This window comes from Antechinus flavipes, chromosome 1, assembly GCF_016432865.1.
Source record: "Antechinus flavipes isolate AdamAnt ecotype Samford, QLD, Australia chromosome 1, AdamAnt_v2, whole genome shotgun sequence".
NCBI lineage: Eukaryota > Metazoa > Chordata > Mammalia > Dasyuromorphia > Dasyuridae > Antechinus > Antechinus flavipes.
This window is the reverse complement of record NC_067398.1, coordinates 497,720,491-497,864,669: the sequence shown is the minus strand read 5'-3', so window position 1 is coordinate 497,864,669 and position 144,179 is coordinate 497,720,491. Positions and strand designations below refer to the sequence as shown.

At 33.9% G+C, this 144,179-nt stretch overlaps 2 protein-coding genes across 5 annotated transcripts; one reads left to right on the top strand and one right to left on the bottom strand.

The window, feature by feature from the left end:
• Positions 1 to 49,709: 49,709 nt before the first annotated feature.
• THOC1 (THO complex subunit 1) lies at positions 49,710 to 106,967 on the top strand. 2 transcript variants are annotated; one of them, XM_051970364.1, is made up of 21 exons: positions 49,710 to 49,817; positions 63,653 to 63,726; positions 63,818 to 63,878; positions 67,537 to 67,603; positions 74,374 to 74,492; positions 74,961 to 75,009; positions 75,844 to 75,939; positions 81,157 to 81,239; positions 82,532 to 82,605; positions 86,570 to 86,678; positions 87,985 to 88,116; positions 89,517 to 89,617; positions 91,947 to 92,013; positions 92,232 to 92,282; positions 92,378 to 92,448; positions 97,428 to 97,523; positions 98,094 to 98,159; positions 99,312 to 99,395; positions 104,942 to 105,089; positions 105,962 to 106,040; positions 106,561 to 106,967. In XM_051970364.1, exons 1-21 carry the CDS (start codon positions 49,764 to 49,766, stop codon positions 106,854 to 106,856), a joined length of 1,977 nt encoding a protein of 658 aa, XP_051826324.1. In that variant the 5' UTR covers positions 49,710 to 49,763; the 3' UTR covers positions 106,857 to 106,967. The 2 variants fall into 2 exon arrangements, with proteins under 2 accessions (XP_051826324.1, XP_051826323.1); XM_051970363.1 differs by having other exon boundaries at positions 97,407 to 97,523.
• A 1,700-nt stretch (positions 106,968 to 108,667) lies between these two features.
• USP14 (ubiquitin specific peptidase 14) lies at positions 108,668 to 143,905 on the bottom strand. Of its 3 annotated transcripts, XM_051970365.1 has the most exons (16): positions 142,654 to 143,903; positions 138,920 to 139,065; positions 136,057 to 136,089; positions 124,312 to 124,416; positions 122,573 to 122,676; positions 120,268 to 120,326; positions 118,947 to 119,077; positions 118,581 to 118,661; positions 117,632 to 117,720; positions 116,405 to 116,519; positions 114,146 to 114,211; positions 113,881 to 113,973; positions 112,935 to 113,063; positions 111,487 to 111,547; positions 110,046 to 110,153; positions 108,668 to 109,906 (listed from the first exon to the last, which is right to left on the bottom strand). In XM_051970365.1, exons 1-16 carry the CDS (start codon positions 142,667 to 142,669, stop codon positions 109,755 to 109,757), a joined length of 1,488 nt encoding a protein of 495 aa, XP_051826325.1. In that variant the 5' UTR covers positions 142,670 to 143,903; the 3' UTR covers positions 108,668 to 109,754. The 3 variants fall into 3 exon arrangements, with proteins under 3 accessions (XP_051826325.1, XP_051826326.1, XP_051826327.1); XM_051970366.1 differs by lacking the exons at positions 136,057 to 136,089; positions 138,920 to 139,065; positions 142,654 to 143,903 and adding an exon at positions 125,911 to 125,970; XM_051970367.1 differs by lacking the exons at positions 108,668 to 109,906; positions 110,046 to 110,153; positions 111,487 to 111,547 and adding an exon at positions 112,507 to 112,619 and having other exon boundaries at positions 142,654 to 143,905.
• Positions 143,906 to 144,179: the final 274 nt, after the last annotated feature.

Below are 144,179 nucleotides of genomic sequence, written 5' to 3'. Positions count from 1 at the left end.
TCTGCATGAATTCAATCATTGATATATTGATAAAGAAATGTTGAACAAATGACCGAGTCATGAAATGCTGTTTATAGAAAGCAAAAGGATGTATCACAGCAATATAGAACTTGGTCTCTACAACCTGAAATTACAGCAAGGTAATACATAAGGAATTTGAACATAGTGATCAATGTATATTATGCAAGAAAATGATAGAAAATTAAACAACATATCACTTCAAGATGCAAAAATTTAGCCTCTAAGTAATGCCTTAAAAGACATGATCAGGAGACCAGAATCATAGAAAGTCTCTGTGCTTTATAAATTAATACAGGATAAAGGAAGGAAGGAAGAAAGGAAGGAAGGAAGGAAGGGGAGAAGGAGGGAAGGAGATGGAGAAGGGAGGAAGGAAGGAAAGAAGGAATGAGAGAAGAAAGGAAGGAGGGAAGGAAGACGGCAAAATAATGTGAAAAAAGTTTGTTTAATCTGCACTCAGAACTCGTCAATTCTTTCTCTAGAGATAGCATTTTTCATCATGGATCCTTTGGAATCTTTTACAATTGATCATTGTTACAATATTATTGTTGTTGAAAACAACATTCTTTTGATTCTTGTCATTTAACTTTGCTTCAGTTCATATAAGACTTTCCAGGTTTTTCCAGAACCAATGTACTCTAAATTTCTTATAGCACAATATCACTACCTTATACCCATATATCACAGCTTGTTCAATCATGCCCCAAATAATGAAATCCCCTCAACTTCCAATTCTTTGCCAGTACAGAAAGAGCTACTGCAAATATTTTTTGTTCATATAGACTCTTTATCATTTTCTTTTATCTCCTTGGAAAACATAAGTAGTAGTGGTATTATTGGATTAAAATGTATGCAAAGGTTTATAGCTCTTTGGGCATAGTTCTAAATTGTCCTCTCCAAAGGCTAGAACAATTCACAACTTCACCAATGTACATTAGTGGGTTTTCCCCCACGTTCCTTAAATATATGTCATTTTTGTCATTTTCCTTTGTCATATTAACTTATCTAATAGGTATGAGGTAATAATATTTTAGAGTTGTTTTAAATTGCATTTCTCTGATTAATAGTGATTTAGAGCATTTTTATATGACTATCAATAGCTTTTATTTCTCATTCATATCCTTTGCCCATTTGTCAATCAGAGAATGGCTTATATTTTTATAAATTTGGCTTAGATCCTGTTTATTTGGAAAATAACCCTTTATTAGAGAAACTTGCAATAAATATTTCCCCAATTTCCTGCTTTTTTTTATAATTAAGGACCATAGAACTGACAGTTAAATATACCCATGCTTCCCTAATTTACTTATGATATCATCCTTTATGTCTAAATCATTTATCCATTTTTACTTTGTTGCCTAGTTTCTGTCAAAAAGCTTTCTAGTTTTCCTAGCAATTGCTACCAAATAGTGAGTTCTTAACCCAAAAATCTTTGGGTTTCTCAAATATTAGATTACTATTGTCATTTACTACTATGTATTATATATATACCTAATCAAATAGGCGTAATCTTTTGGGGCATTCTGTGAGATCCCTTGCCCAGACATCATTAAAGTTTGTTCTCTCAACTAGAGAGATATTTACTAGATGCTATATTGGCCAGCAATTAGAAGCAGAAAGCAACTGATAAATGAAGAGACAATGACAAATGACAATGGAGTTACCACAAAATAAGTGAAACTACAAAGTGGAAAAGTGGAAACACCACATCCAATAGGAAGGATTTGATATCTCGCAGAAACCAATCCCCCACAGTGGCAATACACTTTCAAAAGGAGAGACACAATACCCAATAGAAGATAGCATCAATCAATATTTAGTAAACATTCACTTAATTTTTCCTTTAATAATTTAGATATTATGCTATCTGGTGCACATGTTTAGTATTAATTCATCATTTATGATACCTTTTAACAAAATGTAGTTTTCCTAATTATTTCTTCTAGTTAGATCTATTGTTGGTGTTGTTTTGTCTGAGATTAAGATGACCACTTTTTTACTTCAGCTGAAGCATAGTAGAATCTACTATGATTCCTTGCTTTAACTTTATATGCATCTTAAGAGAGTTTGAAGGTTTCTTATAGAAGATGGGATTTTAGCTGGGACCTAAAAGAATTCAGGGAGGTCAGTAATTGGAATGGAAGAGGGAGAACATTTTAGGCATGAGGAACAGCCAGAGGGAATGCCCAGAACCAAAAGATGAAGTGCCTTGTTCCCGGAGCAGCCAACATATTTTCATTGTAACATTATAAATACATCATAACCAAGATCCAGTGTAGAATTGCAAAACTCCACAATTATGTTGCCAGGACAATGTCATGTATAACACTGCTTTTATAAAACTTAATGGTTTTTATGATAACAATTCATTACATTAGGTAATGTATATTATATGCATATATATAATTTCTATTATGTAGAACCATATAAACTAGATAGAATAATGAGATTTTAATCTCCTCATTCAAAAGTTATTTCTCTAAAGAATTAAAATAAACAGTGAAACAATTAGTCTGTAGTGGAAGCCTACCCCACACATTTCCCTCAGACATCACATGACATTGTGAGAAGAGCTGCTGGTTGAAATCTTTTGTGAAATAATTGCCATTTGTGGAACAGATCCCCAGGCTAGGAGGTCCCAAACACATGTTTTTCATGTGAAAGACAGTAGTCACTCCTTTTCCCTGACCAACTGCTACATGCTGGTCCCTCTTCCCCTCTCTGATCCAAATATGGGTCATTACATGATATGAATATATAAAGCTAATTGAAATAAAGATTCTTTTGCAACAAGAATGACTAGCCAACAACAAGATCCTTTTGAATGACCATCTCTGTGTGTTCTTGTTTGGGTCAGGAATCTGACAAGGCTGAGGCAATGGGGAGACAAGTTTCTCAAAAAAGTAGAAGTGAAATCTATTCTCTGACTGAGAAGGTAACAGTTATTTCCCCAAAAAAATAGTACTACAAGAAGTCAATTTGCCCAGACCATTCACTTGTCTAGGAGGAGGTTATAACCCAACATAACTTCATATGTTCAACATTTACAAACACTCCAAAAAATGCAACCAAAGAAATCCCAACTTTAAAAACCTTTGTTCAAGAAGGATTTATACCAGGAATGCAGGGCTGGTTCAATATTAGGAAAACTATCAGTATAATTGGCCATATTAATAACCAAATTAACAAAAACCATATGATCATCTCAATAGAAGCAGAAAAAGCATTTGATAAAATCCAACATCCATTCCTATTAAAAAACACTCGAGAGTATAGAAATAAATGGACTTTTTCTTTAAAATAATCAGTAGCATCTATTTAAAACCATCAGTAAGCATCATATGTAATGGGGACAAATTGCAACCAATCCCAATAAGATCAGGAGTGAAACAAGGTTGCCCACTATCACCGTTACTATTTAATATTGTATTAGAAATGCTAGCTTTGGCACTAAGAGTTGAGAAAGAGATTAAAGGAATAAGAATAGGCAATGAGGAAACCAAATTATCACTCTTTGCTGATGATATGATGGTACACTTAGTGAACCCCAGAGATTCTACTAAAAAGTTATTAGAAACAATCCACACTTTTAGCAAAGTTATAGGATACAAAATAAACCCACAAAAATCATCAGCATTCTTATATATCATTAACAAAACAACAGTTAGAGTTACAAAGAGAAATTCCATTTAAAGTAATTACTGATTGTATAAAATATTTAGGAATCTATCTGCCAAGGGAAAATCAGAAACTTAATGAGCAAAACTACAAAACACTTTCCACACAAATTAGGTCTGATCTAACCAACTGGAAAAATATTAAATGCTCTTGGATTGGGCGAGCAAATATAATAAAGACGACATTACTACCTAAACTAATCTATTTATTTAGCACTATGCCAATCAGACTCCCACAAAACTATTTTAATGACCTAGAAAAAATAATAACAAAATTCATATGGAAAAACAAAAGATCAAGAATTTCAAGGGAACTAATGAAAAAAAAAAATCAAATGAAGGTGGCCTAGCTGTACCAGATCTAAAATTATATTATAAAGCAGCAGTTACTAAAACCATCTGGTAGTGGCTAAGAAATAGACTGGTTGATCAATGTAATAGATTAGGTTCAAAGGACAAAACAACCAATAACTTTAATAATTTAGTGTTTGACAAACTTTTGGGGGGATAAGAATGCATTATTTGACAAAAATTGCTGGGAAAACTGGAAATTAGTATGGCAGAAACTAGGCATTGAACCACACTTAATACCATATACCAAGATAAGGTCAAAATGGGTTCATGACCTAGGCATAAAGAATGAGATTATAAATAAATTGGAAGAGCATAGGATAGTTTACTTCTCAGACCTGTGGAAGGGGAAGGAATTTATGACCAAAGAAGAACTAGAGATCACGATTGACTACAAAATAGAAATTTTTGATAATATCAAATTGAAAAGGTTTTGTACAAACACAACAAATGCAGACAAGATTAGAAGGGAAACAATAAACTGGGAAAACATTTTTAGAGTCAAAGGTTCTGATAAAGGCCACATTTCCAAAATATATAAAGAATTGACTCTAATTTATAAGAAATCAAGCCATTCTCCACTTGATAAATGGTCAAAGGATATGAACAGACAATTCTCAGATGAAGAAATTGAAACTATTTCTAGCCATATGAAAATATGCTCCAAGTCATTATTAATCAGAGAAATACAAATTAAGACAACTCTGAGATACCACTACACACCTGTCAGATTGGCTAGAATGACAGGGAAAGATAATGCGGAATGTTAGAGGGGATGTGGGAATACAGAGACACTGATACATTGTTGGTAGAATTGTGAACACATCCAGCCATTCTGGAGAGCAATTTGGAACTATGCTCAAAAAGTTATCAAACTGTGCATACCCTTTGATTCAGCAATATTACTGGGCTTATACCCCAAAGAGATACTAAAGAAGGGAAAAGAACCTGTATGTGCCAAAATGTTTGTGGCATCCCTGTTTGTAGTGGCTAGAAGCTGAAAAATGAATGGAAGCCCATCAATTGGAGAATGGTTGGGTAAATTGTAGTATATGAACATTATGAAATATTATTTTGTAAGAAATGACCAGCAAGATGAATACAGAGAGGATTGGACAGATTTACATGAACTGATGCTAAGGGAAATGAGCAGAACCAGGAGTTCATTATATACCTCAACAACGATACTGTCTGAGCATGTATTCTGATGGAAGTGGATCTTTTTGATAAAGAGACCTAACTCAGTTTCAATTGATCAAGGCTGGACAGAAGCAGCTACACCCAAAGAAAGAACACTGGGAAATGAATATAAACTGCTTGCATTTTTGTCTTTCTTCCCAGGTTATTTTTACCTTCTGAATCCAATTCATCCTGTGCAACAAGAGAATTGTTCAGTTCTGCACACATATATTGTATCTAGGATACACTGCGACATATTTAACTTGTATAGAACTGCTTGCCATCTCGGGGAGGGGGTGAAGGGAAGGAGGGGAAAAGTCAGAACAGAAGTGAGTGCAAGGGATAATGTAAAAAAAAAAAAAAAATTTACCCAGGCATGGGCCCTGTCAATAAAAAGTTACAAAAAAATTTAAAAATAAATAAATAAATAAATAAGGGGGGGAAAAAAAGACCTTTATTACATTAATTCTCTAGAATTAGCAAATAGATTTTGGGTTACTGTTAGCATTCTCCCTTACCCTGAACACTATCCACTGTAAGTATGTATTCCTGATTATACAAAACACACATCTGTTTTCACAAACTACAGCATATTCACCCTTTTATCCCAATATCTACTAGACAACCATTTACTTGAAGACCAAACCCTTCTTTGTTATCACTCCATCCCTAAAAAATAAAAAGATTATAATAGGTTTCAACTGTAGTTACATACTGTGAAATATGTGCATAACACTTTTAAGATTTGCAAAGCACTTTACTGCATACATCATTTGATGCTCATGACCACTGAGGCAGATGCTATTCCCATTTTATGTCTGACAAAACTAAAGCTGAGAAAAGTTTGATTTGGCCAAGGTGGCACAGCACAGCAAGGTTTTAACTCAGACCATCATGATTCTAGTCAAGTCCAATAGTTTATCCATTATAACACTTGATGACTTCACATAGCTGATTTGTTTTAGTCCATCAATCAACACGAATTTATTAAACACTATGTGGCAGCTACTGTGCTATAAGTAGTGAGAATCTAAACATGCTCAAATGGGGAAGATAACATATAAAAAGAAGTTTAAAGGGATTGAGGATGGAGGAGAAGGTACTGAGTGCAGGAAAATGATAGAGACATCAGAAGGAGTACAATCTAATAAGAAATGAAGAGATAGTTTGTTGGGAGCAGAGAATCCTCGCTAAGTAAAGATTCTGGGAACCAAAGAGAAAGGCTGCACAGCTGCAGGGTATCTCCAGTATGAATTTCAGGATTGAAGTGATCCTCCAAGATGAAGAGATTTTAAGGAGAAGTCATTTAAGAATAAATGAGTCCTAGTAAGAAATGGAAGCTAAATCAGCTATTGGAAAGGAGAATGAAAGCAATGTCCTTGTAGTAAATCTCACCCCAAGAGGCTTATATACTCATTTCAGCATTTTCTTCTTCAAAAAAATTAAAAGTAATTATATGGTTTGGTCACAGAAATAATAGGTGACTCAGTCACACTGGAGAGGTGAATAGATGACAAATTTGATGACAAATTTGGATGTATGAATACGAAGTGATAAATCCTATAAGACCCCAATCTACAAAAACAATGCCAACTGAAGAAAAAAGCTGATGGAGTGGCCATATCCCTTGAACAGCAATGTGATATAGTGGATCTGAACTCAAGAGACTAGAGTTCAGATCTATTTTCTGACAAGTCATGGGATCATAGATTTTAGAACTGAAAGGGACAATTAAGGTCATCCATTCCAGCTACTTCATTTTATTGATGAGGAAACTAAAAGATAGAGAGGATAAATAAATAACCCCAGGGTCACCGAGCTAATAAATGTCTAAATATGATTTGAATCTATGTTTCCTGATTTTTCCAAATGCAGCTCCTTACTCACTCAATTATGTTGTTTCTCTAACAAAGTTTACTACTAATAATTTTCAAAATGTAAATTCCATCTAATTTTTTTTAAAAAGCCATGTATGGCACAACAACCATCACACAAAGCTAGGATTCACTCATCATTTCTAGTACCTTCCTTCTGTTCTCCAGTTTATCTGGTAGGTAGCTTGATTTTAAATAGTTGTTTGAATGGTATTTCCACCATTGGATTGTGAGCTTCTCCAGACAAGGTTCTATGTTTTTTTTGTATCCCCAGCTTTTAGTAAAGTGTCTAGAATATAGTAGACCCTTAATAAATGTCAACTGATTGACTTCCTGGCTTGATATAAAGGTCAATTAATCTGTGACCAATCTCATTAAATGATTCATTCCTCATAAGACAGCTTTGCACAATCTCTTTCTGGGAGCAGAACAAGGCAAGAGCAGTAGGTAACGATAGATGAGGGAGTATATCCGGAATACATGTGGGGTAGAAACTAGGAAATATAAACAAGCATCAAAGAAAAGGTTGACATGCTATAAATGACCAAATATAGGTAGAATATGGAATTGTAAAACAACTGCTATTTATCATAACATATAATTAATTGTGAATTGAGTTCATATACTCACTAAAACCTAAGACTAGAATGTGTGGAGTAAGAAAAGGTATTAGTCTGACACAATATAAATAATAGCTATGTATGAATTTGAGTCTTGATTTTAGGAAAAAAGAATAGTTATGATACTTTTTCAACTTCAAGGAATCTATTTCTTTCTGTCTCTGTGAACTCAAAGGAATAACAAATCCATCCTGGCAACATCCTGGTAGCTCATAGCAACAAACAAAAAACCTCACACAATCAAAATCTGTTGATCTGAAAGAGATGATTGAATGACTGAATAAATGAAAAAAGAATCTATTAAGAGTCAACTGTGTACCAAGAACTATGCTAAGCACTAGAAATGTAAATATGAAAAGGAGAAGAGGCCCTACCCTGAGAGGAAGACAATTCAAATAGAAGAGTGATGGCCAAGAAAAGTCAGTCAATTGATACAACCTCTCCAGGAAAAATGATAGACTTAATTAATTAGGTTAGATTACTATTCCCAGAGCAAAAGATAGAAAATGAGGGTGAGGGGGAAAGGAGCAGCGATAAGGGGGAGAAAGGAAAAGTGAAGAGAAAGGAAGCGCCAAAGATGAGTGAATTAATTTACCCAAGAATTTAGACGTTCCAGAGTATAGAAGTCAAGATCCAGAGGTCAAGATCTGGGTTGACAATGATTGTCCAAATAGGGAAAAGCAGGGCAGCAAAGCGGGCATATTATAAGAGGATCTGAGTAGATAGTTGAATAACTAAATAAGACATTAATGTGAAATGCAGTGTGGCACTTAAGACCAGAACTAGATATAATAGGCTAAATTGGCCAACCAACTGTACTAGGCTTGAGTGCAGAAGCACTAAATATAAGTGTCTTAATTCATTTGGTTGGTCAGAATACTTTTCTTCTTAGATAAAATTTTTCAGCCAAGTAGAAAACAGACAAGTGTGAGTGTTACATTCTTATAATTGAACTTTTTGCTCTAGGATCTCAAAAAAAATTATCAAAACTATAGTTTGACAAAGCAGTGGTAATATTTGTAATATTATGACTTTTCACCAAAGTAAAACAATAATTATCATTACTATGAGCTCAAAAAAATTCAAACATAAATAAACTGGGAAAATATTTTTACATTCAAAGGTTCTGATAAAGGTCTCATTTCCAAAATATAGAGAGAGTTGACTCAAGTTTATAAGAAATTAAACCATTCTCCAATTGATAAATGGTCAAAAGATATGAAGAAACAATTTTCAGATGAACAAATTGAAACTATTTCTAGTTATATGAAAAGGTGCTTCAAATCACTATTGATCAGAGAAATGCAAATTAAGACAACTTTGAGATACCTCTACATACCTGTCAGATTGGCTAAGATGACAGGAAAAGATAATGACAAATGTTGGAAGGTATGTGGGAAAACTGGGACACATGCATTGTTGGTGGAATTGTGAACAAATCCAACTGTTATGAAGAGCAATCTGGAACTATGCTCAAAAAGTTATCATACTATGCATACCCTTTGATCCAGCAGTGTTTCTACTGGGCTTATATCCCAAAGAGATTCTAAAGGAGGGAAAGGGACCCCATGTGCAAAAATGTTTGTGGCAGCCCTGTTTGTAGTGGCTAGAAACTGAAATTGAATGGATGCCCATCAATTGGAGAATGGCTGGGTAAATTGTGGTATATGAATGTTATGGAATATTATTGTTCTGTAAGGAATGACCAGCAGGATTATTTCAGAGAGGCTTGAAGAGACTTACATGAATTGATGCTGAGTGAAATGAGCAGAACCAGGATTTCATTATACACGGCAACAAGACTATATGAAGATCAATTCTGATAGACATGATTCTCTTCAACAATGAGATGATTCAAACCAGTTCCAATTATTCAGTGATGAAGAGAGCCATCTACACTTGGAGGGGACCATGGGAACTGAGTGTGGACCACAACATAGCATTTTCACTCTTTCTGTTATTGTTTACTTGCATTTTTGTTTTCCTTCTCAGGTTTTTTTCTTTTCTTTTCTTTTTTCCTGTGCAGCAAGATAACTGTATAAATATGTATATATATATATTGGACTTAACATATACTTTAACATATTCAACATGTATCAGACTACCTGCCATCTAGGAAAGGAGATGGGAGGAAGGAGGGGAAAATTTGGAACAAAGGTTTTGCAAGGGTTAATGTTTAAAAAATTACTCATGGATATGTTTTGTAAATAAAAAGCTATCATTATTATTATTATAGCTTATATATTATATATAATAATAATAAATTCAAGCATAACCAATTTCAGCACCATTAGTAAAGTAAAAATTTTTTCCTTCATCTTTGCAGTTAAGAAAATTGTTACACAAACAGAAATTAAATGACAATTTTCTTGGGTCTCTACTTTCCTATCTATAAAAAGAGGATTTCCCCAAACAATCTCAAAGGTGCCTTCTAATTCTAAGAGTCTAGAACTCCATGACTAATCCCATGTTATATGCCATTCATAAAAGGATATAGGATTTTAATGTCCTAAATCAGAATTAATTCTTCTAAATTGTTCCTCTGTTTTGATTTTTGAATAGCAGAGATTAAGGAAACCTGTAGGACTATTTAGAGGCAGCTATGTGGCAGAGTTTATAGAGAATTGCTCCTAGAGTCAGGAAGACATGCTCAAAGCCAGCCTCAGACACTTACTAGATATATGATCTTAATCTCTGTATGCTTCAGAGATTCAGAGATTGTATGCTTCAATTTCATCAGCTATTAAATGAGGATTATAATAACAGCTACCTTACCTGATTGTTAAGCTCAAATGAGATAATTATCTATAAAGATAATTATCTGTAATTTGCAATATGTCTAGCACTTAGTAAGAGTTTAATATGTGTTTATTCCCTTCCTTGATTTATATTCATTCACTTATTACTGGCCTATCCAATTCTCCATCTAAGATACTTCTCTATCAATTTAAAATAACTATAGAATATATAAAATACTTGGGAGTCTGCCTACCAAGATACATACAGTAACTATATGAATACAATTATGCAACATTCTTTATAGTAATAAAGATAGACCTAAATAATTGGAACAATATTAATTGTAATCGAGTAGAGCAAGTCAATGTAATAAAATTGACAATATTGCCTAAAATAATTTATTTATTCATTGACATACCAAAAGATTACTTTATAGAATTAGAAAAAAGATAATGAAATACAAATGAAGGATGAAAAGTCAGGAATCTCAAAGGAAATAAGAGAGGGGAATCTGGGAGGAAAGGGAACTTAGCAAAATGAGATATCAAACTATTTGTCTTTCACCTCAAAGAGGACCATGACATCAGGGAGGAGATGCTATGACATGCAAGTGAACTGGATTTAAGTGAGGGAGGGCTGGGCAAGGTCACCTGCCTCACTTTCCCCTCCAGAGCCATCTGGGTCCAGTGGCAAGATAACCCTCCCCAGTTAATAATAATAATAATAACATAATAATCACATTTAAATAGGGCTTTGATTTTTGCAAAGTGCTTTACAAACATTATCTTGTTTTATTCTCACAATTCTGTAAGAAATGTAGGATTATTATCCCTATTTTATAGCAGAGGTTAAATGGCAGGGACATATAGCAAGTAAGTGTTTGAAGTCAGAGTTGAACTCAGATCTTCCTAATTCCAATTCCAGTGCTCTGTCTACTATGCCTCTTAACTGACCCTTTTGCAAATAAATTCCCCCCCCCCCAAATCATCTCCCATGCATTGTGTATAGATAGGTTATTGTTCAGTCGTGCTTGATTGTGCAAGATATTATAAACTATAGCATGCCAGGGCTATCCATGGGGTTTTCTTGACAAAAATACTGGAGTAATTTGCCATTTATTTTTCCAAGGGATTAAGACAAACACAGATCAAGTGACTTGTCCAGGATCACACAACTAGCAAGTCTTTGAACTCAGATCTTCCTAACTCTAGGCTCAGTCTTCTATCCACTGAGCGTCAGGGGCCTCAAACACAAAGAAAAGTTAAGGGGTTTGTCCAGAGTCACGCAGTTAGTTAGTGTCTAATGCTGGCTTTGAAATCAAGTCTTTCTGACTCCAGATCCGACACTCAATCCACAGAGCCATTTAGTCACTTCTATACCCATAGCTAAGCTATAAATATTTAAATAAATGCACATCTATGTCTCCTAAACTGTAAGTTTGTTGAGGACAGGGACTACTTACATCTTTGTCTTTGTATTCCCAGCACCTAGCATGGCTCCTGGTACATTGTTAGCTCTTAACAAATACTTAATTGATTGATTCATTCATTGATTGAGAAACACCAAATAGAATATGGTCTTTGAGTTGAATCATGACATTATTTAAAGTCAAATGCTGATTTGATGTAATAACTAATTCTCCAAAGACAAGAACTGAGGGAATAGGGAATAGTCTAAATGTTAAATATATATTTATGTGTTGTTTTTTTTTTTTTTTGTGTGTGTGTGTTTATATATATATATATGATATGCATAAAATCTGAACCCATATTTCACACTGACACACTCATTTAACAAGTTTTTCCCATATGTCCTGACCCATCACAGTGAATTGCCCATATGTACAGATTCTGGTATGACAGCTTTCTGGGGAAAAAAGAGAGGGTAGTAAAATTCCCATGATACCAGGCTACCAGAGAGAGTTTGTTCAAGACAGACTCCAGGCTATTAATTATCTTTCCAATTTCTTTGAAAAGTACAAGAAAGCAAAGTTTCCCTATAGCCCACTGGACAAATACTCAGCTGCCCTCTGGGGGGTCCAGCCCTGGCTCATAATCAATGTCTTATGCTACAAGGAGATTGGCATTCTTACTAGAATGCAGCAATTAAGAAAGCTTCTGGGGGTTGACTCATGAGGGGAGAGTCGAGTGTTTTCAGGAATTTAAAAGCAGTTGGATATTTCAATTAGACTAATTCCCCTTTATTTAGATTCACAACTTGAAAACCAGCCAAATCAGCATTCTTTCAGAATTGAAATTATTTTAAAATGTTATCAGAAGCCCTGATAGTAAAGGTTATCAATAACACACATTTGAATCATAATCTGCACAACAGTTGGAAGAAAATTGTCAATTTTTGGTTCTGAGATTCTATGGTTAAGGAAAAGATAACATCCAAGTATTCCTGAAATCTCTTGTTTTCCTCTGAAACTTGAGCTTTGCTTATTGATTGAGCCTGGTAATCCAGGAGAGTTATTGTACTGGCCAGTAATGCTCTTGAGACTTGTTTGAGCTATTATTATTAAATCTATGCTTACAGCCCTTCATGGTCTCCCTAGTTATTACTGTTCACTCCTAAAACAGTATATTTACATGTTCTATCTCCTCGGCAGAATATTAGTTAACAGGAATTCTTTTTCCTTTTCTTTGTATATCTATCACCTAAATCTAGTGTCTTGTGGATAGTAGGCACTTAATAAATGCTTATTAGAGAAATTATGATACTGTATGTTATTTATTAATTTCCTTTAAGGAACCCTCCAGACATATCTTGTATCATAGTTACCAGTCCTCCCATGGTTTCCCTGAACCAAAGAAGTCCTCTTGGTATGGAATAAGTTCGTATTCACCATGAATACTGAAGTAGTTTGCCATTTTCATGTTTCAGGTATATTCCAACACTTGGGTAATGCACAAACCCAAAATGTATTCCCCATGGCTAATAGTGATAAAGTAATGATAAAATTTAGTGTTTTTATAAGGTATTAAAGTTTCCAAAGCATTATCACATTTGACCCTTACAACAACCTTGTGAGGTGGATATTGTTATTATTTTATAGATGAAGAAAATGAGGCTGAGAGATTCAGTTACATGCCTAGGATCTCACAGCTAGTATTTTAGGTAAAATTCAAATTGGATTTTTTCTGACACCAGCTCCAATTCTGTATCCACTGTACTACATATCTGACTCATACAGCTCAATATAAGCCTACAATAGGATGTAGCTACAGTAAAGATAAAAATTGTCTTCGATTGTATTAATAGAATTTTAATGTCTAGAAGAAGGGAAGTAATGGTATTGTTTGTACTACACTAATAAGATCATATCCAAACTGTATTCATTTTGAGACTTCACATTTTAAAAGAACCATTGATTAGCTAAAATTCAGCTAGAAGCAGCAACTAGCATTATGTGAAGATAAAAAGTCTTGCTACATAAAAATACATGAAAAAATTTAACTTGGAAAAGAAAAGCTTTAGAGAAATCTTGGTTTCTGTCTTTAATTATTTAAGGGTTGTTATGTGGAAGAAAAATTATTGATTTCATGTGGTTCCAGAGAACAGTACCAGGGTAAAATTAGCTTGGGGTGGGGGCAGATATCAATTCAGTATAATGACAAATTTCCTAGCAATTAGAACTGTCCTAAAATAGAAAACATTACATTATGAGGTAATAAAGTATCCTTAACTAGAGGGAATCATATTTTTTGAGTAAGGATTAACTAACTGACTTCTGAGGTATCTTCCAACTCTAGAATTCTATGATTTATATTTCCAGGCTGAAGACTGAGCCTTGGGAGAGCATTACTGGACCAGTTTACCTTTCTCAAGCTGTCAACCTCAGAGGGCTCAAGAGAAAATCATCCATCTCAGTTCAAAATACGAGTCCACATATCCACCAAATGTCCCTGACCTTTCAGAATAGAACCTATGACATCAAAGAAAAAAAATAGGACGTTAACTTAAAACTAACTTAAGGCTGCTGCATCACCTCTAAGAGCTCCAACATTAACCCTGAAGAGTTTCATGATATTTTTCAACTGCTGTAGCTCACAAGCATCCACTTGTGTGCTTCTCTCTATCATTATCAGTTGATTTTGAGTAGATTACTAGATTTAATTAGCTTTTTAAAAAGTTTGTATGATAAGAATAATTGATAGAAAATCTCTCTCCAAAAGTCTGGGATGCTTTCCCTTTTATATTTAGTTTGAGGGGAAAGTGAGCTCAAGTTTTGAAAGCCCAGATGGTAAAAGGGACCTCATTATTTCTAAATACCAAAAGTCCTTTTCTCCCTTAATGTGTTCAATCCAAAATTACCCTTCAGTTTATTGCGGCTTTCTGTTAAACTCCTTATAGAATCTTAAACCTGCTTCTACTCATTTTGTCTCATTTATCTTAAGTTTATGGTTCCAGGAATGCTGCTAGGATTCCAATGGGCAATTCAAATGGGTACTAATGGATACAAAAATCTCCTACTCCTCTAAATTCTCAAAGTTTTTGTCAATAAAAGGGGAAGAAGTTACCATAGTTCTTCTCTTTTCCTTCCCTTAATCAATGACTTCTCAGGGGTTTGCCTAGAAGGTTTCTGCCTAAAATATCAAAAGCTCAAGCTTCTCAGAGCATGATCAAGTCCCTGAAACACCTAATTGACGTATCTCAGACTGATTAATTCAGTGGATTGTGCTGTTCTTGTTCAGACCTAGTTCACATCTCTGATTGATTAATTCAATTGAGATGTGTTCTCACATGACCATGTATCTGAATAGTATCTTGTCAGTTACCTTAAATGAAAAAAGTTGATTTGCTGAGTGATTAAACAGACCTCTATTACAAAGAAAACTGGAAATGGTATTTATGATCTGCCCATTGGACAAAAACAGTAACTTCTTGATGCCAGAAAAGCATCATTTCTTATCTCACAAATTCTGTAGCCTCAACTCCTGGAAGGCAGTTTTCAGCAACAAAAAGTAAAGCCTCAATATAAGGAGGATATTTCTCATTAAAAATACTTGTTTCTTCTTTTTGGGACCTGAGGGAGGACAGAAATGCCTTTCGCTAGTGCTATTAGCTGGTAGTGGCAACAGTTAAACAGAGCTTAGGGGAAATGCTTCGTACCACTAGCAGCAGCATAAATTAAATATATTTAAGAAGAAATGTTTCACATTTCCGATCCTGGCATGAATTAAACACAGCTTGCTTTTTCTTCTAATCTATCTCTACAGCAACGTTGACCTGGCTTCCAGGCTCTCTCACCCCACTGTAAGATTCCCATCTTCTTTTTAAGCTGGCACACTGAAAGTTGCTGAGTTAACATACAAGGTTTTGATAAATGGATTCCTTTGTGGTAGTAGTACCAGAAGCATTGACATCTTCAAATATAAATATGAGGTCTGGGTTGAAGGGATTATATAACAATATAGAAATTATTAACTCTTTGCCATATAGAACAGCAGAGTGGCATTAAGTCTAGAATCTGGACTTAGCTCAACCACTTTACTTACTAGCTACATGATCTTAGACAAATTTCTGATTCTTCATTTCCTTTTATGTAAAAATGGAGAGGAGAAGGGATTTGAATTATGTGATTTTAATAAGACTTTAGCATTCTATGATTATAGACATTATTCCTTATATTTTAAAATGGAGTTCTTGGAAATATTACTAAATGAATAATTTTACATCAAGAACTAGGTATGAGATAAATAAGAATTTTGAATAATTTTCCACAAAATAACAATAGATGCAACTTTTGGTTGCTCTCTCTAAGACTACTGTACATTGCAGAAAAAGTATCAGTCTGCATTAAAAGAATAAATTCTTCATTAGGAACTCCACACTATTGAAAATTACAGATTCAATACCAAAAAAGGTATTTTGTTTTATTTTATTAAAATTGTATTAATTTTACTTATCAATTAAAATAAAGCAACAAATGTAAGTTTTATGAAATACGGTTTTGCTTTGTTTTATTCAATAATCTTTTTTGATTCAACAGTTCTAAATCAGTTTCTATAACTCAAAAGCTAATTCATAGTATGTCACTTATTTATGGGCTGTTGGAGGATGAGAGTGATCAACCTTTCATCATACAAACTGTCAAGCAATTACTTGAAAACAAGTACATGAGGTCAAAAAGAGCTCTTAATCATCACACTAATGCAGAAAGACATACAAAGCATGACCCAGATATCAAACAAAGGCTAGTACTTTTAGCAGATGCCCCTTGTCTAACTAAACTAACTAAAAGAGGCTGCTATCTGAAAGGCATGTTTAACAAAGAAAATGATGAAGGGATTTGGGTGCTGGAATAAACAACAAGTATATTGGGGAAATTTAGAATATATGGCCCAAGAGGGAATGAAAAATGAGTTTTTCTTTAAAATGGTCTAAATGACTTCTGCAAAAAGTCTAGTTATTTTATTTTGGGGAGTAGGGAACTATTATCTTCCTTTTATTTAATATAGAAACTTTATTGCTATTATTAAATTATAAAATTAATGAATTCCCTATTGGCATGCTATTAAATAAAATTTTAATAAAAATCTTCTAAGTCTTCAGGAAATTAAAGGCAACATAAATATAGTCAATCACCATCAAAAGAGATTTGTTATGTCTTTAGAAAGACTGGATGAAAGCCAAAATATTAAGACAAGCAAGGAAATCAAATTCATAAAATATACTGAAACTAATTCCCACTTTTCAAGACATGGAAAACAAGCAAAAGTAATTTGGTGTCAGGAAAATGACATTTATATCACTATTATATTTATTAATCTGAAAACCAGTTATTTTAAACATACACACACACACACCCACTCTCCTTAGCTCCAGCATTCACCCCCACTTAACTCCTAGCTAATTCAAAAATGAATATCACTTTGATCTGCCCTGACCACCATAGTATCAGATTGCTAAATATGCCTTTCAGTGAGATTTAGAATGATCGTAATCTTGAAGAGAAGAAGCAGCTCTATTCATCTCTGTATGTTCTCTTAATGCTTTACTTAAAACAGATATTCAATAAATATTTGTTCAAATAATGTTTGCGGAGTTCCCTACAGACATGAGTTTTAGAGCATTAGTCCCATTAATAGCTATAACAAAAGATACACTGGGGAGTGCTATATCCAGTCTTTAGAATATTAAGATCAGAAAGCCAGTGAAATCTCAGAAATTTTTCTAAGCAATTTAATTTGTAATATTAAAAGGAGGAAGCTAGCCTAAGCACAGGACAAGCACCCATATAAGTGCAAGGCTGACATCTTAAATGATACCTTTTTCTAGAAAGAGCGATATGTCAATTTGCAAATGTCTAATATCTAATCTCTGGGAAAGTATTAAAATATATAGTTAAAAGGATAAAAGGAAGAAGAGCAGGCCCGAGAGAGTATTTATCCTACAAAGCAAACTGAAAGTTGAATTTAATTTGGGAAGAAGGGAATGAAAGAGGAGGAAAAAAGGATGATAAGGAGATAGCTTTTAAAAAGGAAAAACTTCTCCTGCCATTGAATTGTAGTTATCATTAAATTCCATTCAAACCACACAGGAATTTGAGTGCTATCTAACCTGAAGGCAGGGGAATGAATCAATATATCAATCAAATATTAATTTACTTTATAGTAGGAGCTATGAGGGTGCTTGATGGTGTTTGAGATGTGCTTTCCAGCCCTAGAATTCTATAATCTTAGATGATCAACGCTCATACTTTAAAAGTTTATCCAATACTAACTTCAAAACAGGAAGCTGTTTTCCATTCACAAGGAAAGTAGAAAGAAGAGGAAACTGGGTCCAGGAATAGTTTAAATGGAAAGTCTAACCTCAGTCAATACTGACTGTCCCTGTTTTTCATCCTTACAAGCAAAATGTTTCTTTTTTTTATTGAAATATTATAAAGCATGTCATTAAAACCTTATCCAAAAAAAAGGAAGCATGAATATTCATATTACCGATATTTGTGGTTTGTGTTTGTTTTTAAGAATTGTCATAAGTAGAATAACTACTTCAAAGAAGTATAAGGTATAAGGTAACAAGAACTCACTGGCACTGCAGGCCCAGGAACCTTTTAAGTAACGTGCTAAGGAAAAGTAGTGTGACAAAGCAGCTCTTTCCTCCTACTCTTATACAAAATTTTCTTGAGTATTTTACTGACAAACTTTGTCCAAATTAAGACTTAGTTTAGGGTCAATGCTAAGAACCTACTGAAATGTTCATCTATTTTTGTCTTGTTTCTTCATTTTGTGGGGTTTTTTTAGTAGTTTGTCATGCAAATACTGTCCTCTAGTGGTATTTTGAAAAAAATACTACCATACAAGTTTACTTATTTAGCAGAAGGCTCTATTTTCTATAGCATTTAAGCAAACAAATTCATTGTTCTTAATGTGGATAGGAAAGGGAAAAAATAAACTAACTCCCCACATTTTATAGTAGGATATTTAATAATATACTCATCTATAGAATTCATTTTCCTTGATAATCATTTTGCCCTTTAGTTTCTTCTGTCATTAAACTTAAGCTTTCTTTTTTGTCCCTATCTTTTCTCATTATCACTAATCCCCCCCAACTAAGCACATGCTTGATCTTTTTCATTCATTTTTTTTCAAAATCACTTTAATTTATTTTATAATGCCACTATGCATGTGGGAAGTCCTCCCTAAGGTCACCAGAAAATTATCTTTTCCATGATGAAATCAGAGGCTATTAAAGTTCAAAGAGACCTTAGAGATCTCTTTTTGCATATGGAAAAACTGAAACCTCCATAGCCAAGTTCACATTCTTAGTTATTAGCATGGCCAAGACTAGAGTCAAAGTTCACTTTCAGGCCAGTGATCTTTCTACTTCATCAGATGCCCTCCAACATCTTAAAATTTGTTTCTTCTCAGAACTCTTCTCTGAGACAATGGAGATTCATTGTTTTTAAAAATGCTGAGAGAACACAAAGAAGATGGACATTATTTCCTCTAGATCCTTTCACACACACACACCATCTGCTTATGCATTCTCCCCCAATGTCACCTTATATTTATTTTTGTCTGGTACATACATAAACTCCATCAACTTACTTTACTAGTACAATTTCTCCATATTAAGAGAAATTGTCTTGATTTTCTTTTAAAGTCTTGATAAGATGGAATAGAATTGTCCTGGAAGGATGTGGATATTCCGTTACTAATTCTCATCAGCTAGCCCTGTGGTGAAGAGGTTTTTTGGTTTTCTTCACAAATAATCAAAATAGCTCATCAATACCAACTACCACCTCTTTTGATTTGGGGAAACCTCAGTGACTCTTTTCTTCATGGTATCCAGTGACAGACCATGTGATAATGAAGATCTTTTCTCCTCTGAAACTATGTGATCATAAGGAACAGGCCTCAGTTCTTGGCCTTTTTGTTTATTCTTTATATTCCAATTAAAAGAAATGTTATTTCTTACCTTGAGGGTTTCAACATTTGGGAAAATGACTCACAGAAATCCAGGAATTTGAGTCCTGGCTGGATTTTGTTGCTAAGAAAGCATCAGTGCCAAAGTGATCAAGGAGGAATCTCAGAATCCAGTCCAATAGAAGGATTCACCTAGCAGTCATTCTACATCTGGTGGAACTAATGTTATGTAGTCTCTGGACTAAATTGAGAATAATCAAGAGGTTAATCTCCAAAAAACTGTCATAAAATAAAGAAAACTAAGCCCTGTAAGTGTTGGGGAAAATGTTTAGTTTTTTTTTTTTTTTTAACTATACCTTCAAAGTAAATTCTCTTTGTAAAAGACGGTGGTAAATGGTTTAAAAAGAAACCAGGATTCTAGTTAAAAGTCCTTAAAAATCAGGGGGTGAAGGTATGACAGTCATTGGGAGTATGAGCCAATGGCAGTAAAAAAGATGTATCTCAAACCCTCAGGGTAAATCCCTGAAATTCTGAGGGCAGATACAGCAGTTAGGTTCTGGGAGAGAAGGCCAAAGTATAATCAATATATCTATATATACAAGACAAACTAATAGTCTCAGTACATTTTAAGCTTTAATAAGGAGCTGTTTCAATAAATCTAAAAAACTGCACTAGGACTTTGGAGATACCCATATAAATTGAATATAAAGGGAGCAGGAAATATATTTTCTTCCATGCTTACCCTAAGTTCCAGCTCTTTAAGCTCTTAATGAATGTTTTTTGACTAAATGAATTAATGGATGAAAAAGCATGTTAAATGCTGTTTTCCAATCACTGTGCTAAAGCAGGAAGATAAAAATACAAAAAGTGATATGGCTCAAAAAGTTTACCTTATAATACGAGAATATAGTACATATAGAGGCATCCCTAGAGTATTTCAGTCCTATTATATTATTATAAGTATGGTCAATAAAGTCAAAGGTCAATTGTCCAATATACTCTTTTCAATAATATTAATATTGATTTAATTACTATTCTTAAAGCAAAAAAGATAAGAAAAGAATGATATCACACTTCAGCATGGCAGGAAGATGGCATAAATGCATGGAGAATCTGAGGCCTTCTAAACTTGATGAATATTTATCAATCAAGAGATCATGGAGAAAATGGCAGAATACAAGCAGCAACCCTGCTGAATTTTCCCAACATCTCCTCTAAATCACTTTTTTTAAATTCCTCAACTCAAATTTTGGAGCAACAGAGCTAACAAAAGGTCAAAGTGAGACATTTCTAGCCTAACAAAATTTAGGAGGTCAGCAGAAGTGGTCTGGTATACTGGATTATCAGATAGCAATAGCAGCCTTGAGACCTCTCAGCTCAAAAACAATAAGTGGGTCAGAAAGAGATTACAGGTGACCTTTTGTTGGCATTGACTGGCAACTTTATTCCTCATAAGCCTCAAAGAAAAATGCTAATTGAACCCAAGACCCCAAAAAAAATTCTAGAAAGAATTCAAGGAAAAAAATGAGTGATAGAAGGGGGCAAATAGGAAGAGAAATGAGAGTGAGGCAATACATTTATGAAAAAAGAATTGATAGCTTGGTAAAAGAGGCATGAAAAATACTAAAGAAAATACCTTAAAAACAGAATTGGCATAATGGTGTTTTTTTTTAAAAGAGGCAAAAAAGGCCAAAAAAAAAAAATCACTGAAGAAAAGAAAAGAAAAGTAAAATTATCCAAAAAGAAAAGGAAGTACAAAAATTCATTGTAGAAAATAATTCCTTAAAAATTAGAATTGGAAGCTAATGACTTCATGGAAGCTAGTGACATCAAGAAATGGTAAAATGAAGTCAAATGAATGAAAAAAGAAAAATGTGAAATATCTCATTGGAAAAAACAACTGACCTAGAAATTAGATCAAGAGGAACTAGTAATCTAATAATTTAAAAATTGTTAAACTACCTGAAAATCATGATAAAAATAAAAGAGCCTAGTCATCATGTTACAAGAAAGCATAAAAACTGCCCTAATTTTTTAGATCCGGAGGAGAAATAGAAATTGAAAGAATTTACTTATAACCTGCCAAAAGAGATCCCAAAAAGAAAGTTGCCAGAAATATTATAATAAAATTTCAGCGTTCCCAGGTCAAGGATGAAAAATTATAAGCAACCAGAAAGAAACAATTCAAATATTATGGAATCTCAATCAAGATCATATAAGATTTAGCAGTTTCCACATTAAAGGAGCAGAATTCTTGGAATCCAACCCTAATCCTAACTCTTTGCCAGAGGCTAGAATTGCAACAAAGATTAATCTATCTAGCAAAATTAGGTATAATCTTCAGAAGGAAAAATGGATATTTAATGAAGTATAAGACTATTAAGAACTCCTAATGAAAAGATTAGAATTGAATAGAAAATTTAATTTTCAAACGCAAGACTCAAGAGAAGTTTAAAATAGTAAACATGGAAGAGTAATTTTTTAACTTTTAAAATGCTTTTTTTTAAATTATTTTTATACAAATATATGCAAAGGTACTTTTTAACATTCACCTTTGCAAAACCTTGTGTTCCAAATTTTTCTCCCTTTGTTTCCTCCTTCCTTCTCCCCAAAACAAAAAGCAATACAATATAGGTTAAACATGTGCAATTCTTCTAAATATATTTCCACATTCATCATGCTATGCAAGAAAAATCAGATCAAAAGGGGGAAAAAACAAACAAACAACAACAACAAAAAGTGAAAATACTATAGTTTGATGCACATTCAGCTTTCATAGTTCTCATAGTTCTCTCTCTGGATACAGATAGCACTTTACATCCCAAGTCTATTGGAATTGCTTTGAATCATCTCTTTGTTGAAAAGAACCAAGTACATCAAAGTTGATCATCACATAATCTTTTTGTTATTGTGTACAATGTTCTCTTGGTTCTGCTCATTTCAGTTAGCATCAGTTCATGTAAATATTTCAGGATTTTTTGAAATCATCTTGCTCATCATTTCTTATAGAACAATAATATTTCATTATATTCATATATAATAACTTATTTAGCCATTCCTCTACTGATGGGCATCCACTCAATTTCCAGTCTCATGACACTACAAAAAGGGCTGCTACAAATATTTTTACATAGGTGAGTCATTTTTCTCTTTTATTATCTCTTTGGGAAATAGACCCAGTAAAGACATTCTTGGATCAAAGTGTATGCAAAGTTTAATAGCCCTTTAATGGGACATGATTCCAAATTGCTTTCCAAAATATTGGATCATTTCACAATTGCACCAACAGTTTTCCCCACATCCACTCCAGCATTTAACATTATTTTTTCTTATCATGTAAGCCAGCCTAGAGAGGTATAAAATAGTACCTCAGAGTTGTCTTAATTTGCATTTATATGATCAATAGTGAGTTAGACTATTTTTTCATATGATTAGAAATGGCTTTAATTTCTTCATCTCAAAATTGGCTGTTCATATCTTTTGACCATTTATCAATTGGGGAATGAATTGTGTTCTTACAAATTTGAGTCAATTCTCTATTTTAGAAATTAGGTCTTTATCAGAAACACTGACTATAAAAAAATTTTTTTCCCAGCTTTATGCTTCCCTTCTAATCTAGTCTGCATTGGTTTTGTTTGTGCAAAAACTTTTTAATTTGATGTAATCAGAAATTCCTATTTTACATTTCATAATGTTCTCCAGTTCTTCTTTGGCCATAAATTCCTTCCTTGTCCACAGATCTGAAAGGTAGATCGACCCTTCTTCTCTTACCTTACTAATATGTCTAAATCATGAACCCATTTCGACTTTATCTTAGTATGGAGTCATACCATTTTCCATTTTTCCCAGCAATTTTTGTCAAATAATAAATTCTTATCCAAGAATCTAGAGTCTTTGAGTTTATCAAACACTAGATTACTATAGTCAATTGACTATTGTGTCTTGTGAAACTAACCTATTTCACTGATCAACTACTGTATTTTTTTAGCCAGTACCAAATAATGTTGATGAACACTGCTTCATAAGATAGTTTTAGATCTGGTACAGGTAGGTCACTTTCTTTTGCATTTTTTTCATTAATTCCCTTGAAATTCTTGACTTTTTGCTCTTGCAAGGAAAGAGCAAAGAGTTTCAATAACATTAAACTGTTTACATTGCTATGGGAAGACGATGTAGCTAATTCCTAAGAACTTTATCATCATTAGAGAGCATAAATTTTAATCAGTTATGTTGGGATGAACTCAAAAAAAATTGGAAGGGATAAAAAAGATGGATGCACTGGGAGAAGGGAGAAGGGATTTCTACTATTTTTACTTTTTTAAACTAATTTTTACTACTGAGAGACACGCTGTCTTCCAGAGTAAAGGTCTATCAAGCAGGCTATGTTCTGAGCTTGACATAACAACAATCCTTTGCAGCTTCCTCTCTAGATGATCTAAGCCACAACAAAATCCCCAAATTGTTTCACACTAATACCATGTAGTCTCTGAGCTCAAACACATACCCAAAGTACCCATATTCCAGTCATGAAGTCATACCATGAATCAAAATTGTCTCACTATTGCTGTTATCCCTCATTGTCAGGGCTCACTGCATAGCCACTTGTATATGTAGTAAGATTTGCCCACACTAAAGTGAGTCTTCTCCTAGAAGAGACCCTGGCACGTGTCTGGTTTCTCTCCTCCAACAGAATAAAGAAAATCTACAAGATTACCTTTGGAAATTGTCAATTCATTTCGACAATCTCATCTTTGTCCTGAAATAATTGCTCATCTTTTTAATACGAATGTTCTCCTAATGAAATTGTATGACCACTGTTATATCTGGTTTTATTTTGGTTTTATTTTTTAGAATTAACGGTGTTTTTCACAACTTGTGTGAGCTCTCTGGGTGTTTTTGTTGTTGTTGTTTTTGAAGAGTTAACAGTAATTGCAGAGTTACTGTGGCTCTTTGGTTATTTACTATCAGCACTGACATCGTTAGCAAACATGGAATCATTTGGATTCCAACATCACAATAGCAGATTTTCTTATAAAGGTAAGGGCACTGAAGAACACAAAGATTCAAAAAGAAACTGGATTAAACTAAATATGCATAAAAGAGGTCTGTGCTAAAAATTGCATAATTGTATAGCTAAACTGTTATTAGCTATAATAGTTAATAGCTATACAATTTTGAATTTATTAAGAGGCCAGTTTTCAAAGTATGTAAAGGAGAGGAAGTTACCGAAGGTAGAGAAAATATCTCATACCTTATTACTACACTAAAAAAAAAAGAGAGAGAGAGAGAGGAACCAAGAGGATATCTATAACTACTGACTCATTTGTTTATTATTTATTAGAAGAGTAATACACTAACTACCCTCCGTTCCACTCTCATACAAGGTAAATGGGTTGTCTTTAAAAGCTATAGAAACTCATGACAATTCCAATAAACTTGGGGATGGAAAATGCCTTCTGATCCAGAGAGAGAATTATGGAGAATGAACATGGATTGAAGCATAGTATTTTCACCATTTTTTCTTTTTTATGTTTTTTCCCTTTTGTTCTTTTTTTTTTTTTGCACAACATGACAAATATGGGAATATATTTTTAAAGATTACACATATTTAACTTCTCTCAGATTGTTTGCTGTCTTTGGGAAGGGGGAAGTAAGAGAGGGAGGGAGAAAAATTTGGAACACAAGATTTTATAAAAATGAATGTTGAAAACTCTATTGTATTTGGAAAAACAAAAAACTATTGAGACAAAAAAGAAAGTACTGAAGAAAATATCCGGAATACACATTAAAATTATAACTGTATCATAGTTTTTTTTTAAAGGATATTGAAACTATCCTAGAGACTAAATTGTTTCAGGATATTAATAAATCTGGTTATTAATATCACTTCCTGGTCACCTGATTACACAAGAGCCACAAGGAGCTTCAAGTACTCTCTGATGCTTGGCTTGATGGGTCATCCCGGACAACTCGAAGGCAGAGAACTTCCATTTCACTGAATCAACTCAGTTTCCTTAATGAATCTCCTTTCTCTACTTTGACGAGGTAAATTTCTGTCTGAATCACCTACAAATATCTCATTTCATTCCAATACTAAATATAGATTTTCAAGGGACTGGTCTAAATTAAATTTAGTCCACACCATTATCTATATAAAATTCACATTAAGAATGACTTACACATCAGGGCAGCTAGGTGGAACAGTAGATAGAGCACTAGCCCTGGAGTCAGGAAAACTTGAGTTCAAATAAGGACTCTGTTTTTCACATACATTATGCTATAATAGACCCCATCTTTCTTAACTGCATTCATACAATGAGTTGGGTCCAGATTGAAAAGGAGAAGATCTGCAAGATTATGTTAGGAAATTGTCGATTCATTTTGACAATCTCATCTTATCCCTGAAATAATTGCTAACCTTTTAATACGAATGTTCTCCTAATGAAATTGTATGACTATAAATCATGGAATAAGACAGCCTCCAAAGAAATGAAGTTGGGTAACAGAGGGAAACGTGTTGAACATGAAAAGAGCATAACACATTATATATCAAGGAATTATGAAAGAGAAATAATGCAAAGATGTTAACATAAAAATTTATGGTCAAAAAATAAGATAAACAAAATACAGAGGAAGGGAACCAATTGATGTTCAATCTGTAGGAACCATTGTTATCCTCTCAATATCAGGAGAACTGGAGAAGGGGCCCTGGTAAATCAGCTAGATGCCTTTTGGAGACCTTATGGGACAACAAAGAAAAGAGTAGTTCATGGTTGTGAATAGATTGTCATCTTCATTATTTAAAAGTATACCCAGAACAGTAAGATATTGGAATATCGGAGTATTTATTACTATTCATTCAGCAAAAGTCCAGTCAGTCAACTTTGGTCTAATTGTTAAGCCATAGTTTCAAAAAGGAAATAAATCACAGAGATACTCAATTTCATTTTCATATTTATATTTCACTCGTGCAATTGAAAACATAAAGGAAAAATATTGTGAATAACCCAAAGATCCATCTCTCTGAATCACATAAAAGTGATTATTTTATAAAAGGCAAGAACTCCTCCATGTGACTATTTTTACTGTGCTCTTAAGATTAGGAAGACAATGAAACAAGGTGTTAATTAGCCATTCCCTAACTTTGATTATTTGCATGCAATATTTTAATTGCCTAACAGATGGCACCTTACTTAAACAATTAACCAAAACTACTCTGGGTCTCTCTTGGAGAAGAGCAAAAGCAGCAGCCTTTTTCCCCCTTCCTTTTAAATATGCTGTAGCATCAACCTTTGGACAGTAGAGGGTAGTAAAGACTGAAAAAACCTAACTGCTCTCCAGAAGCTTTGGTTAACAACACTTGGTGATCTGATTCCAAATTTGATAAGAGATGAACTCTAATAATGTTTAAAATATTAAAATGTGTAATTAAAATGTGTAAATCCATTTATCTGGATGAATCTATGAAATATTTCATTCTCCTGAGTCACTTTCTGATGGGTTCACAAATTAAGGTAATTAAGTAATTTAGGATTATACAGTTTATGGCAAACTAAAAAGTAAATTAGCTAAAGTGTGTGAAGGCAGTCACTACCAACTTATCCTCCTGTCCTAAGACTCATTCTATCACTCTTCCAAATTTTTAAAAGCAGAAAGGAAAAATACTACTGACATACGCTGGTACCTAATGAAAAAGAATGGAGTTGAAGGAGGCACTTATTTCTTACTTTATATCTCATGATTAAGAAGAGAAACTAGTTTATCCAAGATATCTAACCCAAACTAAGCAACTCTCGATCTCTTTCCTCCTCACAGTTCCTGTTCCAAGCATCCCTTGGCGCATCCTTGCTCCAAAAATAAAAGCTCTCCCACTTTATCCTTCTTTACCTCACTCCCTTTGCATTGATCCTTATGGTACCTGTAGGAACACCAGAGACATGGTAGCCTGTGGAGCTGAATTGCTTTTAGTCAGCACTACCATGATGTCTACACGTCTTGTCACCACATGTTCATAATCATATTATCTCTACGGCCTTTCTGCTAGAAGCCCACATGATAAGGTAAGAGTTAAGTGGAAAAGAGATCTTCAAAATACAGGGTTTTGTTGTTCAGTAATTTTTCAATTATGTCTGACTCTTTGTGACCTTATTTAGGGTTTTCTTGGCAAAGATACTGCAGTGATTTGCTATTTTCTTCTTTAGTTCATTTTACTGATGAGAAACTGAGGCAAACAGGGGTAAGTTATTTGCTTGGGCTCATGTAGATTGTAAGTGAGAACAGATTTGAACTCATAAGATGTCTTCTTGATTCTAGGTCTGGCATTTTCTACTGGGTCACCTAGCTACCCCAAAATTTGGGTATCTTTTTTTTATTTCAAGATGACTTTTGCCCTTTTCACAAAATCAAAATTCTTGTCCTAAACATGGAATGGGGATAATTAATCAATTTATGATTATAGAGCATCATTGGGAGAATCTCGGTGTTGAAAAGGTAGGTTTTGTGTGTCTGAGCAGCTTGGAATTTCATAAACATAATCCGTGTGTAATTTCAAATATGCATTATATCTTAATGTCCTTAATCTCTAGGTCTAGTTTATTGTTCGTCTGTAGCACCTACAAAATAGGTACCACTTCTAGCAGTGGTGTGGTACCATTGCTAGGCTGTAAAATGTGTAAAGTTAGTCATTTCTTCTCACTAGCCTTCATCTTTTTGTGGAATCTGGTTATTCCTTTCCAACCACTTCCTCATCTCCCACCTTTTAGAGAAATGTTTTTCCTTTCAAACTGGCTTCTGGAAAACAATGGGAAAAGAAGAGGCCAGCATCTCAAAACTAGCCATTTCAGTATTACCTTCCCTCAACCAAAACTTGACCCATTTGCAAAATGGATCAATAATTTTATTCACTCCAAGCCCTCAAGTGAAGACTGCTCAGGAAAATGCACAAAGAATTTATAAAAATCTATTTCTCTCCTTCCTTGGTGTCCTTCCCTTTTGTCACTCTGCTACATTTGAGAACTGAAGCACTTGGCTCAGTCATGCAATAATTTAAAGAGAAAGTGAAAAGGAAGGTAAACAAATTTTAAAGAGACTGAAATAAGTGTTGTTGGTTTGTTTGTTTTAAAGAGGTACATATTCTGTCTAGGCTAGTAGAAGGAGTAAGGAATCACCATTTCGGAAGTGTGTATTAAATACATTCAGATATGCTTCCTGATTCCTAACTCTAATACTGGCAACCTAATTCCGTGCTTCCCAAGGGAATGACTCTCCTCAGCTTCTGCTCTGCTATTTATGGGAAATGTTCCAGGGCTCCCACTTCAGCCCGAGTGCACTGGTATTACTTCTTGAAGGTTTCTATCCTCTCCCTCCCTTAGACTCAAAGGGGCCAGCTTGTCAAAGTCCGGCCCAGTCAGTCACAGAATCAATGCAACTGCAAAATGTCAAGAGAGCTTTGTATTCTTTGTATTCTTGTGGACTGATTAAATTGTATTAATAATTTATTAAGTCTTTTTACCCATCCAATTTTAATTCTTTAAGTCTATGCGTATTTCATTGGTATAGGAAACTCTCCTTATACCATTTTCATTCATACTTAGATGAAACTCCCTCTACTAGTGCAGACTGGCAAAATTTCTGCAACATCCCATTTTAGTATGGCCTGGAAAGTGATCCTAATTTTAAGGCCAGCTGCATATCTACTATGCAACAGTTTATTATCTGGACAATATACATTCCTCATTTACTTGTTAGTTGTTTTGGTTTTTTTCACGTCTGGATTTCTTCTTCCATCTCTGAAGTGGTCACAGAGCTCTTTTAGTTGTTTCTGCCATGGTTTGGAGCTGAGATACAATATCTTCCAACAACTGGATTATCTGGGAAACCTCACTACATACAGGGATCTCTTTCATTTAGACTCTGTATATCCTCTATGACTATGTTCAATACATTTGATGGATATGTCACCTTGTTTTATGTCTTGCTTATTATTAACAATCAAAGACTTGCTGAACAGACTTTCCTCTATTGGACTGATCAAATACTTGGTTTGATCCTGATAGATCCAAGGGAGACACCTTGTTGAAGGAGAATCTTTCAAGCTGTAATTTGCTCTACTAACTCAAATGCTTAATAAAAAATTAACAAGCAACAGACAAAACCAGATCTTATTTTTCTATCCTACTCACTCAAATGTGTGCCTGTGAAGATGTGATCTGTAAATAAAATTCTCTCTAAACATCTGTTTAAAATATTAATAGGAACATTCTTTGTAATAGCAAAACAACAGAGTCCCAAGGGTGAAACCCATGTGTCTAACGGAAGGGGAAATAGCTAGACTGATCTTGATATATGAACATAATGGAATTTTCTTTTATCACAATGACAAAAATAAAGGGTACAAATACACACACACACATATACACATACATGAGAGATACACATTTAATTACAGTGTACATCAAGGGAATTTTAAGGCTATTTATTAAATACCAAATGAAAAAGGATACTCTTTTTGTTCATCAAGAAAGCTAAAGAAACAAAAACAATGAAATTTTTTAAATGCCAACTTTAAAAATTAGATGCAAAATATCAATTTTTTAAAATTAAAGTATATCAGGTTACATCTAATACAAACTATACATATGTAATATACATATACACATACCAATATAGGAATTTATTTTGCTTGACTATGTTTATTTGTTTTAAAGATTTTGATTTTTAGTTTTATTTTGTTAGTGGAGTGATATGGAAAGATAAGAGAGAGAAAAAATAAAAACCTGATCATTAAAAAATAAATTAAAAAAGATGGTGTTTGAAAATAAGATTTATATTTCTAAAGAATGACTTAAAATATAGGACTTATGGGTTCTTGACAAGATTTGTGGTATAACTAAAAAGGTCCAGAATAAACATTTATCTGGACTCTTGTCAAAACTTTCCCAATAGGATATACATGGCCACATAGCAAAAATCTCTTAGGTGAGAGGTTTTGGAAAGAGCCTAGTTGAGTGAGGATGAGGGAGGAAAACCAAAAGCAAGATGGTAGAAAGGAGAAAGAAATGGAAGAAAAAAGTTGCTGAGTTCAGAAAATAGCATCTATGATGTATTACATCCTGCCAGCAGTTTTAGATATAGCAAGTATATTCTGGGCTTATTTTCCCAGAGCCACTCTAGCCAAATCTGCTCTTCAGGATTCTAGAGGTATCCTGAGAGGATTGGGGATATCTCTTCTCTAAAACTACCTACTTGAGTGCCCATTAATTGTGTCACTTCTATTCCTTCCCATTATTAACCACTTGTGACAGTATCCCAGTTAAGGTCAATTAGCTCTTAGAAAGGATATTTACTTTGAAAATGTAGAGAGGGAATTGGGGGAAATGCAGAATAAAACAGGAAATAACCTGGTTGTCTCAAATTCTACCCCCAAAAATCTTAAAATAATACCTTAAAGGGGGCAGCTAGATGGACTGCTTAGATGCAGTACATCAGGAAGGACTTGAGTTCAAATCTGACCTCAGATACTTAACACTTCCTAGCTGTGTGACCCTGGGCAAGTCACTTAATCCTAATTGCCTCAGCAAAATAATAATAATAATACCTTAAAATGAATTTTGGAGCTGCTGAAATAATTAAAAGTTGGGATAAAGCAGTTATCCAGTCTAGGAAAACTCAGACTTCTAAGGGTGATAGTCTGATTTGAGTGAAATACATATACTACCAAGTAACAAACAATAAGCCCTAGGGACAGCAGCGTTGGCTGGCAATCTCAGCTTCAGGAACTTTTGCCTCATAGAACCTGTGGGGGTCAGGAAGCTGTTCAGAGGAAAATTGGGGGGGGGTCGCTACTGATGATGGATGAAGGGCCCAAGTGTGTTGACCAGTCTCATAATGTGGCTGTAGACAGAGAGCAAGAACAAGACAGGAAGTGCAGTTCCAAAAAGTTAAACCTCGCTGGTTATGGTCATTCACAGGGAACAAAGTCTCTAATTTTGTTTTCAGAACAGAAGGTTGAACTGATACTTAAGACTGTCAGAGAGACTGCAGGATACAAGAACTTTTGCAGTGATAGCAGTGCTGAATGCCCTAGTCAAGGTTTTGGGGTGAAGAGGAATTCCTGAGGATACTTATATATAGACCAAGGTCTGAACCAGGGATGCAGTGACCTTGAATCATGGAACATTGGAAGAACCAAAAAGTCCAAGACCTCTAGATAAAACTTGGGGAGGGGAGACAGGGAAACATTATCAACCACACTCCTGAGCAGAGCCTAACACTAAAATAGTTAATAACCAAGAAATAGGTCGTTTAAAAAGTGAATGAAAACTGACCATAAATAGCTACTATGGCGATAGAAAAGAACAGGGTTCAAACTCAGAAGAAGACAATGAAGTTAAAATAACTACTTGTAAAGCTTCAGAAAAAAATGTAAAAATGCTCACAAACCTAAAAGAAGTTTTTGGGAGAGCTTTAAGAAGATTTTTAAAAATCATGTGAGAAGTTGCAAAATTGAGGAAAGAAATGAGTAATTCAATAAATCAAAAAAATTGTGAAAAGATTTGAAAAAGAGATCCAAGAACTTATAGAAGGAAAAAAACTACTTAAAAATTAAAATTAGACAAGGACAGCTAATGATTTCATAAGACATTAAGAAAATAAAACAAGAATCAAAAGAATGAAAAACTAGAAGAGAACATGGAATATCTCATTAGGAAATCAACTGACCTGGAAATCATATAAAGGAGAGATAATTATTTGAAAAATATGATGATAAAGAATCTAGATATTATAATCCATGAAATTATTAAAGAAAATTGGCCTGAAGTTTTAGAACTAGAGAATAGAGTAGAAATTTTTAAAAATTAAAAAAATCTTGGAAACACCCCAAAATGAAAACACACAAACATTATAATTAAGATGGGTTTTTTTTTGTAAATTTTAAATTTTATTTTGAACTTAAATATAAAATAAGAAAAGAAAAAAATTGTCCATGTACACAGCAGAATATAAGAGAGGATTCAATTTAAAACAACAAATTTCCATTTCAAGGAAACCTATGTAATGAATATTATATTTTATTTTCAAAGCTTCTCATCTTTTCTTTGCTTCCTTGTTGGTTTTCTTTTGTTCTCTGTTATGTATAGCTAAGTTTCAAAGCTCCCAAGTAAAGGAGAAAATATTGCAAGCATCCAGAAAGAAAAAAATTAAATATTGTGGGACTATAGTCAGGATAATACAAGATTTAGCAGTTTCTACATTAAAAGATCAAAAGATATGGAATACATATTCTAAAGAATAAAGAAGCTGGGTTTACAATCAAGAATAACCTACTCAGAAAAGCTGAATATAATCTTGCGAGAGAAAAATGATACTTAATGAATTAAAGAATTTTCAGATATTCTTGAGGAAAAGACTAAAACTAAACAGAAAACTTGACTTATAAGAAACAGGAAAGATATAAGAAAGTAAATATGAAAGACTAATTATAAGAGATTTAATGAGGCCAAGTTGTTTACTTCTTATATGGAAAAATAATATGTATAACTCTTAAGAATGTTGTCATTACTAGGGTACACATTGATAGAAGATTTGGGGTTATGATTAAAATGGGATTAGGGGGGATTATGATGGAATAATTTTAGAAAATAAAATTGGGTAGGGAAAGATAAAATGGAGCAAACTATCTCATATAAAAGCAGTATGAATGGAAGAAGGACGGGTAAAGGAAGAGGAAGGTAGGTAGTTCAGTAACCTTATTTTCATAGAAACTCAGTTAAAGAGGGAGTAGTATATCCATCTATTAAAATATAAAAGTTATCTTAATTTACAGAGAAATAAGAGAACAAGGATATAAGATAAGGAATGAATCCTTAGAAGGGTGTATGGATTAGGCAGGCAATGGTCAGAAATAAGTTATAGTTCTTAGAAGTGACAGAGAGAGAGAGAGAAAGATAAACCTTGAGGAAAACTAAGATAGAGGGAAATACACAATTAGTAATTACAACTTTGAATGTAAATGAGATGAACTCACCTATAAAAGGAAAATGAATAACAGAATGGCTCAAAAACCAGAACTCAACTATATGTTGTTTACAAGAAATACATTTTAAAATGAGAGGCACATGTAGAGTAAAAATAAAAGGATAAAGTAGCATTCAATCCCTATACTTCACCTGATATAAAAAAAAAAAAGCAGAGGTAGCAATCATGATCTCAAAGTTAAAGCTAAAAATAGATGTAATTAAAAGAGATAAACAAGAAAACTACATTATGTCATGATGAAGTAATATCAATACTAGATATATATGCACCAAAAACTACAGCACCTACATTTTTAAAGATAAATGGATTAAAGATGGAAATAGCAAAACAATAATAGTGGGGGACTTCAACCTTCTCTAAAAACTAAACAAAAATTGGAGAAATATTAATTTAGAAATGAAGCCTTTATCAGAACCCTTGAATGTAAAAAATTTTCCCCAATTTATTGCTTCCCTTCTAATTTTGTCTGCACTGGTTTTATTTGTACAAAAACTTTTTAACTTAATATAATCAAAAATTATCCATTTTGCATTCCACAATGCAAAATTCCAGTTCCTCTTTGGCTGCAAATTCCTTCCTTCTGCATAGATCTGAGAGAGAGATTATTCTTTGTTCTTTGAATTTGCTTATAATTTCACTCTTTATGTCTAAATCATGAAGCCATTTCAACCTTATCTTGGTAGGTGGTGTTAGTTATGGGTCAATATCTAGTTTCTGCCATCTTAATTTCCAATTTTCCCAGAAATTTTTGTCAAATAGTGAGTTCTTATCCCAGAAACTGGGGTCTTTGGATTAATCAAACACTAGATTACTATAGTCATTGACTATTGTGTCTTGTGAACCTAACTTAACCACTGATTAACTAATCTATTTTTTAGTCAGTACCAAATGGTTTTGATGACCACTGCTTTATAATATAGTTTTAGATCTGGTACAGCAAGACCACCTTCATTTGCATTTTTTTCATTAGTTCCCTTGAAATCCTTGACCTTTTGTTCTTCCTGATAAGCTTTGTTATTATTTTTTCTAGCTCTGTAAAAAAAATTTCTTGGGAGTTTGATTGGTATGGCACTGAATAAGTAGATTAATTTAGGTAGTATTGTCATTTTTATTATATTAGCTCAACCTACCCATGAGCACTTGATATTTTCCCAACTGATTAGATCTGACTTTATTTGTGTGAAAAGAATTGTATAATTGTGTTAACATAGTTTCTGACTTTGCCTTGGCAGGTAGATTCCCAAATATTTTATATTATCTGCAATTATTTTAAATGAAATTTTTCTTTGTATCTCTTGTGGCTGGACTTTGTTGGTAATATATAAAAATGCTAATGATTTATGTGGATTTATTTTGTATCCTTCAACTTTGCTAAAGTTGTGAATTCTTTCTAGTAGTTTTTTTAATTGATTCTTTAGTATTTTCAAAGTATACCATCATATCATCTGCAAAGAGTGATCATTTAGTTTCCTCATTACCTACCTAATTCCTTTAATTTGTTTTTCTTCTCTTATTGCCAAAACTAGTATTTCTAATACAATATTGAACAGTAATGATAATAGTGAGCAATTTTGTTTCACTCCTGATTTTATTGGGAATGATTCTAGTTTGTCCCCAAACAGATTGATTTTAGGAAAACATAGAAAGACTTGCATGAAATAATTAGTGAAAGGAGTAAAATCAAGAGAATGTTGGATACACTAACATCAATATTGTTTGAAGAGTAACTGTTGAATAAACTATTCTGAATAATATGAACATCCAAATAAATTACAAGGGATCTATGAAGGAAAATGCTATCTACCTCCAGAAAAAGAACTGATATATGGAGATATATATTGTATGGTTTCCTTATATCTCTGTGTCAAATATTGGTTTTCTTTAGTGAAGGGTTAAGAGGGAAAAGTTCAGATCTCAAAATATGATAAAAGAATAATATTTTTAAAAGAAAAGAAAAAAAGAAAATATAGCAAGAACAAAAGTACAAAACTCCATCTCCAACAATTCAGAGGCATACTCATTCCTTTACTACCCTGGTCTTATATATAATGAGCTTAGATTTAGCTCAGTTAGCATATAGTGTTAGTCCTACCAAGTTCATGTCCAAAGGCAGCATCTAGTTGAGTTTTTGTCTTAGCTATCAATGGGTCACTCCAGAAGGTCACTTCTTGCTCATTGAGCTATCTATGGAAAAGATCAAATAAAATACAGCATGAATTCCTAAAATCTTAGATCAGAGTCTAGACTACTAAGAGCTTATTCTCCAGACTTTTAGAAACACACAGAGTTAGACCCTCCATATTAATCTCCTTTACCTGAACAAAAGAATAAATGACTAGGAAAAAATAACAAGGCCTTCTACTCTGCAACTCATCATATAATGCTTCTTCTCACCAGATACTATTAGTAAAGATATCAAACTACAAGCAGAGATCACAAGAACAGCTGAAGATAACGACTAAAACTCGGGTCTGCAAGTGCCTTTTACAGGCACTCCCAATTCTAGATAAATAGCCTGAAAATCTTCTTTTAACCACATGGTTGCCAGACTGGAACCAGTTACAAAACATATATGTATGTTCCACAGTTTCCCTATGAAACCTCCATTGCCTGTGACTACTCCCCAGTAGCAGGGTCTTCTATGTGGAGAGGGACATTAGAAATCATTGTGTAAGTGCTTATCTCCTGTTACACAGATATTTATGTTTCTGGTATGCTTCTGCCGATGCAGCCCTATTGTAAACAATGGAGTTTCTATGACTGCAGAAGCTAGATTTTGGACTCCATGAAGTGGCAGCCTAATTGCCCTGTGAAACCTGTATTTCCACGCCTGAAACAGATTTCTGATGACTCAGTATCTCTGAAGCTAGCAGCAATGGCTTGCAGATATTAAGGCTGCACAATTTCTGCAGCAATCGGCAAGTCTTTAATACCAAGTCCAGTGTTCTTGATTAAGCAACCAGACTGAAAGCAGAGATGGGTTGGACTTACAACCTTCTGCCCTATATGTAGAGGGGAAGTGGGATGGTGGATAGTTTGGGGAAATATGAATTAGTAGTTGTAGTGGATTTTTCTTTCTGCTATTTTCTATGCTTTTTGTATTAAGTAAATTTTCCTTTTTTGTACCATCACAATGAGATTTGTAACTGATTATTAGCTAGTTATGGGAAAGAAATTCAGAGGGAATATGAGTTCATAATAATAATAATGTTAATAAATACAAACCTGAATCCAGTTGAAACATTTGGAAATAACATAAGGCATCTCCCTGCAGAATTTGACACTGCTAAATACCTCTTCCTTGAGGATATTTTCTCATCTCTGAGTTTCTTTAATGATGTTCATGCTGCCTTTTCCTTTCACTCTCAGTCTCCTTTGCTGCTCCCTAACTATTGATATACTCCAAAGACCTGTTTTGGGCCCTCTTCTCTCTCTCTCTCTCTCTCTCTCTCTCTTTCTTTCTCTCTCTTTCTCTCTCTCTCTCTCTTTTTCTCTTTCTCTCTCTCTCTCAAGCCTCCATCAACTCCATGAGTTTAAATACTATATATACAAATGCCTCCCAAATTTCTCTCTTTGTCCCTGTGTCACTGTCTGTCTGTCTGTCTCTTTCTCTCTGTTTCTCTCTTTTTATCTATCTATCCCCTATTTATCTAGTCCTAGTGTCCTGAGTTCTGAGTCCTGAGTCCTGAGATCTGAAATTAACAACTACCTATTGGACATTTTAAACTGTAAGCATTTTAAATCAACATGTCCAAAATAGAATATATCATCTTCACACACACACATACACACACACACACACACACACACACACACACACACACGCTTTACCTTTCTTCTGAATTTTCCTACATCTGTCCCAGGCCTCAGTTTGTCTGAGGTAACATTTTTTCAATGGCTGAGGCCTAGGTAAGAATTGAGATAAAAGATGGGCTAATTTACTACAATTCCTCTTCAAGAGGAACAAATTACAACAACATTTCTATGCCAGGTACCAGCATATTTTTCAATTACCCAGATTCATATCCATGGAGTCTTTCTCCTCACTTTACTCTTTTTCACCCCACATATCAAATCTTGATATTTCTGCTTCTGCAAAATGTTTCGCATATGACCCCTTCTCTTTAATCACATGTCTACCACTCTCATTTAGGCCCTCATCACCTCTTACCTAAACCATTGTAATAATCTCTTTTTCTCATCTCTCCCCTTTCCAATCCATTCTCTACACGGCTGCCAAAATGATTTCCTAGAGCATAAATCTATCCATGTCATTCTACTATCAATAAATTTTATGGTTCTTTATCACATCTAACATTATTTGGAAACTCCTGTTTTGCACATAAGCCCCTTCACAACCTGACTCCATCCAACTTATCCAGAACTGTTATACATTATCCCCTTTCATGAATTCTATGAATCAATCAAATTAAATTTCTTTCAGCGTCCCACACATGATCCTTCATATTCTATCCCTGTGCCTTAGTGTCCTTCAAAGTTCAGCTTAAGTTTTACCTTCTTCATGAGGTTTTATCTTGTCCCCCAGTCAAAAGAGGGTCCTCTGACCAAAGGAAGGCAAATTTTGATTGCTGAAACTTCACAAGATACCTTGAGATTTACAGGCTATATATTTCTTTATATATTAAGGACCATGCCTTAAACCCAAATCACTCTAGTTCTCATAGATTGGTCAAGGACAGGTCCCAGGCCAAGCCCTGCTTGGTCATTGTTTGGGCCCTGACTAGTTCAGAGTGATGTAAATAATAATTGTTTCTGTTTGAGCCAGAAATCATGAAGATCTTCATCTCCCAGATTTACACATACACACACACACACACACACACACACACACACACACACACACACACACACAATTTTTTTTGAGACCATTCTGCCTCATTTATTACCTAGTTTTAATTGCTGACTGGGCATTACTTCAGAAAAACTGAGACCTGTTAAAGACTTTAGCCTAATTAAGGCGAATGTCTCCCATTTTGTCCAAGGCCATCTTCAGTCATTCTGATCTATATCTCATCACTGAATCCAGATGGTTCAGAAGGGGAAAGTAAGACAGGTGACCTTACACAGCCCTCCTTTCCTCAAAATTCACTTGCATATCATGGCATCACCTCCCTGATGTCATGGAGCTCTTCAAGAACAAAGAACAAGAACATACAAGAAACTCTGTGATTAGGAGAAGGAGCTGCCCCACTGGAAACTCAACTGAAACTAACTAGTTGGGTAACATAACTATGTTCTTTCCTTTTCTTTTCTCCCTTCTTTCCCTCTCTTCCCTCTGACCACATAGGCTATCATATCTTTATCTACAGGTACACAGGCCAAAGGAATATAAATTTTGATTACTGAAACTTCACAAGAGGTTTCTGGGCTAGATTTTTTTTTTTATTAAGGACTATTAAATCCAAATCATTCTGGTTGGCAATACAGTTGCTATATAAATGTTTATTTCCTTTTATGCCCTCTATTTATATATAAACTTTATGTGAGCTTATGTGGACATGTCCAGTTTGCCTAACATGGAGGTGACCTTGGGTGGCCTTTGAAACATGTCTAGATTGCCTAAGATGGAGGCCTCTTCCTCCCCTACTATTTGGGTAGAAATAGCATCCTTTGATTAGCTGGCTGTATCTTTAAAAATGGCAAGACTGAGGTGTTTACTCTGCATTGCTGTAACTCTTACTGGCTGCATCCAGAGGGTAAAGATCACCGTTTACCCATAGCATGGATGCCATGAACTGAACTAATAAAAGGGGAAGTTCCTTTTTCCAGTGCCTCTCTTTTAACCCGACTCATGATACAGACCTGGGGGCTTTTGTTTCTGTTTTGCATCATTTGTTCTCAGTTTCAAATGTTGGAGACAATTTCCAAAGGACCTGGGAGTTCAAGGCTTTGCAGGCCTTCAAACAAGAATTACAGGTAGAGTGATACAGACAGACAGCCTGACATGGAAGCCCTAAAAAGCCAGGATGCCTGGGACTCAACCCCAAGAAGATTTTGAACTTGGAACTAAGACAATACTCTATGAGACCTAAACTAAAGCTAAAAACCTAACCTTTTCCCCCCTCCAGAGACTGAGATAATACAAAGGGAGAGAGGGGATTATTTATCCAACGTTTTGGGAGAATAAGTTTTCTATTATTTGGGATTATATATTTGGAAGTAAATATCTTTGCATAATATTATCAATGGCTAAATGGAGTCTCCAAATCCCTTTAAGGGTAATAAAGAACCCTGTGAGTAGGGTGAAAAGTATCCTACCTGACCTTAAGGCAGTAGGATCCAGAGTGGTATATGTCACATACACATTTATTCTGTGTGTATATTCTTAATATATTCATATCCACACATATAGTCATATAATCTCCCCTGATATAAGATCCTTTTTTATCAGCTAGATGACCAGACTGACTGCTAGGCTTAGAATAAGGAAGATCTGAGTTCAAATTAAGCTTCAGACATTAGCTATGTGATCTTAGGCATATCACTTAACTATTGTTTGGTTCACTCTCCTCAATTGTAAAATGGGGACATTAATAGCTTCTGATTCCCAGGGTTATGAGAAATATTATGTGGGATATTATCTGTAAAATGCTTAGCACATTGCCTGATACATAATAGGTGCCATATAAATGGTAACTATTATTAGATATTAGTATTTTTTTTTTGTTTCTGTATCCTTTGCAGAGTCCAGAACCTAGTAGATACCTCCCATCTCCAGGGCTGGCACTCGATTCATTGTACTATCTAGTTGCCCCTAACATAGTAGGTACCTAATAAATGTTTGTTGATTGATTGATAACATATTATAAATATAGACTTGTATAAAGAAATCTAGGAGCCTTAAGTGAGAAACATAGTCAAGGGTATTTGGAAGAGGATCAATGGGGTAATATTACTGTAGGTAATATTCTAGGTCCTATGTTATAGGGTATAGAAAGAATCAGATAAGGAATCTTTAAAACGTCACAAACCTGGCAAAGAAATATGATTTTGTTGTAATGACAAATTTAAACTATACAGACATCCACTGGAACTCTGTCCTAAAAGCAACGCAGATAATGAAATTTGCACCTACTTTAATGATGCTCACTCTAATCAACAAATATTTTAAGAGGTGGAAGAAATGTCTCTGAGTTTGTTAAATGTCCTTTTTTTTTTTTCCAATTCAGAATTATACTAAACTTTATTGAGTAAATTACCTTAGGTTGTAAACCTAGCTTTATGGAATATAGTATTCTACAATCTATAGTGCTGCAGAACTTCAAAAACTTGCAGGGATCATTGGATTTCCTGACATGTGAAGCAATGGACAAGAAGATGTATGTGTAATTATTGTTTACATACCCTCCTTCTAGGACATCTGGAAATCTTTTACAACACCATGTTGATTTATATTGTTTGTTATACCACTACTTGCATTTATAATTCATGTTTGTTACACCATATTGATCCTGCACTGGCTGTGGGGAGAGTCACCACTAATAGTCTGTGCTTTATTGCTATGTGCTTGTGTAATACCTCCCATGCTGATGAGTTTGTGTATACCTGTTTCTAGTAAGACCCTTCAGCCCAGAAACCCGCTAACAATATCTGACTTGACTCCCCACTTCCCTTTGGTGTTTTTCTTCTCTCTTCCTGAGAAGTCAGGGAGGGCGTGATCATTTCCTCTTTAATGCTTTCACCTTCCTTCCTGAGAAGTCAGGGGGAGGGGCATGATCACCTCCTTTTTGATGTTCTTACCTCCTTTCTTGAGAAGTCAGGGAGGGCATGACCACCTGTGTTCTAAAACAAAAGAAGGTGGGAGATGTAAGGGCTGGAACTCTGAAAAGGTGTAATTGAATCAGACAGCAGAGCACTTAAGACTAATTACCTATTATATGTGAAATAATGCAGCATATGTGAGATAATAAAGCATATACTTAGATGATTGGTGCTTGCTGAATGTGTGGTGCTGAGGTACTCATAGACAAGGATTGGAAGGCTGAGAGAGAGAGGTCAGGGTCACTTGGCTGCAGGATGAGGAAGAAAGAGCTGGAGACTCCAGAATCCAGAATCTAGGATACATCTTTGGCAAGATGTGTGACCTCTTTCCTGCCTCCTTCCCTTCTCCCCCTAAAGATCAAGGACTTTGACTGATCTTGACTCTGAATGATCCTATGACCCTCCAAGGAGCTAGCCCAGTTATTATACTATAGTCCTTCAACATAATAGCTGCTAGATCTTGTGTAATCTTTATTGTAGCTATATGATGTTTAAACTGTTATTTTTTTTCTAGTTGCTTTCAATATTTTCTTCAGAACCAGGGAGTTTTGAAACTTGATTATGATATTCTCATAAGTTTCCCTCCTCCCCCCCCCCCCCCCGGGATCTCATTGAAGTGGTGATTAGTGGATTTTTCCCCCTATTTCTACTTTGCTTTCTTGTTCCAGAACTTCGGGAAATCTTCCTTGATAATTTCCTGTAATAGTGTTATCAAAATTTTTTTTCCGAATTTTCAAGTAGTCTATTATATTATTTCTCCTCAATCTTGACTTGTTTTTCTGATAAGATGTGTCACTTCCTCATCTATTTTTTCATTCTTTTGATTTTGTTTTATGACTTCTTGGTGTCCTAGAATGGCATTAGCTTCCTCTTGCCCAATTCTAGTTTTCAAGGGATGATTTTCTTAAATTTTTAATTCTCTATTTCCAGTCGATTGATTTTCTTTTCATGATTTTCTTGAATTGCTTTTATTTGTTTCTCCAATTTTTCCTCATTCTCTCTTATTTATATATTTATTTTTTTTGTTGAGACAAGTGGAGTTAAGTGACTTTCCCAGGGTCACACAGCTAGGAAATGTTAAGTGTCTGCATGATTTTTTTTCCCTTTTAGGTTGGATTTTTCTTGCACAATATAACAAAGATGGAAATATGTTTAAAAGGATTGCACATACTTAACCTATAGCAGATTACTTACTGTTTTTTGGAGGGGAGCGGTAAGAGAGAAAGGGAGAAACTATTTTTACATGTATATGTAAAAGTAAAATACTACTAAAAAAAAAGCTATTCCTTTTTCAATGAGAAATGTCAAATGGCCCCAAAACAAAAAAGACTTTTTGGAAAAAAAAAAAAAAAAAAAAAAACATTAAAAAATCAAATACGAGGGGCAGCTAGGTGGTGCAATAGAACTAACTAGCTCTGAAGTTAGGAGGACTTGAGTTCAAATCTGACTGCAGACACTTGAATGTGCACCTGAAGGTGCTTTGTGTAATATATTGCACACTAGCGTCTTTTTTTTTTTCTTGGCTAAAGCAATTGGGATTAAGTGATTTGCCCAGGATCACACAGCTAGGAAATATTAAATGTCTGAGATCACATTTGAACTCAGGTCCTCCTAATTTCAGGGCTGGTGCTCTATCCATTGTGCTATTTAGCTGCTTCTCCCTCCCTCCCCCCCCCAGCATATCTTATCTTTTGAGTGAAATTTCAATAAATTAGAATTTTTAATGCCCCCCCAAAAAAAGTGATTTAAAAATATATCTAATGGAGTGAAAATAACAGAACAATTTTTTAAAATCAGAAATAAACAAACTGATATTTAACTAGAAAACAGAACTCAGATAATCCAAGAGTTATCAGAATACCTGAAAAATATGAAGAGAATTTAAATGGCATATTTCAGGAAATCACAAGAAATTCAAAGTAGAGAATTCAAGGTATAGGATCTAGATATACAGATGTAGAAATGATGATAAAGTAATACAGAGATGAATCTCATATTTAATTCATCCACTTCAACCATCAAACTTTTAAAATAGAGTAATAGTTATTATTTTGCAAGCAGCCAAGAAGAAACAGCACATATTAAAAAAAAAATTAATGAGAATCATACAGAATTTTTTCCTAAATCCAAAATAAGAAATGGAAGACATGAAATATAATGAAATATAATCAAGGTAAATTGGCCTGCATTTAAAAAAAAATTATCCATAAAACAAAATGAGAATCTTTTATCATCCCCTTTTTGGTGCATTTCATTTTAACAAAATATAAAAAAAAAAAAAATCTTCATCCTTCTGCCACATTCCCCATCAAAATACATTCAATGACTGTACAAGACATAATTCATTTTTGGTTAAATGTTAAATAGAAGGAGTTGATATTTTAATAACTTTGTACCAATACTGTTAATTTGATATTAGGGTTTTTTGTCTTTAATGTCATCTTCATTTACATTATCTTCATTATATTTAGGGGGGAAGGGCTGTTTCTCTTCACACAAATCTTTTCACATTTCTTGGAATTCTTTATGTTATTTTTATGGCACAATATTAAATTATATTCCTATATTAAAGTTGTTTAGCCATTCCTTGGTAATTAAAATATTTTTTGTCCCCAGAATTTTGCTAATATAAATCATATTATTATAAATATTTTTGTATCTCTCTATATCTATATATGTGTGTGTGTTTTGGGTTATTTTTGCTTGCTGACGTCAACCTTCTGGGACCTAGCTATCAATAACCTAACCTGAGGTCTTTTGACTGATGTAATAATTTGATTAGTCTTTAATTAACTGTGCTTAGTAAAGCATATATGTCAGTACAAAGACCAGAACTGGATTTATACAAGTGAATGTAGATTGTATTTTGTGCTAACAAAACAAATATAGGACATGTATGAGTACAAATAAAACAATTATAAAAATCATGAGAAAGAAAAAAACAAAACTAAAAAAAAAAAGTGAAAATACTATGCTTTGATCCATATTCAGTCTCCATAATTCTCTCTCTGGATATGAATAGCATTTTCCAATCCAAGTCTATTGGAATTGCTTTGAATCAACTCGTTGTTGAGACGAGACAAATCCATCACAGTTGGTCATCACATAACATTGCTGTTACTGTATACAATATTCTCCTGCTTCTGCTTGCTTTACTCAGCATCTGTTCATGTAAGTCTTTCCAGGCTTTTCTGAAATCAGCCTGCTCATCATGTCTTATAGAACAATAATATTCCATTACATTCATATATTCAACCATTCCCTAATTAATGGGCATCTACTCAATTTTCAATTCCTTGTCTCTACTACTGGGGTCTTCAACTGCTTTGCACTGTGTTTATTTCTGATGCTTTGAGGTGATATTCTGTCTTTTTTTTGTGTGTGTGGAGGAAATTTGGAGGGCAGAAAGTTTTCTGATCTACTCTGCCATCTTTCAGGAATCCTCTGAAAATATGTTTTTAAGAAAAGAATGACAATAAAACTCAACATTTTTAATGAGGAATATTATAACAGACTTGACTTGAATGTGCACCTGAAGGTGCTTTGTGTAATATATTGCACACTAGCGTCTTTTTTTTTTTTTTCTTGGCTAAAGCAATTGGGATTAAGTGTTTTGCCCAGGATCACACAGCTAGGAAATGTTAAATGTCTGAGATCACATTTGAACTCAGATCCTCCTAATTTCAGGGCTGGTGCTCTATCCATTGTGCTATTTAGCTGCTTCCCCCTCCCCCCCCCCCCAGCATATCTTATCTTTTGAGTGAAATTTCAATAAATTAGAATTTTTAATGCCCCCCCCAAAAAAAGTGATTTAAAAATATATCTAATGGAGTGAAAATAACAGAACAATTTTTTAAAATCAGAAATAAACAAACTGATATTTAACTAGAATCCAAGAGTTATCAGAATACCTGAAAAATATGAAGAGAATTTAAATGGCATATTTCAGGAAATCACAAGAAATTCAAAGTAGAGAATTCAAGGTATAGGATCTAGATATACAGATGTAGAAATGATGATAAAGTAATACAGAGATGAATCTCATATTTAATTCATCCACTTCAACCATTAAACTTTTAAAATAGAGTAATAGTTATTATTTTGCAAGCAGCCAAGAAGAAACAGCACATATTAAAAAAAAAATCAATGAGAATCATACAGAATTTTTTTCCTAAATCCAAAATAAGAAATGGAAGACATGAAATATAATGAAATATAATCAAGGTAAATTGGCCTGCATTTAAAAAAATTATCCATAAAACAAAATGAGAATCTTTTATCATCCCCTTTTTGGTGCATTTCATTTTAACAAAATACAAAAAAAAAAAAAAATCTTCATCCTTCTGCCACATTCCCCATCAAAATACATTCAATGACTGTACAAGATATAATTCATTTTTGGTTAAATGTTAAAAAGAAGGAATTGATATTTTAATAACTTTGTACCAATACTGTTAATTTGATATTAGGGTTTTTTGTCTTTAATGTCATCTTCATTTACATTATCTTTACTATATTTGGGGGGGGGGGAAGGGCTGTTTCTCTCCACACAAATCTTTTCACATTTCTTGGAATTCTTTATGTTATTTTTATGGCACAATATTAAATTATATTCCTATATTAAAGTTGTTTAGCCATTCCTTGGTAATTAAAATATTTTTTGTCCCCAGAATTTTGCTAATATAAATCATATCATTATAAATATTTTTGTATCTATCTATATCTATATCTATATATGTGTGTGTGTTTTGGGTTATTTTTGCTTGCTGATATCAATCTTCTGGGACCTAGCTATCAATAACCTAACTTGAGGTCTTTTGACTGATGTAATAATTTGATTAGTCTTTAATTAACTGTGCTTAGTAAAGCATATATGTCAATACAAAGACCAGAACTGGATTTATACAAGTGAAATAATGTAGATTGTATTTTGTGCTAACAAAATAAATATAGGACATGTATGAGTACAAATAAAACAATTATAATCCCTAGATTCAATTCCCATAAAAAAAAAAGTTAATACAACCACAAACATTTTTAAAATTCAACACCACTGTATATTGCCTACAAGAAACATACTTTAAGCATAACAGATTTAGAATGAGAAGTTCAAATAAAATTTACAATTCTTCAGTAACTGTCAAAAAATCATGATTTGAGACAGCTGAATTTTAATTAGAAAGTAATAGAAAAGACAAAGACGTTAAATCACATTTATGGTACCTCAGACAATGAAACATTATCATATACTTTCTTAATGTGAGACAATTTTTTAAAACAATTTTTATTTCCAACTTAACACCAAAACTCCACACAAAACAAGGGTTCGTCTTACCTCCTTAGCCTTTTAAAAAAAAATTACACATTAATTATACATTTATTTCCAAATATATTCCTTCTCTCCACTCTCCTACTCAGTGAGCTCACACTGCAATCAATCTATCAATCAATTTATATTAATAATTTATTCTGTAACTAGCACCTCTGGAGTGAAGGTTTGTTGAGCCCATCTATTATCATCTACCTGTCACCCAACTCTCACTTGAGGCTCCAAAAATCTGTAACATGATGTGCCCTGGCAAAACTACCTCAGCAGATTAAAGATAACCTCAAACTTATCAGTGAATTAGAAGAATATCTATTCCAAGCATGTGAAGACTTTCCTTGGTGAAAGAGATGAGTAACAACAATTTGTTCCAACGACCATGAAAGTGACTATAGCAGGCATTGTGGGGAGCTTAGAATTTAGTTGGACACTGAAGGTCATCTACTGCATCCCAACTGTCATTGCCAGTTGTCTTGACTTTTGTCTTGCCACTTGACTTAGATGACTCTGGAAGAATGAGAATGATTTTGTCCAACTCTGCCTAACTTAAATCCACTTCACTCAAGCAAGTCATCACCTTGTAATGTTATAGGCCCTTTTTGAAAATGATAAACAACTATAGCTCTGTATTAGGCACTGTGTTAAGTGCTAAGCATATATAACAAAGTAAAGGCACTGGAATTAAGAGGGGTTGGAGAAGTCTCCATGTAGAAAGTGTGTTTTTAGCAGACTCAAAAGAAGCCAGGAAGTTGGTGGGTGGATGTGAAGAAGGAGAGCATTCCAGATAGAGGGACAACTAGAAAGAATGCTTGGAACCAAAAGATGAAACATCTTGGTCATGGAATAACCAGGAAGCCAGTGTCACTAAATCAAAGAATATATGTAGGGAAGAATGGTATAAGGAGATTGGAAAAGGAAGAGGAGGCTAAGTTATGAAGGATTTTGAATGTCAAAGAGTATTTTGTATTTATTCTTTCAGGCAATAGTGTCTCACTGGAATTTATTAAGTAGAGAAGTGACACTGAAGTGGGAAAGCAGGTTGGATAAGTAAAAATTACAGGAGACCTGGACTCATCCTCTAAGGAAGGAGTTTTAGTATCATAAAAGCAACCAAGCAGCATTCAGAAACTCTAGTCTGAGGAACTTGCTTGATATTTATAAGACAAGGTTGTCTCCTTCAATCATTGGCAAAAACTAAAAAGCTTTTGTTGGATCCCCAGACCTTGAAACACTCAGCATAAACCAAACTTCCTACACCGGCCAGAGAGGGCAACAGCATCCCTCTGTAATCAGCTGTTTACACAGAAACTAATACAAACCCTACTGAGGGCCATTACAACATGGTCAGACTTCTATTTTAGCAAAATCACTTTAGTAGCTGAATAGAAGATACATTGGGATAGCAGATCCACCAGCAAGCTATTGCAATAATCAAGGTGTGGGATGATGAGCACCTACAGCTAAGTAGTGACAATGTCAGAGAAGAGAATGGGATGTTTTAGAGAAAGCTGCAAAAGTAAAATCAACACACCTTGGCAACAGATTGGATATGGGGGCAGATTCTGGAAAGGAGAGAGAAAGAGAAGTAATTGATAAGTAATGATGCTACATTAGATGGTTTTGATCTCTTTGCTTAACTTTTTTTTTTTTAAGGAATGACAAGATGGTGTGAGATGGAAAGAGGACTTGCTTACTGGGAAGTAATGGACGCACAAAAACAACATATTAATGTTTTTTAATCTCTGAAATAGAAACATTGTTTTGGTCACCACAGAATTGCTGGAGGTTTGCAAGCAAAATACTTCCCCATCCTTTTTCCTGGTTGATTCAAATTGCTCACCCTTGGTTATATGAAGCCAGATAGAGCGAATTAAAAAGCAACAACACAAAAACGTAGGTTCAATTTATCACCCCTTGTGCCAGAGAATACATCAAAGATCCATGATCTCATCCAGGATGGTACTCCACCCAAGCAGGTTGCAAGCCAACTATGTCTTAGTGGATAAATAATTAGTTGCTGCCATCCAAAACTCCATTTCTTGGTGGTCAAGGTTCCAATGAGAAGCCTTTCAGAACATCATGGGTAGGCTGGTCCTTTAATGAACCGGGTTGAGGTTTTCATAGCTTGTTGACGCCTTGAAGGATTTGTGTGCTTTAGTGACAATCTACGAGAGCCTAGGGCCACTTCCATACAACTCGGGGAAGAACACTTATGCAATAATTCTCCACGCTTCGCAGCCCAATGATGAAAGGGCCGGCGGAGAAAAGCGGAGGGTCAGCAGGGAGTGTCACCCCTGCAGGAAGGAGGAAAGCATGGTTGAAGGGCGGGGGCGGGTATTCGCGAGCATTTGCCCCGACTCCACCCGCTTTAGGGCAGGGTATCGCCCGGCAGCAGCCTGGGGCTTTGGAGGGGAAAAGGGGCGGGTCATGGAGAGGGTGGGAAATCTATGAGGAGCCAACGCGAGAGGGAGACACTATCCTGGGACTGGGCAGGCGCCTCAAATCCCGCACGCTACGATCGGTCAAGCCCCAGACTGCCACAAGGTGTTCTATAGGGAGTGGACTCCTCGAGCCACCATCGTTGGCAAAACACGAAATCACATTGTTCGCGGCAGCAACCCTGATCCTGTCACCAAAGCTCCGCCCCCTCCGTCGACTGCGCATGTACCCTAAATGTCCACCCAGGGACTGTTCTAACCGCGCAAAGGAGCGAGCTGTAAGCCTCAGACTCTGCGTCATCAGGGGGCGCCGCGGCGCGTTAGCGGGCACGCGCAAGCGAGAAGATGTCTCCGTCGCCGCCTCTCTTCAGTTTGCCCGAAGCGCGGACCCGGTTTACGGTGAGATCCAGGAAGCGGAGGGGCGGCCGAAAGCCGACCTGACCGGAGCCACTTTCTTCTCTTTCTCTCCTCTACCTTCTCTGTGGTACACTGGTTCTTCCCCGGGGCGGAACCCAGGGCAAGGGACGTGTGTACGCCGCGGCGTTCTCTATGGGCTCTTGGGGGGAGGGGATGGCTACCTGGCTCTTCCGCGCGCGCGTCTCTGTCTCCCCAATCGCGACCGCTTTCCCACTTGCCCGCGTGTCCCTCGCGGCTATCACCACGCCCGTTCCCCCGCGAAGAATCCCCTCACCCACTGAGGGTGGACGCGGGAAAGGCATGGCGCGGGGGGCGCGCGAGTAGTCGGTCCCTGAGGAGGGAAGACAGTTAAGGGCGGAGGCGGGGAGGGGGGGGAATCACTTCAAAAATGAATCTGGGAGGCCCAGAGGTCCCGTCCCCACCTCGCCTACAGTAATTGTTAACTCGACTCTGTTTTCCTTCCTTCCTTGCTTTTGATCCTCGGCCTTTTGGCTAAGATCAAGTGTAAATTCTGATTCAGAAAAATTTCATTAAGCATCCAATGTGTCCTAAGGCACTGTGCAAGGTGCTGGAGATGGATGGAAAACGACTTAGTCCCTGATAGGCACGAATAAGTACTGATAAAAATTAAAATGTAAAATGGGGGGAAAGAAGTAAATCTTGACACAATGCCCGAGCAAAATGAGAAATTGGGTGTGGAGAGGAGAGACCGTTTGGGAAAAGCCTCACTGATGTTCAGCCTAGATTGTTTTCGCAAACTCCATCTTGACAGTGGTTTAATGTCTACTATCCCTTAGCCGACTTGATAATTTCACATTTATAGAATTGCTTTTAACCACGCATACACATATGCACACCCTGATCCTGGAGGGGCTTGGCGCAGGTATATGTAAAATATATTTTTTTTCGTTCCGGTACCTGTGATTTCATCCCTGAAGGGAACTCCCGGTGTGGAAACTCCCTCCACCGAGGAAGATTGGCAGGTATATTTTACAGGTGAGGAAACGAAGGTGCGGGTTAAGCGACTTGTTCCCTGTCACATAGATTGTAAATGGTGGAGCTGGATCTCAAACCTAAGTCTTATGCCTACTAGAACCAGGGTGATTTCCCCTCCCACCCCGCTGCTTAATTAGGTGTTTTATTCTTTTAAGGCTTATAGATGACTCCATTTATACTAGTTATACAAGGGATGATTGAATAATTAACATACTTAATTCCATGGTCAACTATGTAAAGTGATGTTAAAACAGGAGCTCTGAAGGAAAAACGGTCTTTTTTGTTGTCACTATATTAATTTCCTTACATGTGGATGTTTTCTTTCCAAAAATGATTTTTTGGGGGAGGGAAATATTTAGAAGATGTTATTACATTGGTATTATTTCCCATGTATTTTTTCTTCCAAATTACTATTTTAAATTGATCCCCTAGTCCTTTGTAGTTCTAAGAAGAACAACTGTTAATCATATACACTTGGTACCCTCTTTAGAGATCTTCAAACCAAAGCTGAATGACCACTTGTCAGGTAGCTGATAGTAGGAATTATTTTCTGCTATCAAGTGGACTAGATGTCCCATGCAATTCTCAAATTCTGTGATTTTGTAACATCCTATCTACCCTATTCAGTGGTCCTTTCCCTCATTTGATCCTCTTTTTCTCAACATAAATTTTAAAGAAACTTTTGTGTAGACCTTAGCATATGCCTTTAGCCAGATATAATTCTTTCTGTACTTTAGCTAGGTCATAATTTTATTTTCTCATTTACCCATCCTTGCTTCAGTCTTTACAAGTTTTTAAAACGTAAATTGGTTTCCTTTGACTCCACAATGGTCTCTTTAGACAATTCTTTTTCCTCCTCACTGGAATCATTTTTCTTTGTGTCTTCAGCATGAGAGATTCTAGTCCTTTCTGAGCTGACTTTCTCTGTAGAATTTTAGGTCATGGCATTCATTTTCTGAACTCTGAAATTTGCTTTCTCAAAATCTAAGGTTCATATGAAAGTCTGGTATGCTTTCTATTATGAGGAATTTTGAGATGCAAAGATACCTATACAAAAAAGTTGCCATCCTTTCTGTTTCAACAGACTACTTATTGGGTCAAATTCAGGTCCAGAATAGCAGTACTATTTTGCTTCTTCATGTTGATTGGTGAAATTGTCAGTCAAGCACCATTAATTTATTGACTTTTTTTATCTTTTGGACAGCAAGAGAGACAGCCCGAAGATGTCCTGATAATTGAAGTCTGCCATCACTACTATGTTGTATATCAATGCCAAACTTTGATCTGTTTCCCAAACTCATCTAATCACTCCTTCTGTTTAGGTGGTCTTTTGTATTCTCCTTTGGCAGTATCACTATTCAGAAGAGATGGAATGATAGTAATGATGACAGAGAAATCAGGACTACCCAACATTTAATTTACTTTTGTTTTCTATGCCAAAGAAAATGTTATGTGGACTGGAAAAACAAAACAAAAATGGGAAGTTGAAAATGAATAGAATTAAAGAGAGAGCATTTTGGTGCAAAATGTTATACATTGTCAGCCATGGTGACCTTGTCATTTGTTTTTGCTTAATTATTTGTTACAGGGAAAAGAAAGAGAGAGAATTATCTGGGAATGGCTGTGATGTATAAAAATCAATAAAAGCCTTTTTTTTTAAGATCTTGGAGAATAGAGGAAGTTCTACGGGAATGGAAAAGGGCAAATGTCTTTTGAAAAAAACAGTTGAAGGAGACTGCAAACTATAAACCATTGACTTTGATTTAGACTCCTGGCAAAATACTAGAAATATATTATTAAAAAGATGGTTAGTGAACACATTAAAAAAAGAGTGTAGCTTCAGCAAGAACAGGCCATGCCAATTTGGCCTCATTTCCTTTTTAGACAAGTAACTAGCCTGGTAAGTTAGGGAAAGTTTAACTGTAATTTATCTAAATTTTAACAATGTATTTGACAGTATTTTTCATACTGTCCTGGTGGATAAGATGGAGATTTCTGGACCAGATGATAAAACATTTAGGTGGCCAGATCCAATTGAATGACTAAATGCAAAGGGAGATAGAACATCTCTAGTGGGGTGCCTAAAGTAGTGTCTTTGTTTCAATTTATTTAATGTTTTTATCAGTGATTTGCATAAAGGCATATATATATGTCTACATACACATTTTAAGTTTGCAGAGGATATAAAGAGATATAGTGGAAAGACCATAAGACATAAATCAAAAGAAAACTAATTTCAGATTCCATTTTAGATCCTTAATTATCTATGTGGGAAAATTTTGGGAACATAGATTTAGAGTTGTATGGGATCTCAGCTTTTGGTCCTCCCCATTTCTTTTATAGTTTTAGGACACTGAGGCCCGGGAAAGTTAAGTAACCTTACCTCTCTGAAAGCTACTATATATATTATTTTTATATATATATATATATAAAACATATTCTGTATGTGCAGATCTATAAATATATATACACATGGCAGGGTTATCACCCCAGTAAAATATAAATGCTCTGGAGGCAGGGAATGTTTTATTTTATATATGTATATTCCCAGCACAATGCCTGACCCATACTACCAAAGGATTCTTTCAACCTTTTATCTTCTTGAGAACAGAACTATTCAATTTTTGTCCTTATGTCACAATACAAACGATAATAGTTCTTTTTATAAAATTTAGGAGTTTAATACATGCTTGTCAAATTGTTACTCATGATTGGTAGTATTCCAAAGCTATCTAGGGTATATACTATACTAAAGTGTTGAGGTTAATTATATACTATACAGGTAAAGTATTTTTAAAAATCTCCAGTTTTCTGTTCCCTTCTGAGTATAAAACTGTTACATCTTTGATTTCTGCTTTTACTGAGACCTAGCTTATGATTCTGGACAGAACTGGTTTTTTTCTCCTGAAATCTGAATAAACAATTTGGAAATTGTTAAGGCATTAAGGCACTAATGATTGGTATGTGTGTCTTTGTGGTATGTTCATAACACCAATGAGTTTTAAACCACTCCAAAATTTGTTAAGTGTCTTCTATGAAAATGAGAAGTTGTGCGGTCTAGTGAATGTATAAGTGATTATTGATTGAACATATAATGTCATATAGGTAGTATCAGAGACCAGATTTGAATTCAGATCTTCTAACTCTAAATTCACTGCTTTATCCACTCCTTTTGTTGGGAAGATCTAGTGGGGAAATTTATATAAAGATTTTATAAATCTTAAAATGCTATGTAAATTCCAATTAGTAGCAAATATTTTAAATGATCAGAAATCCAAAAAGATCTTGATACTGGCCAACCTCGGACTTAATTTGCTGAGATTATCTATAAGAGGGATGAATGAAAAAGTCTTACATTTGGGTTCAAAACAATCAACTTCACAAGTTAAAATGAGGGGAGAAAAAAACAAAATGAAGGAGTGTGTTTAGATTGCAGTTCATCTGAAAAGATTATTTTGGCTTTGATAATTGTCAAGTTCATGATGTCCATATAGGGAGCCTATACATCAGCCAAAAAAAGCTAAAATGATTCTTAAAAATGTATTAATGGAGAAATAATACTCAGAATGAGGAAGTTGATAATCAGTAAACATCTCAAGCATTTACTATGTGCTAAGCAATGGTGCTTACATTTTATTACATTTTCTTCTCACTGCAACAGTGAGAGTCAGGTGCTATTATCCCTATTTTACAGATGAGGAAATTGAGGAAGATAGGTTAAATGACTTTCTCAAAGGTCACACAGCTAGTGTCTGATAATGGATTTAAACTCTAAAGTCCTACTATCTGCTCTGACAACCTAACTGCCAGTATTTGAGTCCTGCTTCTCATTTGCTGTCATGGTCAAGCCATGATTTAATCTCTTAAGGTCCCAAGGCAACTCTTAAACTCTCAGTTAAGTAGTTACCAGTCTTTGTCAGCTTGGTACGGTGTAAATAGACGGTTGTGAAGCCAAAGGAACTAGATTCCAATCTTTGGCTATATGTCCTACTTGGGCAAGTTTCTTTTTTTATTATTATTATTGTTATTATAGCCTTTTATTTGCAAGATTTATGCATAAGTAATTTTTCATCATTGACAATTGCAAAACCTTTTGTTCCAGTTTTTCCCCTCCTTCCTCCTACCCCCTCCTCCAAATGGCAGGTAGACCAATACATGTTAAATATGTTAAAGTATATGTTAAATATAATATTTGTATACATGTCCATACAGTTGTTTTGCTGCAGAAGAAGAATCGGACTTTGAAATAATGTACAATTAACCTGTGAAGGAAATAAAAAATGCAGGCAGACAAAAATAGGGGGATTGGGAATTCTATGTAGTGGTTCACACTCATTTCCCAGAGTTCTTTCACTAGGTGTAACTGATTCTATTCATTACTGCACTATTGGAACTGATTTGGTTCATCTCATTATTGAAGAGAGCCACGTCCATCAAAATTGATCATCATACAGTATTGTTGTTGAAGTATATAATGATCTCTTGGTCATGCTCGTTTCACTCAGCATCAGTTCATGCAAGTCTCTCCAGGCCTTTCTGAAATCATCCTGCTGGTTATTTCTTACAGAACAATAATCCATAACATTCATATACCACAATTTATTCAGCCATTCTTCAATTGATGGGCATCCACTCAGTTTCCAGTTTCTGGCCACTATAAAAAGGACTGCCACAAACATTCTTGCACATACAGATCCCTTTCCTTTCTTTGAGATCTCTTTGGGATATAAACTTAGGCAAGTTTCTTAACCTTTTTTTAGCCTCAGTTCTGTAAAATAAGAGTTTTGGACTAAGTGGTCTCTGAGGTTCCTTCCATCCTTAGATTTGATCCATGAATCTATGGCTCAAGATTCCAGATGTTGAGTTCTTTACTGGTCTGGGAGGCAAAAAATTGTACAAAGCTTTGCTCTAGATGGTAAAAATGCAAAGAAAAAAATGAAATCTTTTATCTTAAGGAGCTTCCATCTTGGAAGATACAACATGTTCATAGATAGTTACAAAGTATATAAAGTAATTTGAAGATGTAGAAGAAGGTGCTAACAGGTTTTTTGGAGAAAGAAACAAGAACTTGGGTAAGAAAAAAGCAGCAACCTGAGCTGGGTTTTGAAGAAAACTAGGAATTCAAATTGGAAAAAAAAAATGAAGATGTGATCCAGGTACGATAGGATAAGTTCTATAATTAGATTATGCAGTGTGCACCTGTGTTTCTGTTCCTTGAATTCTAGAACTGGACTAATTCATTTGTATATCTTGGGATTGATTTAGTTGCCTCGTTTTGAAAGTGTTTATATAAGAACAGGAATCATTAAGCCAGCCGTGTGAATTTCAGGTTGGGGAATAGTTTTCTAGAATCCTTGTGATTCTAGGCCAGGGAGTGGAAAGAAAGGGAATTTCCCCTATTTAGGGGAAAGAGGAAAAACAGTAGTAAATATAAGGAACAGGGTGACAAATAGAGATTTGTGCTTTTAATCGTGACTAAGAGCTTTTGATATTTATCTACAGGGCAATGTAAATTAGAGAATTGCAGTATGTAGGTCATGAAATTAAAATCATCCTCCAAAAGAACTAATGACAGTTCAGTGTAGAGTTGATAATCCAAGCTGCAATGGAAGGCCAAGCTGTAGGACTTCTGTTTGTTGATCCCACAAGACCATAAAAAGTAGGAGAAGAGCACAGTTGGCTTTAGAGTGGGGGGGGGGGGGGGGGAGAAGGGGAGGGTGGAGAATGTAAAGGTAATGATCTCTAATGCCCTTAGGAAATCTGAAGGAGCTTCCTAAAACCATTGAAGTTTGAGAGACTGTTTTTATCTATTTTCAGAAAAGGTGTGTGATTGCATTCTGGGTATGTACCCTTGAGTTAATAGCTGAAGAATATTGTTTTTGTTCATTGAAAGTTACATATCAGGCTTTGATTCTATATGTCAGAACAAATATAAGTTAATAGTTTTCAATGAACTGTATTCAAGTGAAAAAAAGGTAGGAGATGAATGACTATTTGAGTTAATATTTCAGTGATTAGATTTTGAAATTTGGTAATTTTATGGATTACAAAATTTCAGTGGACCCTCTTAAGCATGGACAGCCTCAGTGTTATAGCAGAGGGGTGTGTGTGTGCGCGCGCACTTGCATACATGGGGATGCAGATGGATTTGTATAAATGACTTCAACAAGGATTCAAAAAATACTTAGGTCTGATTTTTTAAACACTAACTTTTATTTCATTTTTATTTTTTTTACAGGCATATTTTCAGTAATGTTTGGTGGATTACAAATTATAATGGAAAAGAAATGAGGAACTAATATAATTCTAATATCTATATCATGGGGGAAGTGCTGGATCTGGCCTTCCCTTTGGTTTTGAAGGAACAAAGATGGTATAACAACAGGAATTCAGGCAAAGAGCCTATTTAATCAGGATCCTTCTGTACTTAAATTAATCATAACCAGAATTGTTTGGGGTTGATGTATAATTCCATAACAAAAATACAGTTGATTCTATCTTAAAGGTGTTCCTCTCTATCTGTTTAACTTTAAATTCTTAACATTATTTGTAGGACAACCTCCATCTACCTAAGTGTTCATAACAAGATATTTTCCAAAGTTGGCAAGGGATCCACTGATGAAGAATAATACTTACACAAGATAAGGTCTCGGGGTGCAAAATACAATAAGTTCTCATGGTAGAGTTAGCTTCAGACAGCATCAGAAACCCCCTTGTCTATTCCTATCTTTTCGGGATTATAAATTTTTTCATGTGTATTGATACTTGAGTTTGTTGAAGTTTTGCTTGACTTAGCTTCCAACATTCAAGACTCTAAAATTAATTTTTCCATAAAGAATGCCTCTAATTAGGGCATATATACTCAATCCCACTTTTTCAGTTAGAATACAGGAAGATTGGGCCTATAGTCTGGACATTGGCAGGGTCTTCATATTTTCAGTACCTTCAGTTAGCCTCTTAGAAAGGAGGAATGAGCCATTTCATCAGCTCTTATACTATCATCTGGCTTTTACACTCCATAGCTTATTGAAGTATCTGCCCCACTTAAGTAATGGTATCACTTTAATAGCCAGCCTTTGTTAGCCAGATATATGATAACGGAAAAGGGGATGAAGAGTCAGGCAAGGAAGAGATGGAGATATTAGAAAATGTAATAGCTAATATTTTTTCCCCATTTCAAAATAGGAAATTAAAATCTGTTTTTTTAAAAAAAAAAAAAATTTTTTTTTGAATTCCTTTTCTATTCTGGGTAGAACCAGAACTGGCTAAGAAAAAGGAAGCATTTAAGATTAGAGAAAGGATTTCATACAGACATAGATGGAGATCCATTTTTCCAAATAGATACTATCTGTAGATTATAAGGAGTCTTGGCCTAGAAGCCCCAAAAGTAGTCACTCTAGAAGAGTGACCCCAACAAGATTCATCAAGATCTAGGAGACAAATTCAGTTTCAATTGATCAAAGATGGGCAGAAGCAGCTACACCCAAAGAAAGAACACTGGGAGATGAATATAAACTGCTTGCATTTTTGTTTTTCTTCCCGGATTATTTATACCTTCTGAATTCAATTCTCCCTGTGCAACAAGAAAACTGTTCAGTTCTGCCCACGTATATTGTATCCAGGACATACTGTAACCTATTCAACATGAAAGGATTGCTTGCCATCTGGGGGAGGCGGTGGAAGGAGGGAGGGGAAAAATCAGAACAGAAGTGAATGCAAGGGATAATGTTGTAAAATAAATTACCCTGGCATGAGTTCTATCAATAAAAAATTATTAAAAAAAAAAAAAAGATCTAGGAGACATCATTTTAAGGAAAATTCCTTAATTTAGCTTGGAGTGGGGATTTAGAAGAAGAGAACACCTGAGATTTTCTGAAATAGAATAAATAACAGGATATTTGAATAACGGTTCTGTTTTTTTTTTTTTTTTGCTTTGAATTTCCTCCAATTTCCTGCCCCCTTTCCCTGATACATTAGAACTTTTATAATTTGCATAATGGAAATACTCCATAGGATAATATTTTTCTCTTGGCTATGACTTAGAAAAAAGTCACATCCAGGATTAAGATAGCTGATCCTCTTAAGAATCTCTTGGAGGAAACCAAAGCTATAATGTAGAATGGCGCCAAGAGGTAATCTTTGGATTTCCTTGTCACTTTTTGGCTTCATGGCTACTTCAGTCTGGTTAAACTATTCTAAGCCAAAAGCCAGGGCTTTGTAAGGCAATTAAAACTCAGCTGGGAAGTCACTGAGACTGCCTTGGTTTTTTCCTTCACATTAAAATGGATCAGACTAGGATTGCCTTGTTCCTGCAAAGGCAGAAAATCTAAAGGGCCAGCAGATGTGTGGGCTTGGTCTGGAAGGTGACAAGGGGCAGAAAGCAAGAAAATTGTCCCAAGTAGTACCAAGTTGATCAGTTCTACTTTCCAGAGTTTACCCATATAACATAAAACAATCTGATTCTCCATAGTTTTCCTACCTTTAGCATCTAATTACAATTTGTTTGCCATGAATATTAAAGTAGGTGCTGAATCTTCTGGACATAGGGAACAGGCTTGCCCTCAGATGTCACCATGTTAAAGGAAGAGGTAGTGAGCAGTAAATGTATCTAAATTATTTGGAGAAAAACAGTAATAATAGTAGCATGATGGGAGTTGCATCCTCTTATTGATGGTAAATTCTGTAATACTCAGGGATAGGTGTATTTTGTCACAGGAAGAATAATCTTTAGTAGAGGAAGTGAGGAGTGAGATTGGTATCATCTTACCAGGGAGTTAATTAATTTGTTAACTATTTTGACCATTGATCTGTACTCTTTCCACCTCTTCTCTGAAGAAGGGATTCCTATTTAGGTCCACAGCCTTGTGGGGGAAAAGGGTGACTGCATATTAGTTAACTCTTTTATGTTAAGGTGACCTGCTGTATGTTCTTTTCTCCTTGAAGGATATGGTCCCCTTTTTGCAGATTGTGAGACAGTTCATGTACCGCATTGTCAGAAACTGAGGATCATGAACAACACTGGACAGCCATATCTTGAATTAGACAATAGCTGTGATGGAAGTAATTCCTAAGAGCACTAAAAGCAATAACTGTTAATTCTTCAGATGTATTTTGTATGTTTTTATTTTGGATTTTCTTTGCTTCAGTATTAGGATGTTTTTATGTTTGGGGAGGTGGGCTGCTTTTTAGAGAGCCAGTGCCATAGACTTGGAAGGAGCCTCAGTGGATGCACCTGTGTAATCAGTTTAAAAAAATGCAATGATACGTCTGGCCAAATATTCCTTTTCCCCAGAGGGACTTATGGATGCAGTTAGACAAAAACAGCTTTAAAAACTAGTGAATCCATAAGTGCCGACAACATCAAAGGAATTTAAACAACCTTTGTTTAAAGCCTTGTCTAGCTTCTTTCTAATTGGTCTGTTCCAGAGGTATCTAGGAGGCATCAGCTTATTCTAAATTAGAGTATTTGGAAAGATACCATATCATATACAGAAACACACACAGCAAAACAAAACAAAACATACAGTACTATGTCTAATGTTTTTGCCACTTAAATCTACCCTATGGTTTTGATTAAAAATGAGCTTCCCAAGCTATATCACATTTATTGCTTTTTCTCTCTGAGAACAAAATACCTGAAAAACTATACTAACAATTGAGAAACTGTACTAACTTAACCTCTGAAAAATGAGAACAGCTTCATTAAGTAGTGGCTTCTCCTTCACAAGAGGTCTTGTAGCTAAATAATCATTTTTGGAGAAGGAATTCTTATTCAGGCATGAGTTGAACTACATTATTTCTAAAATCCTTTTCAACTCTGAGATTCTATGATATTTTAAATAGATTTTTAAATCTGGAAGAGATTTTTGTAATTCTATTGTCCAAACCAGGACATAAAGTAGTTAAATTACTTGCCCAAGATCACAGCTAGTTAATTGTAGAATCAGCTTTGGCACCTAGGCCTACTATGTACTCTACATTTAAAAAAATAACTCTACAAGAATTGGAATGAACCTTGGTATTATCGGGTAAAGACCAGAAGCATAAATTCTTTCAATAATCCCCAACAATCATCTAGCCTTCCATTGAAGGCTCCATTGCCTTTCAACATAGTAATTCTATTTCTAGATATTCCTGAGTTAGGAAGTTCTTTCTAAAAAAAAAAAAATCTGTATCTCAGTAACTTTTATCATTGGTTTTAGCTTCAAAGCAAAACAAAAAAGAATCTTAATTTCTATGATCCTTGGGACACTTGAAGACTGAAATCATCTTCATTTTTTCAAGTCAGATATCCCCTATTCTACTAATTCTTCTAACTCAGTTTCAAGTCTGTTCATATGTTTAACCTCATCCAGACATACTCCTATTTCACATTGTCATTAAAATGTTTCATTTAAAATTGGATAATTTGTCGGTATGGTCTGAAGACAAGGTAAAGAACTCCCTAAATGCATCCTAAGATAATATTAGATGTTTAGACTACCTTTTTAATTGCTGAATAATATTAGATTTCCATCCATTAAAATTGTTTTTCTTAATGAACTGCTTCCTTGTTACATCTCCTTTAATTTGTACTTGAATAATCGATTTTCTGAATCAAAATCTAAGACTTTACATTTATCCCTATTACATTATTTTATATGGCTTTTCATTCTAGCCTATTGGAATTTCTTTAGATGCTGAGTTTGTTGCCTGTTGTATTAGATATGCTTTTTGGTTTTATGCCCCTTGCAAGTTTGATGTTTGTTTTCTATCTTCATCCCAGTTGTTGATAAAGTGTTTGTTTATTTGTTTTTCCAAAAGGGTAAAAGAAACTGTGTGGCACAACATTAGAAATCTCCCTTCAGGGACAGCTAAACTGGATAGAGTAACAGCTCTGAAGTCAGGAGGACCTGAGTTCAAATGTGCTCTCAGACACTTAATACTTCCTAGCTGTGTGACCCTGGGTCACTTAATCCCAATTGCCTCAGCAAAAAAAAAGAAAAGAAAAAAGAAATCTCTCTTCAGACTGATAGTTGTTATTTTCTGATTTGAGTTCTCAGCCAATCCTATTTCCAGTTAACTGTATTATTATGTAGTCCATCTCAGTATTTTATGCATAAGAATACTGAGATTTTTTTCAAGTGCCTTTCTCAAATCCTAGTTACCATTCACCTGTGGGCAGAGAAGCAGCATGGTATAATGAAAAGTAATAACAAATAGTTAAAAACTAACATTTATATAGTGCTTTAATGATTACAAAATATTTTATATGCATTAGTTCCTCTAATTCTCTTAATAACCCTGTGAGCCAAATAATACTGTTAACGCTACTTTACAAATAGCCTAATAGGCTTAAAAAGGTTAAGGAAGTTAACCAGGGTCACATAGCTAATAAGGAATGTCAGAGGTAGATTTTGAACCCATGTTCTTCTGACTTTTGAGTCTAGGGTTTTTTCTACTATAATATGCTTCTAGACTTAGAATCTAGCAAGATCTGCTTTAAATTCCACCTCTGACATTTACTGCCTGTATGAGCATAGACAAGTCACTTAGCATCATTGGACCTTGGTTTCCTCATCTATTAAATGAGAAATAATTCCCTTCCTTTTCCTTTTTCTTTTATTTCTTAATGAGTGGAGGAGGTGGGAAGGAGAGAAAGCGAGTTTAAAAGATAGTATTTGTCTCTCAGGATTGTTTTGAGGTTTAAGTGAAATATGGCCTATAAAACATTTTTCACATATTAAAGGTATTGTCAGCTATTTTATTTTTTCTGATCTAGAAGGCTGGTCATCCTGTAAGAAGAGGAAAATGAAATAAGGTCAATTAGTCTGTTGTGTTCATAACCTGCCCTTTTAAATGCCCACAAACAAACTATCCCTTAAATAATTATTGTAGAATTTTGCCATACATCATAATCAAGGTTACTGGCCCATAAGTTGAAAGATTTTTTTTCACTTCTTTAAAATATCAGTTTGTTTCATTGTCTCCAATTTTAGAAAACTTAGCTCTGCTCAGTTTTTACTTATGTGTCATTGATAGAGGTTCAGCAGTCACCAACTACAACATCAGTGAGTATTGTAGGTTGTAAAATCTTAAGGCTCAACTTGAACTTCTTGAGAGAAGTTAACTCTTGTACTCCTTTCTTGATTTTGGTTTTGATTACTCTCTAATCATACACTTCTCCATCTGAAAAATCACTTTTAAAGGAGAAAAAAATGAAGTTAGAGTGATTATTCCTTTTTTTAGTCATTTGTATCACTATGCCCTCCCTCCAAGGTAGCAGCTTTCCAAGAAGCAAGTTGCTTATTTTCTTCTTGTCTCAATGTAGCACTCCCCGAAACCATGTCATTTTTATTTTCATTTATAACAAGCCACAGGTTATGCTATAGTTGAGCTTTCTTGATGCATTTAATAGGACTGTGCTTTTCTTATTTGTTTAACCCTTCTCAGTTATCTACCTCCTTGTCATCTTTTGCTCTTTTAAAATTTGCACTTGCCTGTATTCCATGCAATTATACTAGTCTCTTATGTGTTCCTCTATGGTCACAAATTAGTCTGTTATAATTTTCTTAAATCCTCCTTGAGTTGATATCTCTTTTAGAAAGAGAAAAAAACATTCAAATGGATAGTACTTTGTTTTACAAAACATTTTTCTTGCTATAATTTTATGAGGTAGATTAAGGCAGCATAGTAAAGAAGAAAAGGGATGGATAATAAACATTCTGAAGGAAAACTCAACAGGATGTTCCTCTAACCATTTGAAGTTATATATGGAGATGTTTTGTTTTTCAGTCAACCACCAAAATCTTTCCACAGATTTATCACTTTTATTTTCCTAGAATTCTACCAGAGACGCCTTGATCAACAAAAATATCAAGCCATTATTGAGCACCTTCAGCCAATTAGCTGGCAGGTAAGAGCATCCATTTCCATCAGCAATTCACACCAAAGTTTTGTTTGTCTGAACTCTTAACAAAACACAGATTTTGTTTTGTTTTTGATAGTGAAAATGAGAAAAAATGTACCCTTGATCAAGCTTTCAGAGTTATTCTAGAAGAGGAAATTGTAAGTATACTTTTCTGCTACCATATTTTAAAATTTTATTGTCAGACTAAGGAGTTGTCATTTTAAAGTTACTTGTTTCTTAAAATGAATAATTTAATTTAAAATAAGAACCATTTTAAAAAATAACTAAGTAGAAGAAGAGGCTTCATTATGTTGTGGATATAATGCTAAGTGTTGTACTTGAAATAAAGAAGAAAGATCCAGGTTCATAGCCTGTCTAGCTGTGTGAGCATGAAGCAAGTTATTTAACATCTCTGGACTTGAAGCACTGCTCTGAGATTCTATATTATAAATGGGTTGTATGTGACCTGGCTCATTAAAATAAATTTTCATATTGATGAAATTACAGATCATGATGATTATTGCTTACTATTTTATACTTAATCCATTTGTATTATAATTGACATTGCTATTTCTGAACTAGTTTGAGGCTGTACCCATTAAGTGTTTCATAGGCATTGTAAAAACTTAAGACAATAAATTAAGAATATTTCAAGGGAAACGAAGATTTTTAAGTATGTACAAGGACAATATATAGCCCAGAATATAGTTAAAGAAAGGATATCTCATTCAATGATACTTGTAGTGGAACAAGAGTTATAGTAGCAATTATATATAAGTCCAACTGATCCTGGATAAGTAACCTTTTTTTTTCTATTAAACTATCAAAAGTCATTCTAAGGTATTCTTACCAGTAAGGTACCTGTTAAGAGTAGTGAAAATTATTTATATAAAATTTTAAAAATAACATATTTTCCCTACTATATGTATGTGTATGCATGTAGAGAAAAAGAACAAAAATGTTATGTTTTGTCAAAATACATTTTATTAAGAAGTAAAAACAGTTCTTTGATATTTTTATTTAAGCTTATTGTGAACTAAGAACTTTAATGGTTAATTACATCACTATTGTCTTTTGTTTCAATGGTTTTCCAAGTAGGCACCTGTTTTTTTGTGATCATGGACATGTTTTGATTCAAATCAAGTGCTAATACAGATTCACAGTAAGCGTCTAATCTGCATAAGACCCACTTAATTTTGGAACAGATTGTCTCAGATTCATGTAACTATGTTACAATTACTGCTATTACGGTAAAAAGGAGAAAAACTGTGGCTATATAATCCCAGAGAAGTCAGAATGATATTATTCAACTATAAATCTATAACAAGTTGGAACATATGATTATAGTGGAATATTACTGTGCTATAAGAAATGATTAGCAGGTTGATTTCAGATAAACCTGGAGATATATGTGAACTGATGCAGAATGAAGTGAGCAGAACCAGGAGAATATTGTACACAGTAACAGTAATACTGTTTAGTGATCAATTTTTAGTAGTTTTGCTATTCTCAACAATACAGTGATCCAAGACAATTCCAAAGGACTCATGATGAAAAATGCTGTGCACACCCAGAAAAAGAACTGATGGAATCTGAATGCAGATTGAACCATATTGTTTTCATTGTGTGTGTGTGTGTGTGTGTGTGTGTGTATTTTTCCTTTGGGTCTATGTTATCTTTTACAACATGACTAACATGGTTTAAAAAATAAACTGTAAATTTTTGTTAACTCTGTGAACATAGCATCTCAAGTTTATTTTAGCTTATTTTCAAAGGAACATTTTAGTTTATTTTCATTTAGACAAATATCTAAAAAAGCCAAGTTGGAAGATCACAAAAGGCTATATAGGTCTACCTCCCCAGGATATAGCCTTTTCTGCACTGCAGTAGCCATTATATTGTTCAAGAGGAAGGGGACTAAAATATGGGATTGTGTAGATATACTACCTCTTCTGAAGTATGCCACAGCTGATTATTTCAGTCCCAAAGCAAGTATTTTAACCTGCTTTCCTTTCCCTTTTCTTAGAAAATCATGAGTATTTAAATTGTATAACTTCAGATTAGAATAAGTTAGTATACTATCCCTATGTGACATAAACTGTTAAAGAATATGGAGTTACACAGTGAGAAACAAGATAATATTGCTAAACTTTATTAAAACATCAAAAACCTAACAAACTGTTCTTTAGGGTGTTTTAGTAGTATATGCTTCAGTGTTTTTAACTCGGAGACAAATGCTTTAAAGTAGGGAGGAAAATTCAGTTAGACATAAGAATAAAGATGAGGCCTGAACCAGTGATTTCAGAAAACAAATGACTAGTCAATGATCACATATAGGCACTATGGGTCAGATCTGGAATTTGAATCCAGATCTTCCTGACTTCAGTACTAGCACTCTTACTTTGCTACTTATATTTCTTATATTAAATATATTCTTTTAGAAAAATTTCCATTGATCATAGAATTTAAATCTGTTAGAAAAGGAATCCTCACTATCACAATACCCAGCAATTGGTTATCCCATGCATTCTGCTTGAAGATTTCCATTGAGATAAGAGCTTATTATTTCCCGAGGCAGGCCATCTCACTTTTGGATAGCGTTAGGTGTTTGGAAGTTTTTTCTTATATAAAGCCTAAATTTGCTTATTGTCTTTGGTTCTGCCCTCTGGGTTCAAATGGAACATGTCCAATTCCTTTTATGTAACAGCCCTTCAAAGACTTGAAGACACTCATGTCCTCATGAAGAATCTTTTCTACTCCATTGCTCTACTCTGGATTCTTTCCAGCTTTTCAGGGTCCTTCCTAATAAACCCAGAACTGAACATAATCTAATTTGTTTTAAAACAACAGACACTTTCCAACAAACTTCTGCAAAAGCATAGTAAATGTTTATGCAAAGATCCTAAGTAACATGATTGTGATTAATAGTATATGCCATTTCATACTTTTGGAGTTAAAAATAATATTTTATTATAAATTAGTATACTTTGTGAGATTATATTATGTGATTTAATATATGAGTATTTAAGTTAACTTTTAAAATTTTATTTAATGGGAAAATGTTGAGTTTCAGCACACCAAAATGGTTCAAGATTTTATATTGTCTTTTGGTATATTACTGAGTTTTGATTAGTATAACTTTTTATTATAAAATAATAATAAAACCATTCTTTTGTGGGGTTGAATAATAATAGTTGACATTTGTATAGAACTTCAAAGTTTTCAAAGCTCATTTGAGTTTTTTAACCATTATGTGAGATAGGTACAATAGATGGTATTATCTTTGTTTTTCAGATGAGGAAACATTTTCAGAGAAGTTAAATGACATGTCCATTCATGTAGCTATGTATTCTATGGAAGCAGAATTTGAATTCATATCTTCAGATTCTCAAGTTCAACATTTTGCACTATTGTGCTAATAACCAAGTTAGTTAATGAAGGGGCAACTAAGTATATCAGTGAAAAATGTTGTGCCAGGCCTGGAGTCATCTTCAAATATGGTCTAAGACACTTATTAGCTGTGTGACCACACTTTTGCCACAGTTCGTCATATGTAAAATGAGTTGAAGAAAGGAATAGCAAACCAGTATCTTTTTCAAGATGGGATCAGGAATAGTTGGACAAAATGACTCAACAAAATAAATCAGTAAAATTATGTGGTGCTTAAATCATTTAATACAAATGTAGAAAGATAATCTATGAAGATAGTTTGGTGGCAGAAAAGTCCCAACTTTTTAAACAAAAACAAAATAGTTGCAGTTATCAGATTATTGCAAAACATTCTTATTTGATTTCAACTTTTTGCTTTGTTCTTAGATAACCCGTGCATCATGTGAAAATGTTTTGGCTATTATTTCTCTTGCTATTGGGGGAGTCACTGAAGGTAAGTATTTTTCATAGATTAATCAGATGAATGAGATAATTGATTTTAACCTTTTTTTCCCCTCCTCTCCCCCTGTCTTTTCTAATTTATACCTTTCCTTCAAAGCTCATCTCAAAAGCCACATCAGCTCCTCCCAGCAATACTGATCTCTCTCCAGTTCCTGACCTCCAGTGTAATCCCATGTGACACATTTTAGTACTTAATCATGTTTCTCTTATCTAGTTTTTAAATTGTTTCATGTATTTAATTCTTGCCTCCTAAAGTAAAATGTAAGCATTACTATAGTAAAATTTATGATATCTACAATTCTTGCATCCCCCATAATGTCTAGAATGGTATTGGACACACAATAAATTTTTACCATATATCACCCTACCTAGATCTTTCTTTTGTTATCCGATGAACTCTATGTACTCACTACATGTTTCATAGTCTTACTTTCTATCCCAAGCCCCATTGTCATCCTCAGTCCCTCGAGTATTTCTGCAGATGAATCTTTGATTCTTAGTTTCCCAGTTTATCTGCTTTAAAAAGTCTCAAATTGTTATCTTCTGTCCACTTCATCTACCAACAGAGTATAGAGATCTGTAGATTTGACCCGAAACTTCTGCTTCAATGCTTTGAATACCAACAATCTGTTCTTTAGCTCTTCTAGTGGCATACTCCTAACTAAGATCTTTGTCTTCACCACAACCAATTTTTCCACTTTTCTGGTCCCATTTTCCTTCCTATAATCTTAAACATAAAGTTCTCTAATATTCCAGTGAATCTGAGATTTTATCAATGTGAGTATTTCCTTTAAGGATACAGATCAGAAACTATCCATGCCTGCCCAACCTGTGCAACTTAATTCTATATCCTCTTGTAAATCTACAAAAGGAATAGCAGAAATTTGGTGGTAGAAAATCTAATTAATGTTCTTGAGAGATTTGTCATATTCTTTGAGTGATTCTCAGTTTATGAGATTACTTACTGTTCCATAACTCACAGCAGTACAATATCACCAGAAGAATATTATCACTGAAAAGATAGGCCTTTGTTGCTGAGAGAAACTTGAGGTGATTGGAAAACAATTCAATCCCATTTTTTTCCTCTTGTTCAATTCTAAGTCCACTTCATTGTCCATTTGTAGTATCTTTCAAAGATATATGTTCTGATGGATTGGGCAGTATTCAGTCAATAAAGGCTTGTTAAATACCTACTGTGTGCCAGGCCTATGTTAAGTGCTAGGAATTTGGCTAAGGGTGGGGGGTGAGGTATATGTCTTTTGAGAAACTCACAATCTGATGGAAGAGACAACATGCAGATATTTATGTGTGAACAGGAAATAATCAGCAGAATTAAAAGGGATTGGGAAAGGCTTCCTATAAAAGCATTTTGGCTAGGATGTGAAGGAAGCCAGAGGCAAAAATGAACAAGGGAGAACACTCCATGTTTGAGGGATAGCCAGTAAAAATTCCCTGAGATAAGTGATAGAGTATCTTATTTTAGAAACAACAGGTCTAATGTCCCTGGATCACAGAATACTGTGTGTACTGTGGGGAAAGAGGGGGTAGAATGCATAAGGGCTTTAGATGCCAAACAGGATTTTTTATTTTATTCTAGAGGTGATAGAAAGCCACCAAAGTTTATTGAGATGAGACTAATGGTATGGTCAAAAAGGAAGATCACTCTGCCTATCTAGTGGAGAATCTGCTGGAATGAGGAAAGATTTATCACAGAAAAACTGCTAGCACCCTGTTGCAGTAGTCCAAGTATAAGGTGATGAAGACATGTACCTGGGTGAGGTAGTATCAAAGAAGAGAAGGGGGTATCCTTGAAGAATGTTAGGAAAGTAAGATTCCCAACTTTTTTTGCCAATAATTTAACAGATTGGAGTATGGAGTTGAGAATGACAACCAGTTGAGCCTGGGTGACTGAAAAGATGGTAGTGCCCATGGCAGTAAATAGAAAAGTTTGAATGGAAGGAGAGCTTGGGGGAAAAAGATACTGAGTTCAATTTTAGATATGCTTAAAGATAGAGTTTAAGATGGCAGAGAAAAGGCAGAAAAGCTCTCCCTGGTTCCCCTCAACTCAACTTTAAATTATGCCTCAGAACAAATTCTAGAGTGACATAAAAGGATAGGATGAACCAATTTTCCAGTCCCAAGATAAATTAGAAGGATTGCAGGAAAGCTTTGTTTTGCTTGGATAAAAAGAAAAGCAGCTTCTAATGCAGGATGTGTCCAGATAAGCCAGTGGGAGGACCCCAGTCTCAGTAGAGATCCAACAACCAAAAGTCCCATAACCCCAGTTCAGAAAATCAGCTGTATTCCAACCCTTCCATTTTGGTATAGCAAGCTATTGGCCAGGCCCCTGGCTCCTTAGCCCAAAAAGTTTATACCAGGAGTAACATTCAATTTCAAAAGTCAAAAAATAGACTGGAAAATAAGCAAACAAAAAAGCCCTGACCATAGAAAGCTATTGTGGCAACAAGGAAGATCAAAACATACAAACTCAGAAAAGGATAACAATGTCAGAACACCTATGTTCAAGCCTCAGAGAGGACTGTGAATTTGGTGTCAGGCAAGAGAAATATTGGTCTCAGTCCCAAAAAGTCCTCCTAAAAGAGCTCAAAAAAGTTTTTAAAAATTATATAAGCCAAGTAGGAGAAAAATCAGGCATGTTGAATTTTAGATGTCTACATTCAATACAAGATACTCAATAGGCAGTTGCAGGTGTGAGACTAAAGATCAGTAGAGAGACTTACATAAGGGTAAGATGATTTGAGAAACATCTGCATGAGGATGATAATTAAATCCTTGGGAGCAGATGAGATTTACCAAATAAACAAGTATTGAAGGAAAAGAAAAGTGGGCCTAGAACAGAGCTCTGGGGAGCACTCAGTAAGTATGATCTGAATGACATCTAGAAATGGAGATTGAGAAAGATTAGTCATGGATAGGAGGAAAACCAGAGAATATCTCAAAAATCTAGAGAAAAGAGAGTATCAAGATGTTGGAACATTTTAACAAGGATGAGGAAAGTGAGGGAAAAAACAATTTAGGTTGAAAGAGGTTATAAACTAGACAGTAGAGTGTGAGAACAATGATTGTAAATGGACTTAAAATTTACTCCACAGGGAGAGATATGAGATGATAGCAGGCATGATTGGAAGCATCAAGTTGAGGTTTTTTTAAAGACTAGGGACACATGGGCATGTTTGTAGATAGGAAGAGGTTGAAGTTAAACGGGAGAATGGGAATGTTAAGTGGAAGACAGCTTGTTGGAAGAAACCATGGAATGAAGTTAGTTGTACATCTTAGCTTAACTTGGATAAGGAGAAGAGCCAGGTGAATCAGGAAGAGATTATGGTGGAGGCATCTGGTTGAAAGAGCCTTTGTGGTAAGTTTGAGAGTAAGCTAATTATAATTAGAAAGGCATAAAAAGATTGTCAGTGAGAACCCAGTTGAGATTATACCACATAAATTTGGGGCAAGTAGATGGCAGAGTTTAGTAATAGTTTGGGCTATTGATGTAACCTCTCTCTGCTTCAGTTTTCTCATCTACAAAGTGGAGATTATAGAAGAAAAACCAGGAGAGAATATCCTAAAAAATCTAGAGAAAAGAGAATTCAAGAAGGAGTTTGAATAAACCTTTTTCTTAGGGGTTTTGTGAAGGCCAAGTGAGATAAGATTTGTTAAGTTCTTTGCAAATTTTTAATATTTATTATGTAAATGGAATGATAATGACATTGTTCTTGCTCAAACTCTATGTCTTAACACTCAGAACCCCTTTATTCTGACTTCAACTTTTTATTTCCCAGCTTGATTTTTTACGTTATTCCCCTTCAGTTTTGGAACTAGAATAAAATCAAACTCTGCCCTTTTTCTTAGAAAGATTAAATCAATCTAATACCACATGACCTCATTCACTCTTCCTATATCTTTCAGACCCTTCCTAGTCACCTTTTTTCTAAGTCTTCCTCATTAGAATTCGCGCTCCTTAAAGCTAGAGACTTTTTTTGCTTTTGTCTTTGTAACTTTAGAACCTTAAACAATCTTTAGCATTTAATCACAGGATAGGAACTAGAACGGGGCCTGTTAATTGATGAAAATATAGAAAATTCCCAAATGAGGAGTGCAGATTAGTACTTTCTTTGCAACTTTATAGCATTAAAGAGTGATCTAAAGAATTGATAGATTAAAGGATTTGTTATAGTTACATGAGACTTGAATATAGGTCTTCCTAGCTTCAGGGCTTGCTCTTAGGCATGACACCAATGCATTGGCTCTTTTTTATTTTTTATTTTTTTTAATATTCTGAGTATTTGGTGCAGTGCTTGGCATATAACAGACGCTAAATAAAGGCTTTTCCATTCATTCATTTACACATTCATTTACATTCATTTATTTTTGTCATACTTTAAAACTTTTATTTTCTAACAGCATGCCATCTTTAGCCTTTATGAATTATTCAGCTATTTTCTACACTTGAAATGTACTTCTTTATTATTTGTCTTTAAACATCTTTTTCTTTTTTCAAACTGTAAGTCAGGGGTCACACCTCTTCTGTGAAGTTTTCCTTGATTTCCTCCCCACTCACCAAAAGTTGTTTCTTCCTTCTCAAATTTTCCTCAAAGACTTTTCTTGGATATCTCCTTTGAAATAAGGACTTTGTGTCTGTCATTCCAAATTTAAGTATTGTATCTGTGTGCCTATATCCATTCAAAATCAATTAAGGTTAAGCTCTTTGAGGAATAGAATTTAATTGTTTTGTCTTTTTATGCAGAATGGCATAAATGGCACTTTAGATGTGATAGGTGTTTCATAAATGTTTGTGAAATAATAATCATTCACTAACCATTTTTTGATCTGGATTAAACATCTCAGCAATTAACTCCCTGGAATTTTTGTTTTTAACAGGTTAAATAAGTATTTATCAAAGAATTGAAGTATTGTAGGGAAAGATGGTATTTAACAAAAGCAGTAAACTAAATTTGTGATATCAAGTAGTTAATATTTTCTATTTTTAGCAATTTTGAATTTACGTATATATGTATATTTTCTGTTTTTTAAATAATACTGAATTTACATATGTATTTTTGCCAATTCATGTGTTTATTGAAAAATATTCCTTTAGGTCCTAGATAAAATCCCAACTTCTGGAAGAAATCTTTTTTTTTGATTCCCTTTTGCGGCTAGTGCCTTCCCTCTTTGTACAAATATATATATATATGGTTTATATATCATCTTTCCCAATAGACTGTGAACTTCTTTAGAACAGGGACTGTTGCCAGGCAATTAGTAGCAATAAATACTTAACTTGACTTGACTAGTACAAGAATCAAGTCCAATGTCATACACTTAGTAAATGATGGTTAAGAAGTGAATGTTTAGTATTCATGTGGTTTATGTAGGGGAAATGACCCATTAATTTTTTTCTATTTGCAGTTCTACCAAATCAGCTCTCTTAATTAATTTCTTCCCTTTTGTTAGGACTTGAGAACTTAGATTTTTTTTAAATGAAGGGTTGTGTAAAATTTAGTTGCAATTTTAAAGGCAAAAAAATTGTTTCTTTGGGTAAAAATAATATTTGTACAGTATTTTTCAGAATTATTCATCATGTCTAATTCTTTGATGTTTTCATATAAGTGTTGATCAGTATATCTCTTTCAATTCTTATACCTCTATCAACTTGCAATTAATTCATAAATTATGTAATATCAATTATATTTTTTTCCTTGATTGATTCTGACATATTGAACTTTTCTTCCCAACTAGATTATAAACTCTTCAAGGATAGGGACAACTATGTCATAACACATTTTGTTTCTCCCATATTACCCTATAATGACTCACATTTATATAATTAGTAAGTCACATTTACATAGCCAGTAAATGCTGGGTCTGGAACAGAAATCCAGATCACCTAACTCTATAAGAGTCCCTCGTGTAGTGTAAAACAAATAGTGTACCCAAAATGGTGCATAAGTACTTTCTGATAAATAGGAAAAAGTAACAATTCATATTCACAAAAAAGTAACAATTCAGATTCACAAAATTTCTCACGGTACCATTGTTTGATAGATAGTATAAATGGTATTAGAAAACATGATTTAGTACATAGAATCAGGCTAGGGATTAGGAAAACCTGTAACATAAGTCCTACCTCTAAAATATAGACTCTGGGACTCTTTAACATGTTGCTTAACTTCTAAATGTCCAAGGCAACTCTTTTAAAACTGAAATTTCAAGACACTGCCAGTTTGGATTATTAGAAACCATTTCCTCCCAGGTCCAGTTAAATTGTTCAGTGTATATGTGTCTACAGTACACATAATATCCATGCATGTACATATCTGTATCCATTGTGTAGATAGATATAAATTCATCTCCATTTTACAGATAAAGAAACTGAGATTAAGTGATTTGCTACAGGGCTACACAACTAGTAAGTGGTGAAGCTGGAACTTGAAATTGGACTCGACTGAATTCCCATGTGTATATAACTAGTATGATTTCTTGGGGGGAAAGTTTTTTCTTTATTTAAATAATGTTTGTGCATTAGGAATAGGAGAGAGAGAGAGAGAGAGAGATGGCTGAGAAGTGGCATGGAATCTGATCTCCATTATTCTTTTCTTAAACTGAAGTAAATCTCCCTGTGCTCTTTTTTAAAAGAGCATTTTAAAGTGTCCTTTTTTTAAAAAAAAAATTCTGCATTATTCTTCATAGATTATATAAACATGCAATTCTCTAAACTTTCTAATTGAAATATGCCCCCACTTAAAGGTATTTGTACAGCATCTACACCTTTTGTACTATTGGGAGATGTTTTGGATTGTCTTCCTTTGGATCAATGTGACACAATCTTCACCTTTGTGGAGAAAAATGTTGCCACTTGGAAATCAGTAAGTTTGTTTCTCTTTTTTGTTAAATCTGTTTTTTCTCTTATTTATCTTTCTGGAAATCCTCCAGTATCATAACAATATATATCATGTAATTCTCCCTGTATCTCTAATTTGAGACAAAAGATCATGTATTTGCTAGTGGTTGTAAGGATTATCCCGTTGTAAATTGTATTGGGTGTCCTGAGATGACTTAAATTACTCTTAGATTCCTAGAGAGTCATGTGAGAGTCATATCCCTGAAGAAAGCTGAAATAGGAAATTTGATCATGCAAAAGCAATTAAATGAAACACTTGTTAAGTATCAGGTATTCATCTCTCTTGTATTTTCGAAATTAAATTTTTGTAATAGAAGAGCAAACTTAGTTTGTTACTAAATTTCTTACTCTTGCTGCATTTATGGAAGAATACTGTAAAAGTTAATGGAATGTGCTACAAATTCCATATAATAATAAGGTCTTTTATTTACAGAATACATTCTATTCTGCTGGAAAAAACTATTTGTTGCGTATGTGCAATGGTAAGTAAAAATATTTACTAGTAGAAATATATTATCTTTTATAATGGTTGCATTTAGATTAGTGAGAATTATTTAATACAAGAAACAAAAATCTTAGCATTTACACTGTGAAATTTTGACAACTGACATACAAAATGTGGTATAGTTTTACTTCTAGGCAACAGCATATACAGGAAATAGTTTTAGATTTGGAGGCAGGAAAGACCTGAGTTTGAATTTTATTTTTATACTACTTTTGTGACCATAAATGAGGTTAATAATATCTACTTAATGGTGTTGTTTTGAGAGTCATATATATATAACACTACATAAAATATCAACTTTTACTGTTATTATTATACAGTTTGTTTTTTAAAAAAAAAAATTGGCAACCACAAAAGTTCAGTAGATTTTAGAGTAACTACCTTTAGGGTTGTTGTTGTCAAATATTTTTAGTCTGTGAGAAAAGTGTTCTACCGACCTTTTATTCCAGTCCTTCTGCTTATAATAAATAGAAGAGAAAAGGGAAAATGACTTTGAGGATAGAGACTATATCTTATTTTCCTGTGTCTGTACTAATAATGCATTGCATATCATTTTGTTAAGTAAATGATGAAATTAATGAGAGGACACCATTGGTTAATAATAAATTATATTTTAAAAGCAAACATCCATATTATGTAGAGAAGAAAAAATAGGGAGACCTTATACACCACACTTGGAGAACTACCGCTTGTGGGAGAATATCTTTTTTTTTTTTTTTTTGACCATGTAGTTAAAGCACTTGAATATGGTTGATAAACACGAGGTCCTCTCTTGTTTCTGTTTTGCTTTCATTTCTATATATTGTTTTAGATCTCCTTAGAAGATTATCAAAGTCCCAGAATACTGTGTTCTGTGGAAGGATTCAGCTTTTCTTGGCCAGACTTTTTCCATTGTCAGAGAAATCAGGTGAGATTTTATAAATTGGCACAAAGGACTTAACAGCTGACTCTTGTGTATTTGTTAAATGGATTGTTGTCTGCTATTCCTAGCAATAGAATCTTAACAAACATATTGATCATAATTATATAATTTCATAAAAGGCATTGTAGAAAATTATTGCTTTCTATCCTACTGATAGATAAAATCTATAGGGAAAAGTAAAGTAAAAAATACAAAAATAAAACTATTGGCTCCTTTTTTTTTTAATTTTTAGTTAGTAATATTTTCATTTTAATTGAACTGTACTTTCCAAAATATTTTCACATCCATTATCTTATATTTTCACAATATCTGTGATTTAATGATTTTTCCGTCCAGTACTTTTTAAAAAAATAAATAGTTGAGGCATCTGAATAATCAGTGTTTATATTCACAAATATTGAACCAAGTTTCCATACATAGTTTCCCTCCTTCTCCATTGTCATCATTAAGGACAAAAGTATATATTAAGTAGTTTAGAATAGTTTCGAGTCCTTATTACATTCTGTATTGAACATCTCTACTCACTTCTCCTTGGCAAAGGATGTTGTTGCAGTTAAGTGACATGCCTAGGATCATATAAGAATTTCAGGCAAGATTTGAACTTGGGTCATCTTGATTACATGGCTAGTGCCCCATCTAATGGGCTATCTTCCTGCCTCTTTTTCTTCATGCTTGTCCTAAGCACTTCAAAAATAAGATGGCCTAATATACATGCACTGTTATTTCTTATTTCCATGAGCTATGTAATGAATTCACATTTGACTATTTCTTTATTCACTTCAAGGAATGCTGTGAGCTATCCAAACATATAGAACATTTTCATGTCCTGAAACCAGCAGAGAACTAGGGGTGAGATCCAGGCAGACCAGCTTATGCCAGGAACATTTGTACTTAAAACTAAAACAACAAAAAGAAGTGAAATTAAAACAAACAGGCCAACATTTTTATAATGAGTTGCTTTCACTGTAATAGTGGAATCCACTACTCTTGAACTTTATTCCCTTCTGTATTCAGTTTGGTATTTGAAGAAGTATCAGAGACTCTTCAATAGATGGATTAAGGCAGTGCAATTGGATCTTCATTTCAGAAGAAACCTGTGCTTATAAAGTGACACCGTTTTAAAGGCACATAAGGATCTGTTTTCAAGATATCTCAAAGGAGGAAGAAAGCTCAAAAAAAAAAAAAAAGAATCTAAGATAGTATTTACCCCAAAAAAATCTCACTATGACTCTGATAGCCACTAGTCTGTCTAAATCCTTAATGGCCTAAAATCATTTTGAGTTTCATCTACACAGATATTGAAGGCACCTTCAATGAAAATGTGAGAAGAAATAACTTAATTCAACAGTCTGAACAAGAGTGACACAACTTAGCAACTTTTTACATTTTTTTATCTTATTTTTATGTCATAAACTTTTTTTTTTAATGTAACCCTCCTCCCTCTCCTACCCAATAAGCCATCCCTTAAAACAACAGGTTTTTTTAAACATAAAAAGGCAGATGAGCAAAATATATGAACATATTAATAGCATAAGCAATATTCCACATAGTTTCCCACCTGCCCCATTCTTTTAAAATCGGAAAACTCTATCTTTGTAGTAATAAAATTATCTGAGATAGAGAATAAAATACTCTTTTGTTAACTGGGATCAAGAAAATATTTTAATTAGAAGCTATTTAAATACAGCCTTAAATGGTTTGTTCAGATGAGACCTTCTTGTATGTATATCATAACCATCTAAAGTCTCATGATTGACTTGGCTACCAAAAAACTTTCAACAACAGTCTATTGCATATTGACACAAGATAAGCTATTAAACAGGTAACTATATATTCACTCAAAGTATTCTCCAGCATTTTGGAAGCTTTTCTTTGTATGATTCAAGAACAGACTTGACTTCTAATGTCAGAGCCCCTCCAGATAGTCTTGTTTCCATCCATGTTAAGTGTATTTAACCTGGTACAACTACAAAGACACATCAGTGGAATACATAGGAATATGAAAGCTTGAAGACACAAAAGAAATTGTATGAAAAAGATGAAAACTATGGTATGTAGCTACATAGCTAAATTAGTCCATAGATATGGTATAAAGTCTGTAAACAAATCTTTAAAGCTGTTGACCATAACATGGTTCTAGCATATTATACCTAATTCAGAAAGGGTAGAATTAATAAATAAAAGAGACTGGAGAGATCACATTTTATACATATAGATAAATTCAAATAACTCTATAGAGATGGGAATAAGATGGTGATAAAACATAATGAAGAGCACTTGAGTAGAGATAATAGAAGCTGAAACACAAGCAATAATATCAGTAGAGTACTAAAGATCAATTTGTCAGCAGCACTAAGTTTTAACCATAAACTGGCCTGGCAGCATAATAAACAATTAGAGGGAAACCTAAATTATACAGATAGCTGTTGGAATACTTTCATTATTTCCAGCAAAAACAAAACTGCTAATAGTTTCTTAAATGATGACTTTATCTTTTAAAAAAGGGAGACACTGATGAGAGTAAGTGGTATTCTAGATCTGGTTCTCATAAGGGGTAAACTGGGGTAAACATCACGGAAAATTGTTATTAAACCATCTCAGAATTTGTAATAGAAGAGCAAGCCTAGAGATGTTCTAAATTTGAAAACAAGTAGATTTCAAAAAATAGGTAGGATTCTTTAGACAAATCTATAGGAGAAACCAATCCAAGAGGAATTGGAAGTTCTCAAGAAATACATTTTGAAGACACAAGAGGATCAGTACTGATGAAGAGTGAAAGGACAGAAAAAGACTAATATGGATCACAAAATTCATGGGCCAACTTAAATTTTTAACATTTGTGTGTTAACATAACAGAGTTAACATTCATTTGGAAAACACTGCACCAATTCTGTCGATGTACAGAATGCCATTTTGCTATTTAAAAGAAAGAGGCAAGTTACAGGTACCCAAGTTGTGGATACTTAACTTTCTGCTTCACTGCTAAGGCAGTTTTACCTGAAAATAACTCACAGCCTATATTTTGCTAATTTAAATGAATAAAGACTTGTTCAAAAACTTTAAAAAAAAATTTGTGTGTTAAATTGAGGAAAAGCAAAAGTTCAAGAAAAGATGACTGCTGATAGAAACTTAAGGCTAAGGGGGATGGAGAAGAGAAGTTCAAAGAAAAGATAGTGTTAATCTTTTGGAGAAGTATCTCTTAATTTTGTTTCCATTTTCTCTGCCAAGGAGAAAGGTATTTATTTGTACTGGAAAAGACAACAGAAATGACTAATAGGAAACTCATTGCCAAATATAACAGGGAGATAGAGAGACCATAGATATTCATGATAAGTTCAGGTCATCAAATGTAGATGACCCATATCCTAAAATATTAAAAGAAGTATTAGATGTACTAAGAATCAGTAGATTGTTAAGTTACTTCTTGTCAGTGATCTTTGAACTATCTTAGAAGGGCATACATTCTGCTTTTCAAAGAAAAGAAAACATTCTGCAATTTGTAGTCTAGCAAAGTTGACTTCAATTTCTGACCAGAAGGAATTCATTTATGAATTGTAGTGATTGTAATTAACTAGCATGTCTTCTCCAAGTATAGATTACTGTAAAGTAACCTTCCTTTTTTTTTTTTTTTTTTTTTTGTATGTTACTAGGTCATTGGAATGATGTATGTTCAGTACATAAAGAATATTTGATAAGTTCTCCATAAGTTTCTTAAAGGATAGATATGGAAAATCTAGGTGATATTTGAATGACTGGACTGAATAGTTTAGTGTCTCTGAAGAAGTCCCCATACTTGAGCCCTGTATTAATATTTTTGTCATTGACTTGCATTGGTTATCAGATTTGCAAATTATATCAACTGAGGTAGCTAACATGCTGGATGAGAAGAGTCAAGATCTAAAAATACCTGTATAGGCAAAAATGTTCAATCAAAACTTGTGAGATGAAATATTTTTGGCTTTTGTCTAGACTTATGATTTCATCCATGTAGAGACTTCCTGGCATGGAAACTCTTTCTACTAATAGAGATGACAACAACTGCTCTCTAACCTAAGGTCTTAGATGGCTGAGGGATTTGAAAAGTTAAGTGATTTGCTTGTGATCACACAACTAATGTGTATGTGTCAAAGGCAGGAACTGAACCAAGTTCTTTATGGTGTCAAATTTAACTTTCTGTTCACTATACCTGCAGCCTTACTTAAAATTTAAGAGATAAATATAAAGTCTTATACTTCAATTCATAAAATCATATCTGCAAATACAAGATAAAATAGTTCATCTAAAGATTTGAGAGGTTTTGGTAGATTGCAAACTCTTGAGTCAATAGAGTAATATGATAATATGACAGGCTAATGTGAACTTTGGCTGCATTACAAGAATTCATGACTAAGGAAGTAATGATTCTTTGTAGTCTCTTCAGATAGACTATATGTGATTTGCTGTATTTAGATCTGGATACCAACAACAATCATGATAAAGTGTAGGTTTTGATCATACATTCTTTGATACCTTCCAAATCACTTAAAAGTGGGTAGGATGAGGAGCTCTAGGAATGTTGGGTAAACCTGTGCAAGTTTTAACAAAAAACTTGAATAAGAATCACACAGGATGACAAATTAGTTGTCACAGGATATTTGTGGCAAAGCTCCATTTCTCTTGAGTACAAATCATGGATTCATCCAACTACCATCTTTGAAATGCAGCTTTGTCTTTGAGAGAGGGATTTTTTTGTTTATTTTTTCCTTTGAGATAATTATAAGGTGAAAGTAGTGTTTAAATATCATGCTGTTCTCTGACCTTTTCTACTTGTTTGCAGTCTATTTCCAAAGCATTTCAAAGATATTTCACAATCTTTTTCACTTCAGAATTGGTAATATACATAGGAAAACTACTTTTAGTATTCTCTGGTTTTCTAAAGCTTATTCACCATCTAAAAGTTGATTAGAACTAAAGAACTAACAGGTTCTCATTGAAGGTACCTGTTTATAAATTGAATTTCAAAAAGGATTTGCAAACCATTGACTTGGTTTTACTTTTGTCCACAATGTAGAGATGATAGTTTGATTTTTAGATTAATTTTCTATTTATTTAACTTTATATCATTGCTGTTCCAATTGCAAGTATTTTAGATCTTTGAGTCTTTTGATACCAATAATTAGCGCTTTCATTATAGCAGCATATTTTTGTTTATTTTTAAAACAGGTCTTAACTTACAAAGTCAGTTTAATCTTGAAAATGTCACTGTTTTCAACACAAATGAACAAGAGAGCACTTTGGGTCAGAAGGTGAGAATTATATTAAATTTTGCTTACTGATATTGCAAGTTTGTTTTTGAAGGTTTGGTATCAGGATGGAAATGCATTTTTATTCAGAGCTATTAAGCATTAGCAAATTAAAAAATATATAGCACCTTAGTCTTGACTTTAACTTGGGAATTTATGGTACATTTATTTATCTTTCAAGTAGGAACACTTAAAAACATTTCTGAAGCAAACTAGAAATTTGAAGCTGATTTTAATGTATAGCTTGGTGCCTAATATATGATTATACTAATAGTTATAAGCATACTACAGTATGCCTATTTAAAAAAAAAAAAAACCATTTAGTACTCCAGCTTAGGAAACCAAAAATTCCTCCTTATGCATTTGGATACATTTTGGAGGTTGAAAAGGTCCATGAAGGAGGAAAAAAAAATTGTAAATTCCAGACCATAGTCTTTTTTTTCTTGGCTGATTACTTCTCTTTCTTCTTTTTTCCCCTTTGATTTCTAATATCTTTTGCTTTTGAATGGAGTTGTTTGGTTTTTTTTGTTTTTTGCAGAGGCAGTTGGGTTTAAGTGACTTGCCCAGGGTCATACATGTAGGAAGTGTTAAGTATCTGAGGCCAGATTTGGACTCAGGTCCTCCTGACTTCAGGACTGATGCTCTATTCACTGTGCCACCTAGCTAGCCCTGAGTTTTTTTTGTTTTTTGGAGTTTTTTTTGCCTGTCATACCCTAGTCCATATTGTAAATCAAAAATCAGTTTCATAGCTCCCCACCATGCTTCTAGCTCTAAAGCCACTAAAATCACTACTTTAGACGATAAGATAGGGATGATGGTGGTGACAAAAGTAAGAAGCAACTAGAAAAGTTTGAAAGAAAAAAGGAGAAAAATCCCAAACAGTAAAAGTAGGAAGGAAGAAGTGCTGGTAGACTGGACCACTGGGCATTTCTTAAATCAGCACGTATGAAACCCCCTAAATTAGAAATGACTTGTATGTCATGGATTTGAGTCTTGAATTTGGGATAAGAGGGAACATACAAGTCTGGATTCAATGTCACTTCAGTTATCTTCCTTTGTCTTCATGATTACATTTTTAGCCTTAGGATGCTGAGCTGATATGACACATCAAAGGTTGTCTCATCCTGAAGTGTCAGGTATTATTATATGTCTAACAATGGTACCTACAGTAGTTTATAATATCTCATGATCCCCAAACTGCTATATTAATGGCTACCTATGAAATCTTAGTGATCTAGAATTCTTGCATTGTTCGTGTCCTTAAAAATCAACATTGTCCTTTTGTTTTTAAAAAGCACATTGAGGATAGAGATGAAGGAATGGAAGTAGAGGAAGGAGAAATGGGAGATGATGAAGCGCCAACAAGTTGGTGAGTTTGGGGAACTTTTATCATTGTCTTTATTATAATAGATGATCTTCACATCTTGCCAAATTATTAGAAGGGATATAGGACCAGGGAGGAAGAAAATGTTGCTTTTAGGGTAAGTGGCAGGAGGTTAAAAACCTTAAAGTTTTGTAACTCAATGTAGCCATAGTAGTTGATGTCAGGAATAGTAATATCTTTGGTACTTTTGTTTATTACTCACATGTATTCAGTTAATAAATCCTTCAACATTTATGGTATATAGCATCAGAATATATACCACACTTTTAAAACGGAGCTGTTCTCCATTTTCTTCTTTTTTTCCATGTTAAAATATTCAGTTGTGGATTTGATGGATTCTGAGTTATGGGACATGCTTCCAGAAGAGGAAAAGAAAAAGAAAACCTCCTCCTGGCCTCAGTCCCTTGCACATTTACCCCAGATCCCTGCCCCAACTCTTCACTCTTCAGCCTTCTGAAATTTCTGTTCTGCTAGGGTTCTGCTGCTATCACAGATAACTATAGGGGATAGAGTCCAAAATCCCACTTCTGGGGCTATAGACTGGAAAGATATATTCTCTTAGAATCCCTGTTTCTATGAACATATGATTCCATAGGAATGTTGTTTAAAAAGGGATTAAATTCTGTACTGATATTAATACTGAACTAATGGAGTGGCCACCTGTGGTACTTGTAACAAGATTTTGAGTGTCATGGCCCAGCCACTAGAACATTACTGTAAAGTAACTGAGATTTGTCTTTGGTACCTTTCTAAAGTACTTCCAAAATTTGCCACTTTGGTCTCTCAAACTCTACCTTTCGTCATTCTCTGCCTTCATTCTGATAATTTGAGCGCTAATTGATAATTGCTTAATAAATTATGGGATTTTTTTTGCATTTTCAAAAGAACTCCTAAAACCCAAGGTTATAAAGGATCCAAAAAAAAGATGTAGGGCATTTTCATTTCATTTCATTTCAAATTTAAGTCAGATTTGGACTTTGATAGCACACTCAACTCATACTGAGTTCAGTCCATTAAATCACTCAGACCTTTTTCAGGGGAATTAGTATTGTGCTACAGTTTTCTCACCTTTTACTTTGTAAAGTTTTACCCTGAGCAACATACTTGACAATTATATTCCTATTTGAGTCCTTCCTATGAGTCTTTGATATAGGCAGCAGGGTCCTAGGGGAATGGATCTCCAGTTCTGGAATCTGAGGTCGGGGAGGCAACACAGTACTCCAGGGAATGAGCAGACTCTGAAATAAGAGGACATAGGTTTAAGTCTTGCCTCTTTATGCAAATTTTTCAGCCTCTCTGTGCCTCAGTTTCCTCACCCATAAAATAATGGAATTATTTTTTATAACCTGAATTCTCTTTTAGATATAGCTGTTATACTGTGACTTAAACTTAGATCCAGTCTTTCACATAGTCCCAGTGTGAACTTGAACAAGTCAATTAATCTCTGGGATTCTGTTTCTTCATTTGTGAAATGAGGAGATTGAACTAAATATGTCTCTTTCCAGCTCTAAACTGATTTTTTTTTTCAATTTTAGCTTTTCTTTCCTCCTCCTCCTTAAGGATAACTTGTGACCCTCACAAATTTCCCTTCCCCCAAGTCTGCCTCCTTCACAATTTCAGAAAACTTTATATCTTCATAATTCTTCCTCCATCTAAAGCTCTTGTGCTTTCTCTCCTACTTAGTCTTTTACCACAGCCAAGACTAGTTGCATGCCTTAGGCTGTTGTATTGCATATAAATGGAATTTTAAAATAAAATTACTATTTATGTCAAAACTTATTTAATAAGCATTTTTGATGAAATATTTTAAAATGTATTATACCTTACTTAAAGAGAGTTAAAATGGAAGAATTCTCAGAGTCAGTTCAAACCCCTTATTTTACCGATAAAATAAAACTAGGCTCATGGAAATTAAATGACTTGTCCAAGGCACATAGGTAGTAAGCTTCAAGATCAGAAGTTGAACCCAGGTCCTTAATTTCTGTTTTCATTGTCCCATATTATAATTGAACTTTTAAAAATTCAAGACAGGTCATCATCATCATCTTCATCATCATCATAACTGATATTTATATAGTGCTCTCAAGGTTTGCAAAACATTATCTAATTCTTATAAATAAATAATTTATAAATTATAAATTTATAGATTTATAAATCTATAAAATAAGATTTTATAGGCATTATAATCCAGTTTTACAGATTAGAAAACTTCAAACTTCAAGAAATGAGTTGATCTTGGCATGATCACATAGCAAGTGTTAAACCCAGGTGCATCATGACTATAGCTCTGTACCATATTTTTTCTTATAATGATCAATATGGTAATTAATACAAGGTTTCAGGGTTCATAGAGCTCAGTAAATGACTCCAAACGGTTGTACTTTTTTAAAAAGTAGTTCTTCTATGGAGTTTTTATAGTTTTTTTCTCCTCTTAGGATTAACCTATCTTTTCTGTCCTACCTCTTGAATGAGAACTCTTCTTCAACCAAAATTCTTAAATTGTTTACCTTAATTTACATTTCATTCTAAACAGCTGGGCTCTGGGGCAGAGTCTAACATGGTCTTTATAATTTTCCTAAAGAGTAAATTGCAAAGACTTCATGATAATTGCATTCTTCCAGCATATAAATTATGTTCCATTATTTACAACTGTATTCTGGATAGTTGAGATTATTAAAAATTTGATTTCTGGTAGTGTGGAATTTGGCTATGAAATCCTGCAATTTTGTATTTGTGTGTGTTATTTTTTTACTTAAGGATTTGGAGGTTTTTTAATGAAATACCAAAAGTATACATCCAAGTGAATGTTAATCTTTAGAGTAGTCACCTTGGGGAGGCTGTACACTTACTCTAATGACACTGCCACTGCTTAGAACATTTTTGGAGCTCCTCTTTTGGGGTTGCCTTCAGAAACACACAAGAAATTCATTCTCATTCCTTTATAGTCACTTCTCATTTTGCACTAGGAATGACATAACCTAACTTGATTTGAACAACTGTATTCACCAGACTTTGTTCCCAAATGACCGTTAGCTGTTTCCAAAAACAATTCACCTTAAAAAGAAAAATTTTGCCATCACTGAAAGTATTAAAAAAATTTTTTTGCTCTGTAAGCATCAAGAGAGGAAATTGGAAAATGTTTTGAGCAGTGTCAGGAGCATTTGAATAAGTGCATGGTCTTCCAAGATAACCACTTTGTTGAAGCACTTGAATGAATGAATTCTGGTACGTTAGATTTAAAAACTTAATATTATACCACATATATATAGGAATTGTATGTAAATTCAGCTATGTAGGAAAGAATAGGTATTACTATAATTTTTTTTTAATCTTAAAGTAAAATCTTAATTTTGTCATCATTCTGTCTTTGAATTTTAAAAGGGAAATGATCTTAAGAGGTAGTTTAGGGCTTCTTGTGAAAAGCAGATGTCTATTAGCGATGTTGTCGAAGAGATTCGCATTGAGCTATAGTTTGCAAATAGATAGCTACTGCATTTCCCAAACTTAGATTCTATGATCAAAATCATAGAATCTGGACAGTGATATAGTGGAAACATCACTAGTTAGAAAACTATGTCAAGCCATAGCTCTGACACTTAGTAGCAGGAAAGTCATTTAATCTTTCTGAGCTTCAATTTCCTCAGCTGTAAAATGGGGTAAATAAATTCAATATGAGACACAGAAGCATATTAAGGTTTGACTTAAGGGAAATCTTACTAAAATATAGAATTATCCAAACATGAAACCAGCTCCTCTGAGAAGCTGTGAAGACCTCCCATTCCTTTGAGGGATTTCTAGAGAGTAACTTATTCAGGAATTAGTTGGATCAAATGACTTCCATAATCTTTTCAATCTTTGAGATTGATTCTTGATTCTATCATTTTTTGTGCCTTAGTTACTTTCTAAAGAAATAAAATGATATAATGAATGTATTGTTTGTTTTCATTAGTTCCATTCCAATTGATTACAACTTGTATAGAAAATTCTGGTCACTTCAGGATTACTTCAGAAATCCTGTGCAGTGCTATGAGAAGATTTCATGGAAAACTTTTCTCAAGGTAAATTGTTTCATTAATTTCAATTTTGTAGTTTTTAGATGTTAAATTGTTACTATTTGAGGTAGTGTTCACATGACATAAATTAAGGAATAACTTTAATTTCTTTTGGATTTATAGCTTCTATTATAGCAAAAATGTGAATATAATGGAAAGAGTGCTAGACTAGAACATTTACTAGTTTTAGGATCTTGGATCACCTTACTCCTCTGTTTCTTCTTTGGGAAAAATGAAGATAGTAATATGTACTCTGTCTAGATCACAAGCTTGTTAGGTGATTCATACAAGACAGTGGATGTGAAAGTTTAAAAAAAAATTAGAAAGCACTATTCAAATGTACCAGCATCTTCATGGTAGTGTTTAAGAAATGTTTTACTATACATACACTGTCTTTTCTAGCTAAAGAAATAATCATAAAATCGGAACAGAAGTGAATACAAGGGATAATGCTGTAAAAAATTACCCTGGCATGCGTTCTATCAATAAAAAGTTATAAAAAATAATAATAATAATAATAAATAAATAATCATAGCTACTCTTTCAAAAGACATTTTCTTTGTTTCCTTTTGTTTCTCTGTTTAAAATCAGAATTATCTTTGTTCAGGCAAAGGCTAGGATGATTCATTGCATTGAAAAGGTAGCATGATCTATCTTATGAATTACTTTGAATGCAGTGTCTTTTTTTCTTAAATCACACTTAGCCAATTCAAATTCTTTAATGATGAATTAAACTGATGGGAATAATTCAACAACATCTTTACCATGCTTAGAAGTGATTTGATGTTGCTATTTATTTTTCCCTTTTATATTTTATTCACAAAAAACGTTAGAATAAAATAGTTTATCACATACTAGATGTTGAGTTGGACAAATGCCATAAAATGAGGAATATAAACTCGTGAGAGGTTAAGGGATCTGCCCAGCATCCCACATCTAGTCAGTGTTTGGAGCAACATTTGAACTCAGGTCTTCCTAACTCCAAATGAAGGATTCTCTTCTACTTCTGCAGTTATTCAAATAATTAATGTCATCAGAGATTATATATAAAATGTGAAAGCTTTTCTACAATTTTTCCTATATCCTAATTATATGTAATATATATTTTTTAAAGACTAAAGGAGGAATAATTAATTAACTTTTTAAAATAGTGAGAAATTTTATTTGATTGGTAAGTATTTCATTCATATTTTTCCATACTTATGGCATAATATGTAAATAATCAATTGCTATAAATGCCCATTTTTAAATGGATATAAGTAAGCATTATTTGGTGACTTGGAAAGATAAAATTAATGTTTTCTCTTTACAGTATTCTGAGGAGGTTTTAGCTGTTTTTAAAAGTTATAAACTGGATGATACTCAGGCCTCAAGAAAGAAGTTAGAAGAATTGAAAACCGGAGGAGAACATGTATATTTTGCAAAATTTTTAACAAGTGAAAAGGTAACATTCATTTTCATAAATATCCAACTTTTAAAAGATATTATTTCATGCTATATTTAATTTGGATGATAATGTTTGCTGCTTAAATTGGTTAAATGTGTTAACTGACTGTGTTTAGAGAGTACAGTGTGAAGGAAACTGCAATTTCTATCTTATATAAATAGTTCTCACTGAACTTGTAGGATGAACATATCAAGGGAAGCTTGGTTTGATTTCTCATTTTTTAAATTAGACTAGAAACCATTTTAGCATTAATTTTTTTGAGCCTCATTAAACTAAACTAAGAAAGTCTTTAGAACTCTACACTAAATAAATAAGCAAATAAGAATATTTTCTATTTAGAAGTTGCTTTTAAACATAAGTGGTTGTTCTTCAAGTGCTTGAAAATAATTTTTGTTCATTTAATTTTATCTTATTTACATATTTGCAAACCCTTTATTCACAAATAATATATAGCTAAGTTTCAGCTCAAATTCTGCTCTAAACGTTATCGCAAAATCTATGTAATGAAGCTTTGCTATTTTCATTTATAAGATAAAAAAAATTTTAAGTATACTTGTTTTAATAGAAAGCCAGAAATGCAAGAATTAATAATTGATAGAATTTCAGAGCTAGAAGGGACATTACAGACCTGTTACAATTCTGTTGTTACTGAAGAGATTAAGGTCCATATAGAAATCTTGCTGAAGGTCATATAATAGTATATCTAGTATAATAGTAATCTTAAACTGCCTATAAAAGAAGTTTTAGGTCTTTGAACAGAATGCAGTCAAAAAAGGCAAAGGCCTTTGAGTTCATAAGTTATAAAGATTGATCGGGTAGAAGATGTGGGTATAGGAAGAATGAAAGCTGTCTTCAAATGTTTGAAGATTTGTAAAGTATAGAAAGGTTTAGCTCTGCTCTCTGTGACCCTATTAGATAAAACTTAAAAGCAATGGGAGGAGGCTACAAGGAGGAAAATTATAGTTTTGATGTCAGAAGAAAAAAATACTATTTAAAAATTAAAGCTATCCAGAAATGGAACAGATTTTTTTTTTTAGAAAAATTATTTGTAGACATTTAAGTGATACTGTCTTTTACCTGGTATAAGATTAAAAAAAAAAAAAAAGTTTTCCTTTTTTGATGGAAGATGAAGTTCATACTTATTGATTTTTATCTAAAATGTAAAGTCTGTGCTCAGTATATGCCTAATTTTCAATATACTAGGATAAAAAATTACTAGTCATTGATACATTTTAAGAAATAGGCCAATGATATTTTCATAATAGATTTTTTTATTCCTGTATTGCATCTTATTTTTCTGTAGTAGAAAATTATAAATTTAGGCCAAGTTTGACTTTCACTATGCTACATAAAATAAATATTGTTGTTCTTCTCCTTTGTCTTTTATGTGCATATAGCTTATGGATCTACAACTGAGTGATAGTAACTTTCGCCGTCACATCCTTCTGCAGTATCTCATTTTATTTCAATACCTCAAGGGGCAAGTAAAATTCAAAAGGTAAGCTTATTATTATTATTATTATTATTAAAGTACTTATTAGTAGAAGCCTGAGAAATATAGCTAGGATTACAAAATGAGCTTAGCTATAAGTAAAACTGGTCCTAAGTTGTCTGGTGTTTTCTTCTTTTCACTATATCAAAAGGCCTCAAGGGATATTTGTTTGTCTTAGTATCTAAAAAATTGAGGGCGTGTATCAGGAAAACTAGAAAACAGGGATTTATTTATCCAAAGCACTATTGCTGCTATAAGGAAATGGATTTGTAAGGATTGGATTATATTGCATGTATGTTAATGTTCTGTTTGGGTTATTTCTCCTGTCTTGGATGATTTGGGAACTACCTCTCTGGAGCTAGTTATATAGGTGATTGATCTGAGCTACTTTTCCTCAGACAAAATAGAAACAGGTGACCATTTTTAGTTTGGAGAATCCATTAGTCCTAAATATAAAGCTCTTACAGTTCAGAAAAAGATCATATCACTAAATGGGCAGATTCAGGAACCAAAGGCCAAATAATATGTTCCTATTAAGAATCTGTAGAATGTCCTTTTACACTTGTCTTTTAATGTACCCTATTCAAACCGTTCCTGGCCAAAGGAAATTTCCAAACTTTCTGGGAGAGTACATTTTTTATTGATATACTTATTCTAGATCTAGCCTCAAGGAGCAGCCTTGTATCCCTATATCTTCCTCAATCCTACTTAGATCTGAATAGTAATGTTACCTTTTTTTTTAAAACCTCAACTTGTCTCTTGTCATTCAGACTTCTTCCATACCAACTTCAGCCTTAAATCCCAAGTTAAGTCATGTTCTAATTCAGTAGTCATGAATTTGGCAATCCAAATAGCCAGAAAAATGTGCTATGATTACCTTCAGAAAGGGTAGCTTTCTAGCTTCCTTTATTTACATTTCAGTCTCTCACAAAACTTAAGAAGTGTTTCCTAATTATTTCTAATTGTAATTAAACAAATTCTCACTTGTATCTATAATTGAAATGAGAGAAAATTGTTATTCATAGCTACTTGTACAGCAGGTAAGAGCCCAGTAGTAGTATTGGTAAGCATTGATAAAGAGCCTAAATGTCTGGCGTTGGCTTCAAGTGAGTAGTCCCCTGACTAATCAAGGTACCATTAGAAATTAGTAACCACTTAAACATAATAAGATTGTACTTGAAATTGTCATGGATGGTAAACAAGCTTGGGCTTTTATCAGAGGCAGGTAGGATTTTTATATATTTTCTTTTCATTGCTACAGGAAAGAGGAAAAACAGATTTCTTCTAAATAACAATAGTAGCAAAAGCCACAAAAATGAATTGTGAATCTGTGCTATTGTTCTCTAGGTATTTTAGCAGTAAATGGCTATGAATTAAGTGCAGAAAAGTAAAAATAAAATATAGTATTCACAAATATATAGTAACTAGATTTTATTTTCTATTTTAAGAATGCAGTGGTTGGGCTTATGTTTGATGTCATCATTGTAAGGAAGTTCTAGTGTGGAAATTCTTTCTCCAATACTAAAAACAATCATAGAAGCAACTCATTTGTAACTTAAGAGTTTTAAAATTTTGCCTGGTGGTACTAAGAAGTAATAATAATAAGTAATGAATAAGTAATTTGCTTATCATGAGGCAACTAGGTGGTGTAGTGAATAGAGCACAGGATCAGAAATCAAGAAGACTTAAATTCAAAATAGACCTTAGACAAATGTGACCCTAGGCAAGTCACTTAAACCTGTTTATCTCATTTTCCTCAACTGTAAAATAAGCTGGGGAAGTAAATGGCAAACTGCTCCAGAATTTCTGCCAAGAAAACCAAAAGTGAGATCATAAAAGTCAAAATCAACTGAAATGACTGAACGACAATAACACTTTGCTTATCACATGTTACTTGTATGCATCAGAGGCAAAACTTGAAGAGCACTTGGTCTTTTTTAACGCCAAGGATGGTTATCTATATAGTATATACCATGTCATCTCTCAGGATGCGGTAAATTTAGGAAAACCTCCAGATATCATTTGTCACATTCCCCACAATAATAATTTATGCTTAGAGGTTTATTGTGATATTTGTTCCTAAAAGGAAATTCTGTCTTAGCCTGTGGTAGCAAACTCGAGTAGCAATAGAAGTCACTAAATTGAACATAAGGGATCCCCACAGAATCCATATTCACTTTAAAAACCCTATATTAACATTGCCTGTTTTACTGTATTTTTATTTATTGTAATTAAATATTTCTCAGTTACAGTTTAATCTTGTTTAGGCCTCACTAGGGAGTGCTGTGAGCTGTGAATTTGACACTTTGGTCTTCTTATTTGCTCTCTTTTCCAGTTCAAACTATGTTCTAACTGATGAGCAATCCCTGTGGATTGAAGATACTACAAAATCAGTCTATCAAGTAAGTTCAGTACAAGACATCAGTGATCAAAAACTTGGAAATTTGGCGTTTTCTCTGTTTATGAACTAGATTTAACAGTTTCAGCTTCATATAGGAAAATAAGGATAACATTAGCTCAGGTACGGGAACCACAAACACTTTTATGGGGTCTCTGCCTGTAAACCATTCATATGATGCAGAAAGTTGTTGAAAGCTTAGTATGTGCTTTCTGATCACAGCTACTATCTGAAAACCCCCCTGATGGAGAGAGATTTTCAAAAATGGTAGAGGTATGTATCTTACATTATCATCACTTTTGGTACTATACAGAATTTTAAGTATTTCCATTGTTCAGATGTCAAACATCTTTGTGTATTTTTTCCAGCATATATTAAACACAGAAGAAAATTGGAACTCATGGAAAAATGAAGGCTGCCCAAGTTTTGTGAAAGAAAGGTAAATTCCCCAGTTGATAAATTGTCAAAGGATATTAACAGAAATTTTTCAGATGAAGAAATTAAAACCAGCTATAGTTATATGAAAAAATACTCTAAATTGCTATTGATTAGAGAAATGCAAATGAAGACAACTCTGAGGTACTACTTTGCATCTCTCAGATTGGCTAAGATGACAGGAAAAGATAATGATAAATATTGTAAGGGATATGGGAAAACTGGGACAATGTATTGTCGGACTTGTGAACTGATCCAGCCATTCTGGAGAGCAATTTAGAAGTGTGCCCAAGGGCTATCAAACTGTGCATACCTTTTGATCCAATTGTCTGCTACTGAGTCAGTGTCCCAAAGAGATCATAAAAAAGGGGAAGGGATTCACACGTACAGAAATATTTGTAGTAGCTTTTTCTTCATGGCAAAGAATTGCAAATTGCAAAGTAGGTGCCCATCAATTGGGGAATTTCTGATTAAATTATGGTATATGAATGTAATAGAATACTACTGTTCTATAAGAAATGATGAACAGCTGCAAATATGTATTGTATCTAGGATATACTGTAACATATTTAACATTTATAGGACTGCTTGCCATCTTGGGGGGGGCGGGGAATGGAGGGAGGGAGGGGAAAAAATCGAAACATAAGTGAGTGCAAGGGATAATGTTGTAAAAAATTACCCTGGCATGGATTCTGTCAATACAAAGTTATTATTAAATAAAATAAAATTTAAATTAAAAATAAATAAATAAATAAAAAAGGAAGGGAAAAAAAAAAAAAAGAAATGATGAACAGGCTGATTTCCATATCTGGAAGTACTTACATGAACTGATATGAGTGAAGTGAGCACTAGGAGAATGCTGTACACAGCAACAGCAAAACTTTGTGATGATCAACTATGATAGATTTAATTCTTCTCAGCAATTCAGTGATCCAAGACAATTCCAGTAAACTTTAGAAGGAAAATGCCATCCGTGTCCAGAGAGAATTATGGAGACTGAATATGAATCAAAGCATACTATTTTTCATCTCTTTTTTTCTTTCTCTTATTTTTCCTTTTTGTTCTGATTTTTCTTTCCTACTATGACTCATATGGGAAATATATTAGAAATGAATGTACATATTAAATAAAAAGAGATGAGCTGAAAAAATAAAACAAAAAAGTAAAAACCACAATAAGAAATCTCAAAGATATTTTCAGATAGTTTAAAATGATTTTTCCATTATGCTTAATTTTTTAAAATACCTGTATTTATAATATGTCTGTGGTCTTATCCGTATAAGTATTCCCACCAGCAAGACAGATTAACCCATCCATATCTACTCATTCTGTGTAACTCTTGTATAAAATTCACCTCTTCTCATCTATTCTGCAGAGCATCCACCCAAAATGCTAGGGGCCTTTTCCTCTAGATATCTTGACATGTTGATAATAGCAGAACACCTGGGGTATCCATCTGTTATTTCTTATATTATGACTACTTCCATTTTTAGTAATACATCTCTTAACCTTTTATACATCTTGGTAAATAATTTTTTATGCGTTCTCAATTGCAAAGTATTCTGCAGTTCTAATTCTTTTGACCACTGTGTTCCATGTTTCTTAGCCATATAGAATATGGCTTAAGAATATTGGTATTTAAAAGTTGTCTTGTCCAGATTGGAGGGTGGTTATATATAGATGAAGAAGATAATTTGTTTTAACAGTCTTGACAGATCTTTTCCATTTTTATGTGTTTCCAGTTTCATCTTACTCTCCATATGATTTAGCTTAATTTAGTCTTGGCAAGCTTTTTATAAAATTGTCTTTCCCTCCACTATTTCTTACTGTTTTATACTCATCATCTTGCATCTTCTTCCTTGTCAAATATTTACAAATTATTTTATATTGTTAAACAGCATTATCCTCAGCTGCTGTATGTTTTCACGCATGTTGCCACTTTATAAGTAGTGCCAAGCTTTTGGTGATTGAGGCAGCTCTTTTGTCTCCTGGTTAAGTTTAAATTTCATAGGAAATAGTGGTAATTTGTATTGTCTGTTTTTTTATTTACTTTTAACCATTAGTAAATCAATACATTTCTCTGATGATTATCAGCTTTGGTGGCATGCATAAATGCATAGGCATGTCAGTTAACCTTTTTAGTCTAACTATTGTTACAAACAGGGTTGGATTTGATTATGATCTGAGCTTTGTTTTAACATATCGGGAGTCTGTCTAACTGCACATACTTTGTGGATTAGAATTTGGCTATCAATAGCCTGTCTGGTGATAACCAGTCTGATAAAATACAGTTAATTTCATTTTTCATATCTATAACTGAATAAATGTGAAAAGCATCTGTATAATATGTTTAACATCTTCAGTTGTCTTCATGATACATAGTTGTTGTGCCTCTACATATTTTACACACTGTTGGCCTCTTTCGGATCTTAATCTTAAACCATATTTTCTGTCTTCCCATATGCTATTTATATAACTGAGTATTCAAGGATAGGTTGATTTTCATTTAGAGAGGGTCTTAATCAAGTTCTTTCTAGAATTTCTCTAACTTAACCTTTCCCATAGATGTTGGTGCATAAATTACATTTATCTCCAGCATGGTCTTTTTTACAAATATGGAAATATAGCATGAAATTTTGCTTCTTGTTGGCTTTGGATTTTGCAGACTTATCTGCTTTGCAAAAAAACAACATATGAAGCAGTCTTAACTGCATCCTTATTTTTGTTTTCTTAGGTCAACTGTAGCAAGACAGTTAAATGGTATTATGAGTCATTTCTTTTAATAGAATGTCCATTTGTTAGTCATCAGACAAGGGTCTTGTATTTAGTGTACTTTCAGTTAACAGTCATATTTATAAACAATTTTAAAATTACAATACATAGTATTCTCTTTTTCCCTTTCATCTATCCTGCCACAATTGCCACAGAAGCTCAAAAGAGGTTGCACAAAACTTGAGCGCCATGTTATATTTTTCTTTGTTTCATGTGTTTCCATGATAAGAGAATTTATCACCTAAATCTCTATACTTAAATAGGTTGGTTGTCAGAAAACAAGCATTGTCTGTTACTAGGACTTCTAATACTCAAAGCCTGTAAACCATGTAAAACCACCAAAGGCTTGTATTCAGCTAGCATAGGAAGAAATCAGGATTGTCTACATTTTCCAGTAAAGCAGTGGATGCAAAACTCTTACAGACATATATAACTGGCATATGTGGCAGAATTTTCTGTTTCAGTCAACAAAGATTTATTATGTGAATTATTGAGCTTTGGTCCTGGGGAATACAAATATAAAAAATCATCCCTTTTCAAGGAGCTTACATTCTTTTGGAGGAAATGAAATAGAAGACAAAGACAACTTGGGGAGTGGAGTGGAGAGAAAAAGCGTGAGAGCACACATATAAGCATTTATTGTGTTTCCTGTGTTATGAGATAGAGATAATAAATACAAGCAAATAAGATAGGCCCTACCCTCAGGGAGTTTCATCCTTTTAAATTTAATAGGTTTTTATCAATATCTTCATTTTTACATTGCCTAGATAGCCTCCAATTTCTTATTTGGAGCCAGGATTGTTCTTTACACTTTGTCAGCATTCACAGTCAACTGTTTTGTGATGGTGGTTTTTATTTTCCTGGTTCTGCTTACTTCAATTTGGATGAATTCATGCAAGTCTTTCCATGCTTTTCTATATTCATAAAGGGCTATTAGTACAGTGGTGAGGTTTGGAGTTGGTAGCTGGGAAGTGAGGTAGAAACCTAGATTTATGCTATATAAGGGAAATGCTCACCTTTAAGAGCCCAAGCTGATTCCAAGAGTACAGTCCAAGATTCCTATGAGAAAAGGACAGGGACAGAATAAATAGAATGACTGTAAGGTAGTGATGGAAGGAAGGCACTAGAAGTCAGGGGGATCGTGAAAAGCTTCATTTAAAAAAAAACGTGGTACTTGAGCTCTGTCCTGAAGGGAGGAATTCTATGAGACAGAAGTGGTGAGGGAATGCATTACAGATAGAGAGAATGGAGATGGCAAAGCTACAGAGATGGGAGAGGGAGTGCATGGAAAAAAGCTTAGTATGATTAAACTTTAGAGTGTAAAAAGGGAAATAATTTGTAATGAGGAAGAGAAAACTAGGTCAGGTTGTGGTGGACTTAAAAGGCCAGATAGGAATTTTTATATGATCTTAGAGGCAATAATGAGCCATTGAGATTTATTGAGTAGGGGAGTAGTAGAGATACAATTGCATTTAAGAAAATAATATTTGCAGCTGTGTGATGATGGAAGCAGGAAGAGATGAGGCAGGGAGACCAAAGTTTAGGCAAGAGATGATAAGAACGTGGACTAAAGTAGTACCTGTATGAGTAAAGAAAAAGGATCAAATATCAGAAATGTTGTAGAGATAGAAATGTTAAGATCTGACAGCAGATTGGATATGTGGGGTAAGAGAGAATAAGAAAAATATGATATCACCAAGGATATGAAGCTGGAAGATGGGAATAATGGTATATGTGTGCATCCTTATCTATTCACTTTAATATGTTAGTTCATTTCTTCTTGCCCATTTAGTTACTCCCCACTTGAGATACTCCCAAAACAAAACTGTCAATTAGTTATTGAATTACTTAATATAATTTCTTATAAAGACTTTATTTCTCAAACATATGGAGAGTTGAACTTAATTTATGAGAAAAGAAGCTATTCCACAATTGATAAATGATCAAAAGATATGAACAGTTTTCAAATAAAATAAAGCTATTTTTAACCATATATTTTTAAAAACATGCCCCAACTCATTCTTTTTTTTTTTTTTAATAGCTTTTTTAACTTAATATAATTTCTTGGAAATTTTGGTACTTCTTATTTAATGTCAAACATTTTATCTTAAGAAAAGTGTTTTAAAATTGTTTTCTTATCAGATCTAAAATTCCTTCACCTTTCCTAACCACATATAATTCCAAAAATAGTGTGCGTTCTATTTGCCGTAGACCTTCAGATTCCAAGCCTACAAGAGTCGTAAGGAAGAGAACAGCACCGGAGGATTTCCTGGGGAAAGGACCCAACAAAAAAATTCTGATGGGAAAGTAGGTCAGCTTGTCTTCATATCTGGGCCAGAATTGGTAACTGTGTATTTGATAGTTTGTTTTTTAAAGTACTGTCATAGAATTTTTAAAGTTTGTTGCTGCCAACTGTCATTGTTTCTATAAAATGGCCCCAAACCTGCATTCCTTATTATGCTATCTCCTGCAAGTAATGAAGTCTTATTTTAGATTTTGCTTTAGAAAGCTTGTGGCTTCTTTATACTTTGTCATCTTGATGAATTTTGGGCCACCTTGAACTATTTCGCCTCCAAATATGCCAGCTAATCATAATACCTGTGCTTTTGCTGGTTCCCAACAAAGAAAAATATTTCTCTTTGCTGTTCTCCCAAAAGGTGGCATTTGGAAAAATGATTTTTACTGATTAGTGTAAAAATATATCAAAAGCCATCATTGTAATTAATTTTTTTTAGCATGAACCATTACTTACTATACATTTTCTTTATTTTTTAATGAGTGTTTTAATGATTAAAGCTTACAGAAATTAATGCTTCATTGACATTATTGTGTTTTTGACTGGGATAATTAAGGGTATTTTTATCTTTTGCTTTTCAGTGAAGAATTAACAAGGCTTTGGAATCTCTGTCCTGATAATATGGAAGCTTGTAAATCGGAGTCCAGGCAAGTGAAGATTCTTCTGTTTCTATGTGAGCTTAACTAAGAATAATAGTCATGACTTTTCTCCTAGTAGTATCAGACAAAAAAACAAATTTTTTAAATGTTAGGAATAAAAACAAACAAAAAAAAATTAGGAGCAGCTAGGTTTCCAGAACCATTTATATCACATTCATCCATTTTTGTCTGTTGAGGTAGGCAAAATAGTGATACTAAGATTTCATGAAATCTTTTAAGCCACGGTTCTTGTATGTTATTGAATTGTAACTGATTCATAGAGGATAGTGCTTCATTTACTGTTGGAGACTTCAATTTCTGACTGTCTCTAAAGATAATTTATTGTCCTGAGATCTAATTTACTTAGTTACCTGATATATTCTGTATTCAGAATTTTCTTTGATAGTTTGGCATTTTTTAATTTTACTTATAATTAAATGCCCAAATGATGCTCTTTAACCATAATATACCTTTGAAATAAGAGTTAAAGTTAAACCCTTGACATTTAGTGTAGTTAACATTAAATCTAAATGGTAAACAAAAAAAAAATTAAAGGTTGGAAAATATTTTATATCACAAAATCTGAAAAATTTTCTTTTGATGAATGACAAGACATGAATTGAGAAACTTTACAACTCTTATATAAGAGTTGAATTATTCATTGTACCCTTTAAAATCTGGACTTAGGAAAAAAGATTACCAGATTCCTCCTTCATTTTTTTATCCTCCTCTTGGGCTCTATTCTTTCCTCCCTTTCCCTGCCATGGAAAAAAAAATAAACAAACATATATCTGTATGTACACATATATTTGTTAAACCAGTGTAATGCTTGTTTGGAGACATTTAAGTAGAAATTCTTCATATTTTCTGTTCCACAGACCCCTTTGGCAGAATGATGAAGCTTGTAAACCTCTTCTTATAATATTTTTAGATGCATAAAATAAAATATGTAAAATTGCGGAGAAAACCAATTGTGTTGAAATATAATTATCAAAATATTCTTTTAAAATGACAGACCCCTGACTATGAGATAATATAAAATGAAAATCTTCCTTTCTATATTCTCTCATTAAGATAAGATGTCCTTTGAAAAAGTATAAGATAGCTATAGGAAGAAAACAATTACAAATATGAAATCTTGAATTCTTTTCCAATGAACAGGGAATATATGCCAACTTTGGAAGAATTTTTTGAAGAAGCCATTGAACAGGCAGACCCAGAGAATATGGTTGAAAATGAATATAAGTAAGTAATGTTTCTCATAATATACTTTTAAATTTCCTTCCATCTTTAGAAAGGCTTAGATCTCAAAAAAAAAAAAAAACTTTCGTGTAAATCATTAGAATAATGTTATCTTGGGTGTCGGCCTTGTTTCATGTTCTTAATAAGATGAGTTCTTTGCAGTTGTTACAGGCAGGGTAGAACTGGTTCTGACAAAATAGTGCAAAATAATCTTTTTCTGGGTACAATTAGAAATTTTGAAAATGCCTAAGTAATAAGTTAATGCCTAAGTGAGAGTAGTTTGTACTCAGGTGAATTGGGCACCAGTTTATGAGTTATGAATTATGTTCCTCCAATCTTGAGCATTCTGCTTCTGATATTTAAGACTTTTGGCCACTCCCAAGTGTATCGACATCTGCTAATTTTGCTCTCTCAAATTTTAGTATGAAACCTCCCAAGTGCTATCACTTCTACCCAGTAATCATTCTGCTCTTCTCTTAGATTCCCCTTCTCATTTTCCACAGACTGTACCTTCTCAAGCTGCCAACTATATCCAATAATTCTCTCTTTCTCTTTCTCTCTCTCTCTCTCTCTCTGTGTGTGTGTGTGTATATATATATATGTATATGTATATGTATATGTATATATATATGTATTTTTTTTAATACCTTTTTATTGACAGAACCCATGCCAGGATAATTTTTTTACAACATTATCCCTTGCACTCTCTTCTGTTTCTATTTTTTTCTTCCCTCCCTCCCCCAGATGGCAAGCAGTCCTATACATGTTAAATAGGTTACAGTATATCCTAGATACAGTATATGTGTGCAGAGCCGAACAGTTCCCTTGTTGCACAGGGAGAATTGAATTCAGAAAGTATAATAACCTGGGAAGAAAAAAAAAATGCAAGCAGTTTATATTCATTTCCCAGTGTCCTTTCTTTGGGTGTAGCTGCTTCTATCCATCTTTGATCAATTGAAACTGAATTAGATCTCTTTGTTGAAGAAATCCACTTCCATCAGAATACATCCTCATACACTATCTTTGTTGAGGTATATAATGATCTCCTGGTTCTGCTCATTTCACTTAGCATCAGTTCATGTAAGTCTCACCAGTCCTCTCTGTATTCATCCTGCTGGTCATTTCTTACAGAACAATAATATTCCATAACATTCATATACCACAATTTACCCAGCCATTCTCCAATTGATGGGCATCCATTCATTTTCCAGCTTCTGGCCACTACAAACAGAGCTGCCACAAACATTTTGGCACATACAGGTCCCTTTCCCTTCTTTAAGATCTCTTTGGGATATAAGCCCAGTAGTAACACTGCTGGATCAAAGGGTATGCACAGTTTGATAACTTTTTGAGCATAGTTCCAAATTGCTCTCCAGAATGGCTGGATGTGTTCACAATTCTACCAACGATGTATCAGTGTTCCTGTTTTCCCACATCCCCTCCAACATTCCGCATTATCTTTCCCTGTCATTCTAGCCAATCTGACAGGTGTGTAGTGGTATCTCAGAGCTGTCTTAATTTGCATTTCTCTGATTAATGATGATTTGGAGCATATTTTCATATGACTATAAATAGTTTTAATTTCTTCATCTGAGAATTGTCCAGCAATTCTATATTGAGAGCAGCTGCCTTAATTTCTGAATTCACAAAAACCAAATCCCTACAATTACCAAATCTTAAAACTTAACAGCAGCAGCATTATTCACTCTATCATCCAATCCCAGTGTTAAAAGGTACACAGCTCCAACTCAAGCCATACTTGATTGAGACTCTTCTGCAATGTCCCCAACAAAGAACAAGATTTTGTGTGAAGACTCTCAAGTAAGGGGAACCCACCACCCTATGAAGCAAACTTTGGATTGCTCTAATGATCAATGTTTTTCCTAAAATTAGGCCTAAATCATCTTTATTACAATCTTTTGCTTCTAGTTTTGTCCTCTGGGACATAAACATAACAAATTTACTCCCCATTCCACATAGCCATCTTTCAGATGCTTGAAAATAGTCATCATATTCTTCCCTTTTCCCTAACCCTTTCTTCTTCTCTTCTCCAGGCTTAATAACCCCAGCATCTTCCTTTCACTGAACTTTCTATGCTATGATTTCCATTCCCCTTCACAACTAGATACTCTCCAGTTTGTCAGTATCCATCCTTTAATGTGGTGTCCAGAACTGAGTGTAAAAACCAGGGCAGGTAAAAGGAAAATTACAGACTTTGATTCAGAATTCAACCTCAAAAGTATAAAATACATGCACAATGACTATATAACAAGAAGTCTGTGAAAAAAAAAATTGGAGAAATGTTTGTGAATTGCAAGGTCAACATGGATCAGTGTTGTAATAAGGAAGTCAGAAGAACTAGTGTTAAGCTACATTAAGAGAGGAAGAACATCCAGGACAGAGGATTGACAGTTGTCCTCATCAGAACACATCTGGAATATCCTATCAGTTCAGGACACCATAATTCATAATTTGAGAAGCTGGAAAGCGTGCAGAGGACGATAAAGGATTTCAAGACCATTCCATATCATGATCATTTGAAGGAACTAGGGCAAATAATTGCCCAAGAACCTGATTATTTTATAGTTCACATGCTGAGAATGGTTTTTACATTTTTAAAGGTAACATCAATGTAACTTTACTTAAAAATGTGAACATTTTCACCTCCCAGACCATCTAAAACTAGGTGGTGGACCAAATTCAGCCCTCAAGGCTGTACTTGGTGAGAAGGGGAAGGAATAGGATGGAGAATAATATGGCTCTTCAAGTATTTGAAGAGCTGTCAGTTGAAGCAGGATTATCCTTCTCTGGTTGGAGTGATGTTAGAAAGTTAGAAGAAGGAGGGGGGAGTAGAGTGGGAAGAGTTATAAAACTCAGAACAATGGATAAAAAGTTAGATCAATTCAGATTTGATTTAGAGAGATGTTTCTAACAATTTTTTTTCTTGTTCCAAACCTGTGATTTTGTTGGTATAGGGAAATCTCAGTGAGGAAATTGTTGTCTCTATCAGTATACATCTGTAACTACTCTGCAACTTATTGTTCTATATCATCTATCATCTCTTCAATCTATTTTTTAGATAGTCAAAGAAATATATTTCTGACCGTGTCACTTTCCTAATGCAGTAAACTCCAAAAGCTCCCAACTGCATCTAACATCAAACATAAGCTTTCTCTAATTTTTAAAGCCCTACACCACCTGGCCCAACCCATTTTTCCATTCCTATTATACATTACTTCTCTCCCTTTCATTCTATAATTCAGCCAAACTGTCCTTGTTTTGTTATTAATAACAAGCTTTACAAATGTTTCATTTATTCTCCACTTGCAAATAAATGTTGTTATTCCCATTTTTCAGATGAGAAAAACTAAGACAAAGGGAGGTTAAAAGACTTACCAGGGTCATGCAGTTAGTATCTGAGGTTACATTTGGACTCAGGTCTTCTGACTTAAGGTCCAGCACTCTATCCACTACGCTATCCATCTTGAGGCTTTTATACTCATTGGTTGTCTTCTGTTTCTGAAACACTCATCTCTCCTTTACTTGTGTTAATATTATTAAGCACTAAATGTTAATAAGATAAATGTAGAATTGATCAAATGAGCAATTAAAACAATTTATTTCCAGTAAGATACTCTTTGAGTATAAGTAAACAGAAACACTGATAGCTGATGGTATTATAGAATGCTCTATTATATTCATCCCAATTTATAAGGACAAAAGAAATGTATAGACTAAAATCTACAGTTAGAGATACACTATATTTTCTAGAAAACATTCAAGTAAATTATTTTTATTTCACTTAATCCCGATTGTAATTGAATACTTATATGCTTCTGCAACCACCTCAATTCCTAGCTGGAGTCTCCCTATAATCATTTAAATCATTTAGAACATAACAAATTGAGTTGCCACATAAATATTAGACTTTTTGATTTTTTATGGACTGTGGGTGACTACTTTCTCTGCTGCTACATCTTACCATATTTCAGGAGCACTGTTGTATATAACACTGAAATACATGTTTTTATTAAGGAGTAGGCATATTTTGATGGACTTTGAGAGTAGAATAAAATTTATGCTTTACTGCTTATGATTTTTGGTTGCTTTTGCCCTGATTTAACTGTAAAAATGAAGTTGGTAATGAGGAAAGGCAACAATATAAAGTATTATGTTACGGCGATCAGCTTTGTACATACTAACAGTTAAGTAGCACTGCTTAAATTACTAGGATTCAAAATTCAGTTTCAGATATGAATTTCTCAAAGATGACATGGTTCACTTCTGCAGGTAGTTAAAATTACTACATGTGTAATAAAAACATTACCCTGTATAAAAATACAAATGCAGTATAGCTATGGCTTACCATACATTATATACATTATACATACTGTGTGCTAGGCACTGTGCTAATCACTGAAAGATTTAAAAAAAAAAAAACTAACAGTTCCTGCCTTCAAAGTGCTTACAGTCTAATGGAGGAGACAACATAGAAATAAATACATAAATGACAGACTTTACATAATCAGCATAGGGAAGCTAGCACTGGAATTAACAGGGGTTGGGGGAGGCTTTCAGTAAAAGAGAAATTTATTTGGGACTTAAAGGAAGCCAAGGAAGTTACTAATCTGAGTAGAGGAGGAAGAGCATTTTAGGCCTGGGAGACAAAGGGAAAGGCCTGAGCGAATATTTTTTTCCTCGAATAGCGAGGAGGCCATTATTACTGGGTCTAAAAGTATGTCAGGAAGTAAGAAAGTAAAAAAAGGAAAAGGGGGCTAGGTTACGAAAGGCTTTGAATGCCAAACAATTTGTATAGGATTATGGAGACAGTAGAAAGCTACTGAAGTTTATTGAGTGGGGAAGTGGTTGACGTAGTCAGACTTATTCAGATGATAGATTGGCGTGCAGGCAGACCACCAGCAAGCTGTTGCAATAATGAAGGCTTGATGAGGGCCTGCACTAGGTGGATAGACGTGTTTAAAGCACAGGAGGTATCATATTTGAGAGATGGTGCAAAGGCAAAGTCATCAGGCCTTGGCCACAGTTTGAAGGAGGGGGTGGGAAGAGGGTGAAAGAATGATTAGATTATGAGCCTGAGGAACAGAGAAGATGGTGTTGCCTTCTTTAGAAATAAGAAAGGTAGGAATAGGAGATGTTTAGTGAACATCCAATTCAAGATTATCTCAAAGACAGTTGAAGGAGGAGGGCTTTAGTGATTCCTGCCCTGAGACTCTGGGGAGACTCTAGCTAGGAACTGAGTTGGTTGTAGAAGCATCTAAGTATTCAAATAAAACTATGACTAAGTAAAACGAAAATAATGTAGTTGCATGTGTTCTAGAAAATAAAGTCCATCTCCAACTGTAGATTCTAAAGTCTTTGGATTTCTTTTGTCCTTATAAATTGGAATAAATATAACAGACATGTGTTTCTAGATTAGATGGCAGTGCTTTACCTCAGCCATTAGAATCATTAATGAAGATAGGAGTGTTGATGTACTTTAGTATTTTAACTACAAATGATAACAATAGCATCCATTTTGTATTTTATAGGGCTGTGAATAACTCCAATTATGGATGGAGAGCTCTGAGGCTGTTAGCACGTCGTAGTCCACACTTCTTCCAACCTACCAACCAGCAGTTTAAAAGTTTGCCAGAATATCTAGAAAATATGGTTATAAAACTAGCCAAGGAGTTGCCAGTAAGTATTTTTGTTTTTATTTGCTTGAAGAATTTATAACCTCCTCTATGTGGGGTCTAACTCCAGCATCATAAGATGTGAATGTTTATCCTCTATATCTGCACCATTTAATTGCAAAGCCCTCAAAATTCCTTTTTAAGATTCTAGCTGATGACTAAGCTATGTGATATTTATGTTTCTTGAAAATCTGTTATAGCATGACCTTAAAGTCTAGTAAAAATCATTTAGCCACTTTTCAAAGTAGTCTAGTTGTTTTGCTCTTAATTTTTCAAGAAAAACTTACCTCCATCTCCATTTTCTACCCTCTGGTTGGAAGTTCTGTCCTCTTTACTAAGGACAACTCTTCCACAGCTGCCCTTCAAATACTTCAGGACAACTTTTTTATTTTTTTGTTTATTCATCCTCTTTCCAATTAATGCTTCAGTCTTAGTAGGATAGGAGTTCAGTAAATATCTTTTTAATCCTTTCTCAAGTTATTTTCAAGATAAATATTCACATATCTTTAAAGTAAAACCATTTAGGATTCAGAACTAACAATGCTCTGATGGTCTGATGAAAGCAGAACACAAAGTTCAGTGGGATTTTCAGACATACATTTTTTAGGGGTGGATTGTGAGTAGTTTGTTTGATATGCTACCCACTTAAGTCTACCTCCTGTTAACCATTTTTATTCAGTCTTTCTCAGATCAAAGGTCATTCTTGGAAGAAGAAAAATTCAAGTGTACCTACTCTTTTACTGAGGTATACTGAGTGTATTTCTAGGGAGTAAAGATCCTGCATTCTAATCTTCTAACAACTGTATTCACTGCTTCCCAATTTCTGTACATTTCACTTAAAAGAAAGTTTAAAAGGATTGCTTTTTTAACTTTTAGCCTCCTTCTGAAGAAATAAAAACAGGTGAAGATGAAGATGAGGAAGATAATGATGCTTTATTGAAGGAAAATAATGAGAGTAAGTGTTAGTTTCTCTTCATACTCCCGTTAAAAACTGAAACTTGCATCTATTCAAAAACCTTTCATTGAATTTGTTGCTTTTTAATTAATCAGTTTTATCTCCAATATATGCTCATTTCTTCTAGTGAAATTATGAATACTCTGAAGAGCTTGAGAAGTTTTATTCATAGAAAAACTTGTGATGCAATAAATTGTTAGGTTTTCTGTTTGTAAAAAACAATGGCTAAAAAAATTATACAGTAAAAAATAGAAATTATTTTCCAAGGCAATGAAAGCTTGTTTTTTATTCAGGATTAAGATAAAATTTAATTTTCATAAGAACACAATTTGGATTAAAAGCTTGAATTTTCAGAGAATGTTATATCTGTAATTAGAAATCTAAAAACTTAAGATTTCAATTTTGTGTGCTTGGCAGGCTAAAAATGAATGGTGGTGTCTCTATTTTATCAGTCATATAGCGTCACCATAATTTTGAGCAGAAAGAATGTGGTCTAACTTTCCCTATTTGTCTTTTCTAGGTCCTGATGTTCGGCTTGACAAACCTGTAACAGGAGACCAAATAGATCTGTATGCCAACAAGCTGGGAGAACAGTGGAAAATATTGGCTCCATACTTAGAAATGAAAGACTCTGATATAAGACAGATTGAGTCTGACAGTGAGGATGTGAAGATGAGAGCTAAGCAGTTGCTAGTTGCATGGCAGGATCAAGAGGGAATACATGCAACACCTGAGAATCTCATAAATGCATTAAATAAATCTGGATTAAGCGACCTTGCAGAGAGTCTAACTAATGACACTGAAACAAGTAGTTAACTTATTTCTTATTATATTTTTTTAATTAAAACTGTGATAAGATTTTGTTACCAAGCAGCATTTGATAAGAGATTCACTTGTTTTGGTAAACAATAAACATTTTTTATAACATTTGTGTATGTTGGTTAGTGCTTTAATGACAGTAAAACAATGTCTTAATTTTGAAAGTAAGGGGAAAACCAATTTCAGATATCGGTCAAGAAAATATGATGATTGCAGGGAATACAGTGTATATAATATTTTTTCATAAGTTGAATGAATAAACAAACATGTAAGAAAGACTACATTTTCATTGGTAAAATACAAAATCTCGAACTAATAGGCAATGTTAAGAGATTCTTAATTTTTAAGAATCTTGATATTATTTTAATATATGTACCATTCTAGGATTCCCATAATAAATACTATTTGACAACATTTATAACATAATATCTGGGCTCCTATGCAGTACAGATTACTAGTGAGCATCTTCACTGGAAAATATTTGAATTATTCTGTAAACATTTAAATTGATTTAAGGATCAATTTAAGAATTAAATTAACTGGCTCTTTCAACATGGTTTCCAAAACAGTACACAACAGTACACATGAAGACAAGTAACATTTGAATGCCTTTTTTCATACAAAGACCCTTCTAGTAAAGTGGAAATCTTCTAGATGACCCTTCTCACTGTTCCAGGGAATGCTTCCAATTCGTCCTCTGCTACTGTGACTTTTATAGCCAAGTCACTTAAGTTCTCTTTTCATCTGCAAAAAGAGGGCACTAGACAAGATGATTTCCTAAATCTTGCTTTTTACTCGAGCAGCATAATTTGGTTATATTTAATATGTATTGAGGTGAGTTGATTTTTTAATCCTCCATCTAGCTCTAGCATAGTAGTAGTCACCATATGAACTTAAAAGTTAAACACAAAGTGAAAAAGGAGAGGTATTTAAATTTTTGGTTAACATGCCTACATTTACACTGCTGAACTACACTGATCTCCTGAACAAAGATAAACATCAAATGAAACACAGTGCTAATGGCTAACGTTAACAAATTTCATGTAAAGGTGTATTAGTAAATTCTCTGATTTGAACAAGTATCACCTTCATACCTTACGCAATCTTTATCAAGTAAAAAGTAGTCTCCTAAAGTGTAAAACCTATCTATCTATAATATCCTTGTCCTATCTCTAACATGCTTTCTGTTCCGATAGGAATTCTGCTTGTCAGAAATACTGTTTTATCAACCACACAAAGTTGTTCTCACAATCAAATGAGAATCTCACCACTAAGACTACAAATCTGAAAAGTCAAAACACTATCTTTGAAGGCATACAAATAAATTTTAACTTTCCTTCACTGTAAAGCATTTTCTGACCTTTTATATTTGGGCAATTAATATGAACTACAAAGTAGGGGGGGAAAATCTCCTTGTGTAGAATAGGGCTGGTTGTAGGAGTTTTTGTAGTAATGGGAGACAAATGAGGAATTTTATTCTTGAACCCCTGACTGGTTGAAGAAAGGATGCTACTATGCTTTCTTATGCTTATGCTTTCTCTGCAGACTACTACTACAAAGTGCTCCCTGGCTGCAGTTGAGAATACAAGTTGTTGGCCTGGACAAATACAAAGTCCTCAGAACTGCACCTAACTAAATCCCTTACTACCCATTTAATCAACTAAGAAGGGTGAATAACTTCCAGTTGGGGTGAGAGCCCTGTCCTAATATATTTGTGAACCTGTCTTGGGGAAATCGTTTTGAGGGAAAAGTAGCTTAAATGTGAATGGCATATCTTTTATCAAGAGACTAATCAAGACTAAAAGAAATGGAAATATAAAATTTTATACACACAAACACATATATATAAGGAATCAGTTTCATTGGTTACAAAAGAAACATTTTTAAGTGAAGGACTGGCTAGGCTAATTCGAATTTACTGAAATGGAAGATAAAAATCAATGTATAAGGTACATCATTGCCAGGACAAATTTAAGATACATGTTTACGGCTTTAGCTGAATCAAGAAAACTCACATCTTCAGTTACTTGTAGTCATCTTCTGTGGAAATATTCCTAATTTATTTCTTTTTAAACTGATTCCAATCAGGGTGTGGATGGGGCAAGAGTCAAATGTTCTGAAAAGTGATGAATCACTAAAACACCTTTTTCTTTTTAGAGAAAAATAAAACAATTTTCAAAAAATTTAAATAAAAATCTATATAACCACACTATAGAGACAGAGAAAACTATAATCATAGAGGTACTGTTATTGATCACAATTTATTTTGAAGTCATGAAATGCCAGCAACAGAACAGACTGAGTCAGCAGGTCAGGCTGGACAAATACTTGATTGTAGCCATGTTTCCATGGGCTATGGGCAGCAGCACTGAGTTACACAACAAGGGCAACATTCTCCCTTCCACCTTCTGGCAAAACTTTGTTAGATAAGGCAAAAGGATGGGCAGCTATTGAATGGTGGTCTGAACCATGCAAGAATAACAACAAATGATGGAATAATAGGTGTGCAATAAATATCTGATTGCTGAATCTTGGACTGGAAAAGGCAGAAAGAGAAATTAAACACTAGGACAGAAGGTAGTGGTTGAAAGGCATTTCCATTTAGAATTTTTTAAAAAATTACACAAGAAATAAGCCTTTAAAAAAAAAAAAGTCTTCCTGTTTGCTACTTTGATACAGGGGCAGCAGAGTCCAAAGATAAACTCTTTTTTCTGTGTATCCTGTTTTTAGTTTTGTTAATACATGGAACAAATTTCAAGTCTGATTTCACCCTCTTGGCTCCACATGAGGGGAAACCATGTAGAACCACCTAAAATTTCTTCTAAAGCTCTGGGGTTTAGAAATGATCAACGAACAACATTTATTCCACACCTAGTCAGATAGCTAAGATGAAGATTATTGTGAAGTTTCTTCTTCAATTACTTCAACTCTGCGAGGCCCATATAATAGAACATAAGCTATGTGCCAATCTCCACCACCAGATAACCGCAAGATATCTTCTGGTGTAACAATGCTGACCTTATCATCATCAAACTTAATCCATTCATCTAAATAACAAGAGAGAGAGAGGGGAAAGGTAAAATTATTACTACATAATTCCTTTCAATGAATAAGGCACTGAAAATAGATACTAATAGATTCTAACAAAAAAAAATACAGATATGTGTATATATATATATATATTACCTTGTTTCCTTTTCACCCATGATACATAATGGCCTGACGAACTAGACCTTCCCTGATGTGTTAGCACTGCTTGTAAATCATAATAACCACAGTTATTAGAGCCAATATCTAAAAAAAAAAAAAAATACATTCACATAGATGAAAAAATTAATACATGGAGCAAGGTGGCATAGTAAATAGCATTGGGCCTAAAGTCGGGAATATGTAAGTTAAAATTCAGTCTCAGAAATTAGCTATGTGAGCCTTGGCAAGTCACTCAAATTTCCTTGTCTATAAAATACCATCTTGTCTCCCAGTCCCTGTGAGGATCAAATGGGATAATTCTAAGCATTACAGCACAGAGCCTAGCATATAACAAGTACTATATGTTAGCTATTATAACCATCATGATCATAAGTATTTTGGTGCAAAGCAATAGAGACATGGGCACATAATTATATAGACCAGTAATCTTAATCTCAAATAGAAACAGGTGCCATTAAACTATAATTAAGGATACACATCTGACCACATCTATCTTTTATTAATATATTTTGTTAAATTAATTTTAATTTATTCTCAATTAATCTTAATTAATTGCCAATTAATATTAATCTAGTTCAGACCATACTCGGGAGTGTTATAATCCACATGTAACCCACAGTCCACATTCAACATCACCAAGACGGAAGAGGGCACTATGGCCTCATATTAATCAAGGGAGTCATGGAAGAAAGAAGTCTTAAACTGAAAGATAGGAACTGGACAATAAAATTTCAAACAATGTCTGCTAAAAGAACTACAATGTACAAGCACTATGCTAGAAGCTGGGGAAAGATACAAAGTTTAAGAAGGAATGAGAGCTTCCTTCATGGAGTTCATAGCGTGGTGGGGAAATAACATATATAGGTAACTATAAATGCTAATAGCAGCTGACAGGTATATAACGCTTGAAGTTTTGCAAAGCATTTTGCTCAGAATAACGTTGTGAAGTACGTGCCAATACTCATATTTTGCAGATGAGAAAACTAAAGTTGAGAGAGGTCAAGAATTTTACCTAGGATCACACAACTAAGAAGTGTTTGAGACAGTATATGAACTCAGTCTTCTTAAACTAAAGTCCCTGGGCTCTAGTCATTGCAACACTTAAAGCCTACTATACTACTATTACAAACAGTAACATAGAAGTGCATTTATTTGAAAGGCACAAAAGTGCTGAAGATGTAAAAGTTCAGATAAGGAGATATGCCCTACTCTTGATTTGTTAATATCAACAAAGGTAGAAAACAAATATGAAATATGACAAAGGGGAAGGAAAGAAGACTTGCTTAACTGCAAAGCAGAATCCAAGTTGGGATGTAGTAAGCAAAAATAAGTTTAGTCTAGATAGCTGACATCCACAAGAATTTTTGTGTGCCAATAATAAATTTACAGAAACAATAAGGAAAAAAGTTTCTCTTACCATCAGGAAAAGAAAATGGCTCATATTTAACTTCTTTCTGTGCACCACCACTTTTGCTAAACTGTAAAGAAAAAGATATTACTATAATTCTGAATCATAAATTATCAATTAATATTCTCAAATAACAGTATAAGTCTACAGTCTCTATATTTTAAAAATAAAATATTTAAAAACAAAAAAAGGTCTAAAATGGAAAAATACTGTTATGTAGCAATAAACCACCTAGGTGAGTGGGAAACCAAAGTTTAATGGATACCATTAGTACTTCTAGAAAATGAAGAGGGTATTTTTTTTTTAACAGTATAAATAAAGATAACATAACTGTCCTGTCCCAAATGAAAGTCTGTGAAAACCTAAGTTCTCCTTTTAGCAGTAAAATTGGGTTCTTTTAATAATGGAAACACAAACCAGATGTACCTAAACTACTTCTCTTATACCTTTCATCCAAGAACTCAAAGCACTTAAAATGTTATTTCATAGCAATGGCCACTTGTTGGAAGGAAGAAACCCAAATTTACTGTATTTATACTGGAAGAGGCACAGTATATTTACTTGTAGGCAAGTGGGATTGGGGGTGTGGAACATGCTCCAAAACTCCAAGTTAATCAATAACTGATAGAAACACAAAACAAAATCCCTGATAGCCAAATCAAATTTGAAGGCTGTTTTTAATTTTCTTCATAACTTTTAAGATACTGAAGGAAATAGCTACAGAATGGTCTTTTATATCACAAGAAAGCAAAGTTCTTCTCTGCACAATCTGCTTTAGTTCAGTTGACATATGATACTACCTTTAAAAGACTTGGGTTTAAGTATATATTTTCATGAAACATAAACTGCAAGAACAAAATACAGACATAGTTACAACATATAGAAATATCTATACAAATATAGACATACCAAGAAAAAAAAAAGCCACTTTGTAATCAGTAAGTCTTACAGAATTATGATTTTAGAGTTATAGCATTCCTACAGATGGAACTCAAGTGGCCTTGAACTGACTTTCTATGCCTTCATTTTTAATCTATAAAATGGGGATGATCCTATACTGTATAAGGAAAAACAACATAACATACCTATTTTACAGGCATGTTGAAAGGGCTAAGTGAGTTTCTGTGAAGTGCTTTGAGAACCTCAGAAGAAAGGAGACATAAATTATAAACTGCAAATGGTATGGGAATAAAAAAAAAACAAAAAACATGAAGCATATTGTACTTGTAAGGAATGGAATACACCTCATGACCAAAGATCATGTTTATAGTTCTTATCTCTTAAGAATGTAAAATAAACTTTAAAGGACTATTAACATCAGATATATTTGCCAATGTGGGCTACTGTAAGAATTTTTGATTTTTAAGCTAAGGTTAGTTTCCACCTAAGGTCATTTAAAAAAACCACTGAATTTTAAATATTAAACTAACATTGAAAAATTATCAGAATAAACTTACTGTCTTTGGCTGTTGATTTACTTTTTTGTCTTCTAGATCCTTGAATTTTGACCGAAAGGATACCATTTTTTCTTGAAGTTCTGGTGTACATAGTTCATATACATCCAACATAAGAGGAAATTTAACGTCCTATATATAAAAATAGAAAAGGGGGAAAGGATAGAGTAGATGTAAAAACTGTTGGAGGAAAAAATAATAGAAATATCCTTCACAAGATTAAAGGGGAAAAAGGGGAAAAGTTTTGATAACATGAGCTCACCTTTATCCCAATTTTTTCAAATTGAAACTTTTGAGAGTAAACAAAATATAAACCTAATACACAAGAACAAGTAATTGGGAAAATAATTCTTTTTTGCTTTAGAATTTTACTTTCTTGGGGATTATTAGTCAAAGCGATATTTAGGTTCTGTCCTGTTTAAATAAGTAATTTTCTTCATTTTACATTTTATATCCTCAATATAAACTAAGATGACAAGTAATAGAATCCGTATTCTAAATTGGTGATGAGCCTTTCAAACAGTGAGTTGGGTCCTTAGACTAGAAACACACAAATGTATTTGAAGGTTTTCTAGCTAAATAGGACCTACGAAAATCAAAGCTCAACAGGCATTAGCATCAAAGATTCCCAAAATGAGCAGCAGATGAATGACTAGAGAAGAAGACAGGCTGGTAGACTATGTATGTCTATATATGGTATGTATATTACATACCCAAATTCACACATACCTTCCTCTCCTTCATTTTATTCCTTTCAGCTTAACTCTTTACATCTACAAAGTGGTTACAACTCTTAGTTAATTGTTCCCTGAGTATTCTGAAGAAGACAAAAAACAAACTGCTTCCATAGGAAAGGGTCTTTAGTGGAAGATTCTTTATCCTCTTGCTCCCCCAACTATTAAGTCAGTCTCGGCATTACAGGAATATAAATAATTTATTATCAGCTAACCTTAAGAACTTTGGCATTCACAGATTCCTTCTCTTTGTAAAAAAATCGAACCATCTGAATAGTAAGGTAAGCAGGCAATCGGCTAATCTTGGACTAAAGAAAAAGGAAAAATGGTATTATATCTCAGGAGACTGTATTAATCATTCACTTTTTAAAAGAAAAATTGTTTATTCCTTAATGGTGAGATTTACCCAAACATAGACTATTTACTCTGGAAAACTATCAACATTACAAAAAGTTGTAAAGTTAAACCCACTATACTCACAGATTTTATGTACAAAGCATTTCGTTGCAATGTTGGAGACTGTTTGGTAATTTCTTCCTGAAGTCTCTATAAAAGAACATAATTGAAAATGTATTCTAAAGAATAAGGATGACTGTTTTTCTGACAATGTTTTTTTTTTCTTTCTCAATAGTATTTTTTCAATTACATTCATTTTTTAAAATACAGCTTTTTATTTTCATTTGACAACATTGAGCCTTGCATAATCTTGTGTTTCAGATTTTCTTCTCCTTCACCCTACCCCCTCCACTAGATGACAAGCGATCTAGTATAGGTTAAACATGTTAAAATACATGTTAAATCCAATTATGTATAAATGTATTTATTCAATTCTCTTGCTGAACAAGAAAAATCATATCAAAAAAAAATAAAGTAAATAAGTAAGAAAACAAAATGCACGCAAACAAAAGAGTGAGAATGTTATGTGTGATCCACATTCAGTTCCCACAGTCCTCTCTTTGGATGTAGATGCTCTCTTCATCACGAGAGCATTGAAACTGGCCTAAATCATCTCACCATTGGAAAGAGTAACATCCATCAGAATTGATCATATAATACTGATTTTGCATGTACAATGATCTCCTGGTTCTGCTCATTTCACTTCATGAATTATATTCATTTTTGTAAGATTCTGAGTTCTGACAATGTTTTATAGATGGAGTTTTTTTCTCTCACAACAAAAAAACTCACTAATGTATTGTGTTCATGTGTGTGTGTTGGTGTGTCTGTGTCTGCGTGTGTATGTCTGTGTTCTACTGCAAGAAAATACTACATCAAAGGTCAAATTTACAAAACAAATTAGAGGATTATTGTCCATGATACATTGGAATTGCTTTAAAGGAAGTACCTAAAATATTAACTGGTTACTGGCTACTTTATAGACACTAAAAGATAGAAAAATCAATGACAAAATGACAAAATCTCAAATTGGAGATAGCAACTCTGTAATTATGATACCAACGAGTGATTGTATTCATCAAATTAGAAATTTATCAACTCAACTGTGATGGATGTGGCTTTTTTCAACAATGAGGTGATTCAAGGCAATTCCAACAGACTTGTAATAGCATTCAGGGTGAGAACCATGGAGAATGAATGTGGATGAAAGCACAGTGTTTTCACCTTTTGTTGTTGTTTGCTTGCTTGTATTTCATGCTTTTTTTTTTTTTTGCACAGCATTGAATATGGAAATACATTTAAAAGAATTTCACATGTTTAACATATATTAGATTGCTTGTTGTCTAGATAGGAGAGGAGAAGGAGGAAAAAAATTTGGAACATTCGGGTTTGTAAAAGTAAATATTGAAAATTATCTTTGCATATATTTGGAAAAATATTTTTTAAAGTATATCATTCAACTTATCATCCAAATTGCGATGTAGATTATCATTCTTGTACTCCATTTGTCATCACTAATCTACCACATGCTAAAATGTATCAAGCAGACTTGTTTTCCCTAACATATTACAAAATTAAAAAGGAAATAGCAAAATCACTCTGACATCAGTCCCCATTTTAACACATTTTTTTGACTGTTCTCTCCAATTAATGCTTTATATTTAACTTCTCACTACCAGTCTTTAAGTATTTAAATATGATCTTTTTTTGGTTTATTTTTTGTTTTCGAAAAATTTATAATTTGCTGCAACCCTGTTTGGCCACTTAAAAGTGGTGTGGACTTTAGCTCTCAAGTCTCAGTGAAGGAACGAGAATAGAGATGACTCACTAAGATTCTTTTAAATCTAAAGTTCTATACTGCAGACCTTTGTTCATACAGAACATAGGGATGTTTATTGAAGACAGTAACAGAATTAACTAGCAGAAAGAATGAATAAAATGGGCAATCTCAGAAACATGGAGGACCATTCTTCTCTCTTCAAAGAACAGAATTTTATATTAATCCAAGAAACCTTCCAAATAACAAGAACTATGCAAAAAAAGAAAAAAGCTACCATTTGATATATATGGTTGTACCAAAAGAACAAAATCTGTTAAAGCAGAAGCTGGTTATTCAAATTTCAAGAATATGATTTGAAGGAATTTTTTAATAAATAAAAAGTTGAACTCCCTACAGAGGCATTTAGGTATCATTTCAACCTGTGATAAATGCCTTATAACTAATAACTATTTTACAGTATTTACATCAAAATTTTCCTAAGCCCAGATATGTGAAATGTTTTGTCTACATAATTAAGAAATGTGGTGGAACCTGCCCAGTCACTGCTAAAAGATCTTTCTTACCAATTTAAGTCCTGTAAACAGATACTTGACTTCTTGATTGATAAAACAGCTGAGCTGGAGCTGGTTTTCTTTCCCTTTGGTGGCTTCCTCTTCTTCAGCCTCTGTACATTTCATGCTTTATGGAGTGAGTTAAGGCACATGCAACTTGAATTAAGTTGTTAGATCATCAAATAATAAAAATAATTGACATCGATGTGCCTTTTCAGTTTACAAAGTACCTTTCAAACACTATTTCCTTCAATTATCACAACTATCCTTGGAGGTGGAATCTTCTCTCCAAGTGAGGACACTGGAGCCTAGAAGGGTTAAGTGAGTAACCTGAAATTATAGGCCAATTAATCACAAAGCTGAGACAAGAATCTATGTCTGACTCCAAATAAAGTTTTCCCATTCTACATGTAAATTATTAAACTTGATATTATTAGCATTAGACAGAATATCACCATTAAAAAAATCCAACATTTTAGGTCTCACATCCAATGTTCCTTTCTTAATCTAGTTCATTCATATCTCAAATCCCTATTATCATCTTAATCATTACACATCTTTTAAATCATGAGTCATAATACTAACAGGAAAGGAAAAAAGCAATCTTTTAGGGTTCAAGAGAAAAATATTTTCTTACACAATTTATAACAATATAAGTAAAAGTTGTTAAAATGTTCATAAGCTTTGAATTGTTCCAAGACCAACTTTCTTCTACTCCAACTGTCAATAAAATTAAAGCGCATACAACAGAATAACAAGGAACATGCACTTATCAGTTAGGCAGAGTTTGGTTTAACTGCTTTTAAATAGGAAAATGATGAACATATCAAAACAAAATATCCATTTTTTCCCCCAAAAGTGTTGAAGAATTTTTAAAGTTTTAAAATTTTTAAAATTTTCCTCAATTGAAACTTTTAGTTTACTACCTACTTTGATCCAAACCTTTTATGCTAATTTTAAATGGATTTTTCAACAAGATCTTTAGGAAAATTATCTAAAGGGGTATAACTATTTAATGAACTTTGTCAAAACTTCATATGCTTGAAATATTTGTCTTTTTCCAAATTCCTAACTGCCATTATTGTGATCTCTTTCAGGTAAATAAAGAAGTCAACTATTATAAACTGCCTTTTTCAAACCACCCAATTTTTTTCTTCAACATATGCTCCCTTTATCTGATCTATATTTGTAAATCACTATCTCTGAAATCAATCTTGGCATCAACTTTCTTAAGGATACGTAGTTTCAAACTCAACACCAAAGAACTGATCGATTAAACTTTTCTTTTTAGTAGGTGCTTGGGCTGCAGATGATGATGCATTTTCTGTCTGAAAATAAAATAACCAAATAAACACATATTCTATTTTACTTTACACAAGTTATACTAAAGTACAGTTTTTTCCTATGCAACTATGTTTAATAATATTAATTCTAAATGTAATTTTTCTATAGGCCATTTTTACCTGTATCCAACCTACACTGTCTATGAAAAAGGACTAAAATAACAAAAGATGAGGAGAATCAATTCAATTTATCTACTCAATATAGAAAAATACTTTGAATTTAATATTCTATCCACTTGAACAAACATGTATAAATAGAAATTGGATGAACAGAATTGTAAAGGGATGAGCTTCTAAAGATGAATATCCTTAATGTCTTCTGTATTTAAGATACAGGAGCAAAAAGTAGTAAATAATTATATTACAAATTAGAATAATGTAATGAGTGTTATATCTTTGACAGTAAGCAGGAAAGGTCTCATGGAAGAAGAGGTCAAACTGAAGGGCTTATAAGGATTAAAACAGGTAAAGCAGCTAATTAATAAACTGTAGCTTTAAGTAAGCAAAAGAATGTGAGAAAGCATAGAAGCATGTAAATTAGCTGCAGAAGAAAGCAAACCACAGGTAGGTCAAAATTCTAACTAATCCAGGTAAGAAGCAATTTGAAAGCCTGAACTACATACATGGGAATAGAAAATGTGAAAAATGTTGAGAATAAGAACTGGCCACATCTGTCAGGCATATAATCTGAATGGCACTCTGAATAGGAAGTTAAAAGAATAAAGAAGCAAATGTCTATTCAAATGTAAAAATGGACGAAAAAAACAATTTGTTTAAAAGACTTGAGGGAAAAAAAACAAATCAGAAATCAAGTAAAATGATAATCATTTCTACAATTCAATTACCTCCATAACAGAATCACCTTCTAAAGCTTCCAGTTTTTGTTGCAACACTCGCATCATTTGTACCCAACATTCATTAGCATCCTGTAAATGGAAATACAGTAAATGGTCTTATCTTCTCATGATTTCTTTACAAAACCTTATACACTCTCTCTAGAAAATAATGTTTCTAACTTTAAAATAAATTTTGTTTCGATCTGTGACCTTAAAAAAAAAAGCCAGAGATAACTTTCTAGATCATGTCAGGTCGTCTCATATTTATGAAACATACTCAAACAGTATGAAAGTATAAAGATATCGCTCTGCTGTTTTTAATGTAATTTCAAAAATTTACTGGCTGAAAAACCACAACCACCTTATACTAATTACCTGCTGAAGATATTGTCCTTGATCACCCTTCTCTGCAAACTGTGGGAAAGCCATATGCAAAAACTGCAGTAGAATAATAGGTGGTATACTGGAGGAAGTTTTGTCCATGGAATCAAACAAATCTCTAAGGGCTTAAAAACAAAAACAAAATATTCTTAGAAATGTAGAAAACAGGAGTACACTAATTTAAAACTAAATTGCAGTCACAATCTTGCTTTCTATCTCAGTTTATATAAACATCAAATCATAACATAACTATCTAATAAACCCAAACATAAACAGTTCTCATTTTCTGCAAGTTCATATCACACAAATTTGACTCCCCTGCAGGTAAAGAGCAGAACACCTGGAACTCAAGACTACAACCAGGATGGCAGTAGCTGCAGCAGCATGCAAGCCAGAGATCCTCTGCTCCAGGCACTGAAGTTCCTCTACACAGACTACAGGGACCCAAAACACTGAAGCTAGTCTTGGCTGCAGGGGCAAAACACAGCAGATGGGCTAGGGCCCTGATGATCAGCCCAAGGGTTTGAAGGGAAGTTTTACAGAACAGTCCATTTACAATAAATGAGAACTATCTATATGTGCATACACAAATACGTCTTTATACAGACATCTGTTTTAAACACATAAACATCTTCAATGTTAAAACAATTACAACTAACTCCTGAACCTAAATCCTACACAGCAAAAATAAATCACTCAATATACATTTATTAAATCTTATGCTGGCAAATACTGGGGACATGAAGATAAAACAGTCCTACCCTCAAGGAAATGTCATTTGGGTAGGAAAACTAAATTTGTCAATGGACCGTACATGTGGGATGAAAGTGAGGAACAGACATTTGACACCAAGGTTACAACCCTGGATGACTTGGGATAATGATGGTGCCTTTAACAGAAAAAAGGGTAAAGGTAAGTTCTAACATATAGCCAGTGAGAAAGAACTCTCTAGACTTTTCAAATCTAGGAAAATTATTCCAAGTATTATATTACTATCATGATACTTTATTCCCCAAATATAATTACACCAAAATGTCCTTTTATGTCTTGCTAAAAAGAAAAGTTTTGTAAAATAATACAGAAAGCACTGATATAGAAATTAGGCAAAATACTTTCAATTACAATAGTCTGAATGACTTTTAAAAGTCTAAGTATCATCTATAACAGCGAGCAACTCTAATGTTTCCTCTGTTAACATAATTAGGTAAATAAAATATATTTATTGAGCACTGTTTTATGGATGTCATCATGCTATGTACAGGAAAGTTAGAAAGTATTCAAAGAAATTCCTCATCACAAGATGCTCCAGACTGACCTGCAGTGATATATTGTGCCGATGCCATTTCCCCCGAAGCTCGCAAGGCACCTGCATACCTGTGGAGACATTTAAGACAAGTGTTAAACAATAGAAACAACAGCAGTTTTTAATTTGTGCTGTCACTCACAATGAAAATCAATTAATTATAATGAAAATTAATTAATAAAATTATGGCAATTTAGTTAACAAGCCACTCCAATTCCCCTTCCCCTTTGGATCCCAACTCATTTTTATTTCTCTTCTTCCTTTTTTGTTTCATTACCCTTCAATGTATTGTGGAAGAGATAGCAGATAAAAAATATAGTTATTTTCCTCCCCCATCTCAAGACATAAAGACACACTAAAAATCTTATGAAAACAATAATTTGATTTATTCCTTTCAAACCTAACTGTCTTTAGACTATTAGAAGTCCTACTGCTTGAAGCCAAAAATACTTGGCATTCTAGAGCTACTTACTAGTATGCATTTCAAAATAAGTCTACAATCTTATATTTAAATAAGTACATATGGTACAGTTGCCATCATTCTCAGTTCCTTTAAAAAATCTTCCACAGAAGACCTACCATCCTTTCATTTTGGTATTGAAATAGTAATTTGTTCTTCTCAAAAAACACACTAGTGAAGCACAAGTTCTGGCTGATCTTCGAAGCTGAAAAGTCAAGAGCACAGTACTAGCAACAGATTGTTAGGTTTTCTAGCATGAGCTTAGCTTAGCATGGAAGGGCTCTTCACTGGACTAGTCATACTACGTAATGAGTGCTCTGATTGTGGCAAACATTCTAATAGGTGACTTAAAATAATTACAGAGGGATGTGAAACTAGTCACATAACTATGAAAACAAAACATTTTAAATATGTGTGTATACATATTTATACACACAGCTAAATATAGATAGACAGACAGACAGATAGACCGACCATGTACTATATGACCAGTAGCATCAAGGAATCATTAAAGACAAAAAATAGAATAAAATTAAGGGAGCACTATTTTCTTTTATTTGGCTATCTATAACTGAATAATACTTAGATATCAAAATTAATAGAATTACATGGAAAATGACCTATCAATATCTGGCATATATAAATTTTTAAAGGTTAGAAACTAATTGAAAAGTCAACTTTAGTCTTAAATTTTTAAGCATCAACATGAGCAATGATATTTTATCATGAAAATGCTTACTAAAATGACAGGACAAAGCATATGCTGGAATGGTTCTATATTAAATACTTGTACTTACCACCCTAATTTAAACATGCACATTAAAGAAGAGTTGTTTTTTTTTTTCTTTATGAAATTTAAATTGCAGACATCTACTTTTTCTTGGCTTTTACACATTAAAGCCAGGACTATAGATCTTCCCCTGGAAGACATCCCTGATATATTTCATATCAAGTTATAATTTTCTATAACTATAGCCTCTCCCATATGCATAGTTATTTTAAAGGCCAGTCCTGCATACCTTCCTGCTCGATCTACTTTCTTTCTTCCTCGCTACAATCTGGCCCTCTCTCTAACATCCCCAAAATATTCATTATAGATTCAGTATAAACTATTACTATTTTATTCTTTCCTCTCTGATCTCCTGACTAATCTTTTTAAAGGCATGTCTCACCCACTCATCCCCCACTTTGAAATTTACTGACTAACAAACTACTTCAAGAGATGAGCAATATACTTTATTAGTAGGTATGTCAAATAACCAATAAATGCATTGATGGCTATTCCACCACCTAAGCAGACACTGCCAACCAAATATTGCTGATTAAAAAAAAGTTCTTTGTAAAAGCCTAGAGAAGGACAGAGAAGAATCTGACTTCAATCAAAGAATATAGTCTCAAGAAAGTGTTCAATATTTTCAATTTTATCCCTAGTCCTCTTTCATATAGCAATGAATTTAAAAAACCCAACTATGGTGAAATTTTATTTTTGCCTTAGGAGGTGAGAATTTTATATTAATGGGTAAATTTTTGCACAATATTTTTATCTCTCATTTCTTCTAAGTTATACTGTAATAGAATACTGTACAAGCCTTCATTAAAAAAAAAAAAAACCGCTTGTATTTATCAGAAAAAATTATTCCCAAGAACTGTATATTAATTTTGGAATTTATAATTTAGGAGTAAAAACTAGGCTAAATTGGGTAGAAAAATGAATATTTTTAACCATATAGCTTTACCCAAAACAGTTTAACTTTGATTAATTAAATGTTTTATACATTCCCAGAAAAATATCAATTTTTTTGTTTATACAAAGGGAATATTTATTGTTAAATATTATGGTTTTAACTTTATCCTTACCTTTTAAGGGCATCTTTAAGTTCTGGCACAGAGCGGATACACTGAACTGTAGCATTCATGTAACAAGTGTTACCAAGATTTGTCAATCCACATGGCAATTCCATCTGATGAGACAGACATTAATTTCATAAGCAATATTAATAATAATTATTATTATTGTTCAACCTGAGGTAAAGACCAAAGACTTACCAATCTATAACAATTATGTAATCCCCATCCCAAAATATAATGCCTATAAAGCACACTAATGGCAAGAATACTTTGTCAACTGTCCACAAAAAAATTAACATCTTTCCTACAAATAAATGGCTATTATCTTCAAGATTATTATGATAAAAAAAACTGGGACTGGTTGTGAAATTATTTAGGCAATGGGCATATCATCTGCAAAATCATTTGCTCACTAAATATCTCTACTTAATAAGTGGTATAGAGAATATTAAGAAAACTGCAGCATCAGGGACCCTATTCTGACCCTATTGAATGAAGCACTTCTCCCTTAAATTTGTAACCCTGAAATGCTATTTTCCTATTCTTTAAAAAGTATCATTATGCCCTTAGGTAAGGATGAGTTAAAGGTTTTGGTTTTGGGGGCTTTTTTTTGACTAAACCAACATATGCATACTTCATGTTAAATCAAGCCCATTTTACAAATGCTTTAGAAATTATAAGCTTGATCACATAGGATCCTATTCTGGACTACAAATTTACCATGGGTTAGATGTCAGCAATGGTATTTCCAGATAATACAGTCCAATTTTATTAGAGTTTGTAAAATACCCAGACAAAATGAAGAAAAGGTCTGGGATCTGAATAGATACAGAGATGCACAGAGCAATGTGCCATGTTCCCAGGAATGCCTGATGCAGTGAGGAGGCATAGCCTAAAGTTTTAACAATTCAACTGTTCTCCTAGCATAAATTTTATTCTAATTTCTCTCTCTAATCTCTCTAATTTCAAAATACAAGATGGAAGAAAGATAAATTTAAGTTTTTTTAACCTTTTTTTATACCTTATCAGAACACATTCTCCATATGATCACATCTTATATCTATGCTCCACTTCTTTTGGGGGGTAGGGGGTTTCTAAAACAGAGTACTTAAATGTGGTATATGGTCTAAAAGAAAAGTCAGAAAATCTAAGATTCTAACTGCAAATTTACTCTCACCTTAGATATATCATCTAAAGCCTATTTAAATAAAATCTGTGCCTCAGTTTCCTAGTATGTTACCTGTCTTAAAAGAGGTATTCAGAAAATAAAATAAATAGACTGATGCAAACTCAAAAAATATAAAGTACAAAATAAAAAACTAAATAGTGATAAATGTGTATGTCTAACAGGATAGTTTAAATATAGCTATATATATATATATATATATATAAAATTATTTTATAAGAAAAACTGTCAAGAAAACTGAACTTCAGATTATGGATAAAAAGGTAGATTTAAACTATAAATCTGAGTTTTATGAAACTCTTAAAAAAACTAAAATAATTATTGAGATGTAGAGAGAAATAGATTAAGCTCATAAAACATCTGACAACATAGGTCTGCCTTAAACCAAACTTACAAGCAATAAAATCCTACTGGTTATTGAATACACATATACTGACCGTTAACTATTAGATCCCAAGCAGAACTTCAAAACTGTCAGAAGTCATTTTTCTGAAACTCATTTTAATAAATGTCTGTTGATAAGTAGTGATCCAAATAGATTATGAAATCTGAAATGTCTTACAGCAGATGCTAGCTGTTCTTCCGTCATGTCTTCTACGAAAACAGTTCTAGCTACAGGTTCCTCAGGCAAAGCATCTGCTGATCCCATCATTAACAGAGTCATTCCCTGTTTACAAAAATAATAATAATAAAAATGAAATCCCTAGTTTCTCTTGGGGGAGTTCTCTAAATATTAATTATTGAGTAACATCATTTTCTGTAGATAATTCAACTTCTATAAGACTAATAGATTACTTCTGGGGAAGCCTAAATTTTAACAATCTGACAATTATTTCCATGTATAAATGAGAATCATTTTGTATGAAGTCACAAATTGTATTATAACATTTAAAGACAACATAAAGGGAAATAATTTTAAATACCTTTCTAGTGAATTCTGACATAGGATTCCTAAGCTTTAAGGGCACATTTCTATTCAATAAATAGCTAAAAGTAACATACATAATATTGTATACCACAATATATACAAAACCTATACACCCTACATATATTAAGGCCCCTAATTTTGCTATTTCTTTAAGGTTAAGAAAGAAGTAAAACTTCTGCAAATCAGTGAAAGCTAAAACCAAAATTCAGCGAAACAGCAAAATAGAAATAGAGTCAAGGGATAAGTAAAAGGAGATTAAAGGGAATAAAAATAGAAAAACTTTTAGACATAAAATATAATCTTATGAGTTATAAGACAATTTTTCAATATCAAAAAAAATCATTCTTATTGCACATGTTTAACCTATATTGGATTGTTTGCTTTCCAAGGGAAGGAAAATATGAAGAGGGAGGGACAAAAATTAAGAACACAAAGGTTTTGCAAGGATGAATGTTGAAAACTATCTTTGCATGTATTTCAAAATATAAAAAACAATTTTTTTTTAAATCATTCCTCATGCCATTTTTCTTATACCTGGAAACTAATTTTTTTGAAAGATTGCATAAAAGCAGTACAGGTGTAGATATTTAAGCTAGTTTAAGTCTCTGCCTAAATTCATTTTGATTGGTACCTAATATTAATATGTTTGTGTTCTCTACATATTGTGAATGTAGCTTCCATGTGAAATGTGAGAAACTTTAATGCTATCAATATTTCCCCTGTAAAATATTAAAGTAGAGCAGTATAAAGTAATGGAGAATAAGAAGAAGGAAGGAATTCCAAACTCAGGTATTTTACCCTAAGCCCTTCTTCCCTTCGGAAATTGGTGCTTGAGGGCAGTAAAATGAAGAGACTAAATGATCTCTAAGACTCCTTCCAGTTCTAAATCTATAATCCTATGAAATAAGAGTTTGTACTTGTGTCAAAAAATATCTATTTGGATAACAATTTTGTTTGATAAGCAATTAAATTCAACTTTCTCTATATATCTTAGGGTAGTCTTTTTTTCCCGTCATTCACAATTGATGTTAAAATTTGATTATGGTCAAATTAGGATGGACACATTGTGCAACAACCACTATACCTTCCACTAATGAAGGTATAGCTGGATAGGGATAACTATAAGACAGACATAAATCAAAGCTTCAATATCTCCCCACTTCTCTCCCCTTGTTTTATTCCTTAAGTTTCACTAAGTGAAAGGCAAAGTACAACAATGGATAGAGAGCCGACCTTGGAGCCAAGAAGACCTGGGTTCAAGTGCTGCCTCTGACACATGGGGTTATGTCTAACCCTGAGCCACTTAACATCTCAGTGCTCTAGGCCTGGGTCAGCAAACATTTTCTGTAAAGGGCCAGATAACAAAATATTTTAGGCTTTGTGAGCCAAGAGGCAAAATCAAGGCTATTGTGTAGGTACTTAAATGAAGCAAAACAAATATTTTTTTTAACTGATGAAATTTAAAATATCATTAAGTATAATTTTTGGTAATATCAGTTTAATGAAAAGAATGAAATTGTGAGGAAAAAGAAAACATTTTTACTAATTAGGATTCAAAATTAGTGCTCTCTATCATCAACTATTTGTTGATCACAACTGTCAGTTAATAGTGTCTTTACTAAACTAGATAATGCCAAATATTAATATCAATCCATGAGTATAGGATTTTAATTGTCAAAAGGTTTATTTTCTCTTCTGTTACTGCTTCAAACAAAACTTAATTAGTCCACTACAGTAAATGGTTTTCCTTGCTTACCTAATGAGTCAATCAGAAATTTACTTTGGTTGCAGGCTCACTCAAAAAAAAAATTTTTTTTTCCCCAAGAATCCTGCTGTGATGAGATATACCATTTTAAATATCCTAATGTTCCTGATTGTTGTTTTCCTGTGATTGGGAATATTATGGTAAGTGCTTACTCTGGTAATATCAATGAATATTGTATTCTTTTAGCAGTTATACTATCACCATAGAATAAACACAGTACTTTGCCATCTAACTCATAATAATCCATACCTCACTGTGCCTTAAAAGCATGACTAAGTTCTCTTCTTGTTTTGATATGAAGAGTATGCATTTGTAATTAAATGTCATGGTGCAGTGATACCTGTGGGCACTTGATAGTTACAATTATGTTAGTGATTTGTAGTTCACAGCACAGCAGTGTGAAACTATAAGCATGATATGGTTTGTCTCAACCACTCAACATTCCCATTGTAGCAGTCACAAACAATGCATTAATGAATCAACATGACTGTTTCAATAAAACTTTATGTATGGGTACAAATCTAAATTTCATATAATTTTCATGTCACAAAACATTATTCTTGTGACTTTTTTTTAACTACTTTAAAAACCAATCTTGGCCCACAGGCCAAATAGTAATAGGCCCACATGCCTGGTGTAGTGATCTTGCTCTAAGTAACTAAGATTATAAAATAGAGACCAGTTTAAGTTGTGCATATAAATCATATCACTGATCTAGTCTTTAATTCTCATTAGTTTCATTTATTCCTCCCACCTAACCCCTAGAGGTCTGAACCCTTTCAACTCTCAACACATCTAGGTTAGCCCCAGTCAATTTTCCTCCTGGATATATCTAGTTAGCTCCCTTCCACTATCTCTTATTGAACTATTCCCAGTTCTAGAACCATAATTAAATCGGTCCACATCACTGACTCTATTCTCCATCTCTATAAATTTCAAATCAAAATAATCCTCCCCAGCTCTCAGAAGTGGTCTCCTCTGTTAAATAGTTTTAGACAGAGGAAGGATGAAGACTTAACACTATTTTTATATTCCTATCCTCAGGGTTTAGCATAATGAACGTATCAAATTTTAGTACATGGAATGGGCTTAATGCTTTCACTCATTTTACTTTTTTTCTTGTTTTTACAAGTATAGAAATACATTTAGCCTCCCCCTTTTGAAATAATAAACATACTTCCTAGTATTCTAACCTGACACCTGATTATTATTTTAATCTGACTCTATCCTAAATATTGTCCTGATTGGTGAATTCCAGACCAGGATTACCATTTCTGGGGAACCCCAGTCATTCTTATTTTTTACCCAGTTCACTCACTCTCCAGACTGGTCTACCAATGCAGGGACCCTTCCTCTGCCCACTTTTTCCAAAGTAGTTTGTTTCCCCCATCAGAATGTGTGCTCTTTAGATTAGGGACTATCTCAATTTTCTTGTATTTGTAGCATCAGCACTGAGCACGATGTCTGGCCCACAGCAAACAATATATTATCAGTCTATCTGAATGAGAAACACAAATCACTTTCATTTTATTATCAATTTTCTACATAAGATTATACTGTTTTATATTTTAACATATTTAACATGGATGGGACTACCTGCCACCCAGGAGAAGGGGAGGAGAGAAGGGGAAAAGTTGCAACAGAAGGTTTTGCAAGGGTCAATGTTTAAAAATTACCCATGCATGTTTTGTATATAAAAAGCAATAATAAAAAATAAAATTAAAAAAAAATTATACTGCTGAATAAATTATGCTTGGTTGTGAGATAAATCTTTATTCCAAATTCTCTATTGCTCTATTATGGTGGCTATTAAATTTTGTATGAACCTGATTCTTTGGTACTTGAAATTCCTTTTTTATGGATGTTTCAAGAATTTCTTCCTTTGACCCACCTCTGGATTTTGGCTACAGCATTTCTGGTAGCTTTTATTTGGAAGGTAACTACTGGATTCTTCCTATTTATATGTTACTCTTTACTCTTGAGATTTTAAGATTGATCCTATTTGCTTATTGATTTTATTTACAATCAATTGCTTTTGTTCTAAAAATGTTCCAAGTTATGGTTCTCTATATTTGAACTTAATTCATATTTCAGTTGGTCTGTAATGGCTTAAGTTTAAAGATCCAGCTCTCCTGCTAATTTTTGCCCGAATCAATTTAGCTGACTTTAGGGATATGTTTTTTGAGCATAAGGGAGCTGGGGCCAATACCACAAAGCCATTCTTCATTTGCTGCTCAAAAGTCTGACCTCCTGTCTTGTACCTGGACTCAAGTGAACACTTCTTAGTCTCAGGAGAGAAGGAAAAAAAAAAAGTTATTGCTAGGTTTCATTACCAAACTTTCAATCAATTGTCCTCTGTGCCCCAGTAGTGTAAGTAATCATCATGCTCTCCCATATCTTCTACCCTTTTTTCTGTACTACCCACAATCTATAAAAAGGGAACTTTCTTTTTGCTCAGTCTTTGACAATGAGGCAAGTTATAATAAACCCATTTATTGACAAGCAACATACCCTTGTTAATGTCTTGCTGGAAGACCTGCCTCAGTTTACCTTTCTGTTAAATTTCCCGACACCCACTGATTCTAAGAGATCTGAACATTGTTCTTTTATAATTTCTTATAAGATATATATGTGTGTGTTCTTTTTTTGTGACAGTTTTGAGGTAATTCAATGATTCCTAAATTATTTCTCCTTGATTGGTTTTTGCTACAAGGTATTTCACATTTCCTCCTAAATTATTCTTTAGATTTTGATTTAACATTCTTTGACATCAATCTCATGAAGTTTTTACCTGCCATTTGATCAATTTTAATTTTCAGGGAGTTATTTTCTTGAGTTTGGTTTGGTGCCTACTGCAAAGTACAAAATTAACAACTGTTAATGCTTTGTTCATGGTTTCCAGAATTCTCATTTCTCATTTTTTTCCTATACTAATGTTATTTAACATCAGTTTTTCTCTTTCTTTTTTCAACCTCATTTTATTTCTTCCAGAAATTCTGGTTCGACTTGTGTACAAGCTTGCATTTTTTTTTTTTTTTTAAGGCAATGTCTATGAATGTTTTTGAATCAATTTCTTCTGGGTTTGTATCTTGAGCTTCCCTGTTACAATAGTTCTTATGGTGGAATTCTTTGTTTTTTGTTTGCTCATTTTTCCAATCCTCTTCTTAACTTTGAATTTTGTTAGGGTTGAATTCTATGAACTTCTGAGGGGAACAAATGGACATGGCTTCGGTCTTCTTGCATCTTTCTGTTTACTTTCACCAGTCTACTCATTGATCTCCTAGTTTAAGCTCTGTAAATTCCTGGCTCAGGACCCTGTAAACCTGACCTAGGTTTATATCTGATGGTTTGTTCCTGTCTAGAAGTTTCAGTAGACTGTTGCTCAACTCAGTTATTAGGTTCAAAGTTACAGGATATTCTGGTTACTTTACTATATACTTTAGCTTTAGCTAGAGGCTAGAAATAAAACTCTACCCTGCTTCTATGATCAGAATACAGCTACTATTTGCTTTTGAACTCGTTCCTCACTCAGGTCCCCTTCTCAATCTTCCCTGGATCTAAAGGTAGTGGACGACAGAGTTGTCAGACAGCACCACTCCTACACCCTGTGTTAGTGCAGGGATCCCCAAGAATCTCTTCCCATCCCAGGGCCCAGTCTTGGCTCTCTTTCGGTCCTTAGGTACTAGAACATTCTGTATGTTCCTGACCAGACTCCTAAATTCTATTTCCCAAAGAATTTTCTTCCACACAGGTATCTAAGGTATTTTCTGTCAAAAATATTACTATGACACCAGAAATAAACATAGTCTATACAAAATTATCTATCTTTTGATGAAAATATTTTCCAAATTACTTAAAAAATAAAATAAAAAATCTCTGTAAGAGTAATAAGATTAATTCCATAAATAAGAAAGCACAAGGGTCTGGCAGAATCACTATGATAAATCTAGAATTTTAGAGAAATCTCAGAATAGAAAAAATAATATCACCACAAAAATTTATTAAAAGTTACACTGAAAGGGGGAAGTGCTGAAAAACATGGAATTGTTCACTCCTAATGGATTTAAAATTAAATAAAATAACATATTTTCAAGGGATTGTATACAGATAACAGTGGGCTTAATCCATTATTTTTCCTTCTATATTATTTATCCATCTAGATTTTGTTTTACTTAGGACATTCTCTGCAGTACAAACTAATTTTGAATTGATTTTCACTTCAAATGTCTATGTTCAGAAATATCTCTTCAAACATTTCCTATTGCCCAGAGCATGTTCATTTCTGGTCCAAGTACATCTAGATTGATACCATTTCATGCATCCACAACTATAATATGAAGAGAAAGGAATTTTTTTTTAAATCCCACATAGTTTTTCATGTGACCACTGTCTGACACAAGATTACCAAACTAATTTTATGTCATTCTTCTCACTATTCAGTTCACATTCCTACAATATCCATTAATAAGAGATACTACACATCAATAACATATTTATGTTATGATATAAATCAATTAGAATGAGAATTATCAAATTATAAAATGTATTAGAAATGTATTTTTTCACTACTTTAGAATACTTTTAATGCATGTGATAATCCATAATCATTTCTTAATTACATCAGAGCCTTTGCAAGTTATAAGATATGTGATGCTGCCCAAGTAAACATGTAGACAAGAAATGAAGACCAAAATACCTCTTGAGATCAGAAATGAACTAAAATGCAAATCATCTTGATTAAATGTGGGAATTAAAGGCTTTCGAAGTTGATTTTCATAAATGCAATTTCAAAAATTTTAAAACAATAAAGTGATTTTCATTCATCACAAGTCTCTAAAATACTTACCAACAGTCAAGCTACTATATAAGTCAAATGGGAAAATACAGAATAAGACAAACTCTCATTATTTTTTCCTAATACACAAAAACCTGAGGAAATTATTTTGCTCATTTCTTAACTGAACCTCAACCAAGTCTTACATTAAAACATAAATATGAAACAGTAAATTTCCCCAACTCTTATTTGGTTAGTAAAATCTGTGATTTAAAAAAATTTATCTACCAAATTATGTCACTCAAAAGAGCATATTAAAATTTGCCAACTGAAAAGTATTTCTGTACCATATATAACACTTAACTATTTTCTATTAAAATTTTTATTGTATCATCTGCCTTCCTGCTTCCTCTTTTGCAGGGGTGGAAGACTATAAGTGTGTAACACTGAATATAATGTCAGACTTGGTTGATGTGTTGTTAACTTCTTATTTTTTCTTCTTTATTTTAAGAGATGCTCTCTGGGAGCAAAAGGGGAAGATGCCATAAAAATAATCAAAAAAAAAATTTTTTAAGCAAAAAAGATGAAAAGGTTTTGCAGCAGCAAAAGAATTCAAAACTAGGTAATTCCTCAATCAGTGCTACCTACTAGAAGCCACATAGAATGACTCTGGTTTCCATCCTCTTAGAAAAATAATCAGTATTTTAAAACAACATTTTTTTTATTATAGCTTTTTATTGACAAAACATATGCATGGGTAATTTTTTCAACACTGACCCTTGCAAAAACTTCTGTTCCAACTTTTCCCCTCCTTCCCTTCACCCCCTCCCCTAGATGGCAGGCAGTCCCATACATGTTAAACATGTTAAAGTATATCTAAAATACAATATATGTATACATATTTATACAGTTATCTTGTTGCACAAGAAAAATAAGATTTAGAAAGAAGGCAAAAATAACCTGGGAAGAAAAACAAACATGCAAGCAAACAACAACAGAAAGAGTGCAAATGCTATGTTGTGGTCCACACTCATTTCCCAGCAAAAACAATTTTCTTTATATGAAACTACTTAAATTAAGGGCAAGAAAAGAGTATTCTAGATAACCAGAAAATAACAATTCATAGGAAAATTCTTTTCTAAAACTAAGCTAATTAGAACAATGTGAAACAATGCTAAAAAGGCAGTTGAATGCTAATTGATTCTAATGATAAAATGGGATTGTAAAAAACTGATGATGAAATATACCTAACTCTACTCAAGTAAAGAGTAGAGGAGAGTATAAATAGGACATGTACTATTATTCTCTATGAGACCAACAATTCCTATGTCTGTTGGATTTTTCCTTTGTTAAAAGATAGGGATTAATGTGGGAACAATTTATTAAAAAAAAAAAAAAACACTATAGAAATAAGAAACAATAAAACTTAAATATACAAACAAAATAAAACCTAACTAACCAACAACTCAAAGTATTCACTTCTAAACATACTCAACAGGTCTCCTGAAGTGGTTAAAGTTGTTTTAGAAACAGAACTCAAGAATATCATTTAAATTGTTTTTAAAATTAAAAACTACAATCCTATATATGGATAGAATGAACTGCCTGCCCTTCAATGTAAAGACACTTATCTGGATTAACTAATTATTTTATCAAGTATCACTCATAAATATGCCAAAGCATCATGCTTTTTAAAAACTTGTTTGACCTTAAAAGCAAAACTTCTGAAAATACGTCCAATATTCCTAAATGATCCAATCAATTATGCCACTGAGACCATCTACATATCAACTCTAAGATAAAATTGTTCACTGGGAAATGGGCAATTTATTGCCTTATAAACATTATGACAATTATTTCACATTAAAGGCTATGACAATGATAATATTCATAACCTTTAAACAGTTTAAGTGAATAAAGGAGATCTCACCTTTTAGAATCATAAAAATACCAAACATTCTGCCATTTCTAAAGAAAAGGAAAGCTTTAAATACTCCCCAGAATTAAAGATTTAATGCTCATTTTTAATACTTAAATCATATATAAAATGTAAAAATAAAAGACATAAACTTCTAAACCTACTTTCCCATTGTAGCCAATCCAACAAGCATTTATGAAGTGACTACTCTGGACCAGCACTATAGTAGTACTAGTAATAGTAGTAGGCACTTATATTCCACTGAGGGAGAAAACATGCATAACTCATAAGCCTGACAAAACATAAAATGATTCTATAAAGATGTGCCTGACAAGTAAAGACTGGCTTTAATTTTATTCATTTTAAAACAAGCATGTCAGAATTTATACACCCAAAAAAAATTCTTCTTTGAAGCAGCCATCTTGAGAGACTAAACACTTATACATACTTCAACAATGTTGTCATCATTTAAAACATTTTTGAAACTCTTTTTTTCAGAATTGTCTCTAGAACCATTTTACATTAAATCATATAAGACCAGTTGAATGAAATACTTTTAATCACAAACTCTTCTTCTGAAATCCAAGTTACATTTCTAATAAAAACCAGCTGTATGATCCTGGGGCAAATACTATCTTTTTAGGCCCTACAAACAAATCTACAAGAATATAAGCTGAAAAACAGGTACTGATATGTATTAGTTGCTGATATGCTCCTTAGCAGGAGCTCCAGACACTGATGAAGTCACAGGTTCAAACCAACCTATACACATAGATATTTCAAATTAAATCTAGAAGGTAAACAAATTAAATCAAGAGTTATGATACTTGAAGTTAAGTTTGCTATAATTTTTGTATCAAAAAAAATTTTAATTCTAGTTATTTAAAAAATACACATTATTTTCTACAATCTACCTCGGGCTACATTTCCCATTTTTAGTGGACTAAAAAGTGTGCTATACTTGGAAACCTGGGCTCACATCTTGCATGAGACAATTACTAGCTTTTTTAAATAGGCCTTTCAAAGTCTGTCTCTATCTGTAAAAAGAGAAATATAATTCCTACAGTAATTATTATAAGGTTAAAACAGAACAAGATATATAAAGTGCTTTGACAACTTTAAAAAAAAAAAACTACATAAATACTAAATATCAGTTTTAAGGTATTTCTTCAGTTTTATAGCCCATAGTGATTGCAAATTAAGTGCAGAGTACTTAATATCATAATAAGCACCTAATTCATCCTAGATAACATAGTATTTAAACCATATCAAATCAATCTATTTTGTAACCTACAAATGGGAAATGTCATTTTTTCTATGATTACTTATCCTATTCATGCACTATAGGCTTATTTCATAAAATTCTTCAATTCAGCTGGTCAATCAACAAACATACTATAGCACTGTATTAACCACAAGGAACTTAACATTCCAATAGGAGAGAAAACATAAACATAATGAATAAAGAATATTACAAAATGAATACAAAATAGTTTTGAGAAAGGGTGCCTGACGGGATCAGGAAAAGCTTCATGAAAAAAGTCGTGATTGGGAAGAATCCTAAAGAAAAACAGGGATTCCAAGAAGTGGAAGAGAAGGAAGTCCGATGATAGTCAGTGAAAAAGCATGGAATCTGAAGATTGAACACTGAATCTTCAGACAATTGAGTATGCCAGTATAGGTAGATCAAAGAATATAAGGAAATAAGCATAAAAAGACTGGAAAGATAAGAAAGGGTCAGCTTGTGAAGACCCATAAATATCAAGGAATTATAACTAATCCAAGATGCAAAAGGGAATAATTCTCCCTTAGGAGAATGAAATGGCCAGTTTGGGACTTTTGGATAATTACTAATAGCTGTGCAGATTATTAATAGATGATATAAAGATACCAATTAGAAGGTTAATGCAATAATTTAGATGAAAGGACCTAAAGTAGATCATTGGCTGCTTGAGTGAAGAGGAGATATATACAATAGACATTGTGGAAATAAAAATAAAAAAATTCTGGCAACTGAGCAGTCATGGAGTATGAGTGAAAAGGGAAAAATGACACCAAGATTTTGCACTTGGGCAATTGAAAAGTTAGTGGTACCCTTTATAGTAAGAGGGGAAATCCAAGAGAGGAAACTGCAGGCAAAGATGAATTCTATTTTGGACATGTTGAACTGAAACTATCTCTAGGACATCAACTTTGATATGTCCAATAACCAGGGGGTTATGCCAGATCAGAAAGAAGCTAGGTGGTATACTGAAAATCATTTGGATAGAATAAATAAATTAATGATCAGGAAATCATACTCAACATCTGACACCATTAATTTTTAAAATGGATTCAAAGACTGCCTTTTTACATCTCCACATCTAATTACCAACTTTTAAATATTCCATTTACTTAGGTTTTCCTCTGCTTTTTAGCTGATTTGTCACAGTACATTACTCTAAGCATCTTCTATTCCACACATAGCAAGGATCTCTAACAGGAAACTGATTAGTTGGCACAAATATAAAGAAATAACATGGACTGTGTGCATATCAGGTATGCATATCAGAAATTTATCTCAATTTTTACAGTTACACTGAACATTTAGGTAAATGTTTTTCTATTGTAAGGAGAAAAAAAATTACATCAGAAATTCTTACAAGTTTATTTTACTATTTTCTCTCATATCTTCTCCGCTTTTTTTCAGATTATCAGAACCAGAAAACAATTTCTAATTTTGGTTCTAATTTTGGCCCTAACACTTAAGTATTATAACTAAGCAAATTATTCAACTCTCTGAACTTCAATTTCTTAATATGAAAAATGGAATGGGGGATTAAGATTAAATGACCCTCATGGTTTTCTTCCATATCTGTATCTCAATCATCTGATTAATAATGAAATAAGCCTTTTCTTAAATGAAATCTTATTAGTACTTACACTCTTTATCTTGAGGTTTCCCCAATCGTCATCCTGTTTTAAAGGAAAAAAAAGTTATTTTTAATTTTTAGCATCTTTGTCTATCACAATATCCAATTTCAACTCCTTAATTCCTGGTTTGTTAACTATTAATTCTACAAGTAGGTTTTCTAAAATGAGATAACAAAAACCTATAAGCCTCTTGATGGGATTCTATTCACCCAAATATCTTTTCCTCTACCCCATTCCTTAAATTCAAATATATGCCCCTTCAATTGGCTTCTTATGAAGAAGTCAGCACTACTAACAACATGAAGAATAAAAAGACCCTAACACTAAGAAAACTCAGAGATAAGAGTTTTAAAAGATAATTGACCAGATAGGTAATTAAGCTAGTAAGTGGCTTGTGTCCACAGGGAAAATAAAAATTGCAAATTAATCAATTGTGTTTATGTGTACCATTCCAAAAGCTGTTTAAAATTTTTGAACCTAGCTAATAAAAGTATGGTCCTGATTTGCCCCATTTCCTTACACCATCTCCAAGCATGTTTAAATTTCTTACATACTACAAGTATAACTCTGGGAACCAAGCTCAACACTTTCACATGTTCACACCATTAATCAAGAAATTGGTATGTTGAAAAAATCTCCCACACACATAGTATTCCGTTGTATCCAACCTTCGCAACCTTGTGGACCAAAGCACACCAATACTTATCGATGAAGTTTTCTTGGGAAAGATATTGGAGTGGTTTGCCATATCCTTCACCAGTGGTTTGTGGAAAACAAAGGTTAAATGACTTGTCCAAAGTAAATCAACTCATAAGTTTTTGAGACCAGATTTGAACTTATGTCTCTCTAATTCCAAGCCCAGTGCTGTATATACTGAACCATCTTGTAGTTCAATTACTTGTCAATCTGACTTTTCATGACCCCATTTGGGGGTTTTCTTGACAATGATAATGGAATAGTTTGCCATTTCCTTCTCCATCTTATTTTATAGATAAGGAAATTGAAGCAAACAGGGTTAAGTGACTTGTTCAGAATCACATAGCTAATAAGTATCTGAGGGCACATTTGAACTTGGAAAGACGAGTTTTCCTGACTCAGGCTCCACTGAGCCACCTAGCTACCTTATGAGTCATCTAACTGCCCCTATATTAAACATTATGTATTATGAAGACATGCATAGTGAATAGCTTAGTGGTCAGGGGTTCTAATTCCCTCTCCCACATAAGTACTGGCCATGTGATCCTAGATAAATCAATTAACATCTCAATGACCCCAAGCAACTACAGAGGTTGCAGATCATTGGCCAATATGCATTGGTAAAAAGAATTTCCTTACTGAGAATTCAATAACCAATAAAATCAGAGGTCCAAATAAACAAGTTTAAATTTTAAATTAAATGTAACCATTCCCTTTAAACCAATTTGTAAAGGGCCGGAACTCTGCAGAAGTATACTTGAAACAAGGATACTTACAACAAGGTGTTAACTTAGTGGAATTGATGAGATGATGATGGTTCTTTAGTAATACATATATTTAGTACTTAGCAAGATGATGTAATGGTTCTCTAGTTCACATATAATAAGTATGATGCAGTTATAATGATGTAATTGTAATAGGCTATTTAAGGGCTGAGAAGGACTGGAAATGAGACATTCCATCTTTGACCAGCCTGGTGGTGGCTGTCCTGCCTTCATCACTTCTCCACTGAGGCCAAAGACTCGGGCTGATCCCAAGGACTTCCAGAAAGCTAGCCCGAACATTACACCAATTCACTGAAGCTTCAGTTTTCAATATGAAAAAAAAAAAAATGAACCTTCTAATATCCAAATATACTCAGTTAATATTTTCTGAATTAATGTACATTTTTACAATGATTTAAAATTTTATTTATCTTATTCATAGATTGTTATAAATCACTAATTATCCTGTAGAATGCTTGAAGAGATAATGGTCTTATTTATTTTGTAGCAGAGTCCTCTCCATTACATCTAATATTCTTAAGAAGCGATCCATATTTTTAACATTATTTTCAAATTTCTTGAGATCTAATCATCTCCTCTACTTTAATATAACTATCACTATATAATTTATGGTCAAAAATAAGAAGCAAATGAACAGCCCAAGAACACCATATAGCAATTTATGTGCAATCAAAGGAAGAATATAGAGGGCTAAATAAGTACCATTCCATATTACATTTATGATGACTCAAAACATGTGCTTTGAAATACTTAAAATATTGTAACTAACATGTAAACAAGTTGCAGCATATTATCAACGATTTATTGCTAAGAAATGAGCTGTTCATGGCATAAAAGGAAGAAATAGCATATGCAGATTGTTGTCCAAATATTACACTAGTACCTATGAAATATTAAAAGACCTAAAGAATGTTCTTTGGGTAAACTGATTTTATATGAAGTACTTAGAGAAATACATGGAAATGAGTCACAAAGGATAAAAAGGCATGGATGGGTTATTATGTACATGATAGAACTAGTTTCACATGGATGTGTTCACAGATCTAGCAATGTGCCACTTGCTTTTTCTCTATGGTCTTGCTACTGGTGGTCCAGGAAAGGCAAATTAATATTAAGAAAAAAACTGAAGTAACTCTTCATATAGAGATTCATATGTATTTTAATTTTAAAAAATTAAAAAATAATGTTTGTATGGTATATATGGGATTAACTATAATTCTGTTCACCATCATCATAAATCCAGAATGGAAACTATACATTTTACACATATATATCCAGAATGAAATGTATAACAAGTACTCATATACCAGAGAAACTAATAACACTAATTATTGTTACTATGTATTAGAAAACAAAAGTTTTGACTTTTATAAAAAGTTATTGACTTTTACCTTCAGAGTGCCTCCTTTCACCATAACTTTCTGTCTAGCAGGTTGGACTCCAGTCAATGCAAAAAGCTGAGCCTTGAATACCATGGGAGGTTCATCAGTATTCAGTTCCACACCATCAAACTTCTCTTTTCCCCATTTTACATTAACTGCAGGTGAAAATATGATTGTATTGATTCACAATAGCACAGAATTTTGGAGCAAAAAAAATGAGATTAAGAAAATTCAAAATCTTAATTTTTCCAGTCTGCAAGGTAATTAGCCAATGCTCACATAAGCTTTCCAGGGGTCCTCAATAAAAGGAGTCCTGAGACCAAAGGTTTGAGAACTGTTGCTCAAAATCTAGATCTGACTCTTAGTCAAATACCTTTTTATCTATATTAAATTGACCTCACACAACTCAATCAGTTATAGTATTTACCATAGAAATTTCTAAGAGTATTGCAAATTATGGTACTTGAAGACAGCAAATACTATTGGGGAAAGAATCAGATAAAGGTAAAAAAAGAGTAATAAAAATATCTTAGGGGAAATCATATTTTATATAATTATATGGTATTTTAGATCATTAAAGAATAATTGTGCAGGTGGGAAAGATTAAAATAATTCATGTATCTACAAAAAAAAAAAAAAATCCCTAAAGTGGAGTCAGAAGAGTATAAAATCTGACCTTTAAAAAAATTCTTTGAATGATCTAAAAATGTAAATGATGAAACTCTGTATGAAGCAAAAACAGTGGATAAAATAAATCAACAAAGAATCATTTTCACATGCCAGAAATATACTAGTTTTTCTACAGAATATACTAATTAGTCCTTCAAAAAAATCATCATAGGGAGTAGCAACTATATGATTTGATCATCCTCTTTAGAGGAAACTGAAATTAGAGCAATTACATACTTTGAAAGTGACCTATTCATTTCAGTTGCCCTGAGATATATTTGCATATGATTTTATAAAAAGGCTTGTGTAACTATCGATTAGAGAAATGCAAATTAAAACAATCTGAGGTACCACTACACACTTCTCATTTTGGCTAAGATGACTGAAAAAGACAATAAGAAATGTTGGAGGAGATGTTGAAAAACTGGGACACCAATGAATTGTTGGTGGAATTGTGGACAGATTCAACCATTCTAAAGAGCAATTTGGAACTATGCCCAAAGGGGCCATAGAACTGTGCATATTCTTTGATCCAGCAGTGTCTTTACTGGGTCTATATCCCAAAGAGATCATGAAAACAGGAAAGGGATCCACATGTGCAAAAATGTTTGTAGCAGCTCTTTTTATAGTGGCAAATAACTGGAAACTCAGTGGATACTCATCAGTTGAAGAATGACTGAATAAGTTATGGTATATGAATGTAATGGAATATTACTGTTTTGTAAAAAAACAATCAGCAGGATGATTTCAGAAAGGCCTGGAAACTTGCATGAACTGATGCTAAGTGAAGTGAGTAGTACCAAAAGAACATTGTACACAGCAACAAGATAATGTGATGATCAACTGTGATGAACTTGGCTCTTTTCAACAATGAGATGATTCAATTCCAATAGACTTATGAAGGAGAGAGCCATCTGCATCCAGAAAGAGAAATATGGGGACTAAGTGTAGATCACAACATAGTATTTTTATCTTTTGTTTTTGTTTGCTTGCTTTTTTCCCCCTTATTTTTTTTTCCTTCTTGCTCTGATTTTTCTTGTGCAGCATGATAAATGTGGATATGTGTTTACAAAAACTGCTTATAGGTTTAACCTATATTGAATTACATGCTGTCTAGGAGAAGGGAGTAGGAGGAAGGGAAATAGAAAAATTTGAAACAACGTTTTGCAAAAGTGAATGCTGAAAATTACCTTTGCAGGTATTTTAAAAATAAAAAGCTTTTATCAAAAAAAAAAAAAAAAAAAAAAAAAAAAAAGGTGTGAAAAAAGATTTATAAAGAAACTTTATAAAAGAACTTTCACTTTAAAAATTTTTATTAAAAAAGCTCTTTATGTCATCTAAGTTTAGAATTCTAAGTTGAAACTAAAATAGGCTTTAATGAATTTCAAAGGACACAATTTGGCAACTAAAGAACTAAACTAATTAAGAAAACCCTAATAAAAAGAAAACCAGAAAATAGAATTGCGGACCTAACAAATTAGTGCAATGGGAAAATTCTGGGCAAGACTGGTAAAGATGGGCAAAAATCTGTTTCTGAGCCTCAGTTTGCTAAAACTATCATACCTTTTTTATAGGATTGTTGTGAAGATTAAACGAGATATTGTATGTAAACCTTCAAAAGCAAATTAAGATGTCAGTTTTTATTACCCTTTCATCACCTTCCAACATAAATGATACCACTCTAGTATTTTTAGGCCTATATGAGCTCCATGCAATACACAGAAATTACAGTGATATAGGAAAGGAATTGGGAAATCTCTATTACAAGATTCAAGATTCTAATCTCCTAACAGTCATTCTCTAAAGAAAAGACATTCTTCAGCATAAAATTATCCTGAGATGCTGCCAGGTCCTCAGAAAATCTTTGATAATGCAAAGATTTAAATTAGTACAGTAAAGAAGGGGTTCCTTAATGCTGAACTTTTAATCAGATCTGGATTCAAATCCTAATTTGGCTCTGAGGCAGCTTGGTGGCTCTGTAGAGATTGCATTCTGGGAGATTCTAGACAAGTCAGAGTTCTCTCAACTCTACAACTGGGATGGTGACAGCACCTATCTCTAAGAGTATCGAATGAAATATGTAAAGTACTGGGCACGAAGTGGGCATTCATTAATGCTTACTGAGTTCCTAACCTACAAACTTCCCCAGCTTCAGATGCCTTATCTGTAAATTATGGGGGTTTGGACCTGATGATCTCTGAGGTCACTCTCAATCTAAGATTCTGATACTACATCCCCAAAAGCAAGACCAAGTTCTTAAAATTCTTGAAGACCCATATTGAAACACCATAAGAATTGAACACATCAGAAAGAAGCCACAGTAAAGAAGCTTGAATTAAGCTAGCTTTGCATCTGCCAAGATAAACATTAAGTCTGACAAAAAATAACATCACTTGTCACCACTTCCTAGGAGTGCGGTTTTCCTGGAAGAACAACTACCATCACCCAATAGGGCCTAGCCAATGACCAGAGGACGATGAAAAAGAGAGAAATGGAATAGCAACTATTCTCGTTGGGAGTATGAAATGGGTCCGGGGGAGGGAGGGGCGGAGGGAGAGAAGGAAAAGGCAAGCCTAAGCCCAGGAGCTCTGGCACGCCCTGCGGCTCGGCTCGCCAGCCCTAGTCGCCGCTTCGCTCCGGGAACAACCCTTCAATGGAGCCTCGCTCCCTTTGCAACCGCCCAGGGTGGTGTGTGGTGTATGCGGCCGTGGGGGGAGGGGGGAAAGGAAAGGGCTGTGTGTCTCTGTGTGTGTCTGTGTCCGTGTGCGCGCGTGTACGCACGATGTGACAAACGTCAAGGAGCGTTCTGCAAAGTCACCTCGCTGGGGAGGCCGAGGCCCGCTCCCTCTTCACTTCGGCCTCTAGGGCCGCCCTCCCCCACCCCCAGACCGGGTCCCGGACGAGCTGCCTAGGCCCCGAACGGAGACTAGGCGTCCCAAGACAAGAGCTGCTCCACACATCTCTCCCGCCCCAGAGGCCGGGCTCAGATGGTGCCTCCGCCCGAGGGAGGCCTAGTGCCCCAGGGAGCTGCCTGGGGAAGGAAGCAAAAGGAAGAGGCCCCGGCCGGAGCTCACCTGAAAAGAGCGGCATGGCTGAGGGAAGCAACGGCACAGGAAGGCCGGGACTAGGGGCTACAGAGGAAGGGAAGGAAAATGAAGAGGAGCAGGAGAGGCTGCGGCTGCGGCGGTAGCGGCTCGGGCTGGGCTGGAGATCCGGCGGCGGCGGCGGCGGCTCCGGCGCGACTCTTGAGTCTCATTCAAACCGGCCCCTGACGATGACGCAGCAACACGCCGTTCGCCAGGCACTGGAGATCTTAGGGGAGGAGAGCCCGGGAGGGAGGGGGGAGGAAAGGGAGGGGAAAGAGGGAGAGAGCGCCAGGAAGAGGGAGGGAGGAAAGAGAGAAGGTGGGAAGGGAGGGGGGAAGGAGTAAATCAGAGAGAGGGATGGAGAAGGAGGGGCGGAGAGGAGCAATATAGGGAGGGGAGGAGACGGAAGGGGAGGGGAGAAAAGACTAAGAGGCGGAGAAGGTGTAAAAAGAGGAAGGATGAAGAAGAAAGCGATTGGGGAAGGAAGCGGAAAGGGATGGAAGAGAGGCAAGGAGGAGGTGGAAGAACAAGCTGAGTATGAAGGGGCGGAGAAAGTGAAATAGAGAGAAAGGCCTGAGATCCGACGGAATGGGAAAGGAAGGGGAGGGAGGAGGGAAGAAAGGAGTGGGGTGGGGAAGGAGAAGAAAAAAGGGGGAAGGGGAGGGTAGAAGGAAGGAGTCGAGTGGGACGGGACGGGATAGGGCGGAGGCCGCGGGCCGCTAGATGGTGCTAGAGCGCGTGCGTCCGTACGTACGTGTGCGCCTGGACGAGTGAGGCGCGCCCAGGAGCCCTAGCGTGGCCCTTCTACGCGCCTCCAGCCCTCCTTCCTGTAGTATCAGACCGTTTGGTCGCGCGAAGGCAAAGTGTATCTTTGATCCCAGCCCTGACTGTGGTGGTTCCAGTTTTGCGATCTCAATCGGAGTTTCCACAGCTCCTCATCTTCCACGTTGTAGGACTGAGCCAGCCTTCAGTCGTGCCCCCTTCTCATATTGCGTCTTCTATTCCTGTGAATGTCATCCGCGGGATCTCACAGGAAGGTCGTGGGTGTTCTTTTACGAACGATCCCGAGTTGGAAGGAGCCTCAAGGCAGGGGATCCCTCGAATTGGCCGCCTCTCCTGGTGGAGTGATAGCACCGCCGCCACCCCATCCCCTTCAACAGTGACATGAGACAGGCTCGTAACCTGCTTACACATAAGTGTACCAAATAAGTGCTTTTTTTTTTTTTTTTTTTTTTTTTTTTTAATTTTTTAATTTTCCGTGCCTCCTACCTCCAATGGACCGATTCCTCATCTCTGCTTCTTGGAACTTTTTATTTATTTTATTCAGAATTCAGCACAAGTGCCATTCTCTACTCAAACTTTTCCTAGTCTTCCTCGTCAATCAGATTTTAGGATAAAGTGATTTTCCAGAGCTGTCACATTTCCCATGTGTCTCAAATGAATGTCATTGGATGAAACTAAGTTTTCTTGTCTTTTCGTCCCCAGAAAAGCACAGAGTAAAAAGCTAAAGTTTC

What these genes read in the sequence shown, in the direction of transcription:
- THOC1 (XM_051970363.1), top strand. Translation starts at nt 49,764, where the DNA reads ATGTCTCCGTCGCCGCCTCTCTTCAGTTTGCCCGAAGCGCGGACCCGG. An exon ending in AAGCGCGGACCCGGTTTACG is followed by an intron (nt 49,818 to 63,652) that starts GTGAGATCCAGG and finishes TTATTTTCCTAG; the next exon opens with AATTCTACCAGAGACGCCTT. An exon ending in AACTAGCCAAGGAGTTGCCA is followed by an intron (nt 105,090 to 105,961) that starts GTAAGTATTTTT and finishes TTTAACTTTTAG; the next exon opens with CCTCCTTCTGAAGAAATAAA.
- USP14 (XM_051970365.1), bottom strand. An exon ending in GAAACCTCAAGATAAAGAGT is followed by an intron (nt 124,417 to 136,056) that starts GTAAGTACTAAT and finishes TTTTGTAAACAG; the next exon opens with GGAATGACTCTGTTAATGAT. An exon ending in AAGGACAATATCTTCAGCAG is followed by an intron (nt 118,662 to 118,946) that starts GTAATTAGTATA and finishes TTCCATTTACAG; the next exon opens with GATGCTAATGAATGTTGGGT.